Raw genomic sequence first — 107,525 nt, forward strand, 5'->3', positions numbered from 1 at the left:
GGTTTAGGTGCTTTATCTAATCAGTCTTTTTGCTTAAACACAACAAAAATGAATAGGAGGATTTCAGAACACTTTTACTCCTTGTGTCAACATTTTAGTTTTATTTTAAATACTTGCAAATCCTGATGCTGTAGAACATTTTTTGACCAGCTTCATAAGGTAATTCACAACTTGAGAAAAACTGTCAGAAAAAAACTCCTGAGGCGATATATCTGGGAGACCACCAGGTTTTAAGGGAAAGTGTCACCAAGAAGGTGATATGAAGGGAGTTTTGAGCAGTTCCAGTTAATATGAAAATCAGCAATCATAACACCACATCGTGAGACCCTGAAGTAGCCCGACTCCTTCTTTTACATTATTTAGCAGAGACTAGATGGCTTTGGGGAAAAGTTAGCTCACATGTTCCCCTGGAATACAGGCTGGGCTTTGGAAAGTGTGGGAAATGCATGTAAATGTTTTTCACACACTTCAGCATATTTTACATTTAGGAGTGGAAGAAGAGAGTGAAACCAGGGTGGGTATTTAGGTTTTGGTGGATCTGTGCTTCTCAGATATCCAAAACCAAGACATCCTGGGGAACTTACAAAGAATCTCTTTCTCCAACAAAGCAAGGACTAATATCCAGTTTGGCCATACAAAGTAACAAGTTTGGCTAATTGCCCAAAAGTTTTGATTAAATTGTTAATAAATTAAGGTTTCAGAGCAGCCAAAAATCACATCTCACTACTAAAATTCATTTTTGATTGAAAAATCCTGTGGTTTGACAGAGGATGGAATGTTGTGCCAATTTAACGTTGTTCTTTGGATTGGCATTTAATTGTCTCGTCATGAGAGGTTCTTCTGTCACCTGTCCCTTGCTGGGGCAGAGCTGGGGAGGGGGGGCACAGACCTCTCTGTCCTCCCCCAGCCCCTCACCTGGCTCATGCCTTGCCACTTTTTGCATCAGCAAGCTCCAACCCTGAGTGGACCATGCCTCATTTCAGACAGAGGAAGACAAATCCAAGGCACTCAGCCAGTTTCTAGGGATTAACAGGCATAAATAGCCCTGGAAATGCCTGAAGCTCAACTGACTCCTAAAAAGGAACAAAAAAATGCAATCAAAGCCCCAACCCACCCTGTAAATTGCAGCACTAGCACAGAACTTAAAGTTTCACATTTATGGTCCTCATGTTTAAAAAGAGGTCTTCCACTGAGCAAAATATATAGGAGATGTTTTTCACATCTTGTAATATATTTTTGACAGGAACAGAGATAGGATTATAGAACAGAGCAGTCCAATACAAACTGTGGTCTCCAAAAAATTGAATCCCCAAACCTTGCACTGTGGGCCTTTCCTCTTTCCTGGCCAAAAATCCCTTTAGATGGATTAGCTTCTGAATGCCCTTCATCTGGTAACAGAGATTTGGTCAGGTAGAGCTCACTGAGTGCTGCAGAGACAGAGGTGCCTTTTGACAGTTTAAAAAAGAGGGAGGTAGGGGAAAAGGGACAAATCCAGTTTTTGAAAGTTGGCAGAGGCAACCTGCCTGCTTCTGTAGACCACCACTTCTCACCTCTGAGCCAATCCTCTTGCACAAATATGACCAACCAAAAAAGGTCAGGCTGGCAGAGCTTTAACCTTGGGACAAAGGGACACACTGGCGTTATGTTTTGCTGTTTTCTTTGGTTTCTTTGTTGAGAGGGTGGGTTATTTTGTTCCTCCTAGTCTGAGCTCCAGTGATTCATCCATCTCCAAATGTTGACATTTTAACCCGATACAAATCCCCCTGCCTAGCTTTCTGTCTTTTCCATTTTCAGGTCAGATTTCCCTTGTGGACTTGCAATTCACTCTCAGATCATTAATATCCTTTGCTGGCAAATCCCTCTCTGTGTACAGAGCAAGAGCGCTTGCTGCCAACTGATCTTCCTTCACCTTTTACTTCCAATGAGGAATGTAACCTCAGCTGCCTTTCAACATTTCCGGCTTCTATTTTTCTACCTATCATTCCTAGTTGCATAATGGCCACTTTACCTCAGTTATCAAGGTTCTTTATTACTGCTCACTCACTGCTGATGTTTGTCTGTAACCTCACTTTTCTAGAGGGTTGGCAGACAGGAGGCAAGACAGACTCAGGCCGCTGAGCACAGGCTTTTCTGAGGATCCAGGATGTGGCATAAGCCAAGAAAGCTCCCCCTCCTTCCGAAGAAATACGGACAGGGGGAAAAAGGAAAAAAATGAAGCAGCAAGCAACTCTCAAGACCAATTTAAGCAGAATGAATGGGTCTTTGTTCTCTAGGGCAGGGTTTGCATTTATATTTGCTGTGTTAGCCATGGTTGTGATTTAATTGCACATCTTAATGACTTTCGGTGTTTCCCTTAAAGACCCAGAAGCTGGAATCAAGGGAGTCTATAAGGCCCTTTGCACTCATTCAGAGCAGAAAGTAAACCTTACTTTTACAACAAAGAGGAAGAAAATTCTCCCCAAAAGGCTCCAAAACCCAAAGGAAAATAAAAGGAAATTGACATTTGTTGTTTTTAAGAAGTCTCAGGATCTTTAAGCCACTCTCAGGATTTTGGAAGGCGTGATGCTTTGATGCTCAAAATTGACAATGCTGCCTTTATATTGAGTGTGCCACCATGCACAAATTTGCTCAAGAAATTAGGACTCATTCCATATGCTACACCAGCCCTTTCAACTTGTTCCTTGTTCTCTTGATGCAAGTGGCAGCAAGGAGAGAAGCCAGTGCCCATCTCACCCTTGTTGCCTTTGGCGATAGCCCATCCCTCACGGCTTTGCTAGTCAGACTCTCGTGACCTCTCACCATGTACAAGAGAGCTGGTGTGAGCACACACTGTACACTTTGGAGATGTTTTAGTATTTAAATGGGAAGACATGAACACAGGGTTGGGGTTCACAGGAGAATGAGGCCAATGGATGATCTTTCACTGTCCCTGGGTGAGATCCTTCCCTGCAGACCAGTGCAGCCAAAGGCCCTGACCCTGTTGACCAAAATCACCAGCAATGCTGCTGTAACTTCAGTGGTGATCACTGTGGCAGGAAGCAGAGTGTAAGTGTCCTCCTGTGTCTTCCACCTTCTGCATCTAGTTTGTAACTTTCTTCATCCTTTTGCTGTCCTTTACCCATTAATTTTCAACCAGATTCATCACTGAACCACTGGGTTGCTGAGGCTCACATTTACCTGTTTCAAGGGAGCTGGCCTCATTCCCTGTGCATGCCACAGATCTATGCAGGGAGCATGAGCTGTAGCTGGGATAAGCTCCAGAGACTGGAGCCATCATCCTTCCACGGAATGTGCTGACTGAGCCACCAGCTGCAGAGGAGCTGGCTGTGGGCATGAGGAGCTTCACCCAGCCCTGGCTGCTCACTATCTTCCCTCTGCCCTTTGGGTGTTTATCAGCTGGTCTCTGTCAGCGTGAGCTGGGTTAGCAATGATCTACTGCCCAAGCTCAGGTTTTACCTGGAAAAGGCTGTGGAATGCTCACAGTAGTGGTGAAGCAGCACACCTGCTTCAGGGTGTTTGTGACAGTATGGATGGGTGGTGGCCAACAGCTGGGAATGTAGCTTGTTGAGACAGGACTGGAGAGGAGATCTGTGACCAGACCTGCAAGAGGAGTGGACTCAGGTCAACAACTTTGCACCTCTGCTCTCCTTGCTGCCTTTGACTTGTTTGTCTACTTGGATTGTAAACTGTATAGGCAAGGGATTCTCTCTTAGCTGTGGCTTGGAAGAATAAATGACAGCAGATGAATTTGGTCTCAATTCTTTTATGGCCTTATTTTAAAAAATTCTGCTAAATCCTCAGGGCAAATATGATACTGATGGGGTTCCTTCCCCACCAGCATCATGTGCTTCCAGTAAGTCAGATTCCTGACTTTTTTAAAGGCTGAATTATTTCTACCTGGTTCCCATACTGTCTGTGGACAGCTACCTTCCCCTGGCCCTCACAAAGAGGGCCTTGACTGATTTATGCTGTGTTTCCATAACAAGTCTTCTCTGTTAACTCTATTTTTTCTTTTTTTAATTTAAACTTTGATTGAAAGAATATGTAACCCCAGCTTGTTGGTGGCTGAGGTGAAAACTGACCTGAGACACTTGTCACACAGGGTTTTCAACTGGTATGTAGAGAGAAGGTGAGGCCACCCAGTGCAAAATGACATTATTTCTGGAGTCCAGTGACACTGCTCTCTGTGTAGCAATGTAGTTAACCAGATATCAAAAGAACACAGGGCCTGCTTGTGGGCTGTCCTGGCTAGCAGGGAAAGCCAGGCACTGGTAACCTGCAGGTCATAGCCAAAATTTAGTGGCCTAACAACCAGTGAGGCTAACGGTGATCAAGAGTGTGGGAAGAGACAAGTGAGGAATTAATAGAAAGGACCTCAAGCTCCTGTTATAGCTGACACTCAGGTGACATTTCCTGGTTGACTGTGTTGTATTACAGTGCCTGCAGAATAAAAATGGCTTTGGAAAACCAACATATACATAAAAAAGAGACTTGTGAGGACATTTTTAATGTTCTGTGGTGGTTCTTATTTTTCTTGTGGTGAAACACAGGAAAAGGCAACCCTATGTTTTGTAAAGAGAAGGGGGAGGGGGGCTTGGACAGTCAGCCTAGAAGTACATAGATGAAGAAGCATTTGCTAGCAGGGATTTGTTCAGTTTGGCAAATGTAAGGCAAGAACCAATGGCTAGAACATGAACAAAATCAGACAAGAAGTCAGTTGTTTTTATTTTTTAATGTGCCATAGTGCACAAGAAGAAATTGATTGTGGGAGGTCTTATGTCATAAAACGTACTGAAGATCAGATGAAGCCATCACAAAGATCTCTGACCTTGTAATTTCTGGTTCTATTAATGAATAATCATTCAGCTTCCATATGAATAAAGAATTGATAACACTATGGAACCTGAGACCTGCATTCTTGCTCTTTCAGCACAGCAACAGGACTTGTGTGCACAGGGCGAAGAAAAAATTAGTGTTTTAGTACAGAAAGAACTCAACCTAGTAGTTGCCTAATGCTCTCACATCCCATTCAAACCAGCAGAGAAGTACTCATGGTCTCACTTGATGTGTTCAGCCTCTTACGGGATCTCTTTCTCAACACACAAACCATATCATATGGAGATTTCTATTTACAGCAAGAGTGCGCAAGTTTCTCCATGTTTTTTCTACTCCTGTCAGCTGATTTACATGCAAATCATAAACCACATCTATTTTCTGTTTGTATTCTGCAGGTGACCTAAAGCAGTGCTGCTGCCAAAGGGAGAATGATGTAAAATGGCAGAAAGGAGCACTCCCAGCTGCACCGTACATTTCCCCACACTGAGCAAACTCTCCAACCTTTTTCTGATATCATTCTTCAGGCACTTCCCTGCATCCTTCTGCTTGGTGTGCTAAGGACAGGCGAGGGATGGGGAGTGGTTCAAAGCTGTATTTAGTGCAGTTTTTGCCTGAAAAAAAACAGTGTTTTATTAGTCAGAGATATTTTAAAGGTCACCCGCCTCCACATGCATTGGTTGGCACGGTGGTCCCTGAGTGGGATTTGGGAGTGCCACTGCACTACATAACGCAGCCGGAGCTGGCAGTTCTGGGTATAACGCGCCTTCCCAAAGCATCCCGTCCACAGACGAGGAAGGGGCCGCTGTCCCAGCTCCCGAACAGCAATGCTGGCCTCTGGTGGCCGCGCCGGCCCTTTGCAGCGCCGTGTCACCAGCCCCGCGCAGCCACCGCCGTGCGCCGGGCACCGCCAGGGCGGAGGCTCCCGGCCCTGGGCAGGGCTGCAAAGGGAACAGGCGCCAGACCCACACACCATCCCTTGAAATGTTCCCCACTGTGGGGGCATCGCCTTCCCACTGGCATCAGTTCCCTCCTGGTGGTACTGACTGACTGAGAGCTTTGGCCCCAGCTCAGGGAGGTGTCCGCGGTCAGGACGCACCTTGCTGTTATGGCAGCAGTCGCTATTGCTTTTTGCTCTGAATACAAATGCCTGTGGGACTAAATTAAACTTCTCAGGCCATCTGAATAGCTCTGAGACAGCATTTTCACTAGGGCAAAGATCAAAAAATCAACAAACTCCTACAATTAGAAAGCTTCTTCCAGTCCATGGAACATGGGCATCTGCAGGGATTAAGAGCAGAGTAGATGAAATCCCCTTGAAATGGATATTTTCTGCACAAGTGAACCACAGCAAAAAATAAAGCTAAATGCAAAATGAAGAAACTTAGCAAATGTCAGTGCCAGTTAAATATCTCCTTTCAGCAGTATGGTGGTTTGGCTTCCTCACTGTTACCCATGACATGAGCTTTGTCAGTGAGGGATTAGAAGCCCATTATGAACTGCCTGACAAAGCAGAGGGGTACAAGTAGCAGGTGACACAGCAATGCAGCAGGATTGCTCAGCTGACACGAGGCCACCATATTTTTACAAGGCAAGACCCTGCCACCTGTCTCTAAATTATCCCTGACCCCTGAGACCACACAGAGTGAAATGGGGTGAACACATTCAAGGCTCAGAGCAGGGGTGACTTGGTACCCCCTCTGTGAAAGTACTCATGTTATTGGAGAACAGAGGTCATCCTGGAAGTTGTTTGCCCTGATCTGTTTACAGTGGTCAGATGTCACACCTACATAAGTTATGGAGACAGACAAAGATCAGAGTTCATGAAACAGTGACTGGGTGCCTAAAGCAAAGGGAGAATGTGCTTTTAGATTAGCTGGTGATGAGTGGACAGCTCTGGAAAAGAATGTCTTTCACCTTCCCTTCCTCATCTCTGCCACAGTCACAGCTCTGTGTCCCCAAGAGGCAGCAGCATGTTGAGCACCGGAGACAGCCTCACATCTGAGGTGGCAGTAAAATGTTCACTGTGCATCCACTGAAGATGGGCACAAGTTGGAAGCCTGAGGGTGGACAGAGCCCACCCAGCACAAGAGAGGCACTGCTGGGGGTGGTGGCCCTGCTGCAGCACCCAGAAGAGCCTGCACTCCAAATACAAGATGGCTCAGCTCCTGGATGAATTCCTACTGCATGCAAGAGATGTGAGTCACCCAACAAAGTGATTTCCCCCCACCCCCTTTTTTTGGATGAGGAGGCTTCAAGAGAGGAATTTTGAAATATCCAGTCCCTTTTCCAAAAGCTTTCATTAAAAGAGCCCATAAAGTTTCTCTGGAAAGTTTAGGAGGCCTTTAAGGAAAAAAAAAATTAAAATTAAAATTCAGTTTTATTGAATGAATGGGCAGCACTGAAAATATTCAGAAAATTAAAATTAATTTGAAAATAATTAAAAATAAGAGAAGCCTAGTGTATGTTTCCAAGTTCTGGGTAATATTAAAGTAGCACTAAAAAACTGCAAAGGAAATTTACTGGGAGCAGGTGTTTGAAATAATTGGGGGAGAAAAAGGGTTGACTATTAATTAATGAAGAATTATGAATGTCCCTTGTTGGATTTTTTTCCTGTAGTCAACATATTTTTAGCCACATGAACTTAGGGAACACATTTTAAAAGTGTGGAGTTGCTTTACAGACACATAGAGGGAGCTGAGCGTCATTTTAGCCCCATTTATTTTATTTTGCCAGTGGCATGCATTTAGCGGGAGCTGTTGAGAGGACCAAGGTACTACAGCAAAGTATTCCTCATCAGTTTTAAAGCACAGATGTTAATATTTTCTGCACAAAAGCTCCTACACCAGGGTCAAAGCCACTGAAAACTAAAACAGAGCAACTGGTTTCAAGAAAGGCAAATGAAGAGCAAATGTGCCAGGCCTGGTCATGCATAGGAACTCTCTCTGGGCTGTCACCCAGAAAGACTTTCAGGCACCTACAGAACTCCCCAGGGCCCCGAGTGGACAGGTGCTGGAGCACAGGTTTTGCCTGGGCTAACCAGCTAACCTGGGCTCCTGTTGAAATGGCTGGTGGTCTTGGGGCTGCCTTGGGCAGGTGTAAAGGGGCAGCAGTTTTGTGTCCTGTGCTTGGCTACTGTAAAGTTGTTCTCTTGTTGATTCCTTCAGCCCCCAAGCTCTGCCAGGCAGACTGCGATGGCTTTGTTCCATGTCGGCCAGGAGCACTGAGCTCTCTGGAGAATGAATCCAACCCTTTGGTTGATTTAACTTACGGCTTCATCAGGAGGGTGTCATCTCGTACACTTAGATCTTACACCTGCAGGCCTCAGGCTTGTCAGATATAGGCTGGTATTAAATGGGAGCCTTCCAGTGTAAGAAGCCGAAATTGTTTCTCAAGTACAGTGCATGTCTCAAGTGCTGCAACCAGAGCTGTGGATAAACCAGCCAGAAGAAGTGCTACTGACTGAATATAGGCCAGTGCCAGTCAGAGGTTATTTCCTGATTTCTTACCCTGTAACCTTTTTCTCAATTTTTACTCTTGTTCTTTATTTTTTCACTAGCTACCCACTTGAAATTTGATTTAACTCTGTGGGAAACAATATTTCTGATTCCAGATTGTTTTGGTAGTTGATGAACTCCTAGATGGCGTAAGGTTAAAGTGCATCCCCCAGACAGCAATACTGAATAGGCCAGTGGTGCAAGTGTGACAATTTACGGAGAAAAGTACACCAGGTCCCTTGAGTGACCAAACACCAGAAATTTCAGTAATTTCTAATTTCCTCCTTAGTAACCTGGTCTTAAGGACTTCCAGCAAGACTGCAGTCAAGAGCACTTCAAGTCCCAGTTACTTGCAGAGAGAGCCAATGTTTTAGTACAAGGAGTGAGTACAAACTGTGAGCCTGAGTCAATCTTTGATGTAGGTACATTTGTTTAAATTAAAATTCCTTTTCTCTTCATTTATCTAGAGACAGTAGTTGGGAAAAAGGCCACACTTGTTTCTGTCACTAATATAAACAACAGGCACATTAAATACAGCAAACAAAAAACCCTGGAGTAAACAAAATCAGCATTTATTCCTCATTCATCTTTTTACAAGATTTCTTCATGGTTTTCACAAAAGAACACATTCCAGAGATACATGAGTTAATCTACAAAACCAGATATGCAAACCAAAGTGATAAGGTACATGAAAATCCACATGCTTCATGGCTTAGTTGCCACATGCCTGTCATCTATTTTCAAGGGAAGTTGCCGTGGGGTACACAAACATTAGTTCTGCCACACCAAAATGTGATCGCTAACTCTATGGACATAGCTAAGCAACATATTTACAAAGCACTATCTCTACCAGTCTTCATCTAAGTTTGAAACAGGTAGCTAGTTGTTCAGCTACCAAGCCTTCATGGAAGGTGAAACAGTCCAGCATTCCTAAATGGATTCATGCAGTGTTTAGTTTTATTCACAGGAGACACAACAAGAAGTATGTATCAGTGATGATAAAAGTAGTACATGATGATGCATCATCCTCCTGGAAGGAGTTTGGAGCATTGGTGCCCATTCATTCATCCATCACTACTCTGGGTGCAAAACTGCATCCGTTACCATGTTTTGAAAGTCCACAAGTTAAGAATTGCCCCGCTCACTGGGTCCAGGGGAACAGAATCCAGTGATTCCAGGTCTCCATCAGTGGAGAAGAGCTGACAAACACCTTCTTTTCGCAGAGCTCCTGGTGGGGGCCATTTTGCTGAAAGAGGCTGCCAGTGATTTATAGTGCCAGCATTAAACTGAAAATGTTAAAATAACTTGACTCTTACTGCAGCAATTTAACCACTGAAGAAAAACTATTTCTTGATTGAGATTCCTTCACCGTTAAAAAGATTAAGGTTCTTTTTATTTTTCTGATCATCACTGGTGCAAAGTAGATATTTTTGGCGGGAAGGTGGAGTGGTTAAACTGGGCTCTTGTACTAATCACATCACAGAAGGTGGACCTAGCACTTCCCTTATTTATTTCTGTGAGCTACCCTGTTATTCCTGGTTGGAATCAAGAATTTACCTTGGCTTTATCTTTATTCAGCTTCTGATATTAAAGGGAATATGAAAACGAAATTAAAAAGCAGCTGCTCTTGTCATCTCCAGAGTGGATTATCCAAGTTGCCAACTGCTTACGTCATGAGGGTACCCAGAGGAGCAACTCACTGCAGGTGTTCACAAACATGGACATGATAGTATGGAGATCTTTCTGCAGAAGAGGTTTTTACCCATTTCATAATCTTCAGGATGTACGACATACAAAGACAGTTGAAAAACCACTATTGTCCCATCTTGTGCCGAGTATATTTGCTTCTAATCCTGATGTCAGTTTTAGACTACTCTAGTATATCTGGCATCCAGTATACCTGTTGCATCTATAGGATTGGTAATAACAGTGTCCTAACTCTTGTAAGTGCCAGGTGACAGTTGTCATGTTCCCAGGATATGGCCTTTAATTTTTACATGTCAGGAAGAATGCGATGGTGTGCACAAAACAAAGACAGCGTCTGGGCACTTTATCCCTCCCACCACAACTGATGTTTCTATACCATTCTTGAGGCACCTCCAGTCATCCCCATCTGTCCATGAGTATACAGTTAGATGGAATAACAACAGCTAGAACAGTGCCTTTCACACCCAAACCTGCACAGCAATTCACAGCTTGCAAATGCAATCACATAAGCCAATAGGTAGCAAAAATTATAAGCACGCTCACACAGACGTAGGTGACTTATTAGAACCTAGTAGCCTTAGTATTATTATGACCTAGTAGAAAATAAATGATGATGTGTCAGAACAATAATTTAACACAGCAGGCTTTAGCTATTAGTCATTACAGAACACATTTAAATCATAAAATCATAGAATCATAGAATAGTTTGAGCTGGAAGCGACCTTTAAAGGTCATCTAGTCCAACGTTCCCTTAGTGAGAAATGATGTCTACCACTAGATCAGGTTGCTTAAAGCCCTGTCCAACTCAACCTAGAATGTTTCCAGAGGTAGGGCAAAGTAAAACAGAACCCAAACCAAACTTGCATATGTGAGAACACACACAAAACAGCATGCTGCTCAAAGTGCAACGAGACACAATTAGGAAGCCACTAAAAAGAATCTGTCTCAAGCTATTATTTAACTAAAATTACAACAGCCATAAAAGATCACAGAATTACAGAATCATTAGGGTTGAAAGGGACCTCTGGAGATCATCCAGTCCAACGCCCCTGCCAAGGCAGGGTCACCTAAAGCAGGTGACACAGGAACACATTGAGGGGGGTTTGGAATGTCTCCAGAGAGGGAGACTCCATGATCTCCCTGGGCAGCCTGTTCCAGTGCTCTGCCATCAGCTTTATGTAAAGAAGCTCCTCCTCATGTTGAGGTGGATACAAGACAAAAATTAACATCTCTGGAGACATTTTTCTCAGGCACATTGCTATACACATCAGTAATGATTACACAGCAGTATAATTTTTTTACCCTTGGTAACAATAAGGCCCTAGGTAATGTACCTCCCTTTTGACTCCGTGCTGTAAATCCAGCATCTGTGGAGCAAAAAGCAGAAATGTGCTCGGGATTCTTTCCTCCTCCACTGGACACCTGCAGGTCCACGCTTAGGTTTAACCCTGGGCACCAAATGGCACCTTCAGTCACTGCAGAGACTTGCTCAGTCCAACCTCCTCTGACTGTCCCTCCCTCAACTTCACCTCCACTGCAGGAGCTGTTCCAAGAATGAAACAGTGGGACAATTTACAGACAAGACTCTAGAGTGTGATCACCATTATCCATACTATTAAGAATGGAAGTTAAATGCCTTGATTGTGTTAGCACACTGCCCCATTGCACAAGCCTCTACTCCTCTACTCATGTCTAAATTCTCAAGGTGGGGGAAATACATTCAGCTCTTCTATCCTCCCATGTGCTCCTATTTCTGACAGAGCACTGTACAGATGAACTTGGGGGATGTGCTCAACAGAGGCCATGTTTTCCTACAGCTCCTGGAGGATTTGTGGCTGACTCAGTGCAATGCACTCTAACACTGGGCTGATCTTAATGGCACTAAGCTCTTAATTACTACTCAGATGTATATATAAACAAATAATAAATCCTCTTAATTCAAGTGAGCAACAAAGCAGAAAAGACTGTAGTCACACTATTATTCTAGTATAGGTAATAAGAGTCAAAATTACATATAATTTATTCATATCCATGTAAAATCTACCACAGGAAAAACAAAACCTGGATCCAATTCTACAATAGTGGCACTAAAGTGCATAATGAGATCCTGTCATTCCAAAGTGGTTTGTTGCATTTTAGTCTGAGCACTGAGTTGTTTGCTGTACAGAAAGCTACAATATCTTGAAGACAGTCAGAAGAGGAGTGGCATCTCCAGCCCTAACAGAAAGGTAGCTTTTCTATTTTTTTTGTACAGGCAAAAATAAATGGTGACTAAAAACAAGCAGCCCAGCTCCTATCTAAAAGTCATATGCTCCTTTTCTTGCTTTGAGACTGCTCAGTCTTTTCCCAAAGAAACTTCCGTTTCTGCTTGTCAAAGTTTACTTAAGACTACAGATGAGGACTTGAAGGTGGCAGTGCTCTGTATTGTATAAAAGTTACATGGTTTGTCAGTGTGTGATTGCAGTATTTGCAACTTCTGGTGCAACAAATCAGTATTACTATGATGTCACAGCTGTAAGAAGCCCGGTTCATTTGCAGGAGCAGTCTTAAGCGAGGTACTACAATGATTTTAAAACATCGTATCAAACTGGCTGTAGAGAGTGTGATGGCCATGATGTCCCATTAATGGGCCCCTTTTTATTTCAAAATGAATGCTATCCAGAAAGGACAAAGGTGTGAGAAGCAATTCATTGCGTGGTGATGAATAATACTGTTTTGTCTTTATGTTGATCCCTTTTTTAAAAAGACAGAACTTAAATATATAAACTTATGCAATGCATAGATAAATATATAGAGATAGCTATGTTAATATGTGGTTTGATCATAACTGGATAAAGCAAAGACAGTGTAAAGACACCCCAACAGCATGATTAAATAAAATACTCATTACAATTTGCATTTATGTAGTTCTGAAACCAAGCAGTAAGAAAGCCATATACAGCAGGTAGTAAGTCTCTAACTTCAGAGCCTTGGCAATTTAGGCTCAGATTCACTTAATGATAAGCCATATTCAAACAATCTCAGGTAAAGAATTCAACTGTTCTGACTTCCATTTTTCTACCCAGTTAAGAATCAGAGAGACTTGGGAGCAAGATAAGAAAATTTAGAAATACAGAGGATTTTTATTTGAGCCAGTAGACAGAGGTTATAATGAGCAAAGCACTGACTCACCTCTTTGCAGTGGTCCTAATCAGTTAAATTAGCATTAAACAGATTAGCTGATATAAAATCACCGTCTGTTAAAATAACTTTGAATTATACTTGCGTTTTGAAGAACAGGGTCTGCATGGGTACAAGTGAATAGCGCCTTGTTCTCTTTCTTGTTTAATTAACCCAAGTGTATTTACAGCAAGCAGTAATTCATCAGGCTAAAAATTCCTGAAATGTACCATATCACAGTTGCAGCAAATTCACCTACATGCAAGGAAAGCCTCAATTCTCTCTTTCACTGGTGTTACATTAACATGGCTTTAACTCTGGTTGAGCTAATCCTTAACTCATTTTAGTGTGACAGGAAAAACAAACTTCAAATCTTCTACATAAGGCAGCTTTAAATTTGTTGCAATTTTTTTTTTTTTTGCTTTTTAAGTTATTTGACTCCAGTGTCAAATGAACCTTGGCCAAAGATACAATGTAGTAACAGATTGCCTTCTGGGCTGAGATGAGAAACAGTTAATTTTACATGATAATTTAAAGAGCCTTTGATAAGTAAATGAGGATATAAGACTAGGTAAAGTTCATTATGAAACCAAGCTAATGTAGCACTCGCAGGCATGGAGAACATGCTGCTCCAGAAGAAATATGCTCCTACAACCTGGAGAAATACTTTCCTTCTTTCAACAGCTGAATAGAGAAGAAGCAGTTCCACAGTGCTGGGACTTGTCCTGCAACTGAAGTGTTGTTGGTCCATTTAGTAGAAGTCTCAGTCATGGCAGGGGGGTAAAGCACCGAGACTGCTGATATTTTCAAATCTCTTAGCAGCAGTAACCACACAGCAGCTTTTCTGCAAAATAAACAAAAAAAGAATCCAGTTAATTCAGCAGTATATTTTTCATTTGGTTAAGTGTTCTAGGATGACCACATGGTGGTTTCTTTGTGCATGAAGAAAAGAAAGCAGCACTGAAGCTCCTTGCTTACAAAGGATTCTCACAGACACCTTTTCTCTGAAATGTTTTATACAATATGAAAAAACAATGCCTCTTTGTTAAGTGGAGAATTGATCCTGGCGGTCTCTCTTGAAATGCAGCTACTCTGCTTTTTTTGCCTCTCTTGTCATACAGATCACAGTATGCAAAGGCATGCTGCAAACCTCTCTATTTGTGTTACCACTGAAAGCATTTATAATGCCAGGTCTAAATCAACTGGCACTTGAGTGCATTATTTTGGGTTAAATGTGGTAACCATACTACTTGGCTGAAAAAAACAGCTAAAGGGATTCTTTAAAAATAAAGCACAGCTATGACTTTAGATCCACTCATTAAGTAAATTCAAATAAACTCCAAAAAGAAAAACACACACAGAGGAAATAACACTGCAAAAGCCAAAACCAGATTTTCCTGCAAGTTAGATCATGGGTAGGTTACTATGTTACAAAGCTATTAAAAGTTTATTTTAAAATAATTTTGACTGCTGTTAGACACTCAATTTATCTTAAAGTTGACTTTGGTTGTAATAGAAAATTGTGTAATACCATGCTTCCTGCATTAGAGAGGGAGAATTTTCACCATTTTGTTGCCTTGTTTGCTGCCACAAGTTAGTGGCTTGAAATGGGAAATACAAACACCAGTCTTGCAACAGGGCTGGAAAAGCTGTTTAGAAAACTACTGTGTAGAAGCACACAGGTGAGTGGATCAAAGCTTCATGAAATCTGTCTCAGCACCAGTGAAGTGAGGGTGAGTACTGAGGATCACCAAGAGGTATAAATTCCCAGTGAATTTCCACTCCAGAAGTTGATGATCAGATATTACCGTATCAGGAAGTTACGCGGCTTCAGAGAGCAAGTAGAATGTAATAATGGTGCCTTAGTCCTTACTGGCTTCCACTGTATCATGGAAAGGCATCTTCACATCCCTGAAATAGCTCATATAAAGATCATTACCTTCTGTGTTACTGCACTACACTGTATAAAATCTGCTCTAATCTTACTTAGTCAGAACAAAAATTCCAACGTTTCACAATACTCTCTTTTTCACATGTTCCTGGAAAAAACTCATTGCAAAAAAATGCCAGTCCTTCCATCACTTGCCCTACCAAGCAGATGATGGATGATGGCACCACTAAAAACTTGGTAGTGGTGAAAGGTGGACTACTTTTATTTTGGCATCCTGTTGTTACTCATGACGCACTACTAAAAGGAAGTGGTTTTACAGTGTAAGTGTGTGTTCTCAGCCTAATTCACATCTTGACCCTCCACTGAGTTTTGCCCAGAGATGGCCTCCAGAACCTTTGAGTAGTTCCCCTGGTCCTCGAACAGAGCCACCAACTTCTGTGGTAGTTGGTGAAAGTGGCTGTGGGAATTGGAGTACTGGTTTATGGAGACATTTCACTGCCTGAAGTAGCGCGATTTCAAAGTGGCTGAGTGAGTCAGGGACCAGAGACAGAAAAATGAGGGCAGACTTGAGTCTCCTTGATCCCCAGGGGAGGCAACCAAGCCAGCCTGAGAACCACTAATGAACTGTTTGTTAATGAAAGGGCAAAGACAAGGAGCCAGGGAAATAGGACAGAGAGATGCTCTGTCAAAATAGTTTGGGTTGCTAAAAGGGAAGGTAAGTGCCCTGTCAGAACTGGGCCCTCGGACACGTGGAGCAGCTTCTTTTAGGGGACACCTTGCTTTGATTTCACTGCAGTTAGTCAAGCTGCCCCGAGGGTCTGGCCCGTGCCTCTGCTAAAAAGTTATTACTTTTCATATTTCTACCCTTTTTAAACTTTACTTCTAACCACAGCATGAAAACCCGAAAGCTTTCAACACTGAAAAATTATTGGGTGAAATCCTGCCCCATGAGAGCCAGTGGGAGCATAACCATTCCCTCTAAAATGGCAAGGGTTTGCAGCACATATGGCTCCATACCCATTAATTATTTTGCACATTGCTGTTACTTGGTATAAGTAATAGAGCCAGTTTACATTTTGAATGCTTTCCAGACAGCAGCAGGGATGGTGGTGGTAAATACAATTTGGACCATGCCCTTTGGACTATACAAGGTTTTCAGCTGCCCACTGATCCCTTCCACAGGGGCTACAGCTTTTACATCTGAAGGAACATTTGGGACCTGAAACAAACCTTCTGTTTGGCAGCTCTTTCAGAGAGGTTATTGAGCCAGGGGTGCTTGAGACACACAGTCACCTTTAGCCTTTTTCTAAGGAAAAAAGAAAAGAAAACAAAAGAAAGAAAGAAAGAAACAAACAAACAAGATACCATTATTGGAGAAGTAACTGAAGATCAATCATACCTTACCTCTACTCAAGGTAATGGCAGAAGAACACTGCAACATCAGCATGTTTAGTGAAGCTACTTTGCAAAGCACATCTTTGAAAAACAAATACTGGGGGAGAAGATGCAAAGGAAAACATGAGCTGTAAGCTTTGCATTAGGGTAGGCTTTCCTGAGAAAAAAAACTGGTGATAGGAAGAAGGACAGCAGTTTGTGCTCTTGCAGCATTTGGAAAAGCCTGCCTGCTCCCCAGATTGAAGAAATCAGAGCTTCTGAAACTGGAGCCCAACTAAAGGAGTCAAATTGTATCCTATGAAAACCTCTGAAGATACATTAACCATGATAAACTCTCCTATTTTTACTGTGCACACACACTTACAAATCTTCTAATAATCTCATGGGAGTTGCTGTTCTGGGAGATTACAACTAGAAGTAAATTTAAGTGAAAATGAGAATAATTTATTTGATTTTTATATTCTATTTTATAGTAATTCTGGTTATCCTTACTCTATAACAGGAATATCTTGCAAGGACAGAGCTGTCATTACACTATTCAGTCCATCCCACCACCTCATCAGCAGAGCTACCTCTGCTTGATTATCATAATAATCTTTGTTCTTATTTTAATAACATTATTTTGTCAATTAATAAGATGGTCTATTAATTCTTAATGCTGGCCGTATATCAAGATGCACCATAACATATACATCCTAGGCAATGCAGCAGTCATTTTATTTAACACAGAAGTGCTTTGCCTGCAAAGGAAGAAGTGAATATTGCACTTCAAATGCTGTAAAAAAATTCTGAAACCTGCTTAAAATTATCCCCTTGTGAACCACTGACTCACAGAGTGGACTCAGAAACAGCCAACAGCGGTGTCACTAACAGCATGAATCTCCAAAAATACTGACACAGGAATAACCAAAGTGATTTAAAATCTTGTTGCTCCTCTAGCTCAGCCCAACTGAGTTGTTTGCTTGAGCAAACAACCTCTCCTTTTGTGTTGGCCACTAAGCTGGTTACCATCGAAGGGCAAGAAGGTGCTTAAGTACAAAAGTATGCACTAGGTGAAGCTCATAGCTCTGTTGGAAAAGGTACCTCTTCGGAAGAGGTAGGATGAAATCTAACAGCACTCATGGGGGACTTCAGCAAAACCTGAAAGAGTTTTCAAAGCAGGAGCAAGAATCATCCCCAGCTGGAAAACCTTTTTCATATGGTGATTCAGTGCTCATTTTGCAAATACTTTTATTTTACTAAGAAATTGATCCACTCAGCAACACACAGTATTGCAGGATCTTATATTTCCTCCCAGACATGCAAGAACTGATGAGCAAGTGTGAGCATGCAAATTGTAACAGCTAAAAGAAGCAATGGGACACATGAGGCTCACAATGGCAAGAAATGAATCGGCAACAAAGACTCAAATTAAGTTAAGAAAAATGTCAAAGCAAAGTGATGTGGCAACACAAGAGGGCAACAGCGGAGGCATAAGGATATTTAAATGTAGGGACCTGGAGTCTGTAGTGGAGCTTGTGGTCTGTTAACCATGGGTGTTTTAAGGCAGCAGTTGCACTTAATCTCCAGCTAGAGGAAAACCAGAATGCCATTAAGTTTTTCCCAGAATCTTACAATTCAGCAATTGTCTGCTATAGATCATGTGTTCTGCCATCATGCAACGCTGTCATTTCAGAACAGTAGGACAGATGGCAGATGAATTAAATCTTGTTTCACAGCAAAAACATATTCGGGCCATTTCAGAGCATTTGACAGATACAATGAACATCATCAATGACGTGTCATTATAATACAGTATGTGGACATAAAAAAAAACTTAGATAAGTCATATTAGCTCTGCAATGGAGCAGCACAAGTGATGCAACTGTGTCATGATGGCATGGCACACACATTTCAAAGATACAGGATTATTTACCATTTTTCCTTGATGAGAAGCTTTGATATGAAATCTTTGGCCTCATCAGAAACATCTCGAAATTCCTCATCTTCAAAATCCCAGTTACAGGCCAGGATATTGTTGAGGGTCTCATTGTCATCATCACCCAAAAAAGGGGACAATCCAGTGAGGCTGAAGTAAAAAGGAATATGTTCAGTCCTCCTGTCTTTCCCTCCTTGTGTACATGGTCTCCAATGTGCCAGCTAAGATTGTTCTGTCACTCTGGCCTATCTTACCAAACACTACTGTCTAACAAGGTCTCCAGACCATTCCCATTTTTTCAACCACATACACGTTTAAATAATCACCCATCTTCTCTAACACACCAAACATTACTGTCTTTCATGGTAGGTCATATTTTCTAGACCTCTGACCACTCTTGCTCTACCCTCTGGGAATTTACCAAGCAGTTTACATTATTCTGGAAGTGTGATGCTCAAACACTCCTGAGAGATGTGCAGAAAAAACAAAGATGAAAAGTTCATGGCAATTGGAAAAGAAGAGAGATTTCTCAATATGGAGCTTGGAAAGAAGTCTACATTTCCTATTTTGGGTACATATTTTTTCCCTTTTCCAGTATAACAGCAAACTTGGATGACTGACACAGTTTAACCTGGAAACAGCTTACATAGCAGATACTGAATCCTACTTACAGCATATAAGCAATGACTCCTAAACTCCACATGTCTGTAGGAAAAGAGACAAACTCATAATTCACAATTTCAGGAGCAAGAAATTCTGGAGTCCCAAAGTTAACTCGAAGTTTTTCCCTGGGTTTATATCTAGGAAGTGGAAACATTAACAAAGGACATAAATTACAATTCTTATTAAAGTTGCATCGTTAATTATCTAGCACTTAGAGGAATTCCAGAAGCATACAGAAAATTCACTAGGAAAACAAGGACAGATAGCGGTACAAACTAAAAATAAATATGCCCATATAGAGAATTAAAAGTGTTTGCAAGCTGTGTATCATACGAGGACAAATGCAGCTGCCATAAAAAGGAAGAAATTCATATTTCAAGGACTTCTCAGAACAGCTCTTACCATCCTTTTGGGACATCCATATCTTAGGCATGAAATTTTTAACCAGTAAATCCTTCACTGAGGTTATAGCACCTAATTAAACTAGAAAGTGATATAGCATGGAATATATTGTAAGAGCCCTCGATAGTATATTACTCTCTTTTGAAGAGTCTCTTAATACTGGAGACAAGAGACTAGACAAAATGTACCACTGGTTTTGTCCATTTTAGCTGTTCCAAGATACTTTTATGTATGCTTAGTGAGAATCAGCCCTCTTTCAACCTTCTCCCTGAAAAGAAGGTTTCAGGACAAATCTTTTTCACTCAGCTCCAAACATTCCACATTAAAATATATCCCTGGTTAAAAGAAACAAATCTGTCCTACGAACAGTAGAAGACCATTATGTATCAAATACATCATTGCAGGGATGCAATACTTTTTTCATTGTTTCCTAATTCATTTATGATTAGTGAGAACACATGCACATACCTTCTTGCCAATCCAAAATCAATAATTTTTATTTGATTTGCCTCTCGGTTCACACACAGGATATTCTCAGGCTGCCAAGAGAAACAAAAGGAAGAAAAACACTTGAATGAGAAACAAGTACGAAAAACTGGGCTGTTAGTAAACTGTAGGGAGAAAACCACTAATAACAGTGAAAATATCTCATAAGCACCTTCTGCTTTCCTCCTTGTTCAGATCTCTCTGCATGGGTACCCCCCTTGCTGTCACACAGCAATTGGAGCTGAGCATTTTGTGCTTCCAACTGCTTTTTCTTCTCCACAGCTTTTCAATTTGACATAAGGCAGCAGTTCAGATAAAGAACTCGTTAGGGGGAAGGGGACAGGGAATGTAGGCTTCCAAAGAGGGGTTTCAGGATGCTGTCTGTGATTTTACAGACCTTGATAAGCTCACACTGATTTAAAAAAAAAATTAAATATTTTGGGCTTTGAAATTTATCTTACAGCTTTACATTTTTGAGTTCTCAAATGTTTATGTTTTATTCAGGTATTTTAGCAAAAGATAGGATTCACAGGTTAAATCCCTCTGGATTTTCATAGGGCCAAATGCTACTCTTCACTTTCCTGGCAGGAATCCATTAACTTCCAAGAATTACTCCAAATTCTTACAGAAGGAACTGAGAGAAGGATTTGGCCAATTGTCTTTGAAATGTAAATACCTAAAACACAGTCCCATACTCACTGCCAGCACTTTTCTAGCTGCTCTGTCTAATTGCTCAGTGAGTCCTCTTTGAAACAAAACAGCCCTCAACACTTAAAACATTAGTTAACCTTTGTCACCATTACTAATTCATTTTACATGTAGGACTTTTAAACACCATATGTTCATAGTTTCTGAGGTCCTGGATGATTATGGTCAAGATGATTTTCTTTCAATTTCAAGCTTTCTTTCCCAAACTCATTTGTTACTGACAGCAATCTATGAACAAGCAAAACAGAAGGGAGAAGCCATAGCTGGCAAGCACATGAAAAGAGATCTCTGGGATTAATTTCTTGGATTGTATATGTATCTTTTTGTCAGCAGTTTGACCTCATACTAAAACTGTGCCATCTCAAGATCATAATTAATGTGTCCCAAAGAACTGTGTGAACTTCTGTTTGACAAGTTTCTAGGTAACTGGATGTTTATAGAGAAAGAGAAAAGTAAGTCTGGTCATTGATTGGCTACTGAAGCAGGTCCCAACAAGCATCTGCTCATTTCCTTAACCACTGCAGTAATATATATGCTAACAACATTAAAGATGCACTATATTAACTCAGTTATTACAAGCCAAAAACAGCAGCTGTTATAAAAATCTCACCAAAGAGAAAACCATCTTGTGCACTTCTTGTTTCTTTTTACTGTATTGTAAAGCTCAGGGATCAATAGGAAGCTTTCTAGCCAGTCATAAAACTAAAGACACCATCCCATTTTATTCCTGCACTAAATAGAGGTAAGAAACAAGTCCATTATTTAATAAAAATTTGGACTAAGGGAAAAAGAGCCAGCCCAAGTGTACAGTTTAATGAAAAACAATAACAAATGTTTTCCAAGGGGTGGCAGTTGACCATTTGCAGTTGACCAGAGTAAGAATGTGCAAGTACATGGTAGAGTACTTGTACATGTGTAAGTACGTGGTAGAGAATCTGCCACCTTTCTCTGGGCTTTCTGCTACACTAGCAGTTATTGTCTAATCCAACATAGACACACTGTATTGGTTACATTAGCCACTGACTATTTTTATTCCTTTCATTTTAGAAAGTACTTTTTAATGTACTTTCCCTTAATCTGGCTGTCTACTGATGCCTTTTCATGACAACAGCAGTTTAGTGTAGTTCTCAGAAAGTTGTGTAGGCCTTACACTGATCCTGAATGACCCTTGAATTTAGTTCCATTCACTCATGCTTTCTGCATAGTAAAAAACAGGGATAATTGCCACCCCACGGCTGATGTCTAAAACACATATCTTGTGCAGCTGAATTAAATAATATTTGCACAGTATCTTGAGATCTAAATATTGTAATTAAAAATAGCGACGTATTCGTACTCAGCAGCTGGCTTTCTGTAAAATCAGTCTGTGGAAAATTTAAGCACTATGAAGACATATGACCACAATTTTCATCTAATTTACTTAGTCCTGTAGTAATTTAACTGATCTCAATGTGGTTAAAGTAAATATGCATTGAAATAAGGAAAGCAGAATAAGGCTCTTTGTTGTTTCTGCCACAGGAATCTGCTAAGCTTTATGGCCTACCATTAAGAATAGGAATTTCCACATCTGTCATTGCACAAAACATACATCTCAATACTCTACCTTGAGATCCAAATGAAGAATGTACATTTGGTGCATGTACTGAATTCCATTGCAGATCTGTTTTATGAATGAGATAGTATCCATCTCTGTCAAATTGTAGTTTTCATCAATAATTCGGTCAAATAACTCTCCTCCTTCCACACTGAGGAGAAAAAGACAATAAAGCAGTGACCAAGTTCAAATCCAGTCCCATACAGTAAGACTAATGCGGAAATTACGCTATTGACTATTTTTATCATTCACAGTCAAGTTCAGTAAGATGAGCTTGTACTCAGATCTGAACTTTCTAAAAACTGGGTTCTGATGCATACTGTCCTGAACCTCTTCAAGGCCTGAGAGTCCAGTCTTCCATCCACTGAAAACCACAAAAGTCTTGAAATTTGAATTTTATGCTGTCTTGAGTCATCATTTTGTACCACTGAAATTAATGAAGTTCCATGGAAAACCAAGACAACATGAGGGAGAATCTGAATTTAAATCTGTGGTCTCTTCCCTCTGAGTTTAAAAGGGACAAGATCCAAAATGTCAATCTCAAACTACCTAAAGTCAACAAAAATTACTTAATTTCTCTTCACATTTCAGTATGCCTCCAGTTTATCTGTTCATAGATACACAGATACTTTTCTTTTATATGTTAATCATGTAGACCAAATTCAGAGGATTATCTGAGAAGGTCCAGAACAGTCAAACTCACCCAGTTTTGAACCTTCTGCCGTGACTTTCAGTGTTTTAGTTTTGGCCTTGCTGGCTTCCTTAAGACAGCATCTGCTTAACTTGACCTTGAGGCAGGTATTTTGTCCCTAACTAGCCTGATAATTCAGCATACAAAGCAGGTTTGTCCTTTCAGGCACCCAGCAAAAGGATTAGGCACAACACCCACATCTGGCTCCTCTTTGGTGTAAGATGTCTTCTTGTTTGCCTCACAGGAGATATTCTGAGAGGTTTGTTTCTTAGCTTACACTAAGCTAAATTAAAGTATTTAATGAAAGATAAGATATGTAACACAGCTCCATCTTCAACTGGAGCAGTTGTTTTACAACACGAGGAATGTGGCACACTAGTTGAAAAAATGCATAAATGCCTGCATGGGGAAACTTTTCTCCTAAATTCCCCTTTTTTTCTCTTGTTCATAAGAACATATTTCATATGTGTTTTCTACCCATAAGAAGTTCCATTTCTAATTTCAGGAGAAAGCAAGAAGGAAGCTGACAATTCTAACAAAAGCAGTAAGCACAGAAAGGAGAAGAAAAGAACACACTTACTATTCCATGACGAGTACAATGTCATTTTTAGATTCAAAGGCATCATATAACTGGATGAGGTTCACATGATTCAGCTGGTTCATTACATTGATTTCATTTTTTACTTCATCCTGTAAAGAGCCATGAGTATTGCTTCAGATGCCTTTTTTCCTAAGAGAGCTACGTTTGAAGCAAATCTACATTAATTCGTGTTTTCACTTGTGGCAACCAAACTCAGGGCTCCTGCAGTGGTAGAGGTCAAGGCTATAGGAACTAATACACTGAACTCAGAGCTTGAGTGGGGTGTTTCAGTAATAAGGTATTTGCTGGAAAAGGAAGAGGCGAGCCCACATGAAGAAGTGGTAAGCTCCCAGGGATGTAAAGGAAAAAGAGAAACAGAGAAAGATTGTTCAAACAGCAGTAGGTGTACAAAATCAAGCTAAGCCCAGGAAAGTCTTCAGAACCTAACTTTGCAGTCAGAGGAGAGAGACTAGTACCTCCATTCAGCCCAACTATTTTAGACATGCTGAATCATTCTCTGATCGTGTCAGTCTTTCTCCATTCACCCTAAAGGGATTCTTGGTGATCAGCTTGGCCACAGCTATATTTTAGCAACCCCAGTTACCTGAGAAAAATCCTCCTCTTGAATGCCCTTAATGACACTGATGTCACACAAAGGATGTTATGCATGTCTTTCCTGTGAAAGCCAGTCCCAGATGACCAAGAGGTTTGCTAAACAGCCCAGACTAATTCCTCTCATCTGCATTTGTGTTGATGTCAGGAGCCCAGATCATGTCTGTTATCAGCATCCCCCACACTGAAATAAAGTCATTGCAGCAAAGGCTACAGTGTGCTTGGGAGGGAATACACTATGTCACAGGCCTGACAAATGTTTTTACCATTAAAGAAAACACTAATAGAGCTAGAAGCAGAAAGAAAAAAAATATTTAAAAGAAACAGAAAACACCACAAAAATAGTACTTTGATGGGCTACTAGAAGTTTTGGAGGAGAAGGGAAATAGAACTAGAATTAATGGTAATCCAGCAGGTCCTATGAGTGTGTGAGACACTTGGTTATGATCTGCTGTGTAGCTGAAGAACAGTGTGTGACCCCTTGGAGAACAAAAGACTAATATCATGCTCTACCAACCTTCTGTTTTGGACCTTGTGCTTTTATAATTTTGGCTGCCAGCTTGAGACCTGTTGCTTTCTCTTCACATTTGTGCACTTGCCCAAATCGCCCTCTAGAAAAAAGGGGGAAAAAAAATCATCCAGTGGTACAGGTGTTAACTCTGAATGTAAACTACACTATAAACAACCATAAATCATCCTCTCCCTACTGGCTTTCATTTCAACTGCTCTGTTGATGCTATTTTATCTTGTAGATTGTACTTGCTACTAGTCATTTAGGCACACCAACATCACACACTGTTCTATCGGGTACTACCCCACTTGTGTGATTCACTATACTCACCTCACAATATGCAATGACTAATCCCAGGGAAGTCAAGGATGCACTGTAAGGATAATGCCTCACTTATGTGCACCATCTGCCCCTCTCCATCACATCGTTCTCCTCCATGGGAGGGTTGTGATTTCATGATGAAACACAGCCTTAGCCAAGAGTACACTGCCATGAAAAATTACAATATCCCACTCTCCTAAATAATGTCAGCATGAGAGATGAGTAACTGCATGGCCTGTCAGATCAGCCTGCTAATCCATCTGAAAACATGCATGTGTTTTCAGGGGTGAGACTCACTGAGAGGAAGAGGACTACAACATATCTCTACATACTGCTGGCTGTAATTTGAGGTAAAGTATTACAGCATCCTGGGAGCCCTGTCATAAAGCCTGAGGGCATCTGGCTGACCTAAAACAATGCCAAACACAGGCCAAGTCTGCTGGTGCCAAACAGTAAGCCAAAATTCACTCACACTGTAAACCAGCCTCCTCTTTACCCTCTATAAAGCACTGTAACAGCTTAGACTTTCATGACTTCGGCTCTAGAGGGGCATGTGGCCTCCATTGACCTCCCAGGGTGCTTGGCTGTAAATTTGTGCCTTGCTTTCCAAGTTGATTTACTTCACCTGACTTACCCTCCCAGAATTTCATCCTCGTTGACATTATAATAATTGCTGATCCCCACCCTTTTAGCTGAGACAATCCGGTGATCAAATGGTGCTGATGGAGTAGGAACATCATCTAAAAAAGACAAAATACACAGAGAGCATATGAGTGGTCCTATGCAGTGCTTGTCTAGCTCATATTTTAGTTCCTCTTTTTCCCAGATAAGTTCATTTAAGAACTGAATACACTTACTGTAAGCTTTATAGCTAGGTCTTTCTCTGTTATTGAAGAAGGGTTTTATTTCAGAAGCTCTGGCTCAGAAAAAGAGGTTATTGTTAGGGAGCTACACTACCAAGACAAGGACTCCTTTGTTAAGCTATTATCTTCTGTACAACAGTAGGGAGAGGCAAAGTAAAGACCACTAGGCTATACCACTGTAGCTTCATACTCACAAGGGGCCTCTGCAATTCAGCCTAATCTCTGATTTTTTTTATTATTTTTTCCTCCTCAGGGACAGTTAATAGGCAAGTATGTACTGTAACTCCCCAGTGGGGTAGAGAGAGAAACAACTCTCCTGCAGGCCCAGCTAAGAGAGGCTATTTCCCAGCTTTTGGTGTTCACAGTGAAGAATCCCCTCTTAACTGATTGACAAAACTTGTCCTTATCCACATTGTGTTCATCACCTTTAAAGATCACATTTAGAGCTTGTGCACATGAGGGAGTTTCACCCAGGCAGACAGCACTTAGGGTTTCCAATATGGTTCAGGACACACAGTAACTCTGAAGGATTTCTGTCCTTAAAAAAAGATGGCAGATAAAAGGTAAAGAGGGGCACAGAAAAGTGATGGTTCCCAACATCACACTGCAGCAGCTATGGAGCTCTGGCAGGTCTCTGGTTTCTGGAGGTTTCTGGACCTCCACATGATGGACCTTTCTGCCATCCTGATGTCAAAATCCCTGCTGGAGACCAGCCCTCCATGCCTAATTTGGACTTTTTGCAGGCTGTTGTGACTTCAATTTCATACCCACGTTGTTTTTCATTTGATTGATATTCCTGAGAGTGACCTTTGGCTGACCAAGGTGACAAATACTTCTTCAACCGTTTGGGAGGGCTACAGCCCCAGTGTTTCAACATGAGCTCTCTGGTTTGGAATGCCAGCTCCTTTTTGTGTGAGGCTTGTTGAGCAATTTTAAAACCATTCATTACTCCAGTGAAAATGATCAAAAACACAAACAAGAAACCCCATGACAGCATGTAGCTGGCAGGAACACTTTGGTCATTAATGTAGCTGTAGATTGTCCTTATTCACAGTGAATGTCCATTTTTCCAGGACACCAGCTGTGTACCTAGATTTCTTTTTGACAGTGTTAATAACTTACATGGTCAGGAAGTTAGTTCATGGTCAAGGAATTGTGAAAAGCTGGGGCTTCTGGAAGTTTGCCACCTACTTGGGATTCTGCAAAGTTTGAATTGCAAGTCTGTAAGTATGGGTCTTTGCACGTTACCGAGACCCACAAAATGCCAAGAAAACCTCTAACCTAAGGCAAAATTTGACTCTAACAACACAAATTCCATCAGCACCAGCATGTAAGTGACAGAAGAAAAAGTCTTTTTGAAAGCTCAGCTCAAAACGTTACCAAACTTTGGGCAAGGAAATATTCTTTTAAAGACGCCTGACTGCTTTTCAAAACTATGCTTAAGTTTTTGCCTTCAAGATGTTCCCCATGACAGACCCTCTATTCTTCTTTTCCTACAAACCAGAGGGGATTTCTCCCTATTCAAGAACAACTTTCTATTACAGATGGAAGATGCTCCAACAGAGACACTCTAACCTTAACGTCATCCCTATCTACCAGGGCTCACAGCAGTTTACGGATTTTAAAGTTTTTGGGCTATCTCCTGTTTTCTGCTACAAAAACCTAGCACAAGCCTGCCATAAACGTTTCCCTCCCACACTGTCACCCCATTCCCAAAGCAGATAAGTTCATCCTGAGTCCTGTGTACGCACATGCACACACATATAGCTTCAAGTATTTCACCTCCTCACATGCCATAATTTCACATACAGGAATAGGCACCGAAATTCTCAAACTGGAGGTCTAATATTAGAAATCTCTGCCTCACTGTGGTGAGCACTGCTTCAGAGTTCGGTGCCTGAGCACCGTTTATCTGACTGTTCAACAGCATCACTCAGGCTTCTACACAAAAGTCTGTATTCCTTTACTGTGTAGACTGCAGTTGTTCTCACTTCAAATTACAATGGTACAAATATGAGCAAGCTGGTTTTTCAGGCTATGTCCACAGCATTGCAGATTCTCTGTTAACACACATTCTCAACACTTCCACAGGTTGACCGAGTTTGCTGCACCTGATATAATTTCTCCCTCCACTCTGTACTTAGGGGCTTTAGCTCTTTTGTTAAAGGAAAAGGGAGAGAGGGTAGTATTAGTGGAGTAATTGTGGCAGAAGCAGATTAATTGTGAATAATTTCTGACAGAACAGAAGCCTCTAAGATGGAAGCAAGCAGAATCATGTTACTTCTCATCAGTTTAGGATGTGGTCCATGAACAACTGTTTCCCATCAGAGGAACCATGCACACCTTTTTCTGCTACTAATTACAATCACAAAATCATTCACTTCTACAGATACTGCTCTCTTCTCGTCGCTGCAATACCCATGAAATCAAATGCTTTGCCTTTAGGCTAGTTCCTTGCTTTTTATAGTTTTACATATGCCATCAGTGCTTCCTGCAACTACTCTGCTCTTTTTGTTGTCATCTTTGACTAGGCCTTCATCATGCACTTGATGCTCACTGCTATCACTATGCTCAAATTGGCAGGTCTGCCCAGGGATTGAACTAGAATTTCCTGTACCTTTTTCGCAGCTTTTACACCTGCAAGGACAAAACATGGTATTAGTGCAGAGTACACTTAAAGCAGAGCAACTTTAGAAACATAGGTGAAAAATGCCTACACAGCTATTGCATTCAAATAACATTAAGCTATTTTGTTTCACGGTGTAAAATTAACTGGTTTAATATTCACCTTGAGAAATAAAAATGGCTCTTAAATTAATCATGACAGCAAAATGTTTCTCGGTTACTGAAAACCTCACCTGAGTTCTAAACTTGACATTAGGCTATCAATCTCACCTTTAAAGCAAGGGGAAAGCATTGGAATTCCACTTTGTACATACAGGTTCCTGAGAGCTTAAACCTGTTTATCCCTGAAAGGCTATCTATTAAATCCAGGAAAGAAAGGATTGCAGTAAACAAATTTATCAGGTCAATTGCCTGGGCAAATTATCACATTTTTATGTTGTCCTTTAAGTTACTACATTTTGCAGTAAATTAATTCCCAGTTGGCAGATGGCCTAATCTATTTTGCTGATGTTATATGATGTTGCAGTATATAAACAAAACTATGAGAGAATTCTCCTCAGAGATAAAGAATAGCATAACATAATTCCTGTGTTCCTAATATATTTCCCAAGCAAACAACCATAACACACTGCTAATGCCGTTTGTGGTGGATTGTTTGCCTGTCTTTTTTAAGAGTATCATTTCACGTAGATCAGAGGCATAAACATATTTTTCACTTTTGTATTGGGCTAAATTTTCACCAATACTTATACAAATCAGCCACTTGGACTTGAAACTTGAATTACACATTTTTTGAAGCAAGGGTCTCTTCAGAATGTGTAGTTTGAATTTCAGATCTTACCTTCCCTCTGATACCTCATCATCATGACTTTGTTCTGCCACATTTTCCTTTTGGGAAGGAGCTGCTGGTTCCTCAGCACCTTTTTTACTCTTATCAGCATTTCCTTCCCCTTTATTCTCTTTCTCCTCTTGCTGTTCCTCAAATGCATCTTCAGGCACTTTTTCCTCCTTCTTCTCATCTGCTGGGGACTCACTCTCTGTCTCCTGCACAGTTAGTTTTTGACAAGCATCATCAACAGCGTCTTCTTCCTGCTGCTTTTCTGGAGTGAAGGATTCCTGAAAAGAGCGTCTCCTATATTCATAATGGCTTCCTAAAGACAAACTTTCTCCTTTCTGCTCTGACTCTTCAGTATCAAATTTGGGAGGATCCACTTCAAGCAGAATGGAACTTTCCCTCTTGGCATTTTCCTTGTTGAGCTTATCAACTTCCTCTTCCTGAGAACAGGACTCACTCTGCTGGATGCACCCATCTATAAGTAAAGAGGATACAAAGGAATCTGTCAGTGGTTTCCTGAATAGTCAGTAACAGTATTAGAGTAGGGCTGCACACTTAGCATAACTCCTGTTGAATTTTGAACTAGGCATTTGCTTTCTGCTCCCACTTTCAAGGTCCGTACAAGTGTCTCCTAAGCAAGAGCAGGCTACTTACTTAAAACTGGGATTTCATGGGTCACAAATGCTTCCTTTGAGACACAGCACTAGAAAATGTTTTTCTCATGCAAAGCATCTTGCTGAACAGTTGGATACCCTGTGCTCACTCATGCTGATGAACACACATGTAACCCAAGCAACTTCACTGGAGCTGCTCAGGAAAGTCATGGCTATTTCTGTTCTATTTCTTAGGAACTAGAGGTCGATCAGAGAAAAAAAATAGTCTAACCTGTTGAATCTGGTGGTTTCTTTTCTTTTGTTTCTGTTTCATTCAAATGTGACCTTTCTTTGATGACCTGTGGGAAGGCAATTGACGTATTAGTCAATTAATAGAGTGCACATGTTGTGTTTGTCCTCATGAAATCACAGCCTGTTTGGTTTTTTTTTTTTTTTTGGTCAAATTCTCTGTGTTGTAACTCACACATTTCTATAAATTATGGTCCTTATTTTAATCACTACAAGCCGATTGAATTGATACCAGTGCAAAGCAAGAGAAATTATCTTGGTTGTAATCAGCATCAGTGTTGGCATAAAAACAGCCTAGAAAAGATCAGAACTGAACCTCAGAGACCAAACCAAAGAAGAATCCAGGAATCAGCTGCTGCCCTGTACTAGCTTTTGCTGTTAAAAACTAGGTTAAACCAAATCTCGGAATATTTAATATTCTAGTAAAATGTTCAGTAATGATCTTACTGACACATATCAAAAATTTTCTTGCTGTTTAATCAACCATTGGTAATGACTTTTTAAATGATGCAACAATTTATTAAGAGCTGACTGAGACGGTAACCAGGATTTGGAGTGTATAAGCCCGTAACTTCAGCTTTGCACCCTTCTCTTACCTATATTTTACAATGTTGCAGTGACATCTAGAGGTGCTTCATACCAGTCCAGGTCCTCACCTCTGCAATTACTGTTCCCTTTGTGGATATTAACTCCTGTTTCTATGCTGTGTGCTCAGTGTGTTTTTTCACGGGCCACTCCTAGACTGGTTTACTAGGTGACCACAGCACAGCCTGGTACCTGCTGTTGCTCGGTGCTCCCTTTTTCTTTTTTTTGCCTTCTTCCTCTCACAGTGCTATGGAACTGGCACTGTCATTATTATTATTATTATTAGATCCATGCAGTGTGAAAAGTGCAGATACCTCCAGGTACTTTCCAGAGGGACTACCAGCTAAAGCAGTACTGTACATGTCCCAACAAAATATACAGGTTCAGGCACTTAATTTTGAGTGTCTTGACCATGTGATCAGTCCCACAGCTCTGGGCACCAACCAGTCCTATTACTAAACATTTGCTCTGGTGAGCCTTCTGCATTTCTTTAATGCTTTATTTTTTTTATTTTAATTTCATTAGGCTATATAAAAATTAGGCATGAAATCAAAGCAATGTGTATCCACTATAAACAGAGTTCAAGGGAAAGGAAATTCCATGAGAAGCAAAAAGAGTGGAGACAAACTGAATGTAACTGCATGGAGCGATTTCAACAGGACTTGTTCACAAAATCTTGATCTGCAAGGGACAAAGAAACTGTAGCATAAGCATAAGACCTGAGACTGACAATTATTTGGGATGCAGTTTGTCCCAGGAAACTGCAGGCCACAAAATGAAAAAGGCCACAATACAACCAGGTAACTACCCTTGAAATATAAATCGGAGCCTTGTTCCCACAGAACTTAAATATAAATGTAATGTTGCCAGATGGAATATAGGGAATCAAACAGTGCTCTAAAAAGCAATAAAAAAATAAATAAAATAGGGAAAAGCCGCAGACTTATTTATTCTGCACTGTGTCGGCAATTAGTAATGCACTCGGATTCCTGTAAGTATGTCAGCCTCTCTGTACTGCTGAGGACATCAGCTCTGATCAAACACAGTCAGCTGAGCAAATAACCAGGGAAATGGCCTCCAAGCTCTTTGATGCATGAGGCCAGATTTCACTTTTGCATTCAGAATTAATTGCAGACACACGGCACTTCCAACTAAATATTGCTGTAGTTTTGCAGGTGTGAAATACAGAAGCCAGCTTTTGAAAATCTGTCTAGTGGAAGGAACACTGGACAGTGCTGAATACCTGAGACTGCCAGGGCATTACATAAATTACTACTGTGTTTATTCAAGCACCGTTTCTGATCTCTGACATTTTACCAGCAGATGCCAGCAGATGAGGAGTTCATACTAATTTAAATGAAAAAAAAAAAAAGAATACAAATGAATTATTTACTGATATCCTTCAGAATCAATTTGCAATAAATATAGGGTCAAGAGTACACTAGAGTAAGAAATACAAATATAAGGACTAGATATTGAAGTACTTGTAAATACATGAGTAGTTTATACATGAATAACCCACATTTTGCTGTTTGTAGCAACATGTGACTTCAACTTGTCAAATCTTGACCAGGCAATAAAAGCAAGAACTTTTGCTCATTATTTCTCCCCTGTGGGGGTTCACCAGGTTCTCTAGAGCTGACAGAAGTCAAATTATCCTTCCCATCCCAGCCACAGGCGGTACAAAGACCTCCTTGTAGTTTGTCAGGGGCATGCGTGACGTCCAGCCCCAGGCAGCTGAGCAGCTGCTCTGAGCGCCCACAACTCCCAAAAGCTGTGACACTCCTTGAAAATCTCATCTGAAAGGTGTGGTGGTTTGTTAAAGACATCTATCCCACCTAACTACTCTTCACACCACTCCTCTTCCCTCAGTCTGTTAGAGCTTTCTTAAGGGTCTTTTTAACTTAATCCCTAATGATGTGTTATTTATTTATGTATTATTTCTCCCAAACGTAGGTAACATGACTTTCTACAGTCTGTATTTTCTAAAACGACAGCAATCAATATTTCTTAGTAGAAAACATTTTTTCCCCTTTCTGTAATGATTTGAATATTAAAAAAATTTAGGGAAATGGCAAATAGTACTTTTTCCTAGTCATACAAGCCAAAAGCTTCCAATGAATTTTACATTTTCATTTCACAAAAGGTTAAATATGAAAGTTTGTGTTGTAAGTCTGTAAAGTACACCACAGGAAAAAGGTGTCTGTATCTACACAATTTTGAACTTTGTCTTCAAAAAAACCATTTTCTAGACTTAAACATATTCTTTCACAGAATACTGCCAGACCCTAAGCAAGAGAGACAGAATAAAAGCCCAGGTGATGATACAAAATAATGTGAGATAGTCCAGGGGCTGAAACTTCAGTATAGACCAATGGGAAAAAAAAAAATTGGAAATTATTTAAATTGACTTTAGAAACCTGCAGAAATTAAGCAAAAAGCAATAATATATATAAATATAATATATTCTAATAGAAATTTCAAATGGAGCAATAAATTAATGTCTTTTATAGACATCTGACTCCATTTTAATGATCCGTACATAGTTAAATTCCTTCTTTATACTGAAGCAGTCCTGCCTTTGGAATGTTTTTTTAGTTAACTTTCAGATTTTTTTATTCACCTAATAAAACTCTTTGATTCTTTTTTTCCTACTGCAAAAATTTCTGTAATGAATGGCCTCATGAAGCAGCCCCAACCATACAGTTAGAGGTCCTTTATCACCCCATCACATTTCACTTGATACCAAAACAATAACCTCAGCTTCCATTTGCCAATACCAAGACACAAACCTTTGCCTATGCCTAAACCACATTTTACCTCTGTGTCACTTTCTCATGTTCTTGATAGTTTGCAGAGCTCTATTATGTCAAGATAACCTGGTTTTGTGTAAGATCTGACCACCATTCATTTATCTAAATTATTAACTTACTTGAGATTTGCAATTAATGAGTTTCCCTAACAGCCAGAACCCAGCCATGGGCTTTGCCACCTGAGCACTGTACTGAGGATGCTCCCAGTATCTCCTCACTGGTTCCCAGGAGAGTGCAGAACGTACAACAGAGCCCTCGGGACAACCACATGCATGGTGATGTCTCCTGTGCCATCCACCAAAGCTGGAATCCATCTCCTCCTGCCCTTTTATGTTCCTCTTCAATACATACCCTTTTCTTCCCCCACCCCCCACAGCAGTGTAAAATATTCAGTGAGAGTATTTTTGATACAAACTTGTAAGTGCTAAAAACCTTACACATAGGAGTTCTGCTTTTATTGGTAGGTGGTGCATCTGCTCCCATGTCATTATTTTTTTGGTACACTATAACAACTGCTGGCAAAGATTCTGACTCTTGCATGATTTTTATAGAGCTCCTTGAACTAGATAAAGAAATCATTCCTCTGTAAAATAAAAACTCAATCTACAAATATTTTCTAATCACACCCAAAAAATAAGCTCTGAACCATGAGAATTGTGATTCCCCCAATACAAAATACAAGAGAAGTTCTATGTGATCTGCTGCTTTGAAAATACATAGGTAATGAGGTAACAACCTCTGCATGTGAAAAATCCCTCAGAGCAATATCATCCTAGGGAAGAAGCAGAAAATCAGTGAAGCCAAAGTGTTGTCCATTCCCCACAAAAGTTTGCTGACTTCCCACCCCCTGTGCTGGAGAAGAAGTGGCTGTCCTGTTTCAAATGGATGCTTCCTCCTGCCAGGCCATTCTTCTCAAAACCACGAATCTTACACAGAAGAGTAGAAAAGGCTTTCATGCAAGCAGGCTGAGGACAGAGACCATGGCCTTAGTGACGATGCAACGGGTTCCACTAACAGTGACAGGTTGGTTCTAAACATCTTTACTTTTGTCTTGAGGTCTAGTTGCTGTCATTTAACAGAGTCATTTTCAGGCACAAGAAAGAGCCTGGGAGGTAGATCTTTTACCTCCAATTGTTTGGTTCCCTTTTAATGTCTCTGGAATACACAGAGGCCTGTAATAATCACCAACAAATCTGAGGCTACCGAGACACCCACTAAGATCAGAGCACTCAGCATTACCTGGTTTTGACCCATCCTTTCACTGCATCTGGCAAATCAAATCAACCAGTTACTATCATTTTTGAGTTTCTCAAATCAGGAGCAATGTCAGGCAAGCACAAGTACTGAAGATTTCAGCTGCTTTTCTTACCAACACATTGGACAGCCTCACATCTATCCCTTCTCTATACTGGTCAGTGTCCTTACATGTGTGATGACTGACAGGGTGCACATGTGCCTCATATGCACCTGTGCCATTGATATTAAATGGGTCATCCTCCTAAGTGGGTTCCAGTACTGTCACAGTGTGAGAAAGGAGGAAAAAAAAATCCATCTTGAAAGCCAAATCACTGGCAGATCTTTATAACTGTGGGGACAAACCACCCACTTGTCAAACTACTCAGGCAATTTTTTTACTACAATGTCAGTTAAGTAGCCTCACTATTAAGAGAGTATTTCTCAACTTAACTAACTCAGCTGAGCTAAGCAGGCAATGGTATGGATGGAAAATATCTTCACACTTCATGAGCTGCCCTTCCTAAACTTTTCTCCAAGATCACACAGTTGTGAGATTTTCATCCAAAGGGTTATAAACTTAAGAAATCATCTCCTACATCTTTGATGACTCACTTTGAATTGGACTCCAGAAATGCAGGTTTCCTAACAATTCATTTAAGAAGAAGGGAGTTTGGTTTGAGGGGAAAGACCTGTTTGGGTTTTTTTAAATTTTCCTTTTATAGAAAGATTGTGGTCCTGTGGCACCTCACCATGCAGAACCCAGCGAATGAAATGTGGTGGGGCTCATTCCAGGCTCTCTTGGGGCTGCTGCCCAGCCACCCGTCACTGCTTCTTCTCACTACTGCACGTGTATGCAAAAGCCAGGGTGCTGCCAGGATGGCACTAATTATTTGTGCTTCAAAGCAGCCACCCTCGTTATTAAAACTCATTGTGGTGGAGATGCCACATTTAGTTGCAATGGCACTCTGCTACCAGAGGATATAGTCAACCATGGTACCCCTACACTTTCTGATAGGGGCTAAGAGGAGCCATTACTAGAAAACCGCCTAAATGTCAAGGATATCTGATGACAAAAGGTGTATTTTAGACGGCTGCAGTGGACAAAGACTTCCTCCCTGAGCAAATCCTTCCTACCACTGTCTCACCTCTTTGAGTAACCTTCTGCTTTTACAGGACTGCTCTCTGATGAGCTGCCTTGCTTTGCTTTCCTGCACTTACCAGTTATCTCTTTATCTTCATCAGAACATCTTCCTAGTTTTGCAAAGGAATTGTAATGGATTCCTAAAAGCCATCCAATGTGGCACGTAGGTATTTAGGAGTTAGCTGTGTCTACTTTGATTTCACACATTTTCAGATTTGTAGAGACAGCAAAATCCCAACAGTGCTCAGGAAAGGATCCTACGCAGGGAACATCATACAGCAGATAGCAAGTTCTGAGTGTAAATGAAAATAACGTTAAACAGCATTATGAATTGAAAAGGCATGAAACAACTCCTATGTCTGCCACTAAGGGAGAGAACAGGGCAAAACAAGATGGAAACATTGTCCTGAGAAAACATACCAGTTTTATAGACAGAGAATTTTAACTCTGATACACTACAGCTCATTCAAAAGCTGAAATTCTTCTACCAAGAACATATTTAAGTAAAAGCATCAGTCCCGAGGGAAAGAAGAGCATTCTCAAGTATAATGGCACCTGAGAGTGCTGACCAGCTGCATTTCCCAAGCAATACACAAACCATCTGCTGAAATTCTGCAGAAATCTCTACTCTTGAAACCACTGACCACAGCAGAAACTCTTGCAAATAGATTTTAAAAAGAAAAAAAAAAAAAAAACACCAATTCCTACTTATTTGGCTGAAAGAATAAAACTACACAGAACATGGCCAATTTGGAGAGAATTTCAACAATACATAAGGGACCTGTTAGCATTTGTAGGCAAAATGAAGGAATCAGAACAGTTATAGACTGAGGCTGAATGGATCTTAAAACACATGTGGCAAACAGCAGTTTCATTGTGGGCTCCTACTAAAGCAGCCAGTGACCTGCAATTGCAGTGTGATACCTGCACAGGAGGTACACAGGGTTCAAGCAGAAAACAGAGCTCCCACCACTGGCATGTCTTTAGTGTGGGAAACAGCCCCAAACTGCTAATGGTTGTTATTCCTCAAGCAAAGCCTGTAGAAATGTCAGGAAACCAAAGCTACAGACACCTGCAGGCAACTGCAGGAAGTTCAACACTATTTTACGATGGCAACAAAACGGACTTTCTGGCTCTCCAGATGAGTATTTGCAGGTTAATAGCACAGAATCGCTAAACTCTTTAACTTGGAGGAAACAAGTGAAGTATTATTTTACCCTCTTTCTTTAAAAGTGGAAGAAGTAGGATGGAAAACGGAGTTATAGACAGGAACATTTTGCAACAGGATTATCAGACTACTTAAAAAGGTGAATTTGAGGAAAACCTCAAGGCTTTTAAAGACGCTTACTGTAGAACTGCTGATTTCCCTGAGTGGCAATAGTGACAAAATAACTTAAACGACAAGTAGTACATGCTACTCCTCTCAGCCATGTGGTGATAAGGTCATGCTGCACTCAGTGGAAAATGACTGGGAAGCATTTGGCAGCATTGACAAAGCATGAAGTGTCTCCAAGCTATACCATATAACAGCTTCAACCCAAACCAGAGAGAAACTAAACTCCTGTATGAGGCAGTGGAGGTATTTCAGGATGGCAGTAAAAGGCAGGAAAGCAGAAATTTGCTTCAGAAGAGAGCAATCCCTATATTTTGCAAGAGCACAAAATATGCCTGTGGAGTCTGTGATTAGGAAACTGTTCCAGCTGCTGCTGATGCCAGGAGAGAGATTACACACCCCAGCTGCTTACTTCTCTCTCATTCCCCATCTTCCCTCTCTGTTCTGCCTCTTTCACAGCTCTCTACATAATATGGTTCTGTAAAAAGAGACAGTTAGGAAAAATTAAAAAACAGTACTACATTAAGCAAAGAGCAGCACCTCTCTAGAGAAGGAAGGATGGAAAGACAGGTAAGCAGTATGTAAACACTATTCACTGCCTTATCCAGTTGTACCTATGGCCACCTACTGCACCACCTACTAGTAATTCATTTATAAGTTATGATTGGATTATTTTGCACAACCAGGCTGGGGACAGACAAACATTTTTCAGACAGCTCAGCTGTTAGAACTAAGAGATGGCATTTACTCATAGCTGGAGCAGGGTGGATGACAAATAGGAACATCATCCAAAACATCTGATCATCTCCAGCAGTGCATAGAAGTGGGTACTGTCCTTCTGAACTAACTGTAGTGAATAGATTGCCTTGTTCGTGGCTGTACAGAAAAAGAATAGGACTGTGCATGTCTAAAGGGATTGAAGGGTTGCTCAGTGTTGCCACACAAAGTCCACCTAGGATACAAGAGATGTTGTTCTTACTGCCTGGCAGCTTGCACTTCTATGGGGTCAGCACTGTTCAAAATTGTCATCAGGTGGGACTAGAGACAGGAACGAGGATTCTGTTAAGAGAAGCAAGGATTGGTATCTGCACATTTGGGTAAATTTGTTCATTGCTACATCACCAGGTATTAGTGCTGTATTTCAGGTGTAAAACTCTTCAAGGGTGAGATCCCCTATTTTTCTATTCCTTTGCTTTTCCTTTAATCACAACTATATAAAACATATAGAAAAATACAGAGATCCAGTTCAAATATGGAGACATGAGCAACCAACTTCACAGTGCCTCCTGTATCAGTATTTTCACTAACTTGCTCAGAGATCCTGTTCTTACCCTCTCACCCAGAGGAGAATCTGCTTGCCCTAAATGCTGGTCCACACTGTCTCCTACTAAGCTGACAGCCAAGCTCCGCAGTCTCTGCTGAAGGATATCGTTCCATGTTCTGTTACTCCTAATGCAGGGCTGACTTCAAGTCTGTTTTTACTTAAACCTAAGATGACTAAGTGTTTACCAAAGCCAGCTGTTGTTCACAGGATAGCCTGGTAATTTTATGATGGTCCTTTTCTAATAAATCAAACACACAGAGAGGAGGTAATGACAAGCTAACATATGTATGCTATCTCATAAAACAAACAAAATATAAACAACATAATAATATCATCAGCGTGATTCCAGACATGCTCATGCTGCCTTTCCTAAGCCCACATGCTAGACAAGTTCCTACCAAGTCCACTCAACATCTCCAAGAGTCTGCCTAAATAAAAATGAATCAGTGAGGGGATTACAAATGTAGCTGCTGTTGGAAAAAGACAGAGACTCCACTTACTCCTCTCTTTATTGGGTCCTTGTCTATTAGGCTACCTGTTTTCATCATGTTAAAGGCCCATTGCCTCTACTTCCAGGTCTTTCACAGCACTGAACTCTCCATGGGGCACCTGCATCTCTACCATCCTGGTTCCCCTCTGACTCACCAGGAGCACAAGCTCCTCCTGTTCTGCTACACCCGTTGACCACAAACTCACCAGCAAAGCCTCCAAGGTCCTCTCCTTTCTCCAAACCTGTGTTTCTATTGCAGAGAGCCTTGCACCTACTCTAGTCTCTAGGAGCTGCCAGCTCATTAATGTGCCAGGCCTGATTCAGTTTACATTTATAAATAGTTTAGATGAATATATACTTTCACCAAAATAAGTAGATCTCTACCCAAAACTGCAGAGATGGCAGCATTACAGAGATGACCTGTGGGTCTCATTCCAATGGGGCTTTTACAACAGATGTTTTCATTGATGTTTTGAAAAGTAAAAGAAGGCCTAAAATCAGATGCTCAAAATAAATAATCATTTCTTATCAAAGTAATTGTATAAAACAAGAAAACTTCTCTCTTGTTGAAACACCTTTTTTTTAAACCAGCCCAGCCTGATGTTCAAGAAGGGCCTGTGATGACGATTTTTGTTGTCAGTCTTCTTTGGCAAGGAAGCTATTTTTCTCTTCAATTAATGATGCTCTGGAAACAAGGATGAACAATTTATATCCTTACATAGTGAAAGATCAGTCAGTTCAGCTGACAGAGCTTTACAAGATGTTCCTCTGTTGCTACTCAGCACTGACTGATATTTTTATAGTTTCCTTTGCAGGCTCAAATGCTTCTTGTCTATCAAAGAAGTGGGGTTGCCTTAGGGTAACCAAGCTGAAAAGCACACAGTTTGCTGACCAGGCTATTCTGAATAATATTGGGTGCAGCGCTTCTTTTTTTCAAGGAACACTGTTTCCATTAATACCTTCACATGATGTTTTTCCTGCTCAAAAACTTTAGAAAAACAAACTCAAGAACTATTCTTTAAATGAACCAAAGAGTAAAGCCTGCATGTGACTTTTTGGGAGAAAAAAAATTAAGCAAAACAAAACAAAGTATGAAAGGCAACCTTTTTGGTTCACTGTGGGTTAATTAAATACCAACATACTTTGTCAGAAGAAATGTCTTAATTTTCTTTACCAGAAAAAGAATACTCAAGCCACCTTACAAGAACTTATTAGAGTCAATAGAGTCTTTCAAGAGATTTTTGGTGGCTTTTAATCTGAACTTTAAAGAACATGATGAAACTCTCATTATGGTAACACGTGCATTTTTTTACCCAGGGAAGTTTACACAAGCCACAGCTCCAGTTACGGTAACCCTACCTCAGATCCCAGTTTAGAAGTCCCCTAGTCCTCACCAATGCAGAGAAATAGCAGATCAGAACAGCACACTTAAGATGTTCTTTGAAATAAAGGACAAACATATGTACATGCCCTGACCCAAGGAGGCTTTTTACCAGTTCCACTAATCTCTAGACCCTGGTGCTCATAATACGACTGCTGCAACTTGATTCCCCCAGATAATTATAAATCCAGAAAAGATCATTGTAAAATTCATGGCCAGGACCCAAGACTCTTGAAGCCTGTCAATCTTTGTTATGTTCTTTGTTGTTGTGTTTTACAGCTACAAAGGAATAATTAGGAAAAAATGAGGGTCTGTGTAACAAGTAGATTTTTCTATATCTTTTCCACTGAAACTTGCTCAGCTTGTCCTTATACTTTTCACTTCTAGAGCACATTGGTTGTTCTTTCTTAAATGTCAACAAAACAAAAAAGCTGAGCATATAGCAGAACATATCCGTAGCTTGCAATGATTCCTGCCAAGATGAAACACAAACCTGGGCTCACCTTTTCATTTTTCTTCTTGAGCAGGTCACCAGCTGTTGTCTCCGAGAAAATGTGCATCCTAAAGGGATGTCCAGCTCCTGCTTTGCAAACTTTACGTTTTTTAACATGATGTTTTACACTTGAATTATGAATTATTAATGTTTTCACCTTCTCTACCAGAGGTCCTACAAGTTTCTGTAGTCCACAAACACTTTGTTCAAGTCCATCTAGCCTTTTAACCTGCTGCTCTGCTTTCCTGTTTATATCAGAAAGAGATTTTCTCATTTTAAGGCAAAGTCCCTTCATTTCATTATTTTTCAATTTTTTGTTTCTTTCCATCCTTGATCCAGGTTCAGATGTTTCTGCCTTTACCATCTCAATGTCTTTTTCAATGCAACAGATTTCTTGGGAAACACTGTTAAGCTTCTTAAGGACATTGTCTTGCAGAGTCAACAGTTTATCAATTTTCTCTTCAAGGGAGGCAAACTTCACATCCATGATGTTGAAACTTTCAGATGTGCTGACATTACTTCTCGCAACACGAAGAATTTGAGGAGGTTCCATTCCATTACCTGGCCCTTGGTTTTGCAAAGTGTTTGGATCGAATATTTTGGCCAAGTTGTTGACCATAGACGTAGAAGAGCTCTGCCTGCTGGATGTGGTCATTTTGCTGGTTTGGGTATGGGAAGGAAATGCTCTGATGATCAGCTGCTTGAGGACAATATCAGTTGCAAAGGCTTTCCATCCAGGCTGCTCAGATATACAGCCAAGTTTGGCAACTCCAGCTCAACTAATTTAAAAACTATTCTCATATATTTGACTAAAACAGAGAAAAGAGACACTCAAATTATTTAGGAGAAAAATGCCTTTCATCCATTCTTTTCTTTACAAATATATATCTATCTGTTTCTAAATTAGGTGAATACGGAGATGCATATCCTAAATGCACTCGGTTCAGTGATATCAGCCTAGCAAGGTCCGAACTATTTGCACTCCAATGGCATTTGATAGCAAAAAGGCTACGCGATACATGAGAAGTCATTAAGGGTAGAAAGAATTTGGCAGTGGTGTTGCTGCTTTTCAAAAGCCTAGCATGTAATGTGACCCCTGCTCTGAAGAGAATAAGGGTCCTTACAGGGAATTTAAATGTGGCTGCTTGAAATTGCTATGTTTTAAGCTAAACTTTTCAGATGAAAACTTCTATTCCTTGAAAAGCCTGTTACGCCAGGCAGGAAGTCAATAGAGTGGTAGAAAACAAATACATTAAAGAAAGTAAAACAAGAAGGAGATGCTGGAATGCAAATATTTGGGGAAAAAAACATCAGAGCCTTTTTATCTATCTTATGTCTCAGCTATCACATAGTTAGCTGTTTATGCACAAGTAGTTAACTCCATAGATAACATCTTAATTTAGTTCTGTATTTATCAAGACTGTTCTAATTTGCTACAAATTAAGAGACTTGTGTTTTACTGTGATCTGGTCATACAAATACCAAAATAGAACATTTGATAGAGACTCAGCTCTTCTTTGTTTCCCTGACAGTAAATGTCTCGTGACCAGTAATTAGTATTCCTAACTCAAACAGTTTATTTAAGTTTTGCTTTTGCAAAAGACTTCTGTTTCTTTCAGAAAGACAGCACTGGAAAAAAAAGAAATTCCATTACTAGGAAGAGGATTCCCCTAAGGGTAGGTCTGAATTGTTGAACACCTTTCATGTTGGTTAGAAAAATAAAAACAGAATTTGAAAGAAAGAATAAAACCAGCATTTCTCATCTCAAGTCAGCTATACTCCACAGGAGCAAGAAGCAAATCAGTATGGATCAGCTTGATGGAGACAGACTGCCTCTGAAACACAAAGAAACAGCCTTGGACAAATGTCTGTCATAGATTGACCACATATAGGCCAGTCTGCACTGCTGCCACATCTTTTATAGAAATAAACACAAAGTTGGCCAGATGGTTGAAAAACAGCCAGAGCGTTGCTCTGCTCAAAGGATCAAGAGCTTCTTTTGTGATCCCTGTGAACTATTACTTTTGACAACCTCCATTTCTCCATCCTTTAAACAGGGAGCATGAGGGATAATTAGGTAAGGGAAATAGTGAGTTCTGAATACCTAACACACTAAATAGTCTTTCAAAATTGCATGGTCTTCTCTTCAATTTTAGGTATCAAATGTGTCTTTTAGGGTCAATCACAGCTGAAGTTTTCAAAAGATTCCAAAGGCATTCTTCTGCAATCATTTCTGACTCAACGTGTAGTCAGTGTTGATAAGGATAAGCTAATTCAGGAGCTTATTCTCCAGTTACTGCAGGTTCATAAGTACATTTGTCACCACCTGGGATCAGTATGTTACTGCAAGTGAAAGTGAACTGTGTTCATGCATGACCCTAAAACATGGATTGAATGTTTTAAATAACAGACATTACCAAGAGCTGGACATCATGTGTTACTGTGCACAGCACATTCACTGAGCAGACTGAGAAGGTTAAATATTTTTAAAATAGGAAACAGGATAAAAAAAACCCCCAAACAGTTTAAAGATCTCTATTTCATGAAAAGAATAATATACAGGACAGCAGTTAAAAAAGAGGAAGTAATAACAAAGCAAAGAACATCACATCAGTTCCAGCAGAGTAGTTATATTTGAAGACCTTTTTCTTCTTCTGTTCACCTCTGCTAGAAACATGAACTAAAGTCTCCTGACAGTTTCATATCTGCAGAAGCCCCTGTTGGACACAAACTTCCAGAAGAGGTGTTTGCATGTCTGTAAACTGGCCAGGTTTGAAAAGCCATTTATTTTGGATGAAACATCCCTGCAGGAGTTCACAGTCAGCTTTCCCCTGTCCCCTGTCCTCCCTGCACACAAAAAAAATGGGTTAAAGGTTTATTAGACCTTGCCACCCATCCAGCTAGGACTCCTGATCTGGGGAATTTCATAGGCAAAGACTGTTAGGCACAAGGATCCTCTCCAAAAGGAACATTTCGTTGAAGCAAGAAATTATTAAAAGAAAAAAAAAGGACATACAGACAGCAGTGGTAAAAACGTGTTATATTACTGTGCACAGCCACATATGTTAAACATTTAAATCTCTCCTAACAGTTGCCCAGGGAAATGCTATGTGAAGTACCTCAAACCAGTACTATAAACACTAATAAAAATTTTAAGCTCTCTGAGGTAAGATCCTATTATCAAGTATCATCTGTAAAGTCCTACTGATTTAATATGTTACCATGACATACAAAAATGCCAGACACCGAAAGGGTAGAAAGCAAACTATAAAAATGCTTCATTAAAAGTTTATCAGTATGTTTGCAGTTCTGTCTGAAGCTGAAGTGAACTGAGAGAACTGCTGTGTAGGGGCTTGAAAATAGGAATAAATGAAAGAAAATGAACATCAGCTTGCTTTCTAGGCTCAGAAAGCTCTTGCCAGTAACTTCTTCACAGCAGGGAATCTGTGATCTCTGTCTCTTGGACTGTAAAATTGAACTAATCTTACATATCCAGATACTGTTCAGGAGTTCAGTGAGAATTAATTACTTAAGGGAAAGTGATCTGTAAAAAACAGTGTAATTTAAAGTATTTGAACATTTCCTTCTGAGTGCTGTGAATTATTACTGCTACGCTATGAAATTCAATAATACTATATGTAAACAATTTGAGCCATTTTTAATAACCAAATAGCTGAATGCAGCTTTCTAGAAACTAAAATAATCTCTTAGCACCTGTACCTATGATAAATGCACAAAATAAGCCCATATAACAGCATTCTTATTTTCATCTCACAAACTTTAATGATGACTTGATCATTGGACTTGCACAGCACCAAAATTACTTAAAAGTCTGTTGGAAACTAAGGGTGTGAGCTGCAGCAATGGTTACTTTCCAGGAATTGAAAAAAGAGAAACACAGCTGACTGAAATACTTTGGAAAGAAAGCAATTCCACTAGTTTTAAAGACTACATGATTCCCCATGTTCCCAACATTGCATAATACTACAATTCAGAATATTAACACTAGGCCACTGCACCATGGCAGAGACCATGTGAGCCCAAAGGCTGACACTGAACCCTGGGAACTTTTGCACACAAGTGTAACCAACACCTGCTAATCAACTGAGAAAATGTGTGGTATTTGATAATCTGCCATACAGCCTAATTTCTTATATACAGTTGCTGCCCTGTTGATGATGAATTCTTTTGAGTGGTTTTTACATAATAGAAAATTAACCTGTAGTTCTCAATTATTTCAAGGTCAGTTGGAAAAGGCCTTAAAGCAGTGTATATTATTTTCCAAGTGTAGTGGCATTGGAAATAGCAACTAAGTACCAATGGATACACAGTTGCTCCTACTGTGGCTTTCACATTTTTAACATATCTGCAGACATGGTACAGTGAGCCTGTAAGAGATGTTATAAAACTCTGTACCTTACACAGACATAGTTAAATGGGCTATAGGTGAAGACTGGACAGACTGGAGAAGTAAATTTTTCCTTCTGATTTCTCTCTTGAACTCAAATTGCAGCCAGTGTTATTTTCTCTGCACACACAAATATGGAAAGGCGGCTAGCATCAGGAAATTATCCCAGCACATCTATTTGCTCCCTAGCTCTATAAGCTGTCTGCTTCTGAAAATGATCCTCCAGTTTAGAGATGCCCAGACCAAGCTTTTAGCACATTCGGCCCCAAAGCCAGTAAAAAGCAGGAGGACCTCAGTTCCACAGTGTTTGTATCTCAGTTTCATAGGCATTAGAGAAAAAAACTGGAAAAAAAATATAGCCCAAAATATCCAAACAGTTTCTAATCAGTAAGAATATGTAATATTTGTGGTTCTTTTAATTTCACATGACAGCTTACCAGTCCAAACAAAGCCTGCTTTCTGCTTAAAAAACTTGTTCACTAAGTTTTCACCAATTCTTGGTCCTCTGACCATTCAGCTGAGCTGTTAACTACCCTGCCTTACCTTATCTTGTTCTACTAGACCCATGCTACCAGGAGTTACCCTCTCCCTCCCTGCTTTTTTTAGACTGACTCTTTTCAATTTAGTTCCGTTCAGTTCTTCATTTTTCCTAACAATTAAAGGTCCAGACAATGCACCTCATAAATTTATGTCTGCTGGCATCAAACTTTATAAACAAGAACACAAGTGGAAATGTTTGAGTTGTAGAGTCTTATTCCAATGTTTTTGGGCTGCAAGGCATGTATCAGGATATGCCATATTTTGTGGAAGTCTGCAACCGCTGAACTTTATCTGGAGAACATGGTACACATTCATCAATCTTGAGCTGTGCTAGATAAGGTATCTCCAAAACTCCCATGTCCAGTTTAATATTTTACTGCTATGGAGGAGGTGTTTTCCCCTCAGAAATAACATGGGGACACCTGCCATGCATGAGTTTACAGCGTGTGTGTGATGCACACTCCACATTCCAGCCATTCCTCACTCATACGTGTAAGCAGCATATGTTCTCCTGACATTTCTGTACCTAGGTCCTAGCAAGAACTGGGTTTAAATAGGGAATATATTAAGGAGAGTGGGCTGCAGGTATGTGAACAATTAGCTCTGACTTCCTGAGTTTTCCTAAACCACGATCTAAATTTTCCTTAGTGCGTGCAACTGAAGCTGATTTCTTCCTGTGCCATCCATGGATGACTAGAATAACTTGTTCTCTTCTCTTCTGAAAATACATTTAATGTATTTGAAGTTTATTATTATGTCTCCCTCTCAGTATTCTCTCAAATATGTAGTTACTTTGCACACAAAAACATATTACCATTTCCTAGAAGTGATCAGTATTAAGAAAAATGGGGGGACTTTTTTTCTTGAATATTTTTCTGGAGAAGTTGCCTTCCTAGATGAAAAGAAATTGCAGATAGTCTGTGTTTGTGGATTTTTAATAAATTCATTTGTGAAAATTGTACAAGCTAAAATGTTATGCTGTATCTCCTAGAAAACAATGTTAGATTTGTCTTTCCTTAGAACAATGGATCTTCTTTTCAATTAAAAATTTGTTTAAATCTTTAAAATAAAACCTCAGGACAGTGAAAATAAAAACTGCATAATCATATAGTATGAATCAGCTTTTCAGAAACCCACATAACAAAATTACTACCCAATGTTTTATATTTCAATGAGTTAAAATAAGACCTTTGTAAGATTTTCTACAATTATCTTACTTTTCTGCTGACTTCTTATTTATTTTTATTCTTCTCAATGTCTAGTTCATGCCTTAGATATCCCTGCCCTATATATCTGGAACTTCCATATTCTTCTTCCTTCCTTAAAATTAATTATCTCCTGCCATCCTGACAACTGTTTTGTCTTCAGCCTTTATCCTATGGTTGATCTGCATTCACTTAATGAAAACTTATTCATAAATTAAGAAAGATCAGGGAATATTTGTTAACCTATTTTTAGGTTCAAAGTTCAAATTAACTAGTTCAAATTAACTATTCTAATGCTCTATCTTCTACAAATTAAAACAAAACAAAACAAACAAACAAAAAAAAAACACCAACAAAACAACAAACCCAACCAACAAACCACTCCTTTTTCTGAAACTCTGATCAAGACAAATGCTAATTTTATTCTCAGATTTTCCACAGAAATGCATATTTTGTGGCTGGACTGGCCAGAGCACATCGCAGAGGAGTTCCAATAGTATCTTTTATATTTGAATCACCAATTGTTTTAGAGATAAATCACATCTTTGTATTTTTCCCTATTGTGATAGTGGTCATAAACTGTAGACATCCCTAGAAAACAAGTCTGTCTCCTTTAATCATTTGCAAAGAAGGTGTTTTGAAGAAGACCCTTATATCATGCACACAATATTTCTGTAGAAGTCTAAGTAAGATCCATATCTCAATAAGCCTCAAAGAAGGAACAGCTTGAGACTTTGGGGAACAGGAAAGCCACTATCCAAAATACTCAAAGATTTCTATGTGCTAGTCACAAAGCAGAGAATATACACAGTAGTGCCGTGAGAGCTAAAGCACATCTGCTCTTTCTCTAGTACACAAAAACAGCTCCATGAGAAACAGTTTAAGCTTACAGCTGCTCAGCTCTGAAACAGATTAGAAAGCAAGCATGAAAGCTATGAACCAGACTCAGAAAGTCATGCTGTTTACTGAAAGTTCACAGATGTCCCTGATGGGGTAGAACAGAAAAACCATTCTCTTCCCCCTGCCCTCATTCTTCCAACCCTTCCCAATCGAAAAAGATCCATCAAGATCGATGAGGAAATTTATCCAAAATGATGTATTTCTACAATCAGCAGTCATGTTGGACTCCTTCACTGTGGGGGCTGAAATAACTGTGTGCCTAAGATTAAGTGACATACTGTATCATAAGTGATATACCTTTATGGCTGCTCTGGGGTCTGCCCAAAACACTTGTCTAGAACTCTGCTTAGGGTCAGAAAAGGAAACAGTTTCATACAGTGCAGGAGCATACAGCAAGAAAAGTCTGGCACGGAACTTCATGAGGTAGGACTAGGGAATTTACTGCTCCACAGGGCTCTCTGCACACAACTACTCTATGACCTGTTAATTAATTATGAATTCTGACTTCCTTTACTGTAATGACTCTGGTAACTAAGTACCCTGGAATATCCTAGTGATAAATGATGAGAGCAGGTCCCTGAAACAAACTACAGAGAGATCCTATTACAGTTCAGTGATCAATCTGCAGATGTCTGGTACTGGTCTTTTAGACATACTAGCACCTTCAAATTTTGAGCCTCTCTGTAAGGGTTTATGTGACCACCTTTTGCAGGAAAATAAATGTTAACTGATCTGTATATCCTTCTGTAGAAAATATCTTTGAAGATGAAAATGACAAGGCAAAATCCATATTCTGGGGGTGAAATCTCTTGTACTCTGGAGCTCTGAAGATCTCTTTCATGTGGAAAAGCATTTGCACAGGAAAAGTAGTGCAACTGCAGGTGCAAGTTGCATGGTGCAGCATGCAACATTTATCCAACAACTAACTCATACATTGCCTCCCATTGTTAACAGGTTTCTTTGGATGAATAAGAACTGCACAGTAGATTTAAAAAGCCACCAAAATCAGCATCTGTATGCTTAAAAGCCGAAGTTCAAAGCATTTCACCATCAAAGTGCAGAGCGTTCTTTCACTGAGGGTTGGTCTCCACTATCATCTCCTGCTGTCAAGATATCACATCAAGAGTCTCACCTTTGCTTAGCTGTCCACAATTAACTATACTAAAAACAAAACAAACCTCAAAACCCAGAGTTTCTTAAGCCTGAAAAATACTGTGTGATAAATTACCCATTAATAGCCTAAAACTCTATTTCCAGGAAGCCTGTTTAAAGGAAAATTCCTGAATTTCTGAGGCTAAAGCAGAGGTGTCATAACTCTGAAGCAGAGCAATGAAAGAAGTACTGTCTCCAGGTGCAGCAGGAGCTGTACCTCATTTCATCTGCTGGGTAGACTGGTTAAAATCTTTGGTTGCAATCCAAAACTTTCTGGCAGCTAGCATCCTGTATTAAAATTTATAAACCACAAAAGGCCTTTTCTTACAAAAAAGTTAATTCAGGATGGATAGGCTGAAAAGACTTGAAAGGGACAGTCATCAGAAGTGGTTATATGGAAAATTGGATGTAAGTAACACCTTTCCCTCCATCAGAACATACTAAAAATACAGTAAATGCAATTTCAGAGAGAAAGGGAAACTGTGCTGATTAAAAGATCTTTAAAAGAGCTGCAGAGAAGAACCCCAGAGCCGCCTGTCCTGTTGGGAGGTAGAAGTTCTACAAAACATATATTATCCTCTTCAGAGGATAACATATGATAGCTCAGCTTTCTTCAAGCTGAAAAACTTACCTGCTATCTACAATATCTGAGCCCTGGTCAGAAACAGTGGACATCCTCTGTGGCGACTGCACACTCAACAGGCAGAGCAGTCACACCTCGGGCTGTGATCAGCTGGCTTTACAAACTAACCCTTAAAATGCAATTATCTTCTGATTCCCTCAGATTTAACCCATATTCTCTGCTATAAGAACACTCCAAAGATAACACCAGGCTAGTGAAGATCCCAGTGTGGCAAAGAGTGCTCTTCTGATGAATGACTATTAATTCATTTTCACTTGTGGTGGTTTGTTCCCTGCTGCCTTCTACTGTGAGACCAGCTGTGGCAGTGCAGAAGTAGGAAGGAAATTTTGTGGATTTTTGCTTGTTTGTTCCTTTAGAATAACAGTAAACACTACCCACAAGTACTATTAGCCCAATTCTGTATCATACACTTACTGCACCAAAAAACAGGAATTCACTCATTCTGTAAGCCAGCCAGGGCACCAGTTATTTATTCAGGCAGACTCTGCTGAAGCAAACATTTTTTTACTACTATGACTGCAACCAGAGTTGGAATTAAACAGACTTTAACTAAGTAAATCAGCACAAAAAGCTGCATGCAGAAAATGCCTTGACTCATCTCTTGAAAACCTAGCATCAGAAGAAGTGAAATAAATGGCACATTCATATTAAGCATGGATGTCAGAATCCAGGATGGTGTAAAAGAAAAAAGAAGAAGCACCATGAGATGCATAGAGTGGCAACCAGTGTTTTTAGGAAAGGGGCAATTTGAGCTCACTTGATCTGTAGGGTTAGCTAATTCTGGTGAATGTCGATATTTTACAGATTGTAACCTGAGCTTGGCAAGTTTCCATAGCATTACTTTATGCTTTAGGGATGAAGAATTCAAAGGAAGGGTGTTACCTAAAACTTAACTTCTGGGCTGTATTAAAAAGCCCTAAAATCCAGGAAGCCAAGTATTAAAGTATTTCTCCCCTTTGATCTATTTGTTTTATACCAATACAAATTGCCCATTCTGCTCAATTTCATGACAGAATGAATAGACATGAGGTAAATAAAGGTCACAGAAATATTTTTCCTTGTCTTCCTCTGCCCAGGGTGCATGTTAATAGCATTTTGCACTAGTGTATATTTTCAGCAACAGAAATGTCTTTTAGCTACATGTCTTCTTTTTTGGCTATTTTCACCCCTAAAGTGTTCATTCCAAAATGAAACATGGCAAGTTCCCAGCCTTATAGCCAAACTTTGAAAGCCATCACAATCATCACCTATTTTTGTCTCCTCTAAACCCCATATATTTCAACTAAATGATCATTCCAGATGCCCGGCCACCTGGCTGCAAAGATTAGCCACATTCAGTGCCCAACCAAAGACATTCAGCAAATTAAGAATATCAACAGCTGTTACAGAGACTCAGCGTGTCACTTCTTCAATTTTGAATTACCTGGTGTGTTCTAAAAGGTTCTATTGTAGCTGGTAGGACACTGATACACAAAATTAGCTGAGATTCACCAAATATCTTCTAGAATAAAGCTTTTTTGTTTTAATATGCTGCGTCTTGTTCAGCTTGAACACTTCCAAAGATGAGCATCAGTCTTGGCCTCATTGTCGTGAAAACTTCCAAATTAAATTATTTCCAAGATAAAACAAAATTTAAAAGATGTTTTGTGTGTACTAAATATATTCTTATGACCATTTACACAAAATCTGGGGAGAGGACTGTTGCTGTCAAGTATTTGCCTTTGCTAACAGAGGAGGACTTTCCTGGCAGATGCAGGGAGTTTGAGCAGGATTTACTTTGCAGAGGCTTCTTTCACTTTCAAGAACCCACAGTGGCCCTGGCAAATGCATCCCTGAACACTGATATCTTTTCCTCCCATGCTTTCACTACGTTCTACAACACCCTTCAGGCATTGTAGAGTATGTAAAGAACTTTTTTAAATGTAGCACAGTGAGTATCATGAGGAAGGATGCACTAAATAGGAAGAAACAAAAGTTCTGAAAGTCAAGCTGTTGTAAACAGGTTTCTGTTTACCATCCAGGAACGTCCCAAAAAAAGTAGTATGCATCCAGATGTTAAGACAGTCCATAAGAACTGGGGGAGAAACTCTGAGGCTGCACATCTGCCATTTTTCGACTTCAAGTGCTTTTCTTGGGAAGCACTGTTCCTTAAGGCAGGCCAGGAATAAAATAACAGCTGTGTCATCCAGGAAAGAAGAGCTAAGGTTTTATTTTGTGGTGATGCTACAGGAAAACTGCTTTCAAAGATCAGTTTGGGCATCTGGTGAGCACAATGACACAAAGGACACAGAGTTGGATCACAGTGCCCACAACTGAAACACTATTTCTCTACCTTAATGCACAGGCTAAGTAAAATCACGTCATATTTAAAGTGCTTGGCCTTTGGACCAACTAGCTAAGCAAAAAGAGCACTTCCTTTGGCCAGCTGTAGCTTTTCCCAGACAGAAGTTTCTTTTCACAGAAATGTTATCAACATGTAACACTGGATAAGTCTGCAGTTTGAGTAAATAATAAAGTACACCAGTGTTACAGAAGTTGGCTAAATAAAACAGAGGCTGCTATTACTGATTTATTAATATTCCTGAATATTAATGTGTTTCAGCCAGTAAATACAGAGGAAATACTGTTGTTCTTTTTAGGAAAAAAATATTTCATTAGTTCCATGCTGCCTGCTGAGAAGCCTCACCTTCCTACCATATTGCATCACTTACACACTTGCAGTCCTACCTCTTAAATCTCTGATTTCATGCAACTAACAGAGTTTTCTCTTTCTTTTTTTTTTCTAGAGAGTCTGATGGAGTCTTTAAAGACTTTAAAGAACTCAGTAGTCAGGATTATTAAACTAGAGTCCAAAATGAAAGCCTTGTGTTAACAGAATGGCTTAAGTTAGATCACAAGTGCCGAAGGCCAGTTTTTCTCTCAGTGAGTACAGAAGAACCAAACCAGTGGACTCAGTCTGTCTACTGAAGCTCAGCAGTTGTATCACTTCTTTGCCAAAATGCAGACATTGTGCTTTCCTGTTGTCACCTGCTCCAAATTAAAACTCTGTTACAGTGCACACCTGCAGGCCACCAAAGTGGAGGCTTTAAGCCTTTGCTTGGTCCTTGCTGTGGGATTCAGCATTCGTTTTATGAGGACAATTTTAAGCTACAGACACAGGAACTGAAGTATGAACCATATAGGAGGGCCCATCCACACAGGTGGCCAGAACAGGTGCAAGGTAACCTCTGCTGACAGTAGTCATGTTTCAGAGTGTTTCACCATCTGACGTCATTAGCCGCATCCAGAAGCATTTCTGACTGCTTTTTGAAAAGCCTTTGGGGAGAAGCTTTGCCTGCTGCTCATACTTACTTGTATGAACTTCAGAACTCTCAAGCCTTCTGGGGTGTTCAGGTGAAAACAACTGAGCTGCTGTGTGATAGGAGTGGGAACCCTTCAGAAGCTGAAGAAAAGAGCATTCTGAACAATTTATGCAGGACACAAGCCACGTGCACTGGTAAGCAGGCGTAGCTCCTTAGTGAAGCACATGGTTGGAACAGTGCTCTCCTAGAAACTTGTCCAGCAAAAAGAAAGACAGGCAAAGAGTTTGCACCCTTATTTTTCCCACTTGTTCCATGTAGTTGGCCCAATGACTATCTGGATTTCTTATCCTATCTGAGAACAGAAAGGGGGATGATGATGTCTAGACAGCGTGGTTTTCTTGCACCTGTAACTTCACAACTTCTGCATAAGAGGGGCTATAGGCTCTCTAACTTTAAATGGTTAAAATGCAAAGAAACAGCAACCAGAAATGTTAGGGGTCTTGCTGCATTGCACAGCTGACCACAGTGAACATCCTGTGTCATGCAGGAGTAAATTATTTAATAAACCTCATAAATAGGAAACTGACTTGAAAATACAGCAGGAGTAAGAAACATTATACCTATGCAATAGAAGAAAACTAACATTTCCTAGGAGCCAGACCTTTTGCATTTACTGAAGTGTTTTCAGGCTAAATGGTTACATAATTTTTGTATTGAAAAAAGAAAACATAGCATTGCTTAGAATAGGTTCGTTGTATTTATATTAATGAAAGATCAGATCTGGATTCCTGAGTGTCTAGTGACTGCTTCTGTGACAGGGAAACATGAGAAGAGCAGTCATGTTATGAAACAAACTCTCCTCTTACCTCAAAGTCACTTTTCCTCTCTTCCCCTGACCTATCCTCATCTGTTCCCTGCTTCTATTTGCAGAACTCCATTAACGTTACATACTCTAATTTGATCACAAGTTTTTGGGTTCCATACAGAAACCCAAAAACAGAAACTCCTGGCCGATTTCCATGGCCTCTACACCATGGAAGGGCAGGCTGAAAGATAAAAATGGTCCCTTCTCACTTCATGTAACTGATGAAAGCCTATGTTATAGGCCTTTTTACCTTTTAAACCCTGTAATATTTTTGGGATCACAGATACAAGTAACACCCTCTTTCTCTCTCCTGTTTGAAGGGAAAGCAAAGATAGATAAAGCCCTAATGATACCCCTGTCTGGCTTTCCTCTTCTTCTTAGCAGGACAGCCAGCTATTACGCCTGTTAAAGCTGAATATAAACACAAGGAAATGAAGTTACAGAACCTCTAGACCCCATAAGATAACTCTAGTCATCCAAAAGATGTTTAGCCTAAGGTAGGCATTCTCTATAGTCAAGGGAGAGAAAAAGTGAGCAATGTCTACAGGACAGTTCATCCCCAGGTTATGATGGAGCACAAATGGAAAGAAGTATCTGAGGTGGTATTGCTCTCCTTCCTGACTAAAGGAGGAAACCTGTTACTGTTTCAAGGACTAGGGGCAGAGATTACTAATCTCCCCTTTTGCCCTCACTACAACAAATCTTAGAAAACAGTCTGTCATCACAGAAATTTGAATCATGGCTTTCAGCATTGTTTAAGTTATGTCTGTCCCTATCCTGGGCAAGGGCCAGCCTTGTAACCTTCCTTCTACTGCCCTGTCATGTTAGGCTCTAATGAGAGAGCACAATGAAACAGCCTATTCTCATCTCAGAACATCAAATAGTCGGCTTTGATTTTGTGAGATGTGGCAGATGGTATTTTCATCATGACTTCTATCATGTAACTCTCATGAATGTTGCTTGGAAAAACAGCATCAGCACAAATCATGGATTAAATTTTGTCCTAAGGGTATGAAATATAGGAGAACTGATCAGAAATCACAAAGTATTTCATCACTGCCTACACAACACAGATGAGCACTGCAAAAGGGACTGTTTTTCTCAAAATATCTGATTTTCACTCTTTGTAAAGGCAATTTCCACAAGCTGGAAAAAAATCCACAGTCTTTGGAAAGGTGGGGCAATTTCACAGAGCAATCTCACTTTGCAATTAGGCTATGTTGTTCAGTTTCTTATGAATCTGCTTAGATGGTTTAATGGTTTCATAAAACAGTTCATTCCTCTCTCACTTGCTCTCTTTCCCCCCCCCCCCTTTTTTTTTGAAGAAATACTTGGTTTCTAACTAATCCTTATGCCTTAATACTCACTGAAGGGTCACACATACACCTGTGAATAGTGTCATGGCTCTAGAAAATCATGATCATTGTGACAAGATTAATAGGGAATGACTGACTGCCATCTCTCCCAGTGCAAGAGGATACAGACACTCAAAACAAGTACTGCACATCAGTTTCAAATCAGATTCTCACCCTAATTACTTGTGGAGGAGCTTACTGCCACAGGATATTGATGAGGTGGTGGAGTAAGGGCAGATAAAAAGGCATTGGACAAAATTATGAAGGACAGCTGCATTAGAGGCAAAGATCTTCTGGCCATGGACTGCTGTCTGATTGAAGCTCAGAAGGTCTCCCTGGGTAAGAATCTCATCTTACGTTCCCCAATTTTAGATACTGCTACTAGTCACCTGCAGCTGGGATGCTGGCCAACCTCTAATTCAAAAATATGCACATGAAAACCCCTGCTTTATTGCTTGTAAGCCTTTCTCTCTGCCACTAGAACATAGTGCCTGCACCTGGAAACATTTGGAAGCCTTGCCATGACCTCACTCACCTTACTGCCTCTGGGATTCAATTTCATGACTGCTGCAATTTTTTTTTACCTAAATTTTTCATCTGACACTATGAAAAATGAACTGTGATTACCCAGAGTGCAAGCCCCTATTCCCTGACCAATTCATATGATCCAACATGAGAATTAAAAATAATTGTCACTGGAGCTAACCAAAGACTTTTGAAACAAAACACTGGAATGTGTTGGAAAATGATGGCTCATGAAAACAGAAGACTGATCAACACATGATGTGCTCTTCCAAGTAAAATTAACTAGGGAAGAAGGCAGAGCAATGCTTGCAACCCTGAATGAAGCATGTCTATTTTTCATTGCAGTGAACTTTTTCCATTGCAGCCCTCTCTTCATGGGTGTGGAATTATTACAATGAAATTCAAAACTTTCTGAAATGAGCCAGATTATAAATTTCTTTGCAAACTAATTTCAACCAGCTTGCTTAGTCAAAGGCTTTTTCTATCTTCTGTAAACCCACGGACTGAACTGGAATGTATTTACTGTGAAATAGAATCAACCAAACTTGACATAAAAAGACAATTTTACATGAAGCTGAAGGAAGCTAATTTTGGTTTTAGATGCTAGTCTGTGTTGAACACAGCATACAGAGTTAAGAGCAGGAATGTCAGAGCAGGAAGCTCTGACAACAGGTAGAAGTGCTGGGATCTGCACTGATTTTTTCAATATTTCCTCTTTCTTTTCTCCTTTTAACCCTGAATCACTACTTCCTGCTATTTTCCTTAAAAGATGGCGTTTCTTAACATCAAGTTTCATTCACAGTATCTGCAGAGCACAGCAAAATTCTTCAATTCTTTGGTTCTGCTGTACTAGCTGTTTCAAGTTTACTTTCAGTGGCAAACATGCCACAATGGGGAACATCACCATATATCAAGTAGCTGTAATCAGGCAGATCAGGTACCAGTAATTTTCCTAATAGAGATCCAGTGTCAGAGATCAAGCATGAAGGCTCAGATGTCTGCATTGCCACCGTCCAGAATCAAGTGTCAGGGATCGGGACTGTAACTGCCAGGAATGAAGGGTCACGTGTGGCAGAGCAGGGAGCGGATCCCACCCCAGACCTCAGCGAGGAGGCTGTGTCTCCATAGATTCACCACTGGGCGTCGAGGACTAACACAGCAAAGGCAAAGGAGGCTAAATGTTTGTCTTCCTGGGGGAACCCAGTGCTTCTTTGCCAAACGCTGATTTGTTCATGCAGGTGTGTCTCTGGACAGGCAGCAGCTGCAATTCTGTGTGTGCAGTTAATCTTTCCAGACACTGCTAGTCATGCCTTTGGCTTGCTGCTCAATATGTAAGTACTTGTATGTTTTCTTAAGGAATACATCCTGAATGCATGTAATGGCAAGGGAACATCCCAAACTTAAATGGGTCCTGAATGGAGCTAAAGTGACATAATTTCTTGAAAACGTTCAATTTGTATCTCAAGGACCTGCCAATGCCCTCTACTCCTCTTGAACATATTATCAGAATGCCCAGTGCTTTAAGACTTAGTTGAAACTGTAGTAGAACATGAAGAAGAAAAATAGGAAGAAAAAATCCTAGGATATTTTTTTAACAGTAAAAATAATTGAAATATTTTCTCTCATTTGTATCTTGTTTCAGGTTCAGATTTTTGAAATCAAGGGAAAATAACAGGGAGCTAAAGTCAGTCAGCTGTGCGTCCCCTGAGGAAGTTGTGTAATACCTTTCTGATTCAGTTTCTCCTTTTTTTTCAAACAAGGATAATAATACAGAACTATCATTCAGAGAAGCTTTGTGACTGGAAGCAAGCACCAGGCCATGAAAATGCAAAGACTGTTTCTCTGAAAGCTCTCCACAGGAGCAACTTTAACTGTCATGGACATAATCAGAGCTGGAGTGGAGTGGATATGCATCACACTAAGAGAAAGAACAATTATGCCTCTTTTGAGTAATGATAGTTAAAGTAAGCAATCTATTTTAACCTTTCCACTTTCTGAAGAAGTGCTCATATGATTGCTTATTGCTATGGACACAAAGTCATGAGTAACAGCCAAAGAGACGTGATTCTTTGAAATCTCAAAACATGATTTTAACTTGAATATCAAGGACCAGTCAGCCATCTGCACCTCTCAAACACATTATCACTGTGCTCATATCCCTGTTGAGAAGCATATTGTGCAAATCTGTTGAATCTTGTAACCTGGGTGTTGGACCTGACAGAACACCCAGCGGTAGCATGCTCCCTGCCTCACACTAACTCCACTCAGAGCAACCCTTAGGCTCTTAAAGAATGAAGAAACATTCAAAGAATCATTGATTTAATCCATGTGGTAATACTGAATAAGTGAAGGTTAAGTAGGGAGAACCTGGTAGGCTCTAAATCCACACCATTTCAGTGCTCTAACACATGTTCACCCACTTGAACAGACTAATCCAAATCAAGGAAAAATTTCACCAGGCAAGGGCACTGAGGGAGCATTACACGCAACAAACAATTTACATGAACTTTGAATACCCTACTCCACTGTGAGGTACAATAATTTATATGTCCCAAATAGAGACTTAGATATGAATATGAGTAGGCTTTAATATGAATAAACAATGCAATTTGTTTCTCGGGGTTTCAGGACTCATTAGAAATTGCAGAGACAGAGTTAAACCTTATAGCAAAGTAAAAGTTTCAGATGCTTCATTAGTGCTGCATTCCCTCTCATGGCACTGTAAGTTAGTCTGCTGAAGCTCAGGACAGATTATTTGAATACAGTTGTTTTAAAATTTAGTTTGTCCTTTCAAATACTTAACAGAAGAATGTGAGGCAACAACGTACAAAGAAGGAAGACAGATAGAACGAAAAAAAAATCAAAAAAGAAATCCATCTATTCCCTCATTCCTCTCTCCCCACCTTGCCTCTCCAAACTATAGGTAAATATAATTGTCATTTGGAACATGAAACCCTAAAAATGCCTTTAAATTGCAAAGAGCTCCAGTAGCTTGCATCCCAGCTTTCCTTCATCCAAGGTGGGATACATACAAGTTTCCAAGGAAGGCATCAGAAGCTCTATTTACAATGATATAATTCATTCCTTATCTAGACAATGATCATCTGGAAGCACAAATCTTGTTTTTGCCCTGCTTCATCTTGAGCTGGGAAATAAGGTTGGTGGATGCAAGCAGCTTTACCTTTTTCTTAATCTAATACACAAAGCCACAGATCTGTAGATTTTAGGATAGGATGGGCACCTTCCAATCATGTATTCCAATTAGTTTGCATTACTTCCTAAAGATTATCTTGCAGTTCTCAAGAATCACTCAGAAAGCAATTAATTGTCAAGATGCGTACCACTGCTGAATCAAAAAAGAAACACCACTGTCCTCAGGAAGCACTTGTGGAAAGTACTGGCACAAGTAGGTTCATGGAGAATATCCAAAACTATAGTTTGAAGCTATGACACATTTTGATAGTGCTCGGTATTAAGTCCTTGGCATATGAGCCATCTGTAAATCCTATCTATTATTAGCAGGGATAAAGAAATATGACTGGAGCCATTTAAGGAGCAGAAACAATTGGGGAGAGGTGGACTCATTAGAATTAACATTCATATCACTGAACAGCACAATTAGAAAGTCTCATAAGCCCACAGGACTCATCATCATCTGCAGGTACTTCAGTTCCCAGTTAGCTTTGATGTAAATTATTTATAAGCCAGAAGAGCAGAGACAGCTACAGCTATTGCACCCCTACATTTCATGTCATAGGTCTGAACCTTTGTCACTACAACACCTGCTGTTCTGCTGACAACTACAGTCTTATAGCTGTTCAAGCTGCTCTGACACCATCAGCATCTCTTCAGAGGTCCGTGGTGTCTCAGAAAGGCATGAAACCTGATGTCTGTGTTCCACTGCCCAGAGATTACCAGTGAAACCTTACAGAGAGAGCAGCACATGCCTGCCACAGCAGAACCATCCATGGTTATGTCTATCACCAGTTCTTCATCTCAGCTCCAATCTGAGCCTTGCTTTTTTGCTGGCCTGGATAATCAGATGAATGGACTATTTTTATGCACGTTTACTCCACAGCCATGAGAAATATGCATTCAATTTCTAGGCACTTACAAGGTTCACAAGGAGATTCCCAGGAAGCTAGCTGGCACCTTGCCAGCATGGCACCCAACCTCCCTTCCTATAGGATTTGAATATTCCCATTTGCAAGGATAGTTACCCCCTTGCAGCCCAGATTAAGGAATGCAGGAATATGGTCAACACACTCTTTTACAATGACAGCAGGGTCTTTCACTGTCAGTCACTGGGGTTGTGGCAAAGGCACAGAAAACCTCTGTAAAGGAAATAGAACAGCACCCAGCTGATTTTTTGGGGAAGGATTTAGAGAAGAGACAGCCCAAGCACAATTTGTAGTAGAATATTTTGTGGTTTATCTTTCAATGGGCTGCTCTGATGTGTTATTTAATTGTTTAGTTTGTTTTCCAAATTCTAGCTTATCCCAAGGAAGACAAGGCACTCCAACAACCTCTCAAATACCATCTCAGAGGTCCAAAGAAAGTCAATGAGAATTAAAGATCCATTATAACCAGCCAAACTTAGTTCAGAAAATCAGCAAACAAGATTTTGTGCAAATTCTGAAACCTGATCTTCATTCCTGTTTGGGTTTTATTCTGTTTATCTAGATATTCCCAGGAAAATGCAACTCCCAGTATAACCATATTGGCAACTCAGAATATGTCCACTCAAGTAATGCACATGTGAATTTACATTCACAGCAGCTGTCTTAAGTCTGCTGATTTCTGACCCCTTGCATGTCTACCACAGAGCACATTTACTTGGTATATGAAGTACAAAAGAATAGAAATCATCTGGGAAAGACAAGTGATTCCTGTGTCATATTAACCCACAAAAATTTTCTCCCCACCCCTATAAAACCACAAATGACCTGACATCTTGACTTCTCTTTGTAGAATCCATCTTCATTTTCATTCCTGAAGATAGCTGTCTATTTTCTACCGGGAAAGGTCAGTAATGCTGAGAAATAGAAGTAAAGAATTACTCTGTGCTGCCCATAGCACACAAGTCAGTGTAGGCAAGGACAAATATTCCGCTATTAAAATTGCTCTGAGAGACTCTAAAGCATAAAGGTATATTCTGCCTTAAAGAATATGGAAATATTTTCCCTTCACCCCCAATGGCACATTCCAGCATCAATTCCAAAAATCTACTCTTTCATACTATTTGTGGGGTCTAGGCTAGCCAAATGGCTAAACCCTTGCAGAATCAACTCTCAACACAGACCACAAAAGAAACCAGCTTAGGCAAAATGCAAAAAGTCCTCAATGAACAACATATGTAAATATATGGGAAAAACAGAAAGAAAGATGTAGAAGAATCTTAAAAGAAATTATGAACATTGAGCAGACTATTAAAAAATCAAGATTTCTGAGGGAAAGAAGAGCAGAATTTATCTCATGCCATTATACCAGGAGACACCTAACCAAGCAAAGCTTCATACAGCTCATATACAATATGGCTTCAGTAAGACTATTGTCAACTATTGTCAATCCAAAAAGTAAGAAGATTCTGAGAGGAGAAAGAAGAAAAATCCAAGGTTAATTTTTAAAAAGCAGCAACAGAAACACAGAACAAAACATGATAAATTGGAATGCATTATGCTTTATAGAAGTGAAGCTGCATCACCTAAACCCTCTGAAGAATGACTTTCAGACAAAATTGCTTATTAGCTCTGTCCTTCTTCCAAAAGAGGGTTTTCACCACTGGAGGTCACTGTAAACTGTAGTTGCTCTTTATCAGCCTCCCAAAAGAAAAGAAAAAAAAACATTGCAGGCAAGTTTTCCAGGATGCAGGATCTGAGATGAGCCAGAACTAAAATTCAAATTGTAGAGAATTTGAAAAACACCCGTAGCTAATTGGTGAGGACTTGTCTCTGCTGGAGACAAACTTAGTCTTGTTCCAACTCATTCCAAGCAGAGCAACTGGCAGACTGCTGAGAGTTGAGACATGTGCCTGGCTATACACAAGAGCCTCGTTTTGCATGTCAGCTTGCCTCTCTTACTGGTCTTGCAGACACTGTCCCTGAACACCAGCAAGCTAACAACAGCTATGGTCATGGGGACACAGTGGTGATGGGGACCTATCATTGCAACTCATGAAAATCCTGGGGGTTTTTTTTAGAAAGCAAGGGTAGGATTACCTGCATTAGGATTAGGATCTCTAAAAAAATGGCAAATGTTTGGCAACAGTTCCTAATAAAAACAAAAGCCTCTAGGTTTGAAGGTTTATAGCCTATGTAATCCATAGATCACAGTTCATCTGAATGCAATTTTCTTCCCTCATTTCATTGCATTCAGACAACCATTACTGGGAAAAATCTTTCAAACATTTTCTAGCCCACCACATTCAATCAGATAGCAGTGCATACATACTGTATACATTGCTGATTTCAAACTGATGCTGAGACAGTGGAGGGAGGTTAGTCAGAGTTCCTGTCTCCCATACTGTAGGAGTCCTACTGATAATATCAGAAGGAACAGCCAATGCTCACAAAACAGAGGTGGTGGGCCACTTTCAGGGGAAATAAGTATGAAAGCACTGGAACAGAATAAAGATAAATAATCTCAGCTAATTCCCAATGTATTTAAAAAAACAAGCAGCTTCATAAATAAAGAATTTACATTTCATGTACATATCTGAAACTCCCACTTGACCACAATTCTGACAACGAATCAGTGACAGATGGGCAAGTTTTATCTGAAATACACCATTTTATACACTATGTTATGATTTTTGAGATGGAAGGGGAATCATCCCAATGCAGGTTTCTGTATTTTCAGCTCAATGAAACACAGCACACCGATTCTAGGCTTGTGTCAACCACAATAACACCAAAGGAGTTTGGCCTGGTTTGATCTAAATTGAGAACTTCTGTAAAAACAAATAATCTAAGTATCTGAAAAATTTGAAGAAATTTAAAAGGGACCAGCTTTTCTTCACTCCTCTGATTTATCTTTTACTTTTCTCTTTATTCTTATGCACTTTAACCTATTCCAAGGAATCAGTACCTGAAGGCTTATCACACAATCCATGGTACAGCAAAATCCTAACAAAGACCAAACCCTGCAGAATGAAGCTTGAAAAAAATCCTCTGATGTGATTAAAGCATTACCCCTGTCAAGCAAAGGCTAGCTACAAAAACAAATTCACTGAACAGTAATGTTATTGCTTTGTTGTGTCATTCTCCTTTCATTTACATTTACACATAGAATATGAACTCCTTGAAAATGCTACTGTCTTTCCACTGGATGTATGCTCAGACAACCTCAATGTAAATGAATGCATGACACTCAACAACCCTGATTTAACAAAGCATTTCAGCACATGCTTAACTTGAAGTATGTGAAGAGACTCACTGTAAATAATGTGTAATCTGAGACCACCCACATAGTGAGGAATCTCTGGCCATATCCTTTAGCATGTCATTTGGACTTACTGAAAGGTAGAAAATCCCATCTTTCCACTGGAACAAACCATACTTGTTTGTTTGCAATCATAGTTAGCAAACAGAGAGCAGGACATTAAATGTCTTACATAGCTCAGAAAGCTATGCTTTAGTTTCAGTTATTTCTTTCTAATACTGAATGAACCTTTTGAGGTATGTGGAGTACCACAAAGACCAAACAAAGCATGCTTTTACAAGCTGAGAGAAAAAATTAACCAGGACAGATATTGAACAATGGATAAACACATGTTCCAAAGCAGTAGTTTTTCATTGGGGTTTTTATTCCAGAAAACATTTATTTGGCATAAACTTCAGTGTTTCCTTTGACAAATTAATTCTTGTTCAAAATTCATGCTGATAAAAGTTGTTTGTAACACTACAGACTTGCACTACTCTTCTTCTTGACTTCCCTTGCTTTGATGGGTCTTTATAAATTATTATGATTTCCAAGGTAAAAGACAAAATGCAGTTTCTAAAGTCAAATGTTATTGAAAGATTATGCCAGGGGGAGGTTATTTTTAAGAGTCTAATTTTTTTCTGTGGTGTCTGCTGAACATTTTGGAAAATTCATAGTTCCAGACTCTGCACACATTAAGAGTATGATCCCACATGCAGGATGATCCTGGAAACTATAGGAGGATTGGCAGACATGGAAATGGAGCTTAAATCATTATTGCCATCCCATATTCTTTCAATTATGTATTCCAATGATTTTGGAACCCAAAGATAGCTAAGAAGCCAGTATTCTCTACAGCAGAAGAGAAGAATTCCTGTGGGGGGGAATATATCCCACATACTTGGCAAATGCCAGCTGATAACATGAAGGCTTTCATACAATGTGTCTCAGAGAACACAATCCCAGATATAAGAAACAGGTGTGATAACCAAGACATTTCTTTCATTGCAAGGGGGTCCTGCTGCAGTAGCAGCATGGCTCAGGCCCCAGTCTGGAAGTTAGAAAGTCTGACTTCCAGCCCTGCTTCTGTAACAGATCTGTTGGGTGACCTTGGATGCTTATTTCCATCCTTCTAAGCCCCTGCTTCTCCACTCAGTTTCATAACAGCCTGTCTACTTAGACTGCTGTGTCTCTGACGTGACAACTGTCACTCACAGTGTCCATAAATAATCTCTGATACTTTGAAACTTTGTATTGTCTGGGGATATAAGGAGCAAATTGTTGCTCTGAGCTGGCTCCTGAAATATCTAACCATCCATGAAATTACTGCTAATGAAGCAGGGGGACCTTGTAAAGCACAGTGTGAGCCAGGAAGAGTGCATCACACAAGCTTTCTTTACAAGTCCCATGCTGGCCCTCAAACATTTTGAATCAATCTGTTGGCAGTCAGTGGCAGCCAGAACACCAAGCTAAAGATTTTCATGCCTATTCTCTGGAACAGCTGACCAAAAAATTGTAGTGCAAATTTTATGCAGCATTAAGTGCACAAGGTGTTCTCCTTAAGTAAGAAAAGTGGTGTAAATACTGTGTTTAACAAGCCAAGTAACTAACAATGACAGGAGAGGCAGTAGTTGCATGTGGAATAAGCCCATGGAAAAGAAAATGCTTTCAAAAACCTGCCCAATTTAAGTTTTTTTGGAAAAATTCCTGCCTTTCCATGTTTCTCTATTTTAACAGACACTGAACTGTTCTATAACTAAAAATGAAGTGCACACACAAGGGAAATTAAAGTTACAGGTCTTGGATGTAGTGCTGGAAAGATGCATTTTAGGGGCTAGAATATTGTCTTGAGAAAAGGACAGCTTAAAGGATTAAAAGTGACTAAAATAGAAACATAAATTTATCATTTTAGTAAATTTGTCCTATTCATTTGTCCTAATCTTCTGAATTTTGTTCATTCTTCCATTTTAGTAACACTATATGCAGTTATGTTTAGACCCCCAAAACTCTTTAGACGCTCTCACCATCAAGTTACATTTCCATACTGTACATTTCTATTCTTATAGAATAGGTTTCTTATGAAACCATTATAAAACCCTGCAAAGATATGAGTTGGAAGAAATACATAGGGTAGGTAAAAATAGGAGAATGTAGGATGCCTCTATTATGGTCTAAAATATGCAAGACCAAGAGGCTTTAGGTAATTGCTCCAGATTTAGAATTACCAATCATGGGTCTACTACAAGTTTCAGAAAGACAGCAGAACATGCTTGATTTGATAAAAGCAATAATTCCCTTAGTGAATATGTCCTTTAAAATGTTGTGATGATAATAAGGGTTATGGCACCATCAAAGGTCAAGAGAAAATCATCCCACACCTTGTTGTCTCCCTGCAAAATAGTTGTTTAAAGGCTGAGATTTTCTCTATCATCTTCAACTACACTCACTATTTAAGATATGAGGTAAACTAGACAGACTCGTAACTAGGTAGGGTCATAACTGAAATTAAACCTATCTGCCCACATAGCTGCTCTCTCACTTAGTCCAGGCATGGTGTTAGGGAGATCTCGTGTACCAGCGTGTCTGCTTAGTTAGCCTTGAAGACAGGGAACTATGGAAAAATACTCTCTTCTTTTTTATTGTCAATAACAAATTAATTTCTGTGTATTATAACCACATCCCATGCATTTTCTTTAGCACAAGGTCATTTATAAAGCCCCATTTTAATTTCTCTCAAGAATTTCATTTGTAAATGTCAAATAAGCACTTTAATGTACCTGCCTATGCAGTACTTAAAAAGATTCTCCCTTACATATGATACAATCCATGCCAAACTTACGTTTTCAATATAAGCAATCAAGCAATTTCTTTAACTCGGGAGAGTTAAAAACAAAACATTTTCAGCAAACACAGCTGGACCAAACACCAGGAATTACATCAGGTTGTCCACATAAGGGGAAAAATGAAGATACTGAAACTCTCAAAATGCTCCTGACATGTGAGGTTTCTGTTCAAGGTAACAGAAATGTGACCTCTCCCATGCAAGCGCCCCTGTTTGGAATTCTCATGCCACACTCAGTGCTGGAAAGTCACTTTTACTGCACCGTGACTCCTGCTAAATGTGTCCACAAGACATCGCACAAGGGTGCCAGAAGAGAAAGGTCACAGGGACAGTCTGAATGTCTCTCCCTGGACCTCCGTGTATATTACAAATTGGTTGGGTAGGTAGTCTGTAACAAGACACCCCTGAATGATCATGGCCAAAAGAATTCTTTGCTAAGCCATGCACCTAAGGTCAAAAAGATGTTTTTAAGGGAAGATAGACAAAATGCAACATCTTTTACAGAGAAATAAATATATATGCCTTTGCTGTATTGAAACTGATCTAATTTTCTGGTGTTTTAACAGTCATACATTCCAAAGGTTACATATAAGCCTCTAACCATGGTATTCATAGGATCTAAATAAAAACCAAGGAGAATTAACAGGGCAAGGAAAAACTGAATTGTATGTAAAGGAACACCAGAAAAATAAATAAGATATCTGGAAGATGTTACAGATTTTTTAAATTTTAGATCCTGGACCAAATGGTGTGCAAGAGCTTTGCAAAGTAATCAGCACTCGTGAAATGACTGGGATCCAGCAGGCTGAGGGTTCAGAGGCATGTCTCCCCTCAGATCTCAGCATACAGCCATGTAAAGAGGACACTAGACAGAGAGTCAGCAATTTCATGTGCATATTGCAGATGTCTCTGCACAGATGGCACTGACTGAGAGCATAACCTTAGCATAGTCTTCATCCATCTCCGTACCTGTTTTTCATTTCACTTCTCCCTCACCCAGCTGTTTAGACAACAAATTCAGTGGCGTGGATCTGACCTGTACTACCTTAGCCTTACACAATCCCAGTGTTAGGGACGCTGTTTGCTCATAATAACACATATAATTATTACCAAAGGCCCTTTACAACCTGCTGAACAAACACAGGCTTACCAACAGTACAGTTACCTCCTGCTGGCAGTAGTGTTCTGCCATAGTATCACACACAGAAACAAAATGGATTTACTGCTAGTTACGTTTTATAGCTCTAAATCTTCTTTCTTGATTAGCACTTCTTTGGGGAAGGAGCATCATGATCAAAGGGTAGCACTGTTCCCTTAAACTCTCTTAGGAAGTCAAACTCACATTTTCACCAGAACCACAGAAAAATGAGCAAGACCCACAGATCTCTTTTGATGCGATCCCCGGTTTTGCTCACTTTGGGAGTTCAAGGAAGAACCATTCTCAAATATGAATGCTGGTGAAGATCACCAGCCTTTCTCATCACAGCAGTCCAAACCTCCACAAGTCTGAGAGCCACGGGACACATATCAGCATGCAGAGGAACAAGGGAGCTCTAGGAACTGTTTTCTTGCGGGTGACAACCATGCTTCTCTAGAAAGGGAGAGGAAAGGATGAGTCTGGAATGGACATGCCATGGGATCCTGAGATGACACAATAATCTTGGTTTCAGGCAGCTGTTGACTCATTTCCTCCCAAAGCTAAGGATTCCAATTACCCAGGAGTACTACTACATGAGCACAGCCCTACTGACAGTTCCTGGAAAGGACACTTGCCCTGACCTTGGAATACTTGTGAGTCCGTGCCACCTTTCTATCTGTGAGGACTTGGGAGACAGCCTGGGAAACTTGCACTTCATTAAGGACCTTTTAACTCAAAAGAACAAATGTAACATATGCAGAGAAATAAAAAAACAAAAAGGAAAAAAAATTGACAGATATTACCACTCTGAATTTCAAAAATGGGCTCATGATGATGTGCAACAAAACTGGCAAAGAGCTCTGACAGTCACTGACATGCTAAATTCAGGAAAAAATACTTTAGTGCTGATAAGAACTAGAAAACAATCTCTGGTAGTCTTAATACAGGGTATTTTAAAATGTGTTTTCTTCACAGTACAATGGATATAATTCTCTTGCTACCAAATATCACATATTATGTTGGCCTTAAGTCTTAAAAAACTAAAAAATAAATTGACCATGGCAGAACAGTAGAAGTGCAATACAAATGGAAGGAAATTAACAGGAAGGGCAGTGGAATGAAATTAATTTCTTTTTCATTTCAAATTACAATTCACTCAAGAGAAAATGCAAAATCTTAATGAGCTAGGTATAAAGAAAAGAGAGGATCTTTTTTCAAGCTCATGCGCAAGTGCAGGAACAGTTTCAGACAAAATGCAAACTACCATAACAGGTTTGACTTTTTTTTTATTTGCCAGGTGATTTCTTTGTGACTCTTATTCATCTTGAGTGCTGATATGTGTAGCAATATTTCCATTATTCTCCGTATCACTATACTGTGAGGTCCTTACACTATGCACAAAAAATTCTATAAATTCACACAATAGGTCATGACTCTTTTGGCTGATAACACTGGAAGAATATACAAGTGTGAGGTTGCAGACTTTTCAGACCTTAAACCTTTGACATGAAAACACTTTTGAGATTCTGTAGGCGGATCTCTTCCCAGAAAGAAAAATGTCATTTGTAGCAAACTAAATAAAATCCTAAGCATTTTGGCAATCTACATCCTTGGAAATACTTCAGAAAAAAGTGTCTTCCTTTTTGCCTTTCTAAACTCATCTATTTCTTTTGTTTAAATAATGTTTCCTGTTAGGAATTCTTCTAAAAGCTCTTGAGCTACCACATGATGGGTGATCCCTGCATTACTTTCTAGGAAATCACAGCAAACAGGTATACTATCTTTGGAACATGATGTAATAACTAGTGATGCTAATTCTTTGGGAAGATAACTCTACACTCACTTGACCACAGCGGGAAAAGAAGGGGCTTACTAGGGATCTCTGAGTCCACAGCAAGGGCTGGCAACCTTGTTACCACCATGCCCACCGACGGTAACCTTGAGCACTCCCTTGTACTGCACCCAGCAGAGGTCACTAGAGGATGTTTTAATGGCAAGACAAAGCCTTCCAACTGAAGTGATGCACCTTCCGGAAAAGCACATCATCTGCCTAGGATTTACTGCCGGGTACACCTAGATACTGCCAGTGTGAAAGAGAGAAATAAATGCTGCTCCAGGAAAAAACAAATAGGTTTAACTGCCTACATCCAAACACAAGCAGCATTCATCCAGTTAAGCAATACTGATACTGAGCAGTGAAATAGATCTCATTTATTAAAAGTATATCCACTACCTGTGCATTTCCAGATGCAGGGATCCCTTTCTTTCTTCCACAGCTTAACACAGTCCACAAGGTTTGCCAGAGATATGAAGCCAAAAGGCAGAAATTATCTACAATCCAGGAAGCATTTCTTTGCAGGATTAGATCCATCCCTTTAATTTTAATCATCTGATTAACTTAGTTCTCCTGCTGTAGCAGATAAAATTTGGCAGGCACCCTCAAAACCCTCCCCAGCTCTGCAAGTACCACCTAGCTAGACAAGGCTCGGACACACAGCAGGATCCCATCTCACACTTCAATGCATTCCCTGAACCTATAAGGAAAAGAAGTGATGGATCACTGACAAGCATGAAACAGGTGGAGGGATCTACACGGGATGTGTATGGCATGCACTTGAAGGCAATTACTCTGACATTCCAGAACTTCTCCAATGAAAGCAAACTGTTAGCACAATCCCTTTGCAGTTAGCATTTCAGGCCACTGATAATCTTTGTTTTCCCTTTTATTAGGCAAGAAATGGAAAAAAAAATTCAAGGCAATAACATAAAGTGTGTCATGATGCATATGCATAGAAAGGTCAGTTTGAAATGCCGTAGTTTTACTGTCTTCAGTCCCTTCTGTTCCTGTGCTTGCAGTCTATCTACATTGCTCCCATATCCAAACTCACACCATGCAGAAAGGGAGTCCTAGCTGCCTCCCCTCATCATATCCAGCATCTGCTCACCTGCCAACCATCAGTTCCTTGATCCAAAGGATAGAAGGTGCCAGATTATTTCAACCAAATGGATATGAAACACTCAATATTATCATAAAAGTGTCTTCTTTCCCCTAAAATTCCCAGAAGCAGATAGAATGCTTTAGTTGAATTTTCCCAAGCAATTCAATGTGATGCAAATTCTGCATGGAAAATATTTGCTTGAGCAGACAAAACCTGGGAAATTTCTAAACAACTAAAAACAAGGTATTAAAACTGGAAATGGTAAGTAACTTTAACAAAAAAAAAAAAAAAAAATCTTGCTGCCAGCTCCATTGTAAGCCCAGGGAGATTTATTTCTAGAGATCACAAAATAAAAATCTGAGGAACAAAGCTTGTTGGGGTTTATTGTCTAATATATAAGGATATATGTAAGGACTGTGAAGAACCATTACATAAGGTCTCAGGTCTATACTTATGGAAGGAATCCCTATATGTAAGAATTATACATCTTCAATGCAACAGCTGCCATTAATTACAGCGCACTAAGAGTCATTGTAGAAGATGAAGCAGTAAGAAGAAACGGCACCATTTCTTCTCTGCTTGGGTATTTACCTGATCAGAGGTGAATAAGCAAAGAACATGAGTACCAGAAATCTCAAGTGCTTAAAATTCTCAAATCAGCCTACAAAAATCATGATATCGTTTGGAAAAGAAAGTCATGAGATTAAAAAATTTTAATGACTGTTGTCCTTTCCTCAGTCTGCTTCTGACTTCTGTGACTCCAGAGCACTCTCAAGCCACCTTTGAGTTTGTATGCAGCTGTTATGTTGGGAAGGGTCAGTTTAGTGATAGGTTTTTTTCAGTCGGGAAACATTGATATTCCCTTCTTTCTTACTAAGACAGACAGAAAAATATTCTCACAAGCATGGGAGCCAGGAGCATTAGGTAAAATGAAGATACCTGGAATCACAGAATCACACACATTGGCACATGACAAGAGAGGGCCATGAACTTGGGACGTGAAGAGGGCACCACGAAAAGGATATTCTGTAAGCTGCGCCAGGCTGAAGTTGGCAGCGCAGTATCCCATGACAGCATTCCAAGCAAGCTGAAAAGGCACTTGGTAAAACAAAATGGGCCCAAACTTGGCTGAAGTCCACTTCCAATTTCCTGACCATACCAAGGCAAGCTTTAGACATGGTGCTTCAATTTCAAGGCTGAAGAAAGCCACGACGGTTTTGATCTCTTCTTCATTAGTTAAGAAGTGTTACTACAAATGTACTGAGTCTCTTCTAGGGTTTTGTTAAAAAGCCATTCTTGACTAAAACTGTAAAACCAGAAACAGGTTTCTGTCAAAATATATAGCTCAATATCTTGAACTGTTTTAGGGAGCAGAGGGGAGTTATTTGGAGTTAACAGTGTGACAGTGATCATTTTTTTCTCTGTACAAAATATTGCCATGACTCTGGCCTCCTCCGGAAAAAGGAACTTGTAAAAGTATTGTTACCACCACGGTCATTTCCAGCACAGAACCTGCAAGGAAAGTAACTGCTAGAGAAATGGTGGTGGTGGTGAAAGAGGTGAAAAAAGGCTCAAAGAAGACAATACTCATCTTCTGACTGGAAACAGGGAATTAGAGGACAATTAGCCATCCCCAGGCCTAGCTTAACTGAACACCAAATACTGAGAGTATCCAATAGTTCTAGATGAACTAAATATTTATAAATTAGTCCTTAAACTGTTTTCAGAGTATCAGAAAAAGGATAGCTTTTCATAGAAAATGCCATAAAATTATCTTCTTTGGGGTTAGTGACTTGTGTTTAAACCTCAGCTCCACAATTCACATGTGCAACTTGATTGTTTTATATTAGCGATGTTCACAACTACAGAAGCTCCCAGGCTCCTCTTTACCCAGTTAACCCACCCACACTGGGTAATAATTTCATTACCACTTTTTGCAGATAGCAATTCAAGATCAAACAATTTGAATTGCATTCTGACACCAAATACTAACCAGGAAAGAGCCAGAGGGAAGAGCCAGCAGATGTGATGACCAACAGTGAACAGCATTCACTGGGCCATCAAAAGCAGTCCAGGTGTTAAACGTGGAGCTCATTGGGACCTAATGCAGCTGGGCCAATTGTGTGGCAGTTTCACAATCAATTTACATTTGCACAAGCTGGTGCTCCTGTCAAAAGCAATTATTTCACCTTCTCACACCTGCTTGTTCCTAACCTGTGCCACCCCCTCCCTTGGATCGGCACGTTCAGACACCTTCGTGTGTCTATTAAGTGCAATGGGTCAAGGACAGGTCTGGATTTTTAGTCTTCCTTTAATTTGGTTCTCACACATCAAAACCAAAAGTCTCTTACTTGCTAATGTATAACCTGAAGCAAAAATTCATGCTCATTAAAGATATAACTCAGCCAAGATACAAAGACACGTGCTGCCAACAGTACAACTGGGGGACGAGAAAGCAATCTGAACAAAGCACACGCAAAACGTGTAAGGAGAAGTTATGTCAGGAGCTGTTTTGCCATCCTGTCCAACAGGGAAATGGTCGATTGAGAGCTGGAGTGGCAAAGGGTGCCACCTAGAGGGCACCGACGGCACAACTTCTCGACAGCACCAATCACCCATAATTGATGGTCAATGATTGAGAGGTTTGCTTTCCATAGTAGCCTTCTAATAGCTATGAAATTATGGTGACGATGATGATGATTATTAATGTTATTGCTACTACTGCTACAACATTGTGTTTGGGATTGGGTGTTTTTTACAAACATATACGGTACCAAAAGAAGAAAAACATGTTTGCTTTTATATATATCTAAAAACGAAATCTAGAAAAATAGTTGCTTTGAGGAAGTGGATCATTTTCTTCTTTAATTATAATCAGGTAGTTTCAGACAGAACTATTTTCTCCAGCAAATACAGACTTCGCCCACTCTCCCCTAGATGGTCTCTTGAGCTCCAACACATTTCCATTTAAGTGAGTGGATGTTTTGTCATTGCTTTCACCTTCATGTAACAGAAATTACACACATAAGTGCATACACCTGGGCAAGGTTTACTATATTTCCTGCCAACACCCCCTTCTTTCCTTCCTTTCCTGATCAACAAAATAAAACTGCTCATCAGGCCAGCAGACCAAGCTAAGAACTTTTAAGGGAAGGTCTTGGTTTTCCTTTTATCAATATTAACAGGCAGTTAGGGCCCAATTTTTTATCCCACTGAGAAATTCCTGAAAAAAAATAAAAAAAACAAAACAAAATGCTGTGTGAAAGTCAAGTTTTAAAAGCTTAGGAGAAATATAACCAATGTTTATGTATCTGGAAGCCTCACTCTAGTGAGGTATATTACCAGAGTTCAGTTAGATTGTCTTTCACCTTTGAAGTCTTGCTCCCAGGAGACTGATGAGCTAAAATGGGAATACAGAGCTATTTCTCCAGCTTGCAATTAGCCACCAGCTGTTCATTTTCTAAATGTATTCCTTTCTCCTCTATTGCACCACCAAAAACTCCCTACCCTTTATTACAGCACTCTTAAGAAAGGGCCAGTTCCAACCATCAGACTAAAGAAGCAAGCATCAAGACCATGAGTCAAGAGACTCTGAAGTGCAAAGTGGTGAAAAATCCCAGCACCTTTAGTAGCTATCTGCAATTCAGCATCAAGCTCAGATACATTAACACAGGCAAAGCAGCTCTCAGTCCTTTTGCTGATCATTAGGATCACAGGAAGAACTACATGGAAGAAACAGCAGGTTTTGCTGTATCACTTGTGCAACTTGTTATTTTCACACTGGAAGTATACTCTCTTAAAAGAGCCAATAACATCCCCCAAACTCCAACCACCCAATTGTGGGGGTGTTTTTTTTAATTTTCATTTTCACTGTAACACTAAATGAAACTCTCTAAAATAAACACATCCTACTTATATGAGATATGACTTGTTTGTTTCAATATAAAGTTCTCTTTCTATGTCTACAAAGTAAAAATTGTAGTACCTTACTGAAGACTGGAATAATTTTGAACAAAAGTGACTCAACAGATGAAGGAGTATTAAAAATTCAGTTCCTTGAGTTGATAATACAAATGGAAACATCATGAAATTTCCTTTACACCAATGCTCCAGGGTATCATCTGGACACAAAAATATTCAGAATATTTGAAAAACTGCTCTACCATATCAGCACAATCAGCATATAAACAGCCACAGCACAAATTTTTCAAGTCTTTTCAAAAACTGGTATGTAGAATTAATCTCTCAGTCTCCTACTGCAAGTGGATTTTCTCAGTTCTTATCTAAATGATGTGTCAATAAAAATACTTTTTCCTCTAGATTCTCGCATACAAAAACCCAGAATACAAGGAAATGTGCTATTATTTCTAAACACATTTTGGCTGATCACAGAGTCATTTTCCTACCAGAGACCCCACACCATGATGCCCAGCACCGTTCTTAGTGGAGACAGGTGGAGAACAGAGTTACGCTGACAACACTCAGCCCTGCAATGTGACATTCAGCGTGTAACCGTGCTCTGCTCACCAGACAGTGGGGAGCAAAGGACAAAGCTGCCTCAGTTCCTTTAGGGAATCTGCTTTTTCCATAGGATTCATTCAATCTCCACAACTCCAGAGCTGTTAGACATGTACTTTCAAAACATGAATCCAACAAAATCCATGTTTACCTTCTGATTTTGAAGAGAACACACAACCTTTTTACAATTTCTGAATATTAAGTCCAGTAGTAATTAAACCCCAGAATAACAACACATGTGTTTGCTTCTACAAACACAAAAGATTAAAAGATGCTGACCAGTCTGTAAGGACCTAAAGATCACAGTTGCCACACTGTTAGGGCCATAAAAGGACTTGGCCACAAGATAAGCACAGAACAGAGCAGCAGTGTGGGGCTAACTCCAGACCTGGCAGAGGTGAGATCTGGTTAGCACATATTCGGGAATTCATCCACATAAAAATTCCCAGTGTGGCAAACTGTGTAAAGAAGCAACTGTTTATATCCCAAGTTATGGGAGAGATGGCATCTTCCACCACCAAAGCCCTCCCCCAAACAGTTAAGCCACTGTAACTTTCAAGAACTTGAAATAAAACAAATACGTTACTATTGTCTGAGTGTTATCTCAGACCGAGGAGGGGGTTAACAAAGCTGGGGGAGAAGAATGTATCACTGAAAATGGACACAAAGACTGCAGAACTTATGGGCCACAAAGAAAACCAACTCAGCAACTGTGCTGAAATCAGCTCTGACTGGGTAAAAATTAATTGCAGCAGGGGGAGATTGCAACTGCCCATGACTCAAGAAACCCACTGACCCAAAAGAAGAGAAAGACTGAGCATGTGCATTACTTAGTATTAGAAGTAAGGAAATCATTTAACCAATAGAGTAAGAGAACTGTGTAGCCAATGAACTTCATTGAAAGACCTTAATTCCTTTCTTTGCTAAGATATATAAATAGTGAAAAGTGTTGAATGACCTCAAGATCTCCACCACTGAGAAACCATGGGTGAAAAAGGACCAATGGGACACCATATGATTCAGAGGTGGTGACTAGCTTCTACTTGATCTCTCTCTCTTCTCCTCTTTTCCATTTCTATCTCTCTACCTCAAATTCATTATTAAATAAAATCCATACTATTGACTTTGGCATATGACTTTAATTTGGGCAGAGGCATCTCTCAATAATCAGGTCTTAACACAATCTTTCACAGCTGCAATACATTTTCATAGATGATGATGAAAAATTCAAGTCTACTGGGAAATACACATAGTAAACTCCTTAACTAGCTGAAAAAAGAGGCAGTACTTTGGGAAAACAATATTAATTATGCAGTTAGTTACCTTTTTATCTTCTGTTCCAGGATCTGATCCACTGAATTTTTCTTCCTGAAAGCTTCTAGTCATCTTCATTTTCTCCACGCTCTGAAAAAGGGCTGCTTTTTCTAGTCTGCTTGTGCTGAATCGTGTATTTATCTCTTCCAGCCTGTTAATCTTAAGTAGCTTCATACTATGTCCAGTTACTTTACTGTCTGTTCTCCTCTCCACCTTAGACTCATAAACCAGTGAACACTCGTAACTTCTGATTTCTCCTCTTTCTTGGCTGTACAAAAGAAAGACAAATAAGAGATCTCAGTGTTATTCATGCATTTTGGCCTTCCAAAAAAAAAGTGTTGCAACACTCGATATTTCAACTCTCTCCTTATACTTGCTGAACAAATACACAGAGTATACAGCACTAGCTGTTCACAGAGACCATTCTACATTGAACACCAGATAATTCAAGCAGGCTACAAGACCAATATAATTTAATTTGTTCATAGAAACTATTCAGCTCAATGAAATCAATACCTACTGCTGTTGCTGCAGAACTTGCTTATGGAGCATTCCTCACTTTTTAGCCACCTTAGTGGCTCCCTGTTGCTCAAAATATTTTCTTTTCTGTTGCAGTTACAGCAAGTTGATATGCAAGGACCCTGCTATCAAGTCCAGAAAGATTTTAGATACTAAACAAAGTAGTACAGGCATGAACACAGTCCTTTCCTCTCTCTTCCCACTATCCTGTACCACAAAAATAGGTAGTTACCAAAATGGTGGCAATTTCTGGCCCTCTGTTGAAGGCTGTAGAAGAGCACAGTCCTCAGCTGGGTTCTTCCCCACTGCAGGCCCTCGCAATGTGTCTGATATGTACAGGATGTAGGATCATTGAGGCTTGTCTAATGGTAGGATTGGTTGGAAGGCACTTGCAAGTCAAGCTGTTAGCACTGACTCTCTGTAGAAGGCTTTTATTCCTCAGCAAGGTCATGGGTTCCCACCTCAAGTAATCATTTGGCTACACTTGGAATATATGTCCTTCTGAACAACTAACTTTTGTAAAAGAGTAAGAGAAACTACTCTAAAATTTCAGCATCTCTTTCTACACCCAGGAAATAAAGGACCAAAACATTTGCATTGCTATTATTGCAACCCCTCCTTTGCTGTACTGGAAATGCAGCTACAAAAGCACAGTGCTAATGCCTTAGCTCTAGAAAGCTGAATCTGTTAAATCTCATTACACAACTCATAGTTTTCAATTTAACTTGCATAAATACCATAAATTATATGGTGTAATTAAGAATTTATATACAACCTTACAGTCATTGGCAGCACAGAGAAACAGCTTTGAGTGTACAACAAAGACGCAATTAAATCAGATATTTTTTACCCAAACACCTTCTAACAGAAAATGTTCCTTAGTGTTTTGACCCCACATCTGTGCACGTGCAGCAGACTAAATGTGTACCTACACCAACTAACTGCTCTACCCACAGTTATCCCTGCAAACTTCCCAGATGTGAAAGATGCCACATGCTATCCCATGTGACACAGGAGATGGTTGGATAGTGGTGACATTTACAGATGATGGACAGCAAGGAACCATGCAAGCTTGAAGTTTTCAAATGAGCCTTCCAGAGAGATCCCTGCTACCATGTTGTTGTAGTCCTAAATTGTGCTGTTAATATGGGAGATGCAGGGACACCATCACGGGACTGTAAGGCATTCATCATCTGAAGTAGTTGTGGACCCAGTATGTAAAAATGTCCAGGCTGCTGCTTCTAGCATCTCTCACCAGCTTTCATAGTTCTGGCATCCCTCCCTTTCCATCACCATCAGCTGAAAGAACACTTCATGAGATTTTCTTCTCCCATTTCTCAAAAGCAGGTTCATGGGTTTTCTTAAAGGTTCTGACAATTCCAGGTGAAATACCCAATGGCTCAGTCTGACCTTCGAGCCATTATTCTACAGATTGTTTGATCTCCTCCACAACAAGGGAGGATACAATATAATCAAAAGCTGTCAGAATCAAAAGCAAATGGGAAATGTTTCCAGATGCCCTCCTGCTACCTCCATGTCTGCAGCTACTCAAATCCCACAGTGATTTAGAGAGACCTGGCTGTGAAGACTGCTTGTGGCCTGACAGGACTGCAGCCAAGGAGAGCTGATTCAGGCTCTCCATAGCTCTTCAAAGAGCACATCATCCTCTGCGCTCTGATCACCAAATGTGGCCATCTATCTAATGAGAATGACATGTCCTGTTTAAAGGACATGTCTCTTCAAGCTGACCAGTGAGTCAGTTACCTGGGAAAATATTGGTGGGATGGCAAGCTCAAATGTCTTACTGGGCTCTATTACCAAGCAGAGACTAGGACTGAGTCCAAACGTGATTGTCCTTTCCACCATCATTACCTTAACACATCCCTGAAACAAAAAGCTGAACAATGGAAAGTGAAATTTGTTTGCAAGTGCCTCCTCCAAAGCCCCAGAGAAGAAATCTAACCCTGGTCATGTGCCACTGAGCAGTGGGAAACTCTGACCTTCACATGGTGTGAAGCTCCATTTCCCCCAAAGGAGGGTGAAAACCTTCCCCCAATCATCTATATTCCCCAGCTTTGGCCTGGGAGATACTTTTCTCTGGGTCATCTTCAGCAAGTCAATCTCTCACTTCAAGCAAAATGTCTTGCATCATGAACCACATTTTCACTTACAAGCTCAGAGACCACACATGTCATAAAACCACTGCCTAGTTGTAAGCACAGGCAGTGCATACCTGTGGCCCTGCTGCTTTTTCTGCCCCATAGCAGCAAATCAATATATTTCCATTATAAAAATATAAACAATATAGTATGTGTTTATAAAACTGATCAGGAATAGAAATGGGTAGGCAAAGAGGTATTAGCCAAAAAGTAGAACCTACAAACAACCCATTTCACTTTCAACGTCTGGGTTTAGATTGCAATCCCTTCAGTCAGAACTAGGTTTACATGATGGGCTGTAAAGCACTTTGCTTCAAACTCAGTCCTTTGGCCTCCATCATCAGTTCAAATAAAAATTTTATTTCTAACCTGTTGGCCACTTTCTAACCAGCCATTTTCAAATTTTAAGCCTGGGGGTACTGTTAGGCAGTAGCTAGACTTGTTTACCTCTTAATACAGCTGACATTAGACTGACCTGAATTTTACAAGCTGGGAACTATTATGTCACAGTGTATAATTAAACCTAAACATACACTTTAAGAAAGAAAACAAGATGTAATAAGGAAAGAATTACCAATGGGTCAAGTTCGGGTCATAAATTAGGATGTGAGTGGTACCGCTTACTGTGCCCATCTTTGAAATACAACCTACCCCGCATTCTGCATAATACAAGAGTTGGGGTTTGCATCTTTTTTTTTTTTTTTTTTTTTTTTTTTTTTTTTTTTAATAGTAATTTATTGATGGTTTTCCCCACAGAGAATGACGTTTTCACATATTTCAATGAAAGACCAGGTAGACCCCCAAGCCCAGAGACCTTGGCGATGCTGCTCAGCACGGCCCCGAGAGGCAGGGAAGTCCGGCTGCCTGGGGCGGGGCGGGGAGTGGGCCCGGGCGGACTACAGCTCCCGAAGGGCTGCGGGCGGCCCCGCTTCCTGCCCCGGCCGCGGGAGCCCATGGAGCCAACGGAGGGCGCCGAGGAGGAGCGGCTGGTGCGGTGCCCCGTGTGCCTGCGGGAGCTGCTGGGCGCCGACATCAACCCGCACCTGGACCGCTGCCTGCAGGCCGGCGGGACCGAGGCCGAGCCCCCGAGCAAGCGGCCGCGCCTCGCCGCTGCCCCGCCGGGCAGCCAGGCCGAGGGGCAGCCGGAGGAGGCCCGCCCGGCCGCCGGGCTCCCGGTCTTCTCCCTCTTCCACAAGGGCCGCGGCGGCGGGCAAAGCCCGGCAGCCGCCGGCGGGAGGAGCAGCGCGGGGCGGGACGAGGCCGCCGTGCAGCCGGGCCATGGATGCTCGGCCGCGCTGTGCGGGGAGAGCCTGGCGCAGAAGCTGGAGGGGAAGCCCCTGGCCGAGCGGCTGCGGCCGGACACGCTGGGGGACTACGTGGGGCAGGAGCGGGTGCTGGGGGCCCAGACCCTGCTGCGGTCCCTGCTGGAGTCCCACGAAATCCCCTCCCTCATCCTCTGGGGGCCGCCGGGCTGCGGGAAGGTGAGTGCGGGCGGCGAGCGCCCAGCCCCGGCTCACAGCCTGCGGGTTCGGCCGGCGCTGCTTCGCGTGGCTCTTGAGGCCGCTGAACTTAAAACTTGTTAATTTCCGGACTCGCTCTCTTTTTCGCCCCTCTGTCTTCTTGGTTTCTTTTGTAGCGTCTTTGTGTTGGCTGATGTCCTGTAGCTTTCACTTAAGATTATAAAAAACACAACCTGCCTCATGAATAAAATAGAGTTGGTCCACCCCCATCAGCTCCACTCCATGCAATTTGCACTTTGATTACACAAGGCCTCTCTCTCTTTCAGATAATTCGGATTTCGTAACTCCAAAGTCCGTACCTAAAACATAAGCCGTGGTTTAGTTAGTGGCTGAGAAGCTGAGAAACAGGAGCAACACAGAGTCTGTAAACTCTGAAACAAGGTGAGATACCAGCAGATTAATACAGCACATTTTGCAAATGCTGGGTTTGCTTTAACCTGCAAATTCTTGCTCCTGAGAGAAGGCAACACTGGTGTGGAAGAGAGGTAGCCAGACACTCATCCACTTTCATACACTGTTAGGCTGGTGGGTCTTTGCAGGATCTGACCACTGCATCTTCTTGTTCTGCCTCCTTTAAGATACATGGGGCCACTGTGGATCCCAAAAGGCCCTTTAGCACAGCTGTGAAGGGATTCACAGTTGTCGTGAGGGAAGGACCAAAGGAATTCCTCAGGTGTGGTCGAGCACTTTTTAAGATCTTGCCTTAATTTTGTCCTGTTGTTCCACGTACTTCAGATTTGTGGTGTGGCATGGCAGGCAAAATACACAGTTTTCTCTGTCAGTCTAATGTGTTCACGGCATTAAGTTTCACATATATATATATATAATTCAGTGTGTTGGCTGCATGAGAGTATGAGAAATCTGGGATAGGGGAAGTAATTAATGCTTAGCAGAGAAGTTAAGGATAGAGCAGCACCTTGCTCTTCTCAGCATGCTTAATTAAAAAAATACTATGTGTGGTGTTTGAATAATAATGCCAGTAAAACATAGTAAATAAGGAGCAGGCATTAGAATTAGATGAATACCATTAGCAGTGATGCAGCAGGTTGTTTAGGCTAGATAACATACACCTGAAAATAACCAACTAGTGAACTTAAATAATTGCCACTTCCTTTAAAATAACAAAGTAATAGCAGAAAGCAAAAGCTCAGAATAGATGGTGTAAAGAAGGGCTGTTTCTGAAAGTAATGATGAAATTAATGAAAACTGATTAAAGGGGAGGTGGATTGACTGAAGATGGCCAGAGAGAGAAGTGGAATTCAGCTCTTTAGTAAATAGGAATTCTCCTTGCTGAATGAGTAACACATTCAGGGGCTTGCTTCTGTATTTATTTGTGCTCTTCTGCCTTTTGTTTCTTGTTGTCTCTGTCAACAGCGTGTGCTTGCTCTTTCTTGAAGCCCTCTTTGTACAGGAAAAAAAGCTGTTACAAGTGCAGTGGTAGCAAAGCAAAGGCTGCAGTACAGTCTCTGCAGACTGGCACTGATTTCAGTGGCCTTTGGGTTGTGATCTGATGACTGCACCTGGCTTTGACCATGAAAGTGCTTTTTCATGAGCTTGTGACAGCTTAACAGTTGTGTTTCAGGTCTTCTTTAGGAACCTTTGGTGGTGTCTTTGAGTAATGGGTGATCTGTTTTATGCCTGTAATATCACAGCTTTCACTCTCTGTTCATATGACCCATCCTCCTCACCCATATGCTTTATGCAGAATTGTATTTAGTAAGCTTGCTTTTCACAGAATTTAAATTCTGTTGCTCCTCACTTGTCTGACTTGCATAATTTCTGTGCCTTTTGACCCATCAAAGAACAGTTCCACAACTTACTTGTTATATTTTTACTCACTAAGTACTTAAGCTATTGGGTAACTCATCTACTTTCTAGATTATTCCTTCTCAGCAAGGAGTTTTGAGTCTATGTGCTTTCACCTGGCTCCTGATGAAACATCGATTATTGGCTGAACCAGAAACTCCTACAAAAAGTTGAACTTTGCCCCTTCAACCATGTTTATCAATATTTCTAGGATGGTGCTATAGTTTTTTCTCAGGCCTTCTTCCCCATAAATCATATTGTCTGTCTCAGTTAAATATCTGCAAATTCTGTCCTTTTCTTGGATTTTTTTTTATAAAATTCCTCTCCTGACAGATTTAACATGCAAGCAACATAGTCTGCCTAAAGATGGAGAAGGAGATCTGTGCTTGCCTGCCTGTCCCATTCACATATTATTTGGGTTGTATGTATACAGTGTGCCTAAGAAAGCATTTCATGAGAAAGCAACTTAGTGCTTGAAAACTTGAAAGATCCTGTGAAAGAGAAGTAAGTATTCTCACTGCCTCAGGAGCTGGTTGGACTGATCTGCAAAAACTTCTGTTAAGTACAGTCCTTTTCAGCAGGAAAAGTACTAAGAAATAACTGCATGTTATGTAGCTTTGTATGTAACAAGGCCACATGCTAAGCTCTGCTCACCAAAGGGCTAAAACAGGAGCATAATTAGATATGTTGGTCTAAATTCAGAAGTGCTGTGTAAGATGGTCATACACTTCTTAAACCTCTTCATGCTCTTGCTGCCCATGGAATCTGGTTATTGCAGCCCATCTATGCCTTCTTCCATTTCTACAGCCAAATGCCATGCTAACTGATACTTTGGAAAAGGGTAGAGCAGGACTGTTAAAAAAAACCAACTGAACATGGAATAAATCTTCAGGGCCAAATTTCAAATCAATTTATGTATTATTTTTCAATCTGGACCTTTATGAGATAGTAGTTCAACAGACTTTTTCTAAGCAAGAAGAAAGTAATCTTGCCTGTTAAGTGCTATAAATGCAATATTTCATATTGCAGGTCAAGAATATTTTTGGAGGATTTTTATCATGAGAACAGTAAAGCTATGTACTGGAGTAAAAATATGTATGCTATGTAACTGCTCTGCCCAAGTCAATTTTGACCTCACCTGCACCTGAATATTCAAGGAAGCACCCTCAAAATTAAAAAGACAAAAATTATGTACTTCTGTTGTGATCCTCTTTTCTTTTGAGTTTCCATCTGTACTGAGTCCTCTTACTTTAATGGAACATGATCTTTGTACTTTGAATTTGTCATCCTAATTTCTTAGGAAGCCAAGGTGCTCTGGGTGAAAAGACTTTCACGTTTTGTTTGCACTATGAGCCTATTTTCTGCTTTTAAGAAGCTGACCACACTCAGGCCAGAAGAAACGCTGCCTCAAAGAGATGCTGTGGTTGTTAGCTTAGGAACAGTTAGCTTGTTCATCCTGACTATGCAAATTTTTAAAGGCCTGTATGAATCTGAGTGTAATGTGAGTAAGCTGTGCTCTGATTTATGGCACCTTAATACAGGGATTTAGATTTTTGCATGTCTGCCATTGGGACACCAATTTTAGTAAAGAGTTAGCAGGGGGACACAGTGTAACTTGAGCACCAAATAATTTTGCTGCCACAGATGAAGTTTAAGCCTTATAAACCTGAACATTCTGTATTTAAATACAGTAAACATTCCCTCTTATGTCTGCTGTTTAACAAAAAAAAAAAAATAGGTAGCAAGTGGCATGAACCTGCTTCTTACAGAAGATAAGACAAAGAGCATTCATGCATGATTTTCTGAGGTTCATGTGTTCACTCTAGTAATAAGATAAAATATGCTATGCTGATATGAGTGCAAAACATTAAAACCCCCAGTAAGTGATCTTTGAAGTTTCTATCAGATCTTCTCTGACATTATATTTTATTTCTAGGACTCCCTTGTATTTCTTTTCTTTGTTTGTATTCAGTAGATGACACATTGAAACACAGACAGCAAGTCCGACTTACCTATTTTGCTGCCTGCGTATTTATCATCCCTTCCCTCCAGTGCTTCCTACTTTGCTAAGTGGTTACCTAACAGGCTGTTTGATTGCTTGAGTGTATTTCATCTTCTCTTACTCATACAGCTTGGGTCTGATTTGAAGTAATGAGTTCTTTCAATTGATTAGCATGAAATTTTTAACTGAAAATGCATCATGTCTTTCACTGTAGTGTAAACCAAAAGTCCGGGACAACTCTGAAACACGGGTTTGTGTCTGCAGTTGCCTGAGAGCAGTATTCTAATACAGTGTGCTTGGTTTTGCTTATGCCAATCTAAATCAGGAATAACTTGGGGTAGCTCTCTAGGAAGAGAAAGCTGGAAGAGAAAATACAATTGTATTCATGAAACAGTTGGAATAGAAGTACGCAAATCAGAATACAGCAAATGGAGGTACAGCTCCATTTCAACAAACATGATGCAATGACCTTGCATCTGTTTATGCTTGGTTGGGCTTGGATTCTGGAAGTGCTGTAAAGCACATGCTGTGGCTCTTGTTCAGTGACACTCCTCCAGTAGTATCTCAGTGGGCTATTTGGGGTGTGAGGAACCAAACAAGATGGGTAAGAATAGCATCTGCCCTTATATAAATGCCAACTGCTGCTACTTTGATTGTGTTTATCTGTATAGACAGTGTCCCCAGGCCATGTTCATCTGCTATGCTGCCAATTTCCTTTAGACACGGCCTGACTTATCTCCTGTGAGGCAGTGTGGTACAGAGAACATCCACAGAGCCACATCCCAGAGAACTGCTGCCCTATGTGGCATCCAAGGATGCTGTTGGTTTCTCCCTCAAGGCATGGCCTTTCCTGATTGCTTGGCAACCACAGTATCACCTTCCTGCCAGCAAAGGGAGGGTTGAGGGTGAGGAGAAGCCATTGATGGCAGCACCATGTAAACAAAGGTGTGGAAATCCTGGCCAGAATAAAGGAAGAGCAAAAAATAGCCAGAAAGTCATGGTCAAACAGCAGCAAAGAAAATCAGGTTGCTAATTCAGCACTCTGATAACGTAGCTTAGACGCTACAAGTCTGTAGGTGTAACTAGCCTGTTGTGTTTTGCACTAGGGTTATCAGTCTCTTGTCATCCCTGCCACAAACATAATTCACACTGTGGTTTGCTCTGGAACAAACCAGCAAAGTCACTTGTTGGGGAAACCTAAATGCCAGCTAGATTATCCGTGCTCAGTAATAATCCATGCTGTGCTGCACTTGTGCCAATCTGTGCCAGATCTGCTTTGGTCGCCTAAACATGGCCTGGCAGAGGCTACAACCTTCCAGACTTTCTGGGAGAAGCATGTATGTTGGAAGGACCTCACTTTTGCAGTATTCTTGATATGATCTAACCATATGTGCTAATCCCTTCCCAGTTTTTTTCAATTCCACTTTCTGAAGTGAGCTAGGCAGTACCATTCTTCATTCCTGTAAGGAGCTTTGGTTAGCTAAAGTGATGGGCATAGGTTAATGGCCTGGTACGGGTCTGCAAAAATCAAAAAGACCACCTTACTTCTAAGAAGATACTGTAGTCATTGAACATCAGCATCAAAAAGACTGGCTTAACTTGTATGTGCTTTTTACTGTTTTCTTCCAGTCTTGGGTGTGAGGTAGCCTTGACTAGTGGCAGTGCAGAGAGGAGGGAAATAGTTTATTCTTATAGTATTGCCCAGTCAAGGAAACTTGTGGGTATACAGAAAATTCTTTTCTCCTAGTACAAAAACCCAGCTAACCAAATAGCAAATCTGATTGACTTCTCTGCTCTGACAGTGGGAGGTGTGTAGAGCCAGGCATGCTTTGAGGGTTGCTTTTGTTTCATCCATAACTTGTATCAAAGCCTGGAAGAATGGATAACATAGTCGCTGCGAGTGAGCTTGTTTGGTTATTTTTTTTGTTTTGTTGCTGGGGTTTTGTCTATCTCAGACAGTTTCAGCCTTTGGGAAAGGATATTCTCATTTGGTCTGACACAAAGCACAGGATGTTGAAGGAGGCTTTCAGTAGTTAAGTGTTTGTTCTGTGTGTAGTGGGTCTGGAAATAAATGACCACAGGCTGAAGTTAAGTGTTATTCATTGGTGAATAATGTTTCGGAAGTTTCTTGGTGAATATGTTTCTGTGTTTCAGAACAGCTTTATGGTGTCACTGCTTTAGCTCGTCTAAACAGTTAAGTCAATAAGATCTCACAATAGTCAGCATAAAACTGGAGATAATAGGTATGAGTTTGAATAGTTTGGTGTGATAGTAAACTAAAAATGGTTTCTGGAAGGGACAATTACACAGGGAGCTCTGTACAGTGTAAATTTTAGTGACATTAGCAAAATGTTAGTTTGTAGGATCACTCCTTAATTTATGGGAAACAATATTCCTGCTCCTCCCCATAAGGAAAAAAACATGAGCTAAATAAGAAACACCTGTATAACAAAAGGGACACATTATTAACTTTTTTAGATTTCCTTTTTGTGCTTATTGTGCAGGTTCTGATACAGATGTACTCATTCGTATTAAATTGCAACATCAGTGTCACTGTTTTAAAAGATTTGTTTTTCAGTGTAAGAATTAAACTTCACAATTTATTTTAGATGATGAAGGATAATCAGTGTGGGTTTTTTGCCTTATTTCATATCAGATTTTTAATTTTCTTCTTGTCCCTTAAATACATTGCCTCTGAGGGAAACTAGGAGTCTAGCATATGAGTTATAGTTGTTCTGTGCTAATGCCTTCATACTCTAGCTACTTTGCTTACATGAATTCTCCACTAGGTTATGTGTTCCTTTGGGTTGTACCTGAAGTAACAAAGAGAGAGACAACTGTAGCTTGTTACTGACTTTTGCTTGAGATGGTAGGACAAAAAGCAGCATAAACAACCTGAACTCGTGGGAAGTAAGTCTTTCAGAGGACCAGGGAAAGTTTGACATATATGTGATAGGCAGTTTGACTTGCTGAATGATTGATTGTGCAGAACAGAAGGAAGAGGCTGTGAACATGCCGGTCCTTGTCAAGCATTGCATTTGAAAGGCAATGTATGTTATTCTTATTGCAACCTTTGGTGACCCACAAGTTGGCAGAGCGGGAGAGGTATCTGCTGGCTGAGATCTGTGCAGCAGATTTCAAGTAGATACTTGGTCTAATAGGAACTTTTAAACAAATCTCTTGGAGTTTTTTTTTCCTGAATTAGAGTTAGAAATATGAACTCCTGTGCATGTGTTTAAAGCAAAGTAAGCAAAGTGCTTTTTTTTGTAAATAAACTGTCTGAATGACAGGGTACAATGTGAGCTACCAGTCCAAGTGGAACTACAAGAAGAATAGCTGGTTTGTTTGGGTTTTTTTCTTCCTTCTCTCACCACTGCCACTTTTAAGGAAGGAAAAGGTACATTCTTCCTTTTTCATCCTCAAATTTGATGTATTGGGTGTTTCTATGCTTTCAGAGATTTTTAAGGCATGGGTACATCCTCTGAAGGTACATTCTGAATCATGGGCCTTTTGTAAGGAAACACAAGTTTTGATTTTAATTTGGTAGCTTAGTTTAAAATATAGTTTTCTTTAGTTTTTTGGGGGAAGCTGCTTATTTGTTTATTTTCTCAGATCTTTCGGATATCTATAGGCTTTGCTGCAAATGCTTTCCAAGTATCTTTCCAGTCTTGTCCTCTGCAATGATACAACTTGGGGATTGAAACAACTAGTGGTTTGAGCTCCAGGAAGCAAGGATGGATCTGACATGGGATGCGAGTCTTGTATCAGGACCTGAAATGACACCACTTCTGAAGGCAACCAGGAAGCCCTTACTAAAACTAAAGCAAGAATAAATAACAATACATCCTTCTCCTTAACCTCCCATTTTGTAACTTGGGCTGGTTGCCATTTCAGGGACAAGAAGATCCATTAAAGGGACAGAGCAGGGTACTGCAACACTGCTGGTAGCCAAGTGGCAGGTGCTTGCTTCTGCAGCCTCCCTGCAGGAGGATCAGGTTGACACCACGAGCTGCTTTAACCTCAGCACTTGGAATATCTTCTGAGGTGATTTTGTTGACACCTGTCCCACTCCTCATCTGCTGAGGCTCTCCTGTCTTCAGTCTCCTTTGGATCCCTCTCTAATAGAAGAGTGAGCTTGATAGAAGAATCACCTGTTTTCTCTAGCAGTACTTTCAAATAGAGATACACTTTCTTTGGGGCATACACCTGTGTTTAGTAAGGGTTTTGAAGGGAAGTCTGAAAATGATGTCTGTGATATGTTCAGGTGTAATAAATCTACCCAGGAGGTTGGTGGAGGTTGCTTCTGTGCTTTGGTAGGCTAAGTGAAATTATCTATAAATAAATTTGGATTTGAAGAGATTGTTCATAAGGACAGAAAAAACAACATAGCTGCTCACTAAAAACATACAGTTTGTTCAGTCAGCTGCCTTTTACTTCCCTGGGCCAGCATTTGATTACTGTTGACTACTTAGATTTAAGAGTTACGTTTTCTTAAGTACACATGTAATTTTTCAGTACTGATGTTCTCATGCTTTTGTAGAAACTGCTGTCTGATTAATTTCATTGTTATGTGTATTGGATATATAAAAGGATTTAGTTAATAACATTTTAGCTTTTTATTTCTCATATGCAGTTGTACTGTAAACTCTTCTGCAGGTGTCTTTGGGGTAGTCCAGCTCTTTATCCATTAACATACTCCACAAAATAACTGCACAGGGAATTGCAGTCAGCCCCTCTTCTGTGACAGAAATGTATTTGGCAGAGAGTTATTCCATGACAAAGGAGACAGCTGTCAGTGCTGTCCTTTTCAGTATTGAGGCTCACTGGGTCTGGTACGTAAAAGTGCAGGCATTAGAAGTGCAGCGGAGGAATTGGCAGCTACCTCTAGCAGGAAGTTTTTAAGTCTTCTGTGCACTAGAATAACATGAGCTAAAATGCCTTACTCTGTGAACTGTCAACACTGTCCCTATGTGCAAAATATATAGCTTTATTCTTTACATATTTCCTTAAAATTGGTACTTTCTGTGTCCAAAACGATTTTTACAAAGCTTTCTTCTGTTGCCGTTTCAGACTACACTGGCACACATCATAGCCAACAGCAGCAAAAAGAATGGCACAAGGTTTGTGACACTGTCGGCCACAAGTGCCAAGACAAATGATGTTCGAGATGTCATCAGCCAAGCCCAGAATGAAAAAAGACTCTTCAAAAGAAAAACTATCCTCTTTATTGATGAGATCCATCGTTTCAATAAATCTCAGCAGGTACTGTACTACACTGCTTTCTAAAAAAGCCTTTGTCAGCCCTACTGTAAAATTTCCCACTTTGCCTTAAGGTGATACCTTCCTTTGGGCTTTTGATTTCAGTGTTAATACTTTTAGTAGACGAATTTGGGAGAAACACAGAAATTAAATTCCTTAGCTAACTTCCAATCAACATTTAATTACTGTGATTCAGTTATTTAAATAAAATGCTGAGCTATAATTACAGTTCACTTATGTGCCAGTCTGTATATGATATTTTTATGAAATTTTATTTCTGCAAAGTCATGTTAGTAATATTTGCTGCACACATCTTCATTTCAGCCTCCAAATGGGGGGGTAGCATTCTGTATTACCTTTACAAAGGTCTGGAATGTGAATGTGCCAAAGGTGAGTATTTTAATGTTGTCCACTCTTCTATGTGAGAAGAAACAAGTTGTGGCATGGTACTTCAGGATAGAACTGCAGCCATCACTTGGTGCTTTTTTTCTTTTTCCTTTCCTAGGTATAAGTTTTTTTCAGTTGTGCCATGGAAATCTTGAATTCTCTACTAGAGGTTGCAGTTTTTAAATTGAACTGTACTGTAATCTTCCTGTAGTTTTCTGAACCATCCTATAGAATTAGGTAGGGAATTGTAGCCCTAAAGGTTGATTCAAAGCATATTTAGGAGTAGCCTCACAATTCGTTACACTTGGTAAGGCAATTTCATGATTTCTTATGTTGCCACGCAATAAACCGAAGTCACACAAACTAAAAATTTGCAGATTTCTTTACCCTATTTCTTTTCAGCTGGTAGGGTCATTCTCAGTGCAATCATTTGTTATTACAGTGTTGGGTGCATGAAATTAAATCATTTCCATATTTGTGCTGATGAACTGCTTTGTCAGTGTGGTTATTTGTCATACCAATAGGGAACCCAAATTCTCACAAGACACACAAAAAAATGTAGCCTACTCACATGGGAAGTTTCAGGTTGTCATTGATCGAGATCAGCTTTTTCTGCTTCCCTCCCATGCTCAGGACACTTTCCTTCCTCACGTCGAGTGTGGGACGGTGACCCTGATAGGAGCAACCACAGAAAACCCTTCCTTCCAAGTCAACGCCGCTCTCCTGAGCCGGTGCCGGGTGATCGTCCTGGAGAAGCTCTCGGTTGAAGCGATGGAGGCAATTCTGAGGAGGGCCGTCAGGTCCTTAGGGCTTCAGGTTTTGGGCCAGGGCGACCAGCACGGCACCCCTGCAACTGGCAGCAGCAGCAAGAGCTCGGAGTGAGTACTTTATGGGCTGCAGGGTGTTAACATGTACAGCCCGAGGAGCTGACTGCCTGCCAGGGAGAGAATGAAGTAGTTGGGGGGTGGGAAGAGAAACCCTAGCCACTTCTGATAGTAAAGAAAAGATGTGGCAGCATATGGCAGGGGCGGGGTGACAGGAGAGAGAATTCAAAGCATTGGCTCTCTCCATCCAAAACATAATCTCACCGTCTGCACTAGGAGAGAATATTATACTTGTATCCATAACTCCTGACTCACCCTCTCAGGATATTTAAATCTGTTCTGCTGCTTAGGATTTGCTGTGGAAGCCTGTAGCTGGGTCTTTGTCATGTCCTAATGTGTGTTACTTCTTGCTATGGGTTGTGAAAGTATCATGTTACCGTTAAGTGCTGCACGGGGTATCCCCTCTTAGTTTGGAAGTGCCTGCCAGAAGTTTGTTGTTTTCTGAAAATTTTTTTTTAGTAATATCAGGGAGGATGCTGCTGCTTCTGTTCTTTAGTTGCAGGGTAAGTCCTGTGCTAGGTTTTAGGATATCCTGTGAGGAGAGGAGGCTGTTGCTGGGAGATGTTAATAGATTGTTTTAAGAGAGACTTTGCTTTTCTCTGCTCCTTGATGTCCAGACAGATAAATTCACATTAAACACTTGAGAAAGTTTTGGAAAAAACAGCATCCAGATTTGTCTACAAGAGGTGTTATCTGCCTTCTGAAACAGGAGGTTGGCAAATAAGAATAATGCATGATACTGTGGTACTCAAATGCAAGCTATTACACTTCCTTCATGTTGGCTCTTGGCTGCACTCCTAGTAATGTACAGTGCATTGACATGGTGGTGATTGACAGACTGTATGAAATAAATGAGAGGGAATCCACTTGAACTTTATCACAGAATGTAAGCACAAAGAATTGCCAGCATGCATGCTGAGGTCATGGCAGGTAAGGAAAGGTATTCCTTTTTTATTTTTAGGTTAACCTGCCTCATGGTTTACTCATTTGTAGCTTTTATGTGTTGTAGTAATGTGAATTTTAGAAGAGAAGGCACTACTGCTTGTCAGCATTAATTTAATGGCACAGCTGTGGTTGTGACTACACCCTGACTGGTTCAGACACTTTTCTTTCTGTACAGGATTAAAGTACAAGGCATAGTTTCAGCTGCAGTTGTTTGGGTTTGGGTTTCACTAGACTCTTCGTGTCTGTAACCATCCGATAGCTATGGATGATTTAAACAGCACGGTGCTTCATCAAACTGAAAGAAGTCTGGCAGGCAGACTGTCAGACTTACACAGTTTCAGAAATCTCTCCATGAGGAGAGAGGGCCACACTTCAAAGGCAGTCATGGGAGCCAAGCATTTAAAAATATAAATGGGGTTTTGAATTGAGGAAGGTTTGTTGCAGTTGTGTGTCAGGTCTTTCTTGTCTTTCATGATGCAATCTGGTTCTGGGCCACAGTTCCTACATTCTGTTGCTGATAAGTTTGGATATTTATAAGCCATCCTGTCCCTTACTGTGGTTCTGTTTTGGCTTCCTCATTAATTCCTGCTTTTTGCTTCAGTGTCCATACCATTTCTGCTTCTTCATTTCCTCTCCCCTACTCTGCAGGAGCAGCTGTCTCATCTTTTTACCTCCTTGCATCTATGAAACAGGATTGTCGTTAGATGCAGGCAGGTAACTGTTTATACTGTCCTGAGGAATAAATGGAAATCACCAATTACAATTGATTTGGTTGTTAATGGTGCTCATCTTTATTCCAGAGTGAGAAAAGGAGCTGTAAGGCAGCATGTCCCCAAATTGTGGGGTATACGCACTTTAAAAATGCTGCAGAGATCTAGCAAGAAGGCATAAGAGACATGTACATTGAATTTGGGGTTTCATTTCCCATGTGAGTCTCCCTTTCCAAGCCACAGCAGTGTAGTATGAAGTATTGCGTGTGCTGCTTGGCCTCAGTTAATCACATGGTTTTAGTATCACATCACTTGTCTGACAGGATGACTTACCTAAAAGAGGTTTTGAAGGAGAGGAAGATTCTTTGTGATCTCTCCTATTACCTTGAGGAAAAAGGTGAGGGTGAATCTTCCTTGGTCTTTGCAGGCATCCCTGAGTGATTCAGTGGATTTCATCACCTGCACCCCACAAGGAAAGTGTGCTCTACCCAAATCTGTTTCCTTAAATTTTCTTGGTGGCTTTTTCTTATCTTGCTTCCACCATTGCTGCAGGTTTCTGATAAGGTTAGATCACCTGGAGTCTCTTTCATTCCACTGTGGCCTTTCCTTGCTCTAAAGCTGAAACAAATAGCAGGGGGTGTTACCTACTTTGATATCTTTCTATTTGTTATGTCATCATGGCTCATAAAGGTTCTTTGGCAGAAATTTTTTATGTTAATTATTGGATTTATTTAGGATAAGATGTGCTTGTTGTTATATTTTCATCAGCATTACTGCCATCAAACTGTTCCTCTAAACTCTGCAGTAAATCAAGCTGAAAGATGGAGAAACAGGAAAGGAAGAAACATACTCATGATGAAGAAAAGTAAGACGTCAAGGTTAAAGATTTTTTTATTGCTGCAATTGCTTGTGCTTTCTGCAGTTTATGCTGGGTCAGTAATAGCACAAGCTGTTCCAGGTGTGCACTGATACATTACACTTGTGCTGTGTCAGTGGTGGAAGAAACCAAATTCTTCTCTTGGCTTTTTATTTTTGTCATTCAAGTGCTGCCCTCGGAGTGGTATCTCTAATTGAAGTCAGACAGTAAACTGTATGGTTGATTAATGTGTTTGAAGTTAGATAGCACAGAAGGCACACAGCTGAGGGAAATGGAAGGAACCCCAGTTTCCTGTTGGCAAGCCCAGACATCATGCAGTTCAGCTTGTTACTGGCTGTATTACAAGTTCTGGCGCGTTTTGAATTCTCCGGTTCATAAATCACAACACTGAAGATGGAATTCCTTTGGATCTTCAGTGTTCAATACTTTTTTGAAAATTATTCCTTAATTGAAACATCCATTCAATTTCCTTGCAGGAAATGGGTTGCTGAGGTGAGAGGCAACACTGGAAGACAATGCTGTAAGGCAGTGAGCAGTGCATGTCACACTGCAGTAGTTCAGTTGGAGAACTGTGGTTGCCTGTGAAAGTGTTGCAATCTGCCAAGGAGTGAATGTAGTGAGAGTAATTGCATTGAGAAAGTAAGAAAGTAGTGATTTATATGGGAAAGAAGCAGTGGGTACTTTATCTCATGTTTTGCTCACTTATTTTTTCAATCTTTGATCATACACGTTCTCCTTGCTTGAGCTTCCTTATATTTATTCCCTGATACTATTTATGCTCTCTTGTCACTGGCTCAATTGCTGCAGTGCTGTATGGGTTTAACAGGTAGTTCATCATACATTTCGTGTTGGTTTTTGGCACAAACTGTCTGAAGGCTATGGAGATACAGGGGAGCTGGAAGAAGGATTTATTATCCTGTAGTGGTAGTTTTCCATTCCTTGAGCTAGTGTATCACCTTCAGCCCAGTGAGTGATGGATCCCAGTATGTCCCTTTTGGCTTGTTTATGTTTTTGTCTCCAAGTATCATCAGTTACAAGGTACCAGCATTGGCCATTGGCATCCAGTGGGTATTCGGTGTTAATTTTGGAAGTTGAATAAAATATGGGATTGCCCATCTGCAAGAGTATCAGGAGCTTGGAAATAAGTCAGAAAGCATGGAAGTTATTCTGCCTTGCAGTTCTGATGGGTGCAGAAGTTGGGTAAAGTGGGAGGGAGTAGGACACTTGAGTTTCTGAAGACAGAATGGGCTTAAAAATGTAAAATACAGCAAGTGGTTTTTGGAAGCCAGGATGTTGAAATAATTGCCATGCTGATTTTGAAATTACATTCCTGCCTGGTAAAGTTAAATCATCAGGAAATGGAGTTTAAGGTTTTAATTGCTCAGAAAAAGAATCTGAATTCAGTTATTCTGAGTATAACATTTTATTATTTTGAAATACTGAGTATGCATGGAGCTGAGATTGTGCAACAGGGAAGCATTACGTTATTTCCAATCAGTGATTCTCATCAATGTGCTGTGCAAACTGCTTGTATGTGGAAGTTTTCTCCATTTATTCTTGTTCTTTATCACATCCTGCATGTCATGCTACTGTATGCATGGACTGGATCAGCCCAATACATAATGCATTATTTGGATTGGAACTGCCGTTATGGTTATGTTGCAACTGAAATTTCACTATGGAAATGGCCAAGGCCTTTGCTTGTAACCAGATTTTTCATACATTCTTGTGAATATTTGTTTCAGTTTCTGTAATATAAATTGGTTATGTTGAGCCAACGGGGCATTTAGAGTTCTGTAGTGAAACTGAAGAGACAGGAATACAACTGAGCTTTAAATTAGCAGATAAATGGCAAAAGTGCTCTGAGGCCTCAACTTTCTTTGGGACAGATTGTACTTAGTTTCTTCCGAGGCAGTACCTGCCTTTTAGTGCTCTTGATGCTTCCCCTCCACTTGCAGTCAGTGCCTGCAGTTGTGGTATAGGTATGAGGAGGTCTCAAGCACAGGGAACCCTGACGCTGCCTTTTTGTACACCACTGGTACTAATAGTAACATATCTTTTGGTAGACAAAGTGCAGGGCTGTTGCGAAGCATTAATTATTTGTTGCACAAGAGCTTCATAAGAAATGACCTCTCACACCAAGCTCTATGTGCTAATCCTTACTGATACCTCTCACTCTTGATTTACAGTCCAGCTACTAGAAGTGGCTCAGTTAGGGCCATTACTTAGTGCCATGTTTTAACTCCATTAGCTGCTGTCTCCGAATCAGATCAGTTACACCCTCTGCCTGACAACATCTTAGATGCTACCTTGTCTATAACTAAGGTTTGAGGGTTAAATCCTCAACAGGGTGCCTGTGAAACCTGCAGAGGTGAACTGGATTGTATGTGCCCTAACACTGGGGAGTGCAGCCCAGCAGGTGAAAACCTCGAGACAAAACTTGAGGACTTTGTTGTTCTCACAGATTTTTCATGGACCCACTAGAATATCTCAGGGGATCCTGCTGCTGCATTTCTCAGGTCTTCCCGTCTTCATAGAATCACTGGATATTCTGAGCTGGAAGGGACCCACAAGGATCATCAAGTCCAACTCTTAAGTGAGTGTCCCATACAGGGATTGAACCCAGAACCTTGATGTTATCAGCACCATACTCCAAGCAAGTGAGCTAATCTCAGTCACTTGTTCCTTTAGACTGTGAGTTCACTGGAATTTGGCCTTTTTCATGTGTGTCTTGGGGTGACTTTATGATGTGTATCCCCCCATTGCCTGCTCTATGCCCAGACATGAATCGTGTGCCTCTCTGTGCCTTTAAAGCTAGCTAAGGGAGAGGGGGGGAGAGCTGGTGGAATTCCTTTGGCACTGTGTTCAAAACACAGGTAAGCTCACTGGTTTCTTCTGCCCAGCTGCTCCGCTTCTGCAGCAGGGAAGAGAGTTACATTCCTTTTGCTTTTAGCTAGCTTCTCATTCATTAGCTGAGGAAAGAGGTTTTCCTGGGACTTTGGTTTCTTCTTCTTCTCTTCTGGACTGTTCAGAACACCAGACCATCAGAACCTCACTGGGAGGCCTTTCCTGCTTAGTTTCACTATTGTCTACAGCCATACCACCGTGAACGCCTGATCTCGTCTGATATCAGAAGCTAAGCAGTATCAGGCCTGATTAGTATTTGGATGAGAGACTGCTTGGGAATACCAGGGCCTGGAGGGGCCCAAGCTGAACTCCAGCTCTGGAGAGGAGAAAGCCACACTCACAAAGGACTCTGAAATCTACCCAGGTTCTCTCCACTGTGAGAGGTTTTTATTATTTAGCATTATTCTTTTCCCATGCCTGCGTGCACTGTGCTTGTTAAATAAACAATTTTTTTCCTTTTTCACTTTCTTCCGAGGAATTTTCTTTCTGAACCTGGTGGGGGAGGGGAGACTGAAAGCTGCCTTCTTTGGAGGGGATGTTCCTCCCAGAGTGTTTCCCTTAATTTGTCTCAAACCAGGACAATGTGTTTGTATAGTTCTGGCACACATAGAGCAGTAAATGGCAAAAAGAGTGATGAGCATGTATTGGGATACATACGTTCTAGTAAATTTTTTTTTTTTGTACCTCAGTGACTAACACTAATAAAAGTAATACTAAAAAAAGTAGGACTCGTATGTTTTACATTGTAAACAATCCTTCCTGTTGTTGCTCTTTAAAGAACAACTGATAGCACCTCCTGCTGGAGTTAGTAGTTAGTTCAGAACCTTACACTAATTACTTTATAACTCACTATATTCTCTCACCTGCATTTGGATAGCTTCCTACCTTTCCACTGTTCTTCCACCAAAGAATATGAAGTGCTAGCAGTGAAATGCTCATGGAGTAAAACCTTGTAAAGTTCAGCTATCTGTGTCAGAATTGGGCTCTGGCAAAAACCTAACCCTAGTTTTTGTTGAATTTAATGAGGTGAGGAAAAATAAGGGGGTTAAATAGGTGAGAGCTCCTGCCCTACATTTTTCACGTGCAATTGTATTTAGCAGGCTTGGAGCAGCAGGAAGAGGGTTAGCCCCTGGCTCTGCAGGATGAGTTAAGACAAATTTAAACCCAGGTGTGTCTCAAGAAACTTTGTAAAGAAACGTCATCTCCAGCAGGATAGGCAAGGAGAGGAGTGTGATAGGGGCTAAGGGTGTGTGGTTATTCTGTTGCAGATTTCCAGTGTACATAGAGGAGAAAGCTCTGAACACACTTGCCTATCTTTGTGACGGGGATGCCAGGACTGGGCTGAACGGGCTCCAGTTGGCAGTTCAGGCCAGAGTAGCAGCGGGAAGGACCGCTCCTTTGAGCGCTACCGAAGGTGGTGCTGCAGATGGCATTCTGGTAACAGAAGAGCATATAAAGGAGGGGCTGCAGCGGTCTCACATCCTGTATGACCGAGCAGGTGAGTAACTGATGCAGTTTCTGAGATGCAGTGTTCTCAAGATGTTCTCAAGCCTTTCTAATTTCTCTTTCTTCTCCCCTTTTCCTGCCAGCTGCTCTACTGAAACAGTGATTGTACTAAAGTTTGTCTTAGAAGTTACTTTTCCTCTACAATGTAGTTCAGCCAGAAATTCCTTCTAAACAGTGTTTCCTCTTAGCAGCTATGAAGTGTAGATTAGCTGAAAGACCTGTTTGCTGTCCTGAAAACAGTTGCATGGTGAAATTATTTGTTATTTAAGGTTATATGGTCTTCTATGAGGGTTTCAGTGTAAAGAGGCAGAAGAATTTGATGAGGACATATTTCTTGGAGGGTTGGATATCTTCCATTGCACTTCTACTTCTTTGAAAGTTTTGGAAGTGCTCACATTCACAGCAGTATGTTATGTCAAAACCTGAGCAGTTTGCTTTATTTTTAGAGTTGCTTTTTAAGGTAATGAATGCTGTAGCTTGCTTAGGGCAGGCCACATAAATCTAATTGCATTTAAGGCTTCCTGGTGTTATAACTACTCTTGCTAAATTTGTGACTTTGCAATCTTAGGCATCACAGTAGTTGGCCACTAAACCATTTTATGTTAGAGGTTTAAAAATCAGTAGTGTCAGAGATGCGGTGAATCCCCTTGAATGCAATGCTAGTTCTTCAGCAATACTTGAATGACTGTGCACAACAGTGTGAAATGATTATGCCAAGCAGTATGTGAAGAACTGATTTATTTTCTCTCTTTTTTTTGGCCACTGTTTCTGCTATGCACCATTAACTGCCACTGTTCAAAACCTCGAATGAGATGTTTCTTTAGGTTGGTTGTAACATATGCCCGATTGCAGCCTTCTTGCTACAAAGAAGTAATGATGATCACTGTCAGGAAAAAGGCAGCTGGGAGATACTGATCTAATGGCAGCTGAGAAGTCAAGGGTAGGCAGGGGAAGGGAAAAGAAAACTTTTATGGGGTCTGTGGCAGGAAGAGGTCATGTTTAGAAAGAAGCGGAAAATCTGACCCGTTCCCTGGTGCGAGTCTCCTGCACCGTGTAGGTCCCTTGTGTGTTTGCTGTCGCCTTGTGGCCGCTGTCACACAGAACTCTTGGCTGTGTCCATTGCTCCCAGCCCTCCTACACCTTCTTGCTCTGGTAGAGATGGCACAGACTGCCTGTTCCTGAGGCTTGCATCAATTCTGGGTAGCCTGTGTCAGGCCCTTCTCTGTTGCAGAAGTCCTTGTTGTGGTTTATTGTGGGTTTGTTTGGTCAGAGATTTTCAGAGTGGTGAGAGCAGTGAAAACTGTGTGTTTCTGGATTGTATAAATGCCAAAGAGCCTCACACAGGTATTGTCACAGTAGCAACAGTTGCCCAAGTACATGCCTTTACAGAATTTCTCTCTTCTGTGCAACAGTCTGTGTTGACCACTGACTGTTGACTCCAGGTTGACCACTTTTGTCCATAGTAGAGATAGCTGTTTGTCCTTTTAATGACAAAGGACTTCCAGATAGCAGCTACTGTACATACAAAGATTTGGTTTTTTGGTAGCACGTTCTGGCTAATACATTTTGAATCACAGCTGTGGTGATGAGATCTACAATCCTCTAAAATAAAATGCTTCAGCCTCATAAAGCAGAGGATCTAATCATGATAGCAGCAACATACATTTGAGTGTAGCGTGTTCATGTAGAAAGCACCAAATAATTGATTCGTGTTCAGAGCTGTGTAAACATGAAACTTTTATTATACATAATTTTTTTTGTTCCCTTCTGCAAAATTTTCCAAATAGATGTAGTTGGGCATTCTCTTCTCTACTTTCATCAAGTAATCTAGGAAAGAAATCATTCTTCATCCAGTTGTTAGGCTGTTGTTCTGATTTATGTGCAGACATATAAGGAGAAGGTCTTTGTGCAGATAGTTTATGCATTTTAGCTGGAAGGACAAAGAAACAAGTTTAATCAAATTTCACTGCCAGCAGCCACCTGCAGCCCTTGCAGTGTGAGAGGAAACAAAAACTATTTAGTCATATTTTAGCTTTTAATTGCAGTTGTTAAAATTTTGATCCTTTTAGAAAATGATGTAGCAACCAAATTCATTAATGTTTACCTGCAGATGGGCAGTGACTAGATCTTTTAAATAGAGTTGTATTGTTGCCCCTTCTTTTTACATATTGTATCATTCTGCTAACACTGATTTAAAAAGATAAATGTCAGTAGTTTCACTCTCTGTTTGGTAACATCAGCTATGATAAAGACTGGGAATGTGTTGAGCTGAGTTTAATTTATTCTGCAATCTGGAACACAGTTTTTCTTTTCCCTACTCTGGAGGAGAAAAGAGAAGGTGTCTCACAGCCCAGGGCTTGCTCTTGGAGCAGAGCTTAGAGCCATGTGGGCAGGGCTAAGTTGCTATTCCATACCATGCACATCATTGCTGGGGTAGGGGAATGGCTTATTTGGAGTTGTTTTCCCAGCTGGCGTTAAACCACCACATCCACACCATAATGTTTTTTTCCAGCTCAGTTTTGTCCTGCTGGATCAGAACAAGAAGTCTTTTTATCCATGCTGTTGCTCTAGTCTTACTTCCAAGGCTTTCTTCTGTCCTTTATCAATGAGCAGTTGATGTTTACTTCTGGCTAAGAGAAAAAATAATGTGAGATGGGGACTGTGATTTTACTTTTGCCTGCTACCTTGTGAACAGGGATTGTTTAAGAAGCCCAAATGTTAATTACGGTCAGTGAATGAGACCTTTTCCTTACCTTCTACCAATATGACTTTAAATAAATTGGCATCTTAAACTAGCCTGAAAACTCCTCATGAGCACATAAAGCAATCTGTGGACACATATCAACAAGATTTATGCATCTGCTTATGTCAGACCCTAGAAAGCCCTCTCTTCCACAAAGCCTCTTGTGTAGTATCTTGTTTCAGAAAGGTATTTGCCTTTGTGGGAACTGCATAGAGAAAATGTATTTTGATTCCAAAAGCTCTTCATAGTTTTGATTTCAAGAGGCATCTGTGATACAGAACAGTGGAGATAGATAAGCTGGTATGTCTCCATCTCTCAACTGAATTGATAAGGCCAAAATCTATATGTTGGCTAACTAGCCTGAGAGAGCTAATAAATAAAGATCTACTAAAAGTTCTAATTTTTTTTTTTAAACTGCTTCTGGTATCTCAGGCTATCTATAAACTGTATTTTTAGACAGAAATGTAAGACCTGTCTCCACTGCACATCACTGTATTTTGCTTTTAATTGAAGCTGCAAGTCTGATGTGTAAATATTGTCACTGTAGCTCTGTCACCAACATCAGCTTTGTAAGGAAGGAAGTAAAAGGAGAAAGCTAATTCCCTCTTCAGCCTGAAGTCTGAAATTCCCTGCAGATGTATATATCTAGACCCAACCTATCTGCTGGATTCCTTCTGCCTCTCCAGCTGGTATCCCCATGTATGACATTTTACAGTAGCCCAAACAGCATATAAAAGCCTCCAGCAGAAAAATCTGGGTGAGTGCAACCTCTAGAGATATGTAAAGGCCAACTTCCTTACTTTTAAGAGACCAAGAGACACCTCCTGCAAGAGGATGATGCGAGTTCAGCTGCTTGAGTTTATTGCTACTGACTCAAGTGTAATGATGGAGCATGGACATGCTGTTTGTGTTGGCTCGAGTGAGGGCTGCATGCCAGGGCTCTTTGTGTGGAGTCCTAGCAAAAATAGCTGTCTGACTGCCTGTGCTCGCCGGCAGCATGTCGAATTCCCCACAGAATCACACTCCAGCAGGAGAGAGATGGGGGCAATGGACTGGGAGGTGGAGGTCTTGCTGGCTACAAAAGGAGCAACTGCAGCAGTATGGTGATTTTGGTTCTCAAGCTCACGCATGCAGCCCTTTTATTTTTCAGGGCCTACAAGTGACTGGTGTGTTCTGATATGGCCCTCCGGCTGTAAATCCTTTTATCCTTAGGAAGAAGAGGAATATTAACAGATGGCTGTGCATGCAGCCAGTTGCCTTTAAAATACATACTTAGCTGTGAGCCAAGGAATGCCAGGCACTTGAAAAAAAAAAAAAAGGCAGATAACATGGAAGGTTTAACAACAATATTGCAGCAAAATACAAGTTTGATTAAAAGACATGCATAACAATCAAAACCAACTGCATGGAGGAAAACTGTAAGCAGGGAAGGGTCTCATTCAATGTTTTAAGTGTAGCCCTAGAAGATCTGTGGAATAGCTTTGTTTCTCCTTGGAGTCCATATCTAATCGTGTATTAAACTTTAATGTTAAAATAAAATTTCCTTGTAATTCTTTCAGTCTTCCCACTTTTTATTTAGTAGTCTGGCATTTCAAGTATTGTTGTAGTAGTGCAGGTGTCCACAGTTGAACTCTCAGGGGTTTGCCAGGGTTGTGCACTGCAATTCTGTTTTCTCCAAACTGTATAATGTTCCATCATTGTATATCCACAGCATTTCCTTTTTTTTCACCTCTATATAGCACATCAAACTCGTGTTTTACTGCACACTTTATTTTCAAGTTTTAGATGATGTGAAGTTTCTTTTTTCTAAAATATCACTACTATATAGCACTGAATTTCTCTGATTCTTGTGTTGTCTTCTCAGAGCTCTGTGTGTGTCCAAAACCAATGGTCAGTTGTTCGTTTGTGCTCATACTTTACCCTTTGGCAATTAGGAGCTATTTATGTAGAGTTTTCTTCCTAACTGCTTAAAATATCTGGGTTTTTCTTTGTTTTTTTCTTTTGAAGGGAAGGTCGTTAGGGTACAAAACTCAAAGTGTTTGCCTTGCAATGTTAAAAAAAAAAACACTTCCTTTTCATCAGCAGTTGCTCTGTTTTGCTTATGTAGTTAGGGAATGATCCACATGGGAAACCATGAAAGCACTGAAAACATTAATGGGTGCTGCAACCACATATACATAATAAGAACTTGGAAAAGCAGCTTCTGTTTACTGATGTCATCTAGGGAAATACCTTCTGTTCCCTGTCATGCATTTCACTTAATTCCCTCCTAACAGCTTTACGTATCGCTTCTCCCCCATCCTAAACAGGAGAAGAACATTACAACTGCATCTCTGCCCTGCACAAGTCTATGAGAGGCTCCGATGAAAACGCCTCCCTTTACTGGCTTGCTCGAATGCTTGAGGGTGGTGAGGATCCTCTCTATGTGGCAAGGAGGCTGGTGAGGTTTGCAAGTGAAGATATAGGTCAGTATTAGTATTTCACATTGGAATATCACACTTAATGAAGATCTGCCAGGCTTCTCTGGTTTCTAAAATTTGGCTTTTGAAAAAAGAAGCAAACCCTAAACAGTTGTATGCAAAATAGGTACAAAATACTGAAATGCTCCACATGCAATAAAAACTTTGTGTATGCAGGCAGAGACCTACATGTGGTATCGTTGTGATTATTGCCTATTTCAGGAGAGACAAATGTTTTTGAGGTCAGGTTTGGTGTGTATTAATGTCAATTCTTTTCAGCCCTGCTGGCTGTAAGTCACCAGTAAACTTGTGCCACAGGGAGTATGTGTTTCAGGGATGTCTGATTTTCTAATGTGTCTGGCATGTGAATGGCTACCCTGACCTGCAAACCTCAGGTTTGATAGCTGGCCCCCTAGTTGTAAGGCATCTTGATTGACTTATCCAAAGTAGCAGATCCAGCAACACCTTTAGCTCATATGTGATGGGTGAAGAGTTAGGAGGTCTGGGGAAGCTGTGTCTGTATAGCAATATTTCCCCATTTCTTTATCAATTTCAAAAAGTAGGAAAATTATATGTGGTCAGCTACTGCTCAGGCTGCCACTGTGTGGCAGCAGATTCAATCTGTAAATCATACCCACGACTTAGATCTTTTGTATTTTCTGGGGAGGAGGAGTACAGAAGAAGAAAAGCTTGGAGGGGGTGCATCTTATGTATGGTGTGGTATTGTACCAGAAACTCCAATATCTGAGGAAGCAACTCTGAAATGTGCATGGATACCTTACAGGAGAGGAAAAAATAAAATTTTTTAAAAAATGAGAGACATTAAGTGAAGTAAATTGACTTTAACTTGCTTTTATCTGGTCCCTTTCTGTAGGACTGGCAGATCCTCTGGCTTTAACACAAGCTGTTGCTGCTTATCAAGGCTGTCACTTCATTGGAATGCCAGAATGTGAGGTAAAGGCTTCATTAACTCACTGATTTGAAAGTTCTGCAATCTGTAAAACCTGTCTGTAACTATAAAAAGAAGCAGATTGCAAGGACAGGGCAGACTTAGTTACTTGTTCATTCTGCATGCCCCATCTTTGACAAGAGAACGTTGTAGCTCTTAAAGCAGATGCTGTAGTTTAAAATAAAAGTCGCTGCGTATTTATTGTTAAAATGCGATACGTGAACATGTATCATTTTTCTCTATCCATTTTTTCTATTATAAATAAAGTAGCTATTATTTTCTAGTAGTGAAAACCATGAAGTTGTGTTGTTGTTAAATAATAGTATTCATATTATAGTAGCAGGCAGAGGTCAGTTTGAAAACATAATCCCTGCCATGTTGTACAAACAACCTGATTAGCAGACCTTTTCCCAAAGAGCTTAAAAGAAGTCATTTAACATTTTCCCTGTGCTTGTTTGCAGGTGATTCTAGCACAGTGTGTAGTGTACTTTGCCAGAGCCCCAAAGTCTATAGAGGTGTACAGGGCATATGGCAATGTCAAGGAATGCTTGAGGATGCACACAGGACCACTGCCCCCTGTTCCTCTGCACCTGAGAAATGCCCCAACAAGGCTCATGAAGAACTTGGGCTATGGAAAAGGCTACAAATACAACCCCATGTACAAGGAACCTGTGGAGCAGGACTATCTACCAGAAGAGTTGAAAGGAACAGACTTCTTCAAGGAACGAAAATCGTGACCACTGTGCTCGGAATGGATTTGATTTTATGACTCGTACATTTCTACTGGGGTAAAAATTTCCCTTACAGCGTCAGCTGCCTGTTACTGTGGTTGAAAGGATTAAGCCACTTAGCCTTCCAGATACTTTTTTCTCCTGGTTTTATTGCTGTTGTTCTGAAGGTATTTTGTAAAGAATTGCAGTTAGGCAGTGTAGAAATGCAAAAGTAAGTTTCATCCATATAGTGCTGTCACTGGTTCACGTGAAACAGAAAACGAGACTTGTATTTCTGGCTCTTGCTGTGAGACAAGAAATATTATTGTGCTGCTTTTTAAAATCAGTTTCTATTTCAGATTTTGAGAATGTTATTTTCCAGAAAAACAGTAAATTGTACCCGCTCTGCTAAAATACTGTAAACAAAATATAATTACAGAGTAATTTCTGCTCTTATGATGTTCTAGAGACCAATTTTGTACAACAGTTATTAAACCAATAAAGCTGTTAAAAATAATGTCTGTGCATTTGTTTAAATACTCCTATGACAGCAGTGTGGTTTTGAAAGTTTGATATCCCTTTAATTTTATTATCCCTACTTGCCAGAGCAAGTTTAATTCATTTTGTAAGTAGAATAGTCATGAAAATGGCCACTGGAGCTATACCGAGCTCTTTTCACCTCTCTCCAGCTATGATAGGACCCAGCCCTGTCTGGAACACCCCAGTTGCAGGTGGGTATTCCTTGACAGCAGAGGTATTTGGTGCTGTGTGGGGCTTAGATCAGAGGAGCTGCCACAGCCGCACATGTGGAGCTCATTCAGAGCAATGTTCACAAGCCAGGAGGTCTCTGGGCTGAGGATGCAGTGCCAAGTCCAGAAGCCAACTTTATTCAGCTTATTGCTCTTAATTTTCAAGACAGATTGCTGACCCTTGGCCTTGATCAAAAGTTTTGGATATACAGCCTCCAAAACTTTGTGATTTGTTTCGGAGATTAATTTTGTTGTGAGACTCCCTTCATATGAAGTTCTGCATGATGTAGGACTCCAGCCAAAGATCATGGTGTAACTGAAATGTTTCAGAAATCAAACCTTTTGCATGATTGTGTACTGTTAGAGGGTTTGAGTCATATTCTTTTAAACATTTCTATGTTCTCCTACCTCAAGTATAGTTTATGAATGCTTTGAGCAAAGTGTTCTTCTAAAGACGAGCAAGTATTTCAGCAAGCTTCATTTATGTAAATTTGCATGCTTTTCTTTTTAACACAATTCACTTTTTTGTTGTGGTTTGGTTGGAACTTTCTTGTTGCATGAATTAAGGGGGTAATTAATTAGATTAGTATTTTTATCGTGATTGTTCTCTGAAATGCATTTGGAGGAATAAGACAAGGTATGGTCTTTTCCAGTGCTGGAGTAAATCTGAGAGCAGCATGTGCTCACCTTCAGAGGGCAGCACAGGTTGGCAGAGGGTTCAGAGGTGGTGTTTCATTCCTCAGCCTCTGATGGAGGCAAAAAGATCATGGTCCTCAGCTCAGATCCATCAGACAGTGCTGTCTAATGGGCTACCAAAATATTGGTAGCAACAAGTTAATGTTTCAAAGCCATTGTGCCTCATGGCTGCTCTCCAAGCAAAGTGTTATTTAGCTTTTCGCTTCCTCCGTGTGGTAATTAGCAGCACTGGAAAGTGGCTGCTTCCTGCTCTCTCCCTGCTGCTGATGTGCACCTCTTTTATATTCCCTTAAAGAGGGTCATCTCCTCTGAAGAACTCCATGCTCCATTAAAAATCCATCAGGATCAGATGCGCTCACAGATGGACATTTCACCCCGCACCGTCTCCCATCCCTCCAAAACAGACCTAAGGCAAAAACATCCATTTCCTCTCAGGAAGATGTATACGGTCTCCACACAGGATTGGCAATGCTGCTTTCAACAAGCAGAAGCCAATCTCCTAGTGAAACTGCTTCAAAAGCACAAGTTGAAAGAATGAAATTAAAAATCACAAAGCACATTTCTTTGTTTTCTGGCTTTTGACTACCTGGGGTTTACCTTGAGAAGCTCACGGAAGGGCAGAAATGGTTATGAGTTGCATGCTGATATAGTGGTGTATTTATTTACCTTTGGGGTGTGGAGCTGTAAGGCATTGCAGTGTCACTGGAAAATTTGGGATGAGATTTGTATCCCATCAGGTCACAGTTGCTTCTGCTGTAAGAAACGCCATCAAAATCCACCATGCCTCAGTCTCGTTTTCTCTTACATAAGTTGGCCCACTAAGAAACAGTGTAGATCATGAGAAAGGCCATGCCATAAACATTCCATGTTGGAGTATTCAATACTTTGAGAAGCAAATTGTACTGATGTATGTTGCTTCTCCCAGTAGTAACATGCCCATGTCAAAGATACGGATAGCCACAACAGAAATATCAATTAAGTAATGCCCCAAATGAGTTCCATTGTAGGGGTCTTTTAGAAAATTACCTAATGAATCTTGTTTCCATCATTTAGCTTGTTTGACTCTCACAGAAAAAATTTGGATGATAGAGCTGGCAAGGAGTTGTCTGGGCTTTTATACTAAATATTTATGTGAAATCATTACTTGTATTTTATTTTTCTTGTCTTGTTTTCCATGCACAAAGAGTTTAAACCTTCAGTTTAACCTCTGGACTGCATTTTTTTCCCTTTTCTGTGAGCATTTTCTCTCATGTTGAGAGAAAAGCCCTTAGCCAAAATGGTTGCCTACCATTTTCCATTAAATGACTTAAAAATGAAAGTGTTTATGCAAGCTGATTGTTTGAATTCCTGTCTATCCTGAAGATACATTTTCTGGCTGCTGTGGCAAGTTCATTATCTGAATTGCCAGCAGCCACTCTGCACGTTCGGCATGTTTCCAGACAGGCTGTGCTCTCCAGGATTTTGGCTGTGGTTTTTGTCTTTTATTGTTACTAGGTAGTCTGGGATTGCATAGGCCTCTTAATGAATATGGATAACAGCATGCATTTAGATGGTCCATGAGATAATATGACAGAGCTAGTGGTTCACTATGGTTAAAAAAAAATACAAACAAACCACCAAACAAACAGAAACAAAACAAACCCAAAACAACCAAAATAAAACCAACCAGCCAAACAAGTAAATG

General features: G+C 40.4%; 2 protein-coding genes across 3 annotated transcripts; one reads left to right on the forward strand and one right to left on the reverse strand.

The window, feature by feature from the left end:
* Positions 1 to 8,903: 8,903 nt before the first annotated feature.
* On the reverse strand, positions 8,904 to 90,359 carry MYLK4 (myosin light chain kinase family member 4). Of its 2 annotated transcripts, none has more exons than XM_069008229.1 (15): positions 90,278 to 90,359; positions 76,064 to 76,322; positions 30,177 to 30,243; positions 29,298 to 29,766; positions 28,389 to 28,468; positions 25,603 to 25,708; positions 24,654 to 24,747; positions 23,525 to 23,634; positions 22,263 to 22,404; positions 19,934 to 20,004; positions 19,072 to 19,200; positions 18,398 to 18,550; positions 17,979 to 18,051; positions 16,318 to 16,393; positions 8,904 to 14,040 (listed from the first exon to the last, which is right to left on the reverse strand). In XM_069008229.1, exons 1-14 carry the CDS (start codon positions 90,331 to 90,333, stop codon positions 16,346 to 16,348), a joined length of 1,857 nt encoding a protein of 618 aa, XP_068864330.1. In that variant the 5' UTR covers positions 90,334 to 90,359; the 3' UTR covers positions 8,904 to 14,040; positions 16,318 to 16,345. The 2 variants fall into 2 exon arrangements, with proteins under 2 accessions (XP_068864330.1, XP_068864329.1); XM_069008228.1 differs by lacking the exons at positions 76,064 to 76,322; positions 90,278 to 90,359 and adding exons at positions 41,000 to 41,798; positions 72,216 to 72,259 and having other exon boundaries at positions 28,449 to 28,468.
* WRNIP1 (WRN helicase interacting protein 1) lies at positions 79,551 to 104,913 on the forward strand. The gene is made up of 7 exons (XM_069008230.1): positions 79,551 to 80,213; positions 89,131 to 89,322; positions 90,340 to 90,584; positions 97,298 to 97,527; positions 102,588 to 102,743; positions 103,612 to 103,691; positions 104,148 to 104,913. The coding sequence occupies exons 1-7, from the start codon at positions 79,554 to 79,556 to the stop codon at positions 104,421 to 104,423; spliced, it is 1,839 nt and encodes a 612-aa protein (XP_068864331.1). The 5' UTR covers positions 79,551 to 79,553; the 3' UTR covers positions 104,424 to 104,913.
* The last annotated feature ends 2,612 nt before the right edge of the window (positions 104,914 to 107,525 follow it).

Source organism: Aphelocoma coerulescens, chromosome 2 (genome assembly GCF_041296385.1).
Source record: "Aphelocoma coerulescens isolate FSJ_1873_10779 chromosome 2, UR_Acoe_1.0, whole genome shotgun sequence".
In the NCBI taxonomy this organism is placed as follows: Eukaryota; Metazoa; Chordata; class Aves; order Passeriformes; family Corvidae; genus Aphelocoma; species Aphelocoma coerulescens.

Bases quoted from the DNA above. Each gene is read 5' to 3' on its own strand.
- MYLK4 (XM_069008228.1), bottom strand. From the start codon at position 41,644: ATGACCACATCCAGCAGGCAGAGCTCTTCTACGTCTATGGTCAACAAC. The intron at 29,767-30,176 runs GTTAGACTATTT...CTTTACTTATAG, and splicing joins GAAACCACCAGATTCAACAG to ATGGGTGCATCCAGCAGAGT. The intron at 24,748-25,602 runs GTAAGTCAGGTG...CCTTTTTTCTAG, and splicing joins GAGGATGAAATTCTGGGAGG to AGGGCGATTTGGGCAAGTGC.
- WRNIP1 (XM_069008230.1), top strand. From the start codon at position 79,554: ATGCTGCTCAGCACGGCCCCGAGAGGCAGGGAAGTCCGGCTGCCTGGG. The intron at 90,585-97,297 runs GTGAGTACTTTA...ATTCTGTTGCAG, and splicing joins AGCAGCAGCAAGAGCTCGGA to ATTTCCAGTGTACATAGAGG. The intron at 103,692-104,147 runs GTAAAGGCTTCA...GCTTGTTTGCAG, and splicing joins TTGGAATGCCAGAATGTGAG to GTGATTCTAGCACAGTGTGT.